The sequence below is a fragment of the Drosophila simulans genome, chromosome 3R (genome assembly GCF_016746395.2).
Source record: "Drosophila simulans strain w501 chromosome 3R, Prin_Dsim_3.1, whole genome shotgun sequence".
NCBI classification, from domain to species: Eukaryota; Metazoa; Arthropoda; class Insecta; order Diptera; family Drosophilidae; genus Drosophila; species Drosophila simulans.
The window spans coordinates 17,968,601-18,098,132 of NC_052523.2; the positions used below are offsets into that span (position 1 = coordinate 17,968,601).

General features: G+C 43.6%; 24 protein-coding genes across 44 annotated transcripts; 10 read left to right on the forward strand and 14 right to left on the reverse strand.

The window, feature by feature from the left end:
- Window positions 1–781: 781 nt before the first annotated feature.
- LOC27208897 lies at window positions 782–1,249 on the reverse strand. Its single transcript, XM_016184443.3, has 2 exons — window positions 1,099–1,249; window positions 782–1,039 (listed from the first exon to the last, which is right to left on the reverse strand). Exons 1-2 carry the CDS (start codon window positions 1,174–1,176, stop codon window positions 956–958), a joined length of 162 nt encoding a protein of 53 aa, XP_016035655.1. The 5' UTR covers window positions 1,177–1,249; the 3' UTR covers window positions 782–955.
- Window positions 1,250–1,433: 184 nt separating this feature from the next.
- LOC27208637 lies at window positions 1,434–1,731 on the reverse strand. The gene is made up of 2 exons (XM_016184193.3): window positions 1,594–1,731; window positions 1,434–1,539 (listed from the first exon to the last, which is right to left on the reverse strand). Exons 1-2 carry the CDS (start codon window positions 1,729–1,731, stop codon window positions 1,477–1,479), a joined length of 201 nt encoding a protein of 66 aa, XP_016035656.1. The 3' UTR covers window positions 1,434–1,476.
- A 160-nt stretch (window positions 1,732–1,891) lies between these two features.
- On the reverse strand, window positions 1,892–3,137 carry LOC27207842. 2 transcript variants are annotated; one of them, XM_039295014.2, is made up of 3 exons: window positions 2,714–2,817; window positions 2,095–2,660; window positions 1,892–2,030 (listed from the first exon to the last, which is right to left on the reverse strand). In XM_039295014.2, the coding sequence occupies exons 2-3, from the start codon at window positions 2,263–2,265 to the stop codon at window positions 1,917–1,919; spliced, it is 285 nt and encodes a 94-aa protein (XP_039150948.1). In that variant the 5' UTR covers window positions 2,266–2,660; window positions 2,714–2,817; the 3' UTR covers window positions 1,892–1,916. The 2 variants fall into 2 exon arrangements, with proteins under 2 accessions (XP_039150948.1, XP_016035658.1); XM_016184410.3 differs by lacking the exon at window positions 1,892–2,030 and having other exon boundaries at window positions 2,341–2,660; window positions 2,714–3,137.
- Window positions 3,138–3,552: 415 nt separating this feature from the next.
- LOC6728994 lies at window positions 3,553–4,297 on the reverse strand. The gene is made up of 3 exons (XM_016174958.2): window positions 4,140–4,297; window positions 3,835–4,077; window positions 3,553–3,763 (listed from the first exon to the last, which is right to left on the reverse strand). The coding sequence occupies exons 1-3, from the start codon at window positions 4,293–4,295 to the stop codon at window positions 3,698–3,700; spliced, it is 465 nt and encodes a 154-aa protein (XP_016035659.2). The 5' UTR covers window positions 4,296–4,297; the 3' UTR covers window positions 3,553–3,697.
- A 905-nt stretch (window positions 4,298–5,202) lies between these two features.
- Window positions 5,203–9,588, forward strand: LOC6728995 (endoplasmic reticulum aminopeptidase 1). Its single transcript, XM_002104280.4, has 6 exons — window positions 5,203–5,803; window positions 6,824–6,982; window positions 7,042–7,516; window positions 7,585–7,823; window positions 7,899–9,144; window positions 9,203–9,588. The coding sequence occupies exons 1-6, from the start codon at window positions 5,325–5,327 to the stop codon at window positions 9,512–9,514; spliced, it is 2,910 nt and encodes a 969-aa protein (XP_002104316.1). The 5' UTR covers window positions 5,203–5,324; the 3' UTR covers window positions 9,515–9,588.
- An 819-nt stretch (window positions 9,589–10,407) lies between these two features.
- On the forward strand, window positions 10,408–14,086 carry LOC6728996 (aminopeptidase N). The gene is made up of 5 exons (XM_002104281.3): window positions 10,408–11,011; window positions 11,312–11,467; window positions 11,607–12,320; window positions 12,496–13,723; window positions 13,790–14,086. The coding sequence occupies exons 1-5, from the start codon at window positions 10,461–10,463 to the stop codon at window positions 14,024–14,026; spliced, it is 2,886 nt and encodes a 961-aa protein (XP_002104317.1). The 5' UTR covers window positions 10,408–10,460; the 3' UTR covers window positions 14,027–14,086.
- An 850-nt stretch (window positions 14,087–14,936) lies between these two features.
- Window positions 14,937–18,361, forward strand: LOC6728997 (aminopeptidase N). Its single transcript, XM_016177220.1, has 4 exons — window positions 14,937–15,790; window positions 16,015–16,492; window positions 16,551–16,789; window positions 16,850–18,361. Exons 1-4 carry the CDS (start codon window positions 15,096–15,098, stop codon window positions 18,294–18,296), a joined length of 2,859 nt encoding a protein of 952 aa, XP_016035660.1. The 5' UTR covers window positions 14,937–15,095; the 3' UTR covers window positions 18,297–18,361.
- A 1,061-nt stretch (window positions 18,362–19,422) lies between these two features.
- LOC6728998 (membrane alanyl aminopeptidase) lies at window positions 19,423–22,937 on the forward strand. Its single transcript, XM_016177221.3, has 5 exons — window positions 19,423–19,581; window positions 19,722–20,418; window positions 20,575–21,291; window positions 21,351–22,466; window positions 22,525–22,937. Exons 2-5 carry the CDS (start codon window positions 19,730–19,732, stop codon window positions 22,823–22,825), a joined length of 2,823 nt encoding a protein of 940 aa, XP_016035661.1. The 5' UTR covers window positions 19,423–19,581; window positions 19,722–19,729; the 3' UTR covers window positions 22,826–22,937.
- Window positions 22,938–23,824: 887 nt separating this feature from the next.
- Window positions 23,825–27,109, forward strand: LOC6728999 (aminopeptidase Ey). The gene is made up of 6 exons (XM_002104284.4): window positions 23,825–24,553; window positions 24,621–24,917; window positions 25,011–25,197; window positions 25,254–25,501; window positions 25,625–26,743; window positions 26,802–27,109. Exons 1-6 carry the CDS (start codon window positions 23,931–23,933, stop codon window positions 27,100–27,102), a joined length of 2,775 nt encoding a protein of 924 aa, XP_002104320.2. The 5' UTR covers window positions 23,825–23,930; the 3' UTR covers window positions 27,103–27,109.
- Window positions 27,110–27,351: 242 nt separating this feature from the next.
- On the forward strand, window positions 27,352–28,072 carry LOC6729000 (bursicon). The gene is made up of 3 exons (XM_002104285.4): window positions 27,352–27,481; window positions 27,540–27,664; window positions 27,725–28,072. Exons 1-3 carry the CDS (start codon window positions 27,352–27,354, stop codon window positions 27,989–27,991), a joined length of 522 nt encoding a protein of 173 aa, XP_002104321.1. The 3' UTR covers window positions 27,992–28,072.
- Window positions 28,073–28,128: 56 nt separating this feature from the next.
- LOC6729001 (gamma-aminobutyric acid type B receptor subunit 2) lies at window positions 28,129–33,689 on the reverse strand. 4 transcript variants are annotated; one of them, XM_016174954.3, is made up of 13 exons: window positions 33,536–33,689; window positions 32,881–33,143; window positions 32,229–32,710; window positions 31,987–32,167; window positions 31,713–31,931; window positions 31,361–31,656; window positions 30,938–31,301; window positions 30,766–30,876; window positions 30,478–30,702; window positions 29,711–30,056; window positions 29,543–29,648; window positions 29,018–29,481; window positions 28,129–28,945 (listed from the first exon to the last, which is right to left on the reverse strand). In XM_016174954.3, exons 2-13 carry the CDS (start codon window positions 33,127–33,129, stop codon window positions 28,326–28,328), a joined length of 3,663 nt encoding a protein of 1,220 aa, XP_016035662.1. In that variant the 5' UTR covers window positions 33,130–33,143; window positions 33,536–33,689; the 3' UTR covers window positions 28,129–28,325. The 4 variants fall into 4 exon arrangements, with proteins under 4 accessions (XP_016035662.1, XP_016035664.1, XP_016035665.1 ...); XM_016174956.3 differs by having other exon boundaries at window positions 29,543–29,645; window positions 30,466–30,702; XM_016174957.3 differs by having other exon boundaries at window positions 30,466–30,702.
- Window positions 33,690–33,787: 98 nt separating this feature from the next.
- On the forward strand, window positions 33,788–35,580 carry LOC6729002 (cyclin-dependent kinase 20). 2 transcript variants are annotated; one of them, XM_039295424.2, is made up of 5 exons: window positions 33,788–34,133; window positions 34,187–34,571; window positions 34,634–34,784; window positions 34,837–34,960; window positions 35,025–35,580. In XM_039295424.2, the coding sequence occupies exons 1-5, from the start codon at window positions 33,933–33,935 to the stop codon at window positions 35,049–35,051; spliced, it is 888 nt and encodes a 295-aa protein (XP_039151358.1). In that variant the 5' UTR covers window positions 33,788–33,932; the 3' UTR covers window positions 35,052–35,580. The 2 variants fall into 2 exon arrangements, with proteins under 2 accessions (XP_039151358.1, XP_002104323.2); XM_002104287.4 differs by having other exon boundaries at window positions 34,837–35,580.
- LOC6729003 (DNA-directed RNA polymerase I subunit RPA12) lies at window positions 34,996–35,668 on the reverse strand. Its single transcript, XM_002104288.4, has 3 exons — window positions 35,445–35,668; window positions 35,174–35,393; window positions 34,996–35,109 (listed from the first exon to the last, which is right to left on the reverse strand). Exons 1-3 carry the CDS (start codon window positions 35,560–35,562, stop codon window positions 35,085–35,087), a joined length of 363 nt encoding a protein of 120 aa, XP_002104324.1. The 5' UTR covers window positions 35,563–35,668; the 3' UTR covers window positions 34,996–35,084.
- A 202-nt stretch (window positions 35,669–35,870) lies between these two features.
- On the reverse strand, window positions 35,871–40,354 carry LOC6729004 (torso-like protein). The gene is made up of 3 exons (XM_016174953.3): window positions 40,258–40,354; window positions 37,327–37,558; window positions 35,871–36,985 (listed from the first exon to the last, which is right to left on the reverse strand). The coding sequence occupies exons 2-3, from the start codon at window positions 37,534–37,536 to the stop codon at window positions 36,134–36,136; spliced, it is 1,062 nt and encodes a 353-aa protein (XP_016035667.1). The 5' UTR covers window positions 37,537–37,558; window positions 40,258–40,354; the 3' UTR covers window positions 35,871–36,133.
- Window positions 40,355–41,203: 849 nt separating this feature from the next.
- On the reverse strand, window positions 41,204–80,541 carry LOC6729005 (peripheral plasma membrane protein CASK). 10 transcript variants are annotated; one of them, XM_039295415.2, is made up of 20 exons: window positions 80,326–80,540; window positions 78,470–78,844; window positions 77,347–77,459; window positions 76,710–76,815; window positions 76,564–76,641; window positions 75,845–76,202; window positions 75,501–75,768; window positions 74,780–75,129; window positions 49,756–49,941; window positions 49,524–49,688; window positions 49,326–49,394; window positions 48,527–48,556; window positions 47,495–47,593; window positions 47,282–47,420; window positions 46,711–46,764; window positions 45,816–45,935; window positions 45,619–45,741; window positions 44,974–45,081; window positions 44,731–44,906; window positions 41,204–44,663 (listed from the first exon to the last, which is right to left on the reverse strand). In XM_039295415.2, the coding sequence occupies exons 2-20, from the start codon at window positions 78,526–78,528 to the stop codon at window positions 44,484–44,486; spliced, it is 2,781 nt and encodes a 926-aa protein (XP_039151349.1). In that variant the 5' UTR covers window positions 78,529–78,844; window positions 80,326–80,540; the 3' UTR covers window positions 41,204–44,483. The 10 variants fall into 10 exon arrangements, with proteins under 10 accessions (XP_039151349.1, XP_039151350.1, XP_039151351.1 ...); XM_039295416.2 differs by lacking the exon at window positions 48,527–48,556; XM_039295417.2 differs by lacking the exon at window positions 46,711–46,764.
- Window positions 80,542–90,435: 9,894 nt separating this feature from the next.
- Window positions 90,436–92,447, forward strand: LOC6729007 (gustatory receptor for bitter taste 93a). Its single transcript, XM_002104292.4, has 2 exons — window positions 90,436–91,801; window positions 91,863–92,447. The coding sequence occupies exons 1-2, from the start codon at window positions 90,752–90,754 to the stop codon at window positions 92,049–92,051; spliced, it is 1,239 nt and encodes a 412-aa protein (XP_002104328.1). The 5' UTR covers window positions 90,436–90,751; the 3' UTR covers window positions 92,052–92,447.
- Window positions 92,448–100,054: 7,607 nt separating this feature from the next.
- On the reverse strand, window positions 100,055–101,782 carry LOC27207691 (putative gustatory receptor 93b). Its single transcript, XM_039294836.2, has one exon. The coding sequence runs from the start codon at window positions 101,774–101,776 to the stop codon at window positions 100,526–100,528; it is 1,251 nt and encodes a 416-aa protein (XP_039150770.1). The 5' UTR covers window positions 101,777–101,782; the 3' UTR covers window positions 100,055–100,525.
- Window positions 101,783–101,985: 203 nt separating this feature from the next.
- LOC6729010 (putative gustatory receptor 93c) lies at window positions 101,986–103,357 on the reverse strand. Its single transcript, XM_002104295.4, has 2 exons — window positions 102,221–103,357; window positions 101,986–102,162 (listed from the first exon to the last, which is right to left on the reverse strand). Exons 1-2 carry the CDS (start codon window positions 103,253–103,255, stop codon window positions 102,004–102,006), a joined length of 1,194 nt encoding a protein of 397 aa, XP_002104331.1. The 5' UTR covers window positions 103,256–103,357; the 3' UTR covers window positions 101,986–102,003.
- A 24-nt stretch (window positions 103,358–103,381) lies between these two features.
- Window positions 103,382–104,655, reverse strand: LOC6729011 (putative gustatory receptor 92a). The gene is made up of 2 exons (XM_002104296.3): window positions 103,678–104,655; window positions 103,382–103,615 (listed from the first exon to the last, which is right to left on the reverse strand). The coding sequence occupies exons 1-2, from the start codon at window positions 104,653–104,655 to the stop codon at window positions 103,448–103,450; spliced, it is 1,146 nt and encodes a 381-aa protein (XP_002104332.1). The 3' UTR covers window positions 103,382–103,447.
- Window positions 104,656–108,913: 4,258 nt separating this feature from the next.
- Window positions 108,914–115,701, reverse strand: LOC6729012 (gliolectin). Its single transcript, XM_002104297.4, has 2 exons — window positions 114,800–115,701; window positions 108,914–110,942 (listed from the first exon to the last, which is right to left on the reverse strand). Exons 1-2 carry the CDS (start codon window positions 115,317–115,319, stop codon window positions 110,788–110,790), a joined length of 675 nt encoding a protein of 224 aa, XP_002104333.1. The 5' UTR covers window positions 115,320–115,701; the 3' UTR covers window positions 108,914–110,787.
- An 8,496-nt stretch (window positions 115,702–124,197) lies between these two features.
- LOC6729013 (vacuolar-sorting protein SNF8) lies at window positions 124,198–125,285 on the forward strand. Its single transcript, XM_002104298.3, has 3 exons — window positions 124,198–124,790; window positions 124,858–125,004; window positions 125,068–125,285. The coding sequence occupies exons 1-3, from the start codon at window positions 124,321–124,323 to the stop codon at window positions 125,213–125,215; spliced, it is 765 nt and encodes a 254-aa protein (XP_002104334.1). The 5' UTR covers window positions 124,198–124,320; the 3' UTR covers window positions 125,216–125,285.
- Window positions 125,213–126,971, reverse strand: LOC6729014 (unconventional myosin-XVIIIa). Of its 5 annotated transcripts, XM_002104299.4 has the most exons (5): window positions 126,839–126,971; window positions 126,435–126,774; window positions 125,807–126,304; window positions 125,550–125,749; window positions 125,213–125,493 (listed from the first exon to the last, which is right to left on the reverse strand). In XM_002104299.4, exons 1-5 carry the CDS (start codon window positions 126,871–126,873, stop codon window positions 125,286–125,288), a joined length of 1,281 nt encoding a protein of 426 aa, XP_002104335.2. In that variant the 5' UTR covers window positions 126,874–126,971; the 3' UTR covers window positions 125,213–125,285. The 5 variants fall into 5 exon arrangements, with proteins under 5 accessions (XP_002104335.2, XP_016035672.1, XP_016035674.1 ...); XM_016174947.3 differs by lacking the exon at window positions 126,839–126,971 and having other exon boundaries at window positions 126,386–126,519; XM_016174949.3 differs by lacking the exons at window positions 125,213–125,493; window positions 125,550–125,749 and having other exon boundaries at window positions 126,126–126,356.
- LOC6729015 (protein chibby homolog 1) lies at window positions 125,626–127,793 on the forward strand. 2 transcript variants are annotated; one of them, XM_039295885.1, is made up of 2 exons: window positions 125,626–125,758; window positions 127,341–127,793. In XM_039295885.1, exons 1-2 carry the CDS (start codon window positions 125,726–125,728, stop codon window positions 127,674–127,676), a joined length of 369 nt encoding a protein of 122 aa, XP_039151819.1. In that variant the 5' UTR covers window positions 125,626–125,725; the 3' UTR covers window positions 127,677–127,793. The 2 variants fall into 2 exon arrangements, with proteins under 2 accessions (XP_039151819.1, XP_002104336.1); XM_002104300.4 differs by lacking the exon at window positions 125,626–125,758 and adding an exon at window positions 127,053–127,188.
- A 165-nt stretch (window positions 127,794–127,958) lies between these two features.
- On the reverse strand, window positions 127,959–128,900 carry LOC6729016. 2 transcript variants are annotated; one of them, XM_016174944.3, is made up of 3 exons: window positions 128,498–128,900; window positions 128,319–128,441; window positions 127,959–128,259 (listed from the first exon to the last, which is right to left on the reverse strand). In XM_016174944.3, the coding sequence occupies exons 1-3, from the start codon at window positions 128,782–128,784 to the stop codon at window positions 128,070–128,072; spliced, it is 600 nt and encodes a 199-aa protein (XP_016035677.1). In that variant the 5' UTR covers window positions 128,785–128,900; the 3' UTR covers window positions 127,959–128,069. The 2 variants fall into 2 exon arrangements, with proteins under 2 accessions (XP_016035677.1, XP_002104337.1); XM_002104301.4 differs by having other exon boundaries at window positions 127,959–128,262; window positions 128,498–128,892.
- Between the last annotated feature and the right edge of the window lie 632 nt (window positions 128,901–129,532).

Sequence of the window (129,532 nt, forward strand, 5' to 3'; positions counted from 1 at the left end):
CAAATAATAACCTCATGTTGGGAAACAAGGAGTTTCAAATGCAAAAATCGAAAAACCCGAAGAAATTCCTTGTATAAATATTCGATGCAGCCAGAAACACTCAACTATGAATGCGATTTCCATGTAGATCCTGGCGGCTTTGGCACGTGCGCCAAACAAACTATACAATAAATTTGCGAAAAAATAATCAATTTTTGACGGGGACAAAACAACACATAAAATCGGCAGATTGCGGTTAATGGTCGTTTAAGATCGCGTGAAAAGGGTCACCTATACTGCAGTTTTATGTGGCATACTTTTGGGGGGACGGCCATAAAAAATATATGCCTGCTTAAGTTGGCCATATTTTAATGGGTCTTTTCGGCCATTGTTGATCCAACTGCAGCACTCGTACATATGCATATATATTTATGTGTATGGAAAGTCGGGGCGTGACAACAACAAAGGAAGCGGCTAACACGCGCCAAGAAAGCCAAACAATCGCTGTCTAAACTCATTGTGTGCGCTTTGTGTGCACTGAAAGGGGAAAAAGGATCACTCGGAGACACTCGCTTCCACCATTCACCATCAATCCCATACCATGCGAACACATACTATAACAACCCATCGCCATCGTGTGTCAATGCAAATGTCTATGAGCAGAAAAAATCGCATTGATGCCGCTTTGTCGCATTGTCTGCTCAATGCTCAATGCTCAATGCTCAGATGTCTCGCTGTGTTTGTGGGCGGAAATATTGTTTGGTGGCAAACGTAAACGCTGGCAAACACAAGCAGCCGTACATAAGTCGATTGTGAGCAGCCAAACACTTCACTTCACTCTGTCGGTTGATGCGGCACTGCTTTATTATTATTGCCAGTCGAATGAATGTGTAAACAGATGAAAGGGTATGAGCTGGCAATATGAGGTAATGCAACAAAAGTTTCTGATTAGTGGCCCAAGACAAACGGCAAGTAATTACCACTGATCTCCCCTTTTGGGTGAACACTGACCCAGTTGGGTCAGGCACATCGTCGAGCAGCAATCCGCATGCGACTTACACTGGTAGTTAAAACATCATTAAAGAAATGGCATAGGTATCTAGTATTTTGGGAGCTTACACTTTCCCAATTCGGCTGACATATGGCAGTTGCAAGGCCCAATGAGCACAACAAGACTCCAAGTGGGGCAATCAACATCTTTACGTTTCCGAAGTTAAAACTAAACTGATGCTTTTGCCTTTTGTATTTAGCATATGTATGAACGGTGTCAGCGAAGGGCAGGCAATAGAATTGGGTACTATTGCTAGGCGACGTTATGAATAAGCAGACGAAGTGCTCATTAAATCTTCGTAGAGCTCAAACACTTTTTATTTAGGAATACACACTTTAAAAAGCCACAAGCACAAACATTTTTATGAACACTCTAAAATTAATATTACCACTCTATTAAATCGTTTTCAATATATCAAACTCAAAGCTTAAGGTAGCCAATTTATTCTAACGACACTCTGCTGACACTTGAATGCACATTCGCGAGCAGCAATCCCCATGCATCCGACACTATGGATCAAATATACATAATTTAAGTAACTTATTAAATATTGGCGGACTTACATATCCTCCACTTCGCTGACAATAACGGCCAGCCCTCATAGTCCTGATAGTCGTGGAACTGGAAGTGGACTCCGGATTCTGGAGCCCAACCACAAAGCCCAGAATAGAGATTAAAAACGCCAGTCGGGCAATCAACATCCTCGTGCTGGCAAAGTTTAAAGTTAAGTGTCGTTTTTAACTGGCAGTTTAGCTATTAATATGGAACGTGCTACGGTTTAATTTTATTAGCCAAGTCAGCAGTGCTCATCAAGTAAAAGATTTTAAATGTAAATAACATATTTTTATTATAAAATACTTTTAGGGGACAATCATTGGTATACAACTTAGGTAATGCATCGATAAATACGTTTCAGGCATCTTAGGCTGCAACAATGCTCTGCTAACGTGCACTTATTTCTAAACTGCACACATTTATCGGCCCAGCCAAGTCGTTGAATCTAGTGGCATATATAAGTAATTATACAAGGAATATTTAAATTTAATTAAAGTTCTGTTTATTACTTGCGTTAGATTTGTAGACAACGGCAGCACATCGGTGGCATTTCTGGAGAGAAACGGGTAAAAGTCATCCATGCCATAGGGTATGTGTGGCACGATCTGATGAGTAGGAAAAGCGATGGCCATGCCCAAAAGCATCCGAATAACAATATTGAATGCAGCACTAAGCTTCATTTTCTATTTGAAATTCTCTTGGAATTGCAGAACTCTTTTATACCATTCCACCGCCAATAATTAAAAAACAGAACGTCGTTATCGGCAATGTAATTACAGTTTGTTTGGCCAAAACAGTTTCGGATTGAATAACAAAGTTTCTAGCTGGCAAAGAGTCGGTGGCTAAAGTCAACAACTGGCGGACTCTGCCACACACTCTGCACGGAATCGGCAGCCACCATGTTTCGATAGTCGGCTACTCCGCGGAACAGGCTGAGAAACATGTTGGTGAACATGGTAACCTCATCCTGATTGAGAGGATTCAGCTGCTGCTGCAGCGGTGGCTTAGATATCAGTGGCAGCTTAGCATCCTTTCCAGATGAGTCCTTGCCAGCGGGCAGAGCCTCTATTTGAGACTAAATAAGTAAAGGAATGGAAAAAGGTATTTCTTAACTTGAAATGCACTTACAGCAAACACTAAAAGGACCAACAATATGGCTAACATCATCACTTCAAATCGACTTCTAACTGAAAGTGAACTAAGTATCAAAGTTGGCAGGAGCATGGCTTTTAAACTCCACAATTATTGCCCCTCCGACCCAGACGCAATTATCAATTGGAATTGTTGGACATGCTCCTCTGTTTGCCCAAGTCAAGAAGTCGGGTTACATTTGGGTCAAGACGTCCGAGATAATTGGGAATTGCCGATGTCAATATTTAATGTCAACGCATCAGAAACGATACACATAGCAGATATAGAACGAGATATGGGTAGAATAACATGACCTATGTTGAACAATCAGCGTTTAAGTACCGTTGAGGTGTGCCCTCTGAATTATTTGTTCTGGACTTAAGTAGGTTAAGGTTATTTTAAGTGTTTGCCATATATGTTCTCCTTCTGTTCTTATTGTTAAAGAAATATTTATTCCTTTGAATAGATAAGCAGATAAAAAACTGAATAGTTTTCCAGCCTATAAAAATCATAAGAATAATTATTCTTCCTTAACTGTACATATATTCTATATATTTTTATTATAAAAACCCAGATTCCCCAAGATATGAACAGCCTTGACATCAAATTGATCCACAACTAACCTTTGGGATTATGGAAATAACCCCATTTATCAGTTCAGTACTGGGAATTTTTGCAATGTAGCTATCAATTGTAAGCTGCTTACTGACAGTTCAAGATTAAGCAAAACAATGAGTATTTATTTATTTATTTATTTATTTTGATATTGTGACCAAACTATATACAAGTTCTCAGCATGGTTAAATCCTTTTTCTATTAATTACTGAACGGAATGTACAGCTGTTGTGACCCATTTATTTGAGATTGAATAGCAAAAATAACATTATTTCCAATGAATATATAAAGGGCCGCGCCTCAAGTGAATCTAAATTAATTTGGTAATTAGCTGTCTGTCACGTTGCCTCGTTGCTATGAATTACTTCAGGTGACACATCTGTGCATATATGAGTGACATCGCAAATTGCAGCATTCTTCACCTCGGGAGCACTGAAAAACAAGTACATACGCATGAATATTGGCGGTGAAAGTTTCTCAAATTGATAAGAAGGTAAACTTACGGGTTCACCAACATTGCGGCATTTTGCGGGCGAATCAATCTTAAAAACAACATTCGATGGTTCTGACTCACTAGGTAGACCAATAACTTTCACCTCATCATTGAATGAACTAGCTGATTGTCTTTTGATACTTTGAAATTCATCGGCACTCAAATAAGTTTTTTTAAGACGGTGCGCCGGATAGCCACAACGTGAGCCGTAGGTTAAGCATTTTCCGCTGCAGCAATCTGAATGCATATTGCACTGGAATTTAGAAAATATCAGTAATTGGTATCTAGGATCTAGGATCCATACACAAAACTTACATTTCCAAAGACTGGGCTACATTTTTGGCCATTAACATCCACATTGCTCAGGATAAAGAACAAAAGACACAATCCAATGATCGTAGAAATCGACGACATCTTCTCGCTGGCAAAGTGAAGCCTCAACTGACTCAATCTGCTTTTAGACCGCCACATATAAGGGATCTCGATTTTGCGAGAACGAAACGAAGAGACAATGAAAACAGTGAGTAAATAGTACAGAGGTATTGTGACTACCAGATACCGTCTAATATGCATTCCAGTTTATTTTTTAAGAGTCCAGTACTAATGACAGTTTGAAATATGCGTAAGCACGGAGGTGAAAATATAAATCAATATTTACTATAAAAGGTGCTTAGTCTTCCGTTTATATTAGGGGTACTCTTGATAGTAGGTTAATCATTTCGGATATGATAAATAGGTTGGTCTAAATAAGTAACACTTAGAACCATTCTTAGGAGCAATTAAACTCTCCATGTCTACATATTACTAACAATTATTAATAATGGCTGCATTGAAAATGAAAGTAATATAATGAAATACTGTTGCACTGCAAGAAACTGGTGATCGTTATCTAAACACCCTAGGGGGTTGCAGTAATATGTCGGTTTTAATCATCAGTATACTTAAAACCATTCTCTAAAAATAAAAAACTAATAAAGATTTCTAAACCATTTTTATTTCCATATAATAATGGCTTTGTTGAAAACAAAAATAGTTTATTAAAATACTGCAGATCTGCCAAAAACTGGTGATCGTGCACTAAACACACTTAGGGGTTGATTTGGGGGTGTCCTCCCAGGATGGTACGAGTATACCCCTGGGGTATATATACCTCTACCACCTGCTGTACCGAAAGAGTGCGTTTTGGTGGAAAGCCCGCATTCGGGGTGTGTGCTGTTTGTGTGCCAAGGACCGCACCGTGACCTGCTCAATGCCGCTCCCTCGAGTGTTCGCAACTCACTCCAAGCGAATCGAGTTGTTTGCCCACTTACGAGTATGAGTATATGTGAGTATTCTCTTATACAAGGTTCCCATCGATCAGTCTTCCCGCTTATCTAATCGGGTATGGTGAGGCTTTAGCTATAACCGCCGGTATGCTCGTCGCCGTCGCTCAGTTGAGTTGCGGTTGCCAGGGCGCGAACAGATACAGTTTTCGATCCGATCCACGAATTTCGTATCACCATGATTACGCCGCCGTCGGGAGTGGCGGGAGTGTTGGTGACCCTGGCCCTGCTGGCCAGCGGATCTATGGGTGAAAGAGAGCGATCCTTGCGACTGCCCAACGCCACCTATCCGTTATTCTACCAACTGCACATATCCAGTGATATTCACAAGGGCCAACTGCTCTTCAGCGGAAATGCTACCATTGACGTAGCCATCCGGCAGTCGACGAACGAGATAGTGCTGCACGCCAAAAACCTAACCGATATTCAGATTACTGTTCACCGGTTGGCGGCCGAAGGATCCGTGATCGTGGACGATCTAACACATACACTGCATCCCACTGCTGCCTTGCTCATCATTCACCCGACTGTAAATTACCAGGCCTTCGTGGAGGGACAACAATATCGTCTGGAGATTCTCTACACGGCTATTATGACATCGCGTCCCGCCGGACTTTACTACATGGATTATCGGGATGAGGAGAACAATCACACCGTGTAAGCCTTTTATCTTTCGTAGCAACGTAGCAAAACAAAATCCTCAAGTTGACTTTGTTAAATTTAGAAAATATCTTTTCTTTTGTGTCGCTACCGCCTTTTTTTAGAACTACCAGCTACTGCTTATCATAAAGTGCGATAACCTTTAGGAAAGCTGGATATCTTATCCGCTTTTAAACTTTTTAAAAACTATATAAATTCTATTGAAAGAAAGACCCAGTAGTAAGCACGCGCTTATTTTGATTATAAGTGAGCCAATCTTACATAACCAGCAGATAGATCCGGCGTGCATTTTGTGCCGGGGACTTCGATTTGCTTACGCTCTCACTTTTATTTTGTTATTATTTTCATTTGTTTGGTATTGCCTTTTAATTACTTTGCTGGCGTAGACAACGCTCTGGGACTTTATCGCTATCAGACGTACATATATGTATTTATATGGTAGATGCTCATCGCACATATGGCAAAGTCGGTTGATCCGGACGCGTCACCTGGGTGACGATGTACGCAATGGCTTTTCTCAATGGGGGGATTCTTTATAAAGGGGAATGACTGTGCCAGCAATAAGGAGTCGCATCTTATCAGTGCGAGGTTGATAATGAAACGACAACATAAACGAACGGTATTTGATACGCCAGTATTTGTTTTAGAGCGCCTAAGTCCCCGATTTGTTTTGATTCAGATTGGGCAACATATTCGCATGACCCACGACTTTCGGTTGAAAATAACGAGACTCGATTGTTCCGTGGAAGTGAGAGCAGGTTCTCCATGTGATTGATCATTCCGGCAGCCGCAGGCTGTGACTGGTTTTTTATTAAGCGTTCAATGATCCGAAAATGGGATTGGGAATTTTGGACTGAAGCGATTTGGTTTTAATTATCATTTCTATGCAGACAGCAGACGTTAATTGCTCTTGGCAACAAGTACAATAGTACTTGGACGTATGCTATAATTTCTATTCATGTTTTGATTTCATTTTACTCGCAGACCTATTGACCCAATTCAATATTAATCTTACAGATACGTAGCCGCCACGCAATGCGAGCCAACATATGGTCGTCTAATCTTTCCCTGCTACGATGAGCCGGGCTTTAAGTCAAACTTTAGCATTAAGATAACCCACGGGAGCAGTCATTCCGCCATATCCAATATGCCAGTCAAGGAAGTACTAGCTCACGGGTATGTTCATATGTTATTATATTTTTCAATCACTATTAACCTCTTGTATTTATATGCAGTGACTTGAAAACTACCTCATTTCACACAACCCCACCGATTTCAACCTACCTTGTGGCTTTTGTCATCTCCGATTTCGGGAGCATATCTGAGACGTATCGTGGGATCACTCAAAGCATATATACCTCGCCAACTTCCAAGGAAAAAGGTCAAGTTGCACTGAAAAATGCTGTGCGAACAGTGGCTGCACTCGAGGATTATTTTGGGGTTTCCTATCCTTTGCCAAAATTGGATCACGTGGCGCTTAAGAAAAACTACGGAGCAGCCATGGAGAACTGGGGTCTAATTACCTATAAGGAAGTTAATTTGCTTAAAAACATTTCGTCGGATGGATACAAACGAAAGTTGGACATGATCACCCAGAACCACGAGATCGCACACCAGTGGTTCGGCAACTTGGTGTCCCCGGAATGGTGGACATACACTTGGATGAATGAGGGATTCGCCACTTATTTTAGCTATGTGATAACTGATTTGGTAAGTAGAGCATTATGATTATTATAGTTTACGTTCCCTTTTCATAAAACTATCCCGCTTCCTTTCAGATCTACCCCAATGAAAAAATGATGGACATGTTTATGACCCACGAGGCAGATAGTGCCTACAGCTACAACAGCTTCTTTGATGTCCATCCAATGTCCCATTACGTGGAGGGTGAAAAGGACATCATGGGTGTATTCGACATCATATCCTATAAGCGAGCTGCATGCGTGATCAAGATGTTTCATCACGCCTTTCGTCAGAAGCTCTTCGTGCGTGGTATCAGTCACTTTCTGGAGAAATAGTAAGTTTTTCAAAATGACCTCTCGAACTGGTCAATTGGAATTCATGGGTCAAGGTGCTCTGCTCTTTCGCCCAGTCGTTATAGCGTGGCCAATGAGCTGAACCTCTTCGATGCCCTGCAATCGGAGCTCCAGGATGATGAGTACTTTTCGCTGCAGCCGTGGGCGTCCCGAATAAGTGAGATTATGCTCTCGTGGACGCATAGCGAATGGTTGCCCATTTTGGTGGTCACTCGTAACTACGAGAACAACACCATCACGTTTAGCCAGCGATCAGTTCACATGAAGGATGAGCTATGGTGGATACCAATCAATTTTGCCACCACACAGTCGCCCAACTTCGAGGACACCCAAGTGGATATGTTTATGCCACCCGAACCACAGTACACAGTATCACTGGAGGATCTGAAGATCCAGGTCAGCGGCAGGGATTGGATAATGGTGAATAAGCAGCACACCGGTTTCTATCTCGTCCGCTACGATACAGATAATCTAATGGCCATTGCCAGACAGCTGCAGACGAATCACTCGGTCATCCATCCAATAAATCGACTTGGTCTCTTTCGAGATCTGGGTCCCCTGATCGAGCATAATGAAATCGAGCAGGTGGAAGTGGTGTTCGAGTTGCTAAAGTACCTTGAGTTTGAGGAGGATGTGCTGACTTGGAACCAGTTGCAAGATACGATAGATTGCCTAACACGAAACTTGCATGGCACCTCCTCCCAGAGCCTCTTCAATGAGTTTGTGCGCCGCCTGGTTGGCCCGACATTTCGGCGAGTTTACGTGGAACACGGTGTAAATTTAGCTGAAGATGGGATGTCCCATGGGATTCTGGAAATCGCCTGCTCTGCGGATCTCCCGGAGTGCCTGGAATACACACGTCGCCTGGCTAAGGAGCATATAATCGATAAAATTTATTTTAAAGATGGATCGGACTACCATGCCATAATCGATTCCGTGTTATGCATGGGAGTGCGGTATCTAAGCGATCAGGACTTCCAAAGGATAATTGATATGATGCAGGAAATAGATCGCGGTTCGGTGTACTATGATGACATTATATATGCCCTCCGGTGCACGCAGAGTCATCGGCATCTGTTATACTATCTGGAAGGTCTGATGGGTGAAAACTCCACCCATATGGTACTTTCCGAATTCGAAGATTTGATGTATCTCCTCTACATATACAAGTCGAATCTGGCCTCTCGTCCAGTAATCTGGCAGTATATCGAGCGCAACTACAAGGTGCTCTGTCGAGCACCAAACTTTATGGAGCACTTTAAACAGCTCGCTGGATTTGTGCCCAGACATCAGAGATCACATGTAAATAGGATGTCTATTTTATATCCTAATCGTTTTGTTCAAATATATTTATTTTCAGTTTGAGAGGCTACGCCAGACGATTGCGAGCCACATGATGCAGGAGGGTCTTAATTCGAACCAAACGCTGATCGAGGCCAATTCTCCGCTAGTGGGCAAAAAGATGAAGATCACCGAAAATTTCCAGGACAAGTTCGAGCAGCAGATCCACAAATGGCTGCTCAATGAGCTACCTCAGGCGTCCAGCAGGAGTGATGCCCTTTTGTCCGCCTCCCTCAGCGCGGCCAATGGGTCAAGTCGTCCTCAAGGAGTCCTAAAGGAGGCGACTAGGGTGTTGCGCAGTGCGTTACGAATAGTAGATATGTATAGGTGACCAGACTTTTGGTCTAACTAGGTACCACTTAAGTACAAGCTTAATTACGAATAAATTAATTCTTTCAAAACAAAGCAATCGAGTCAATTCATTCAACAGCCAAGAGCTTTTCAACATGAACTAAATGAACCTACAGTCGTAATCGATTTGTCTAAAACGCCTCCGTGGGGAATTGATAAGCATGTATAAAACACAAAAGTCATCGATAATAAAAAAACCGGTCAAATGACTATAACTTTTTTACGCAAAGACTAGTAATGGGTATTTCTGGCAATTTAAAAGCAATTTGAAAAATGATTAACAATTTTGGACTTTTAAGAATAGTCAATAAATCGTATAAAAATATAAAAAACTGAACAGAGCAATTACTTAAGTTTGCTACTTTATGTACAATAATTACTGAATATTTAAGCATACAAATTGAAATATTTAACATTTAGCACCTCGTAAAATTAATTGATACTTATTACCGTTTTTCACGAGTATTTATGACTGTTTTGATTATAGAGCTATAACAACTTGCACTTTTTCGTACTTTTAGATTCTTACTCGTCCCAGACGAAGCCATAATTCAAAAATTTACTGCTCCTAATGATGAAATTAAAAATACGAATTTGATTAACAAAAAGGTTTGTTATCCTGCTTAATTATGACGATCGTAACGCTACTGAATCACTTAAATGTTAGCGAGGGGACTTTTTGCACTATTGAGTACCATCTTCAAAACTCTCGCAGACTAATTGTTTTACAGCCCAATCATACTTCACATTTGACTTGTCCCAGTGCACTCTGGGCCAATAACCGTGGCTTTGCTGGTTTTATCGAGAATTGCGCAACAATCTTTATGGCGATCGATGTTGAGGATTAGATATGACCAAGTCCATAAAAAAGCCGTGGCCAAGCGGCGGCCGCTCAATATCAAAGTGTCTTTCACCGAGCAGCCAACATGGCACGGTGGCTGCTTAACTCGTTTTCGCTGATCCTGCTCCTGGCAGTGGGCAGCCTGCAGGCGCGCCTGATCCTTCCCTTATCCCCGGACGATGGACAGCTGGAGACCAAGGGAGCAGCCCTCTTTGCCGCTCCCCGCGTGGATGATAATAGTGCCGGCAATTACCGACTGCCGAATACAACGGAACCGGAGTCCTACAACGTGGAACTCTGGACCAATGTCCATAATGGCGATACCCAATTCACTGGCACCGTCAATATCGATATCCGGGTTTTGAGCGAGACATCGAATATTACGCTTCACTACCGCCAGACGTCGAATTTTGAAGCCACGATTATCAGCCGGGATGTGGCCACGCCCACGGCAATTCCACTCACTGTTACCCCCGAGTTGCAGCGCGAATTCCTCGTCCTTACGCGGACCACCGCTGGTGAGGCATTTGGAGCCAACACCAACTGGACCATCACCATCAACTACACTGGCATCCACCGATCTGATATGGGCGGTTTCTACATCTCCAGCTATACAGACGATGATGGCAAACAGCAGTAAGTGGATCTTTTAAGAAAATTATAATTATTTACAAGCAAAGCTATATCCGAAATAGAAAATTATACTTGGTTAGACTTTTAATAGATTAGGTAATAAATTTCAAAAGTACAAAAGCTTATCGTGCTATTAATGACAAATGTACCTGATTGAGTACTTGCGGCTAGTTTCATTTCTTATCAAGAGACACAATTTAGCTTATCTTTATAATCTGTTATTAGTACGATAAGACGCGCTTACCAAATAAAGATTAATTATCGGTTTAACTGAGACGGAATGCATATTACAACTTCTTTCAGCTTCCTGGCCACCACGCAATTCGAGAGCACAAATGCCCGTCACGCGTTTCCCTGTTACGACGAGCCTGCCCGTAGAGCCAACTTTACGATTACCATCCACCATGATCCTTCCTACACTGCCATCAGCAATATGCCAGTAAACACCGCTGCCAGCAGGTATGATATATGAAAATATCTACAAGCATAGAGGAAATATTACTTATTCGCAGTGTTGACAATGCTAGATACATTTGCAATCGAAACTTTTCATATAGGACGATACACATGTTAACTTACTGACGGTTTCGCCTTCCAGCTCGGGTGTCACTGCTTTCCAGACGACGCCTAAGATGTCCACCTACCTGGTGGCCTTTATCGTCTCCGATTTTGAGTCCACCACCGGAGAACTAAATGGCATCCGCCAGCGGGTTTTCTCGCGCAAGGGAAAGCAGGATCAGCAGGAATGGGCCCTTTGGTCCGGATTGGTTGTGGAGTCCAGTCTGGCTAGCTACTTTGGAGTTCCCTTCGCACTGCCCAAGCTGGATCAAGCTGGCATACCGGACTTCTCTGCCGGTGCCATGGAGAACTGGGGTCTGGCCACCTACCGTGAGCAGTACATGTGGTGGAACAAGCAGAACTCCACGATCAACCTGAAGACGAACATTGCCAATATCATTGGACACGAGTACGCGCACATGTGGTTCGGCGATCTGGTATCCGTCAAATGGTGGACCTATCTGTGGCTCAAGGAGGGCTTTGCTACCCTCTTCTCGTACGAATCGAACGATATCGCTTTCCCACTGTGGGACACCTATCAGATCTTCCACGTGAGCGACTACAACAGCGCTCTGATTAACGACGCCCTGGCCTCGGCCGTTCCCATGACGCACTACGTCCAGACCCCAACGGAGATCTCCAACCGATACAACACCTTCTCGTATGCCAAGCCCGCCAGTGTTCTGTACATGTTCAAGAACGCCTGGACGGACAAGGTATTCCGCACTGGATTGAACAAATACCTGACTAAGAAGTGAGTACCCCGCATTACTTAAATAACCTTTTGTATGAATGTATGAATATAGAATTTTGAGTAATCAAAAGTTCTGAAATATTTTAAGAACTATATACTCTTATATACTGGGCTTAGAAGCCCTCATTTTAATTTGAACAGCTATCTGACATTGTTATTATCTCCTTTCACTCAGCAAATATACTTCCTGCGACGAATGGGATCTATTTGCATCCTTCCAGGAGTCGGCCGACGAATTGGGCTTTAAGCTGCCCGCCAGTGTGGACGACATCTTCAGCAGCTGGTCCCACCAGGCTGGTTATCCCCTTCTCACAGTGACCCGTAATTACAATGCCGGCACTATAACGATCACCCAGAAGCGTTATGTGGCGAACAACACTGATACAAATACCGCAACCTGGTATGTGCCACTAAACTTTGCCACTGCCAACAAGTACGATTATCGTGACACGAGTGCCACACATTACTTGCTTAATGTGACGGAGACCGTGATCTCGGATGTCGAGGCTTCCAGCGATGACTGGATAGTTGTGAATATCCAGAACTCCGGCTACTATCGCACCCTGTACGACACGCAGAACTATGGTCTAATTACGGCAGCTCTGAAGTCCCAGCCCTGGAGGTTCCATCCTCGTAACAGGGCACAACTGCTGTACGATACGTACATCTTTGTCAGCACCGATCGCCTGAGCCACAGCATCCTGCTGGAGCTGCTGGGTTACCTGACGAATGAGCAGCAGTATGCTCCTTGGTCCACTGCCAACACTATTCTGACCGTCTACGATCGTTACCTGCGTGGCGATGATTTGTACTACCACTTCCAAAATTTCGTGAAGCTCCTGATCGATCCTATCTTCGATCAAATCGGTGTAAACGAGATTCCCGGAGAGCATTATCTGAACAACTATCTGCGCATCGTGCTGGTCAGCTTGGCCTGCCAGGTGGGATCCAACGATTGCTATAACCAGTCGGCCAAGAAATTATCCGAGTACCTATACAATGGCACTGCCATTGAGGCCACTCTAAAGACTCAAGCCTACTGTGCGGGTCTACGATCGACTACCAATGACATCTATAGCAGAGTGCAGTCAGATTTGCTCAGTTCCTCAGACTCCACAGATCGCAGCCTGTTCATCTCCTCGTTGGGCTGCTCTGGAAGTACGAGCCAGCTGCTAGATTTCTTGAGACTTTCCCTGGACGCCGCCAATAGCTTGAGCTACTCGGAGCGCACTTCCCTGCTGAACTCGGCCTATTCCCGCAGTGAAATCGGTCTTACCGCTAGCTTGGAGTTCCTGGAGACCAACTGGGAGGCGTATGCCAAGCTTTCGGACTCTGCAAAGCCCCTGGATGCTGCCCTGCGTGGCATTGCCACCTATGTGGTCAGTGAGAAGCAAAAGACGAGGGTATGTTTTTTTAAATTTATAATTCAAAGCAAACTTTTAATTTACAATTTATTAATTATTTGACAGCTTAACGCTTTGGTGGATGTTGTGAAGGCTGAAGGACCGAGTTATATCAATGATGATCTGAGCACCACCATTGACTCCAGAATCACATCCAACTTCGCTTGGTTGGAAGTTAATCGTGATCCAGTGCTCAACTGGATCGAGGATTCCTTTAGGGAGAACGGCAGTCCCTCTCTGACCTCATCCATCACTACAATCCTGGTCAGTGCGATGGCTCTGCTACTGTTCAGGCTATATTAAGATAACTCACGTGGTCAAGTATTAAACATAAATTCAGTAAAGTGACGTAAATCAAAATAAGAGATTGTGTGTTCATCATCGATCGAAAATAGAACTGATTATACTGGGAATTTTCGGGCTGAATGGAGTCCCCTGGTGAGAGAAGTTCAAAGTTCGGCGGTTGGGAAACTGAATTGATCGGTTTATGGCTTGGTTGACACACTTCGCATTGGTCAATCTAATCGCGATTCTGGGAATGACATTGGCATCGATAAAGCACTGATAGTTGAGCTTAGTACGAAATTCGATTATCAAGTGGATATTTACAATGGCCTGAATGGTTTATGGAGTTCACGTGCTCATATCAGATTGTGATTGGCAACTTTCAAGAACAATAAGCCATTTTGTAGTTTTCAGTTTCTTAATCAATTTCAATGGTTTTGCCATTTATTAGAAGATGTCTGCCTGTTGCATAGTATCGCACATATTGCTTAGTAATTCCCTTTGGATTAATGGGCCTTTCCTTATCTCAAGAGCGAACTTGAACAGTCTATTATACCATAATAGTTAACTAGGCGTGTATATTTCACTTTCATATCAGCACATATGACAAGTACACGAGAACTTCAGTTTCAATTATTATTGTTCAAGATCTTGTTTCGTATAGAAATGATTGCTGTTTTCATTATTAGATAATATGCTGACATTCCTCTCATTAATTATAGTAATAGTGTTAAATAATTTTTAGAAGTGAGAGAAAACATTCTTTTATAATCAGCTAACAATATCAGATCAAGGTCAGTGCACTTGAGACTTTTATCAGGGCGTCTATCTTGAAATGCCCACACTTATTCGACATTATCTTAGACGTGATTGCTACTAACCCTGCAGAAAATACAAATTCATCAAAGGGTAGTACCATACTTGATTTACTACCCAATGTAGTTTATACCACAGTTCTTGGCTGGTAACGGCCATTCCAGGTAACAAGATTGGGGTAATCTTTATGCCTGCTCCCAGATAAGATGCACTGCCTCGCTTAAAAGTGGCTCCCCGGACTTTGGCAGTTTAGTCTTACCGCGTTTTCGCCATGAGTCGCGTGCAGATCGGCGGCATGTCCGTATTCTTGGTCCTTTTGCTGGCCATTTCCGCCACCCAGGCGGCTGTGGTTCGCCAATATCCGATCCTTGATAGCCTGCAACATCTGGAGAACCCCATGCAGCGATCGGTGGTTCCCTTCGCCGACGAGGATAACTACCGCCTGCCCAACGATACAATCCCGAGTCATTATGCCGTGTCCTTGAGCACAAATGTGCACACGGGAGACACCGTGTTCAATGGTACCGTGGCCATCACCTTAAGCGTTTTGAGCACCACCACAAAAATTGTGGTCCACGCCCGCCAGCTGGAGAACTTTACAGCCTCCATTATTCAGCAGGGAGTCACTGAAGCCGTGGCCCAGGAATTGACACACGAATATGAAACAGAGCGCGAGTTTCTTACCTTCAGCAAGACGGGACTAACTTTCCCCGAAGACACCACATGGATTCTTACAATCAACTACCAGGGACATCTGCGCACAGACAACGGAGGATTCTACTTGTCCACATATACGGATGAGGAGGGCAACACCAAGTACCTGGCCACCACCCAGTTCGAGTCCACTGACGCACGGCACGCCTTCCCCTGCTACGATGAACCCTCGAAGAGGGCGGAGTTCACCATCACCATTAAGCACGATCCGAGCTACAATGCCATCAGCAACATGCCAGTCGATACGAGCAGGTTGGTGATTTCATTACCATTACTTCAGTTCAAGTGCATTATTTTTAATTCATTTTGGCTACTTAATTTGGTTAAATTTCATTGGGTTTTAAAATCTTTATAATTATAAAAGTATGCCACTGTGTCTTTGTCGTCATAATTTTATGACAAAGATACGGTGTTATCAGTGCTTTACAAGCACAAGGTCTTTAGTGGATGCATAAATGAATTGTTATTTTTCACAGCACCTCTGGAGTCACCGTCTTCCAAAAGACTGTGAATATGCCATCCTACCTGGTGGCCTTTATTGTGTCCGAGTTTGTCTTCTCGGAGGGTGAGCTAAATGGCCTGCCACAGCGCGTCTTTTCCCGCAAGGGAACCGAGCATGAGCAGGAATGGGCTCTGACCACCGGAATGCTGGTGGAGAAGCGTCTGTCCGGCTACTTTGATGTTCCCTTCGCCCTGCCCAAGCTAGATCAGGCTGGTATCCCGGACTTCGCCGCCGGTGCCATGGAGAACTGGGGTCTGGCCACGTACCGTGAGGAGTACTTGTTGTACAACACGGAAAACTCAACCACCAGCACGCAGACCAACATAGCTACCATTGAGGCGCACGAGGATGCCCACATGTGGTTTGGTGATCTGGTGGCCATCGAGTGGTGGAGCTTCCTTTGGCTAAAGGAAGGTTTCGCCACCCTTTTCGAGAACTTGGCTGTGGACTTGGTAGGTTTATTTTCAAAAAACTGTCGGTTATTTATCTAATTTGTATTTTCGATTACAGGCCTATCCCGAGTGGGACATTTTCCAGACCTTCCACGCTGGATCGTACCAGAGCGCTCTGGTAAATGATGCCAGCGCCAATGCCCGTCCCATGAGCCACTTCGTCCAGAAGCCCTCGGAGATTGCCCTGCTCTACGATTCCGTTTCGTATGCTAAGGCCGGATCCGTTCTGGACATGTGGCGCCATGCCCTGACTAACACCGTTTTCCAGCGCGGCCTACACAACTATCTGGTCGACAAGTAGGTTTCAAGTTTTGGAGCCTACAACAATATCTAATATCTAATTCTTATTCTACCCAGTCAATTCACTGCTGCCAATCCCAGCAAGCTTTTCGAGGGCATTGCCAAAGCTGCCGTGGAGGAGAACTATGAAGTGAAAGCAACCGTGGACGAAATGATGGGTAGCTGGACAAACCAGGGAGGAGTTCCCTTGCTGACCGTGACTCGTAACTACGAGAACGGAAGCTTCACAGTTAAGCAGTCGGTGTACACCAACGACAAGGATTATACGAATGACAAGTTGTGGTATGTGCCCATTAACTACGCCGAATCGAATAATCCCGACTTCCGCGACACCGAGGCTACTCACTATCTCCTGAACCAATCCGAGATTACCATCTATTCTGGTTTGGACCAGACCAGCTGGTTGATTCTGAACAAAAAATCCACTGGTTACTACCGCGTGCTCTATGATACCCAAAACTATCAACTGATCACCAGCGCATTGACCACTCGTCCCCACAAGATCGATCCCAGGAACCGAGCCCAGTTGATTAACGATTTGTACCGCTTTGCCACTAGTGGCCGTGTGCCCCATGCCACTTTGCTGGAGCTGTTGACCTACTTGCCCCAGGAGAATCAGTACTCTCCCTGGTCCGCTACCAACACAGTGATCACCCTGCTCAACCGCTACCTGAGCGGAGATGCGGATTATGACAACTTCCAGTTCTACGTCCGTGAACTGGTGAGCCTGCAGTTCGACAAGTTCGGAGTGAATGACAACAAAGGTGACCACCATTTGGTGCCATTTACCCGCAATGTGCTGATTAACCTCGCTTGTCTGGCGGGTCTGGAGAACTGTCTGACGGAGACTACGGCCAAGTTGACGGCTCTGGTGGAGAAGGGAACTAAGATCGAGCCGAATCTGCAGTCGCAGGTTTACTGCAACGGTCTGAAGCAGGCCGATGACAAAACCTTTGACTTTGTGTTCAACAAGCTGCTGAACTCCACCGATCAGGCCGAGCGTCGTCTTCTGATCTCCGCCCTGGGCTGCTCCCAGAACACTGCCCAGCTGGAGAAGTTCGTGTCCAGCAGCATTGAGCCAGAGGGTTTGAGGGATCAGGAAAGGATCACGGTCCTGAGTCCGGTCTACTCCCGCGGCGAGGTGGGTCTGCTGGTCGCCATTGAGTTCCTGCAGAAGAACTGGGAGAAGTATGGTCAGCTGAATTCCGGCTTTGGTGGCGTTAACCCCCTGTACAGCGACATTGTGGGTATTTCCGCCTATACGGTCAACGACAAGCAGAAGGAAGCCTTGCAAGAGTTGGTGGACACTGTCAAGAATTCTGAGTATGTGCCCAGCACTCTGCAGGCTAGCGTGGATAGCAACGTGAATGCCAACTACGCGTGGCTGGCTTCCAACAGGGATCCCCTGATGACCTGGGTCGCCGGATTCCGCAGCGGCAGCTCCGCCCTGAACGCCTCCATTTTGGCAATCCTTGCCTGCCTTCTGGCCGCCAAACTGTTCTAAAACGTAGATCCTAAGTTAGTTATAGATTTACATCGTGCGCCCAATAAATTCCATTAATTCCCTAATACCATTGTTTGCTTTTGCTGGGAATTTACAATTCCCTTCATAGGTTTATGGTCGTGAATTGCCAGATCGAAATGGTCAGATAAGCGTGAGGATCTCATAAATTTGCTCTTTTGAAACGTAAAAAAAACTCTGTTCTTACGATCACAATGGAGCCATAAATACATGCGTAATCAGCCTTGGCAACTAAATCTATAAGTGTGCACGAAATCTTAGACTTTAGTTTCACAAATGGTCGAATATAATTTATTATTTAGCTGAATGAAAAGTTTTTAACTGCAGTTGCAAAGGAATTAAACAAAGACTGAAATTCCTTGTAGGGGTTTTTATGACTTTAGTAACTCGATGGATACAGTTTTATAATCGGCGGTTTTTGCCAATTTAACAAGCCCCAAGTAGGCGGTGTGCAGATATATTTTGTTGTTTATCATTCTTATGGTTGACAAATGTGTTTTTTCAATAGCTTAATAGCCTTCGCTTTGATACTCTATTGTGCCGTAAATAGGCGTTTTTTTATTCAATTTTTGATTTCCTTTGGACACTCATCAATCAATAATACTCATTAAATGCTTAATAGCAGGAAGAGGTTGCTAAAAGAGTACAATATACTTAACATAATGTGGTTCATATGTTGATAAGCCATTTTGTGATAGCGTTAGTTAATCCAGACGAATACAAGGTAAAATGTACGGACCGACAGTTCCCGATGTGCTCATTAAAAAATTCAGACAAACCTATTCTTTTTTGCTTCATTATTTATGAAGTATCTTGTATTCAACCAACATTAGCAACAACTTGGCAGTTAAAAGCTTTCCCCTTGAAAGACTGCAAATCACGCTCGATAAGATTGGGTGCAATGCACCATAAAGTATCAAAGAAGCAGTGCAACGGACAGCAAATGTTATGCCAGCGCCTGGCAATCTTCAAAAAAATAATGTCAGCTTGGATTGGTAGCCAATGGCGGAGTGTGTAAATCACCGCTACGACTGCTTATCGCTATCGCAGCTTAATCTATAGACTAGGCGAACTTTATCTGGGCCGAAATAAAACGTTAAAGTTTGCAGATAAGCCGCTGATAATGGCAAAGTCGGCAAATGCTTTACATTCACCATATATACCGGGCCCAAAGCCAAAAGTCACTTAGTTTTCGAATCGAATCGCTGGCCGAGTGGCGTGCGAAATACTAATTCTAGTCCAAGGTTCGCGATCGAACCCTTGAAAAGTGAGTTTAATAAGTGCTTTTATAAGTGGATTGTTCTAGTAAAATAGGAACAATTCTTATAAATTACTGGACACGTACTAGGGATATATAAATTTTAAGAGATGCGATTTTAATCTGAATTCCTTTTGAAATTTCATTAGTAGGAAGAATGTTTGCCCCGCGAGTGGCTGTTCTCCTGGTGGCCTGTGTGTCCTTGGCCTCGGCAGGAACTCGGCAACTGTCTGTGGATGTCCAGCCGCCGGCGACGCTCGCCACCGAGCTACAGGAATACCGCCTGGCCGAGCACATCACACCGGTTAACTACAACATTACGCTGCGTCCCTATTTGCTGGAGACCGATGGCAACAAGAGGTTCACCTTCGATGGCGAGGTCTTTATCGAGGTGATTTCCAACCAGACCACCAACGACATCTCTCTGCACTCGAAAAACCTCACATATTCGGTCAGGGAGTACTGGCAAAAGCCAACCACCGGAGTGGCCAATCCTACGGCCATCCAATTTGGTGCCACCAATACAACGAACTATGATACGGATATTGTGAAGCTGACGGCGTCAACTGCTTTGACTGCTAATATCGCATATATTCTGCATTTCGTGTACACCGGTCTGATGGAGGACGATATGCACGGTTTCTATCGCAGTTCCTATGTGGACGATAACAATGTTACCAAGTGGCTGGGATCCACCCAGTTCCAGACCCATCACGCTCGTCGCGCCTTCCCCAGCTTCGATGAGCCCCAGTTCAAGGCCACCTTCGATGTCACGCTGAAGCGACACAGGACCTTCAACTCGGCCAGTAACACCCGTCTGATTTCATCGAATCCCAGCACTGAAGAGTAAGAACTTCCACCACATTACTGTTAATCTAAAAAGAAATCCGAAATTAATCTGGTTAAGAAATTCAACTATCTAGTGAGCAATTAATCGGTTAACGAGGAAGTAGTTAGTTATTCTTGATCTGAATACTACGTTTTATTTTAACCAATTTTTAGAGGAATTTTCACGGACGTGTACAAGACGACGCCCAAAATGTCCACCTATCTGCTGGCTTTCATCATTTCCGAGTTTGTGGCCCGTAAGGATGACGATTTCGGAGTTTACGCACGTCCCGAGTACTATACTCAGACCCAGTACCCCTACAATGTGGGTATCCAGATTTTGGAGGAGATGGGCAAGTACCTGGACAAGGACTACTACTCTATGGGCAACGACAAGATGGATATGGCCGCCATTCCGGATTTCTCGGCCGGAGCAATGGAGAACTGGGGTCTGTTGACCTACAGGGAGCGTTCCCTGCTGGTGGACGAGTCTGCGACTACCTTGGCCTCCCGCCAGGCCATTGCCGCCGTGGTGGCTCACGAACAGGCGCACATGTGGTTCGGCGATCTGGTCACCTGCAAGTGGTGGAGCTACACCTGGCTGAACGAGGGATTCGCTCGCTACTTCCAATACTTCGGCACCGCCATGGTCGAGGACAAATGGGAGCTGGAGAAGCAGTTTGTGGTTGACCAGGTGCAGTCGGTCATGGCCATGGACTCGACCAATGCCACCAATCCGCTGAGCGATGAGAACACCTACACGCCCGCCCATCTGAGCCGCATGTTTAACAGCATCTCCTACAACAAGGGAGCCACCTTCATCCGTATGATCAAGCACACCATGGGCGAGCAACAATTCCAGAAGGCCCTGCAGGAATACCTGAAGAAATAGTGAGTAGTGGGGAAACTTTATGTGTGACACGTATTCCAAGGGCTTCTAATGCTTACAGCGAGTATGAGTCGTCTTTGCCTGAATATCTTTTGGGAGCCTGGCAAGCAAATTGGCCCAACTCCAGCTACAATGCCAGCTCCGAGGACATATTCAAAAGCTTCACCGAGCAGGTGGGCTACCCACTAATCAATGTAACTGTTGGCAACGGTCAGGTCAGCTTCACGCAGAAGCGCTTCCTGCTGAAGGAGAACGATGGATCCGACTCATCTTTGAAATACTTTGTGCCCATTTCCTACACTACCAGTGAGGTAAATAACTTTTTGAACACCACGCCAAAGTTTATCCTGAAACCCGACGTAACCACGACGGTTCTATTCAACGAAACACCAAAATGGATTTTGGTCAATGTTCAAGAGACCGGATATTACCGTGCCACCTACTCCGACGACAATTGGCATGCCATCCACCAGGCTCTGATCACAGCCAACTGGGGAGGAATTCACGAGAACAATCGCGCCCAGATCGTGGATGATCTGTTCAATCTGGCCAGGGCTGGATATGTTACGTACAACCTTACCCTGGATGTGATCGAGTATTTGGAGACGGAGACCCACTACATACCCTGGACATCCGCCTTCAACGGCTTCAACTACTTGACCATCCGCCTCGGAAACGACACGTCCGATTTCAATTACTATATCCAGACCCTGACCAACAAGGCCTACAATCAGCTGGGCTTTGGTGAGGCATCGAATGATACAGCCTTGGACATTTACCTGCGCACCAAGATCCTCTCCTGGGCCTGTCGCTATGGCAGCACCGATTGCATCAGCCAGGCTAAGGGCTACTTCCAATCGCTGGCCACCGTGCCCAAGAACATCCGCTCCACTGTCTACTGCGTGGGTCTGCGTGAAGGTGGTGAGACCGAGTTCCAGGCTCTGTACAACAAGTTCAAGAACGAGACCGTGGCCACCGAGGAGACCCTGCTGCAGAACTCTTTCGGTTGCGTCAAGACCCAGTCTCTGATCGAGAAGGTGTTCGATTTGATCATCAGCGATGAGATTCGCCGACAGGACAAGTCCTCCGTGCTGTCCACTCTCTACACGGAGAACAACGAGAACGTCAGTCCGGTGTTTGCCCTGGTCACTCAGAAATACGAGGCATTGGCTGAGGCGTAAGTATATCCTATTATTTGGCTTGGCTTGCATTTTATAATTCACTTCTTTCTGCAGCATGGGCGGCTATTCCGCTGTGGCCACTGTGATTTCCAACATCGCCGCCCGTTTCACCACCAATCAGCAGTTGACCGATCTGGAGAACTTCAACAAGGCTAATGGCACCAAGTTCGGCAGCTCGCAGGCCACTTTGACCGCCGCCGAGGCAACCGTTAAGGAGAACTTGCAGTGGGCTACGGCCAAGCTGGGCGTTTTCCGCAGCTATCTGGCCAACTATCGCAGTGGAAGCGCCATGGTCAACGCTTTCAGTGCCCTCAGTCTTCTGATGGTGGCCCTGGTCACCATGCTGCGTAACTAAGCAGGGATTAGCTCCTACCGGAGGCAGGTGCGATCGGGTCACGAGTACTCCTTAGGCCATAAAGTATTTGTACGCAAGAGCACCCAATAAAGTAACACCATTTTGTAGATAAGCCGCTGTTTTATTTTATTATTACTCGTGCTAGCGAAATCGATCATGAAATAGGCTTAAATGACACCCATGGCGACAATTAATTTACAATCTGATTAGCGCCAATATTGCCGGGTGATTCAGTTCGGGATCTTGAGGGGATTTTATTAAACTAGTGTTCAATCGATCACTATTTGGCCATAAATTTATTGAAGGGCAATAAACTATTTTTCTTTTTTAAAGTTTTACCGAAATTTCCGGCGAAAATGTGTTTTATTTATTTTTTATTGCATTGTATTAGCCATCAGTTGAAGTCTGGCGCCTAATAAATCAAACCATGCTAAGCCATTAGGGGCTCTTTTTTTATTTTTGTGTGCTTTTATTTTGATGCAATTAAAAAAAAGACAGAAAATCGCTGAAATTTAAACTGACCGACCTAAGTAATAAATTACTATCTTGATTGCTAGCTCTTTTACAATGTTGTCTTGCAGATATCGATCTTAACACCTATTCTGGCTAACTAAGTTGATTCACTTTTCGTGGAACCCAATTGAACACATAATCCTTATCGCATCTTATCTATTGTAGTATTCAGTGCCACATTGGACTTTCCACCATAATGGTGAATGGATAGTAGAGGGACTTTTTTTAGCGTTTAATCTATACAAAGTACTAATAATGGTGTGATATTTTAAGGAGAATGTATATTTTAAAAACAATTTTCAAAACACCAATAGCTTTCCTGACTAAAACTCATTAAGCAGCTGTCGTTGGTAATTAAAATGATAATTGGCGTTCCATTTAGCATTTAATAAGTGCCCAATGGCACGCTGATAAGAATATTTCAGTGAGAGAAGTGTGACGACATCTCGAATTATTGTTGAATATTCCGCTATCTAATCATCTGCGAACAACACCTGTTTTGCGGGGGGGGAACTTTTATTTTATTTTCTGATTTCGGCGATCTACAAGAGTGTGTCCGAATCCAACGCCCAGTATTCGAGCTTCGGTCGCCATGAGCAGTTCGATATTTCGGGCCTTTTGGCTACTTTGTTTACTGCTGATCTGCGTCACGAATGCCGCTGATTATCGGCTGGAAGGTAGCGTCGTACCATCGCACTACAACCTGACCATCGGTGTTTTGCGGAACTCAGCCGAGCCCACTATTTTCGATGGCGAAGTGAGCATTACCTTGCGGGTGGTCGGAACTTTGGAGGTGCAACAAATCATTCTACATGCTGATACACTCGACATTACGGAATGTTGGCTTTTGGATGCGGCAGGTGCGCAGGTGGAGGCCATCGATATCAGCCGGTTGATTTATGAGGCCGCCACCCAACAGGTGAGAGTTCCGCTGACGCAGGCCGCGCAGCCAGGCAGAAATTATACGCTCGGGTTCAAGTACACCGGGCACATACGAACGGATATGGCCGGCTTCTTCTCCGCCAACTATGTGGAGAGGAATACCAATGTGACCAAATGGCTGGCCCTCACCCAGATGCAGCGCATCAACGCCCGTTTGGTCCTGCCCTGCTTCGACGAGCCCGCCATGAAGGCCCAGTTCCAGCTGCAGATTGTCCGGCCCAACGGGTATCAGTCGATTGCCAACACCAAGCTAAAAGAAACGACAGCTATAAGGTAGATTAGACTTTATATAATATAAAATAAATAAGTTGAACTAATCACCGTTTTTCCTGGATTTTAGCCAAGATCGTTTCGTCGATCACTTCGAGGAGACCCCTGTCATGTCCACATATCTGCTGGCCTTCATGGTGGCCAATTATTCGGCACGTGGAAATGTGAGTGAGTTCGTAGTACTCACTCGTCCTGAGTTTTATGACAACACAGAGTTCAGCTACCATGTGGGTCAGCAGGTGGTTTCAGCCTATGGGGAGTTGTTCCAGAGTCCATATGCTGAACTGGGCAACGATGTGCTGCAGTATGCCAGTTCGCCCAGGTTTCCGCACAACGGCATGGAAAACTGGGGCCTCATCATCTACAGGTGAGTACGATACAAAATGTATTGCCAAATATACATATAAACGAAAGTAAAATATAGAATATAATTTCGTTGCATTTTGTTGTTACTTTAAAGCGACGATGTCCTGATTCAGGAACCTGGATACTCGGATGATTGGTCGGATAAGGAGTTCGCCATACGCATCATCGCCCATGAGACCTCACACATGTGGTTCGGGGATAGCGTGACCTTCTCCTGGTGGAGCTACTTTTGGCTCAATGAGGCCTTTGCCCGCTACTACGAGTACTTCATGGCTCATCAGGTGGGATACGGATTCGAATATATATTTTTGCCAGCATTTTAACATAATCAATTCAGCTCTATCCAGAGTATCATTTGGACGAGCAGTTTGTGGTGCGCCAAATGCAGCTGATCTTTGGCACGGATGCCCGGAACGGCACTCAGCCCATGACAAGTCCGGAATCGGAGATCCAAACACCCTCCCAGATTTCCTACAAGTTCAGCGGGATCGCCTATGCCAAAGGAGCTTGCATTGTAAGGATGTGGCGAAATCTAATGGGAGCCCAAAACTTTGACACGGCCATCAGGAGTTACCTGCAGCAATAGTAAGTTAGGTCTATTTTCGATTAGAGGCGAAAACCTTTATCTTGAGGGTGTCATAACCAATATTTAATGAAGAAGTTCTTAATTTTGATAAGGGAATTATACAATTATCATTCTATTTCCAGTCACTTGTCCAATACAGTACCTTATAACTTATTTTACCATCTCTTCGAGCATTGGCCAAAGAATCAGGATGTGGATCTGGTTGACTTTCTTACCGATTACACAGAGCAGGTTGGCTATCCCATGCTAATTGTGAAGGCTTTACAGGGTAACAAGGTCGTCACTGTGGAGCAGTCGCGATTCCTGCTTAACAAAGACGACGGCAGTAATGCTACACTAAAATACACAGTGCCAATAACTTTCACCACTAATCTGGAACGCGATTTCTACAACCTTACGCCATATAAATACCTACACAAAACTGTTAACGTTCTGTGGCTGGATTTCACCAGTCCAATTGATTGGATTTTATTTAACCTGAGGCAGTCGAACTACCAACGAGTGTTCTATGACGACACTTTAAGGGAAGGTCTTCTGTTGGCCATCTCGGCAACGAATCACAGTGGAATACCGGTTGAGAATCGGGCTCAAATTATTGATGACCTCTTCAATTTCGCGCAAGTTCAATATGTGGATTATGCTGATGTATTCAGGTTCCTGGAGTACCTGGCCAAGGAGGTGGAGTATGTGCCCTGGTATGCCGTATATGAGAACTTGAACACGGTGGCAAGGCGATTGACACCTGAACAGCTGTCCGACTTCCGGATATATCTTTCCAGCATCACAGCAGCTGTTTTTGAAAAACTAGGAGTTGGCTGGAGCGCCCAGGATACTCCGCTGGATGTGGCCAATCGCAACAAACTGATCAAATGGCTGTGCAGATACCAGGCCAGCAATTGCAGGCCAAAGGTTAACGTACAGTTCGTAACAGGTCATGAAGTACCATCGCCGGATTACCGGGAAACCTTCTACTGTGCCGCCAGCGGTGCCGATTACAACTCATACACAATGGTGTGGGGTCAGTATTATTTGGAGAATCGCACTAGCGAAAAGAATATGCTCTGGGCTGCAATCAGCTGCACGAGAGACTACGAAACCCATTACCACAAGATGATCATCTCTGGTACGGAAAGTGTTGAACAAAAGAAAATTGGTATCGCCCGTATGTACGAGGAGAATCCTGACTTGGTTCAGGCAATTTTCGAAATGATTACCGAAAACATTATGGAATTAGCATATAAGTGAGTTCTTTTACATCATTTGATCATCAGAGAGTGTGGTAACCTTCTCGTTTTTCAGCTTCCAAAGTTGGTCAGATACGGCCGAGGTGATCAATGACATGGCGGAGTACTTCACCACCCGGGAGCAGCAGCAGTTGCTCAAGGAATTCTACGACAGCAATCACCAGTTCTTCGGTGAATCGGAAGCGCTGCTCTCCAAGTCCCTGGTCACTGTGGAAAATAACCTTAACTGGGCGCAAACCCATTTGGAAGGCTTGGTAAAATATCTGGCGGACAGAAACGGTAGCTCCTGCCTGGGAGCCACTTCCTTGGTGGTGGTTCTGCTGCTAGCAGTGGGCAGCATGTTGGCCTGGCCCTGATTAGCCAATAAGTTGTGAGGGAAATAAAGAGATTGCCGTGGTCATGCGCCGCGGGATAAATGCCCTTTTCGTGTACGCAATTACTAGGCAAAAAGGTCTGGACGGCCCTTGCTTTATTAGGCCATAATTTACGCTGTCGAGCGGCCATTAGAGCGGCATCCGCTGGCCAAGTTGGTCTATAAAAGCCCGCCGGCTGCAAGTGGCGCTTTCCATTCCACGCGAAAGGACACTCGCAGTCGGGCCGACGAGATGCTGCGCCACCTGCTCCGCCACGAGAACAACAAGGTCTTCGTCCTGATCCTGCTCTACTGCGTCCTGGTCAGCATCCTGAAACTCTGCACGGCACAGCCGGATAGCTCTGTGGCCGCCACCGATAATGGTACAGGCATTTGATAATAACATATTATTCGCTCTAAGGGATTCCATTTACTATCCAGATATTACGCATCTTGGCGACGATTGTCAGGTGACACCCGTCATCCATGTGCTCCAGTATCCTGGATGTGTGCCCAAGCCGATTCCCTCGTTCGCCTGTGTGGGTCGCTGTGCCAGTTATATCCAGGTGGGTTTTGATATACTCAAAATATAAATTAAATGTTGGGAATTAATTTGATAACTTTAGGTTTCGGGCAGTAAGATCTGGCAAATGGAGCGTTCCTGCATGTGCTGCCAGGAGTCTGGTGAGCGGGAGGCAGCCGTCTCGCTCTTCTGTCCCAAAGTGAAGCCCGGCGAGCGTAAGTTCAAGAAGGTCCTGACCAAGGCCCCATTGGAGTGTATGTGTCGGCCATGCACTTCCATCGAGGAGTCTGGCATCATACCACAGGAAATTGCCGGCTATTCGGACGAGGGTCCACTCAACAATCACTTCCGGCGCATCGCTCTGCAATAGATCCCCCCATCAGTTTAGCACTCATACCCATGCCCATTTGCTCATTCAAATAAATTAGAATTGCCGTTTCTGCTTGTACACAGTGAAAAATGTGCCTCTGAAAGCTCCTGCCAGTGAAAGGGAAACATTAGCAGATATATGATTATTTTAAATTGTAATTTATTTCCCAACTATCTCATGTCATTGCTACTAGTTCACTAAATGGTGTGTGTCCTGCCTCACAGGGTATGTATGTAGATGCGTAACTCCAAAGAAAACAAAGGTAATCTTTACACTGCAACTGGATCTAACAATAGGAGTTTAACTACGGCATAATGCATATGACTCGCGCCGCCTACAAGTACTCGACGATATCGCATTTGATGGATATATTCGGACAGCTCTGGCCCACAGCACTGCGGCCCCGATAGTTGGGACTCTTCTCGGTGAGGAGTTTCCGGAAGATGGGCAAAATGGCCGTCTCGCCCTCGAGCAGTTCCGTCTCGCTGCTGGCGCCGTAGATGCTGCTATCCTGCTTGCCGCGCTGTCTGCTCCGCTGCTTATCGGGCGCCACATTGGGCGAACTGTGGTGGTGGGCGGCGTGCTGGATGTTGGAGTTCCGGCTGACCTTGCGCGGCTGGACGCACGGCTGACTATTGGGCGGCGGATCCCGTTCCCGTTCGCTGTCCGTCTCGCTCTGGCAAACGGTTCCCTTCTGCGGTTTTGGCCGATGCTTATTGCGGTTCTTCTCGGAGACGGACCGCTGAATGGGCGAGGTGGTGTTCGGGTCATAGGACATCCCGTGGCCGCCATGATGCTCAGCACAGCGCTGCGGACTGGCGTAGTTCCGCGGCGACTGGCGCTGCTTGGCGTGCGACAGCGTGTGCGTGTCCCAGAGGTCACTCTGCGAAACCACGAAGTTGGACTTCAGGGCGGAGCCCATGCTGGTGCGGCGATGGTCGGAGGCAGTGGGAGCTATTTTCAATTAGAAAATCGATTTAATTTGTATAGTTTATATAGTTTTATAAGAGACGCGAAGATACTTACTCTTAATCACAGCCGGAGTACTGGGCTTCGAGTGTGGACACATGTTGCTCAACTCCGATTGCGATGTGGAGATGTTGGTGGAGGAGTTCCGGTGCGAGCTGCTGTACTTTGGCCGGGCGGTGGGCGTCTGGCTGCCACTGTCGTAGTGCCTGGAGGCGGTCGATTGACGCCTCTCCCGCATGCTGGAGCAGTCTCCTCCGCTCCGCTTGCCCGCCGTACTGGTGATGCTGCCTATATTGTCATCGGTCTGAGCGGACACCGAGTTTCTCTTCTCCAGATGGCGATGATGATGCTGCTGCTGCTGTTGCTGTTGCATCTGCTGGTGTTGCTGCTGCTGCAGGTGCTGCTGCTGCATCTGCTGATGTTGCTGCAAGTGCTGCTGCAGTTGCTGCTGGATTGGCTGCATCATAGTTGGAGCAGGGGCATGCGAGTGGTGCTCTACAATGGATTGCTTTTTCTTTTTGCTGTTGAATAAATTTCGAAGATTAGATTAGATTAGATTAAGAGCAAAATTGAAAAACTTACGGAGGAAGCGATGGCGCCATCACTGTGGACTGCACCGATACAAAGGAGTTATCCATCTCCACGTGAGTCGAGGTCACACTATCCACGGACGTCATCTCGGTAACTTCTATGACAAACGGGTTGCAATGCATGAACATATCTACGAAATCCCCCACCTCAACCACTCACCTGTGGTGCTGGGCATCTCTCGGCGCACCGGTGGAGCTGAGAGCCTAACAATGTCATCGCTCAGTATGGGCTCCAGTTCGCTACCGACGTTGGAGCCACCTGTGCAGGTCACCCCATCGATCCATTTGCGTGCCTCGGGTCCCAACTTGCGGATTAAGGCCTGCAGCTCGTTCTCCTTCTCCATCAGCGCCTTTCGGAACCGGCAGTTTGTGTTCTTCACATCCCGCAATCGTTGTTCCAGTTCGCACACCGAGGAATCCCGGCGTCCGTTCTTGGACATGGGTCTCAACGTGGCCCTAACGCGTTTGTCCACCACGCCCTGGGGATTCCGCTTCAGCTCCACCAACTGCAAAACGATTCGCATGAATATTAACCAAAGAATATACTACGTGGTCGACATCTAGGAAGGACCAACTCTACGGACAGCGAAATAGGATAGTTAAAGATATTCCAACAGCAAGGAAGTGGGATTTGCCTACAACCTTGCTGCTGCTCTTAGTGGGTTCTATATAGTTCAAGTTTATAGTTAGTCTGTAGTGTTATATAGCATTTTAGGATCTGTTTTCGAGTACATGTTGTTTCTGTATCAAAGTGTATCAACGCTAGACGAAAGATCAGCTCAGCTGGCGGTAACGTACGATCAGATGGAAAGCTCCACAACTGATCGGCCTATTACCGCCGACAAACAACATTCATATTACACGATTATTATTATGTAACATATAACAGCTACAAAAACTACAAAACTTCCTTACTACCAGTCTTACTTTCGGTACGAACACCAAACACAAAGTGGCTGTCGTACAAAAAATGATAAAAAACGAGAGTAAGACAAAAACTAAATCCTTTCGATCCGATAGCACCAGGGATATAGCCGCTCCGGCCAGACAAGTGATGAACACGTTATAAACGGAGAAACCAATATGCTTGGAATCGTTCAGAGCCGGTATGGAAACATGTCGAGTTTCCCAGGCCAAAAAGGCGCCAAAAACCTATTGAAAAAAATAATTACTTTATAATGATATCTACTAAGCTTAAGTTTATTGTATACTTACCAACAACAGTCCCTTGTAGGCATAAATAATGCTAACGAATATGGTCATGTGCTCAGACTGGCAGTACTCGTTTTCGGGGATTACCAAGACATCATCAATATTCTCGTGATGCTGTGATTAATTATAATCATTTTCGATTTTCACTTCTAATATGTTCTATAAATGCACTCACCAAGGGTTCCAACTGTTTAGTTTCGCGGTAAAAGGGATCAGCAATCTGCCAGGTGGTTATAATGGCTATATCAATGGCCAAAAGCACGCCCACAACCATAAACAACTGATAGTCCTTGATCACCTTCTTATTGAGCTTCAGATCGGTGAATATCGAATGCACTCGCCACGTCTTCGAGAACATGGCTCCGAAACTGAGACTGAATCCAGCCATCAAGATCCAGGCTCGAGCTGTGCAGATATAGGGAAAAGCTGCCACACTACTTAATGTGGTATCCAGACCCAGGAAAATGATGCTCAGATAGGTCATCATACAGCCCACAATGATCAGATTGTTCAAATGGGGACTGGACATCTTGATGTATCTATAAAAATATGACTATTTTATTTAACCAAATAGTTGAATATAGCATTGGAAATTTACCTTTGATTGCGATACTTAATGTTAAAGGCCAGAAAAACTGTGGCAATAATCACTCCAATTACCGAAGCACTAGCCGATACGATGTATATGGTTGGATTGACCTGACTGTGCTCGATGTAGATCAAGGTGCGATCCTTGGGAGGAGTTTTCCCCACCCATCTGACAGGTTTTCCCAAGCTTAAGTCCAAGTGTGACTTCTGTGAGTGGTATTCCCCGATCTTTTCCATTTGTCCCAGCTGAAACTGATTGATCAGGATGTTGGCCTTGCGTTCGTTGTTGTAGAAACGCACGGGTCCCTTGAGAATGTAAAATATGTTTAAATAATGCAAAACAGATTTGTTTATCTATCTACCGTCACACCCTCGAAGGATGTATTTCGTAGAGCCTCGAGGAAGACACTCTCCCAGTCCTTCACGCGATAATCAAAATGTGTTAGCAGATCCTCTCGCTTTTCGGCCACATACTGAATGGCCAAGGCAGCTGCCCAGATACCATCATAGGTATAGCCATGAAAGCGGGAATATTCAGTGCCTCGCAGTCGGTCGTACTCCACAAGATACTCATCAGCAGTCTAGTAAAATATAAAATTTATTACAAGAATTTTAATTGACTTCACTGGTACTTACAATGCCAGCTACTGTGATGTCGCCACTGGTGGACAAGGGCAGAAGATCCACTAGAATGGCACCTTCTAAGGCTGTGGCGATCTCCTCCACACTGCACTCGCTGTCCTGCGTGACATTCCACCAATCCGTGGAATAGGTGGCCATAATCAGCCATTGATAGGCTCTGCCATACATGTCCAATCTGGAAGGAAGTTTATTTCAATTATTTTAAATTGTGACTTAAGTTAGTACATCCAACTTACTTATAAGCCTCACAGAATGCCTTGCGTGCAAAGTGCTCGTTGAAGTTGCCCAGAATGATCCTCACGTCCTTCTCGCGCAATTTCTTCAAAGATTCAGCCACATCGTTGACAAAGCTCTGCGTCTCCACCACCTCGACCTCCATGGCATCCAGGTCAGCGACCATGTGATTGTGGGGCAGCGAATAGCGTGGCTCATTTTGGTAGACAGTGCCCACTCTGGTCCAATTGAACTCCTTCAGCAGGGCCAGTCGCGGCGCATTAAAGGCATTCTCCGAGGGTACCACCCGAAAGAAATTGGGAAACGCATCCTTGGTAAACATGGGATGCGTGTCCGCGTAGCTGAGCTGGGTGAGGTGCCAGTGCTTGCTGGCCTTGGCAATGGGATCGGTCACATGGGTGCACGCAGCGCCGAAGAGCATTACTTTATTGGGACCCGAGTGCATCATATCGAAGAAGGACTTTACGCCCACAGCAGCATTGCACTGGAAAGGAAATCAAAATTACATTCCAGAATATAAGGAAAAATTCATAAGTAAAGGATGTGATATTACAATATGATAGCCAATGAGCATTAAATAAAATACGTAATTAAACTTTAAAACCACTGGCTCATCAGAGATTCGATTTTTACTCAAGCTAAACCCCAACTCACCTGAGTGTCGTTCCACCACATGTGCAGCCTGTAATTGGCCAGTATCTTTCCATGCTCATTAACGTGGCCCAAGGCGAGCTTTACGCTGGGCATAACGCCCCGTCCGGTGTATGAGTTCTCCACGCCATCCCCGTACGGGAAGAATCCCGCTATGTAGACGTCCGATCTCTTGGCTGTCCTGCCCCAGGCGGTGCTCCAAAGGAGCAGGAACAGCAGGCTGGCGAATGGATACCAACTTGGCCGGAACATGTTGACCGCGTGGGCTGCAAAACGATTCTAAATGTGAATAGCGCATATCGAGGACGTGAACTTGGAGCCAAGTTAGTAGGTGGTGAATGGCAGTGGGTGGTTTCGGGTGAGCCAAGGCTGCCGAGGCAAGGCTGCGCCCAGTGGGGTGTGTATTTTCTACGTTCTACCTGTGTTTGTTGGCACTCGCATGCAATTTTGCAAGACAGGTGGGGCAAGGCTAAGGCCAGTCCAGGCCAGCAAAATTGCTTCAAATTGCTGCAGCAATGCTGGCACGTTTTGTAATTATAAAGCAATTTAATGATCTAAAGGAGTCGTGCATTATTTAGTATGCTCGTTAACTCGAAGGAGTATCTCCCAGGTGTTGCATCCTCTTAAATCTTAGTTGTACATGTTTTTAGGAACCTACCAGCTTGTTTAGTCCAAGAAATGGCTTTTATTTCACTACCGATGCCATTTGAAACACTTATTTTACATTAAATCTCAGCCAACGAAGAACTTTTGCAGTGCGAGGGTCCGAAAAATTATGTATCCCCCTGACTTGACACTTGGCTGACAGGAGGAATTCGAGGCAGGAAGTGCGCATGTCCTCAAACCGAAAGCTGTCACTGCTCCGCCTTGGCCTAGGCTTTCCAACCCCCGTAATTACCACAAACCCACTGCGTTTGTAAACATCCTGCAACAGGTGGTCCCGTCAGCTGGTCCTCCGGCAATTGTTGTGCCCGTTGCCATGGACTACTGGGGGCGAAAAACGAAGTAGATAACTGCTCGGAAAATTACCAAACTGAAAATTGTGAGTAACCATAATGGAGGACTATGCACCCAGCCGCTATAAAATGCTCGAGAAAATCGGCGAGGGCGTCCATGGCTGCGTGTTTAAGGCCATCGATCTGCAGCGCAACAAGGAGGTGGCCATCAAGAAGGTGGCCCTTAAGAACAAGTTCGGAAACATAGCCCTAAATACGTTGAGGGAAATCAAGACCCTGCAGCTCTGCAAGTCTGAATATGTGAGTATATCATACATATATTTGCCATTTGTTGATTATGTAACTAATTGCAGATTCTGGACATCATTGACATATATCCCGACCTAACTGGTCTCTCCTTGGTGCTGGAGTACCAGCCGGACACTCTGTACAACCGCCTTAAGAGCGAGGTGAATCCCCTGAGCCGCCAGCAGGTGCGCAAGTTTGCACACCAAATGTTCAAGGGGATTGCCTATCTGCATGACGCGGGTCTGATGCACCGGGATATCAAGCCCGCCAACCTGCTGATCAGCGATACAGATATGCTCAAGATTGCCGATTTCGGACTGGCACGTCTGTACTTCCCTGAAGAGGAGTCGCGCCTTTATTCGCCTCAGGTCTCAACCCGATGGTATCGGGCTCCAGAGATTCTCTTTGGCAGTCAGAAGTATGGAACCGGAGTGGATATGTGGGCGGCAGGTGAGCGCTGACACTTTGATGGACTTACATATATCCATATGGCTTATTTTATCGTTATCCAGGTTGTGTTGTAGCGGAGATGCTACGCGGAGTGCCTCTGTTTGCGGGAACCACCGACATCGAGCAATTGGCAATCATCATTCGCACTTTGGGCAGCCCACGTCTGAATCAGTGGCCGGAGCTGACGTCCCTGCCGGATTACAGCAAGATACGGTAGGTATTCTTCCCGTCTATGTTTACTTAATCCGTAATATTCTTGACGTAGATTTCCCAACTCCGTGGGCATTCACTGGGACAACTTGTTTCCCAGCTGCACACATGCGGTGGAAATCAATCTGGTCTCGAATTTGGTGGTCTACAATCCCAAAAACCGACTGAAGGCTAGCGAGGTGGGTTCTGCTTCAAGATTGAGACCGGTTAGGTATTATAATTGGTAAATTCTATATTTCTCAGGCCGTCGAGCATGACTATTTTCACTAATTATAAGACTATTTACACGGACATTGCTAGCAACTAAGAGTTTTCCGATTCTTTGAATCTGCAAGGGAGAATGAGTGTGATTAATTGAGGTAGTAAAGGATTATGATCATCAGGACACCTACTTGCACTTGAGGCATGTGAAGAACACCGTCTGGCCCTCGTCCGCCGATCGAAGCTGCAGGGTCGCATAGGACATCTTGTCGTGGTTGCACTTGGGACACTTCCTCTCCACGACGGGCCCATCCGCGTCCGATTCCGACTCCCTTTTCGTCCTGTTGAACACCTTACTGGGGTCGTAGGTGTTAAAGTGTATGGTAAACTCGGACTTCTCGCCGCTGTAAACTATTTTTAAGTGTTAAATAAAATAAACAAAGGTGTAATTTCTGGATTTACCATCTGGCTGAAACTCCTGCTTGCAGTTGCAGCAAAACACATTGCCCTTGACTTGCAGCTCGGGCAGAATGGAGCCGCAGGAGGGACAAAAGCCGGGACAGTTGGAAAAAATATCCATGCCAGTAAATATACAAGCCTAAATCAAAATCAAAATACAAAAAACCGCACGTGCTATTTCGGATTTCAGTATGAACGTAACTGAACCGTTTGAACTATACCACAGGGTAATAAAAATATACTAGATTCACATACTAAATTCATAAGGGTGGAAAACTAGGATAAGACTGGTTGGAAACATTGATGAAACGGGTGCAGCCGTTTACCCGTTTCGATCACCGGTTCTTATAAAAAATCATTTTCAAAATAGTATTTGATATTAATAGCCAATATTACGTAATGAAAACAGTTAGATTTTAATAGCCAATATTAATTTATGAAAACAGTAAGATTTTTACTTTTATCTTCATTTTGTATAAATGTTTAAAAAACTATTACATCAATAAGGCGATCTTACGGGCTAGTTAGCTGAAATGCAAGTCAGATGTGTACTGTGTTTCAATTAAACTACCTAAAACTATCACAGGCAGAACATTAACTACGCACTAGAGGTTCCTAACTACAACTAAGCATCTAGGAACTATTGATCCTTGGCTGCCACATATCGCACAGTATATATATTCAAAATGCAGCTATCGGGTGGGATGACTTTGCGGCATGTTGAGCTCCCAGAGCTTCACATTGTTGTCGAGAACCTCGTGGTACCAGCTCTCCTTGTCCGGCTCCTCCCGGAAGATGGGCTTCAGCGACTTGAGGTCCAACTGCAGTATGGCATCGTTGCCCAGTAGCGAGTCCAGGGATCGCAGTAGAGTACTATTACCGTGCAGCTTTAGCAGGGTCACGTACTTGACCACATAGTACTCGTACTGCAGCTTCCTTCTCGCCCATCTTTCCACTGTGGCATTGGCACTAGCCGATCGAATCTGGCCCAGATGTTCGGCAAACCAGGGCGCAAAGTAGTTGTAAAGATCCAACTTGGACAGTCCGTTCAGACCCTTACTCTTGATTCGCTCCTTGATCATGCTGTAGTTCTTCCTGCTGTACACAAACACCTGGTACAGCGAATTGCCGGTGGTGTATGAGTTTACGTAGTGGGTGCCCACATCCTCCATAAATCGTACTGCGGAAGTTATATTTCCGATTTGCAGTTTATCCATTCTCGATCGCACATCCGGCTCCAATGGTTGGTGCACCGGAATCTCAGCGTTAAGACGGCCCGTTTCCCTGAAGCGTACCACCCTCACCAAAACATACGAGTAATCGCCTTGTATGAAAGATGTATTGATGCCCAGCTTCTTGGCCGCATTATCCGGAAACCATCCGCCCGTGAACGCCTCCCACGGTTTGTCCATTCGCTCGATGGAAAAGTCACGGAAGTAGGCCTGGAACAGCTGCCTCCGGTTCTCGCAGAACTCCATGTGAAAGTCTCCATGAAATATCCCTGGTGTGGTGTCTTCATGACTCTCCGCCAGGCCACTTAGGTTCTGAAAGAAAAAATCATTTATTAATGGGTATTAAGCTCAATTATCAGGTAATAAATATCAAGTGACATACTTGAATAATCGTTTGTAATGATCGTTTTCCTAAATCTGATCAAATAAATATAATAAGCGTCCATTCTAATGACAAACGTGCGGAAGTGAATAATATAATTACAACTAAAAATAGTTTTGAGTGATAACAGCTTTGAACCTTACTTAAACATTTTGATTATACTCAAAATAATTATGGTGATTGTGGTTAAAGGTTATTACAAACAATTCAAAGTTCGTCAACCCCATTTAAACGATTAAATTTAAGCTTAACGCTGCCTTAAGTCCCTTACCCTATAGATGTTTTTGGTGGGCTCCTTAAACACCCAGCGATCCGGCTCTGAATTGTCATTGAGCGGAATCACTCGCATGGAGATGCCCAGGTAGCCGTAGCGCAGGAATATATTGATGGCCTTGCCGATCCGGAGCTGGGACTCGCGACGACCTCCATCCGCCAGGAGCGCCAGGGTCAGCAGCCAGAAAAGGCCAGGCCACGACCTCATCGCTCAGCATTCAAGGTTAGATCTATGGAGGATTATAATAGAAATATAATATATTTTGAAACTTTATATCGATTACATTTTTTGATTGAAACAAACACAACCTATTCCGAGCTCTTTTAAATTCGCAATTTTTCAATAAATGGTATCCAATATATACGTCTTGGTAATAAGGCAGATCTATTCCACAATAATTTATTCAAGTGACTAGATAACTCTTGATTGCAATGTGCATATTGATGACAAGCAAGTACAAACAATTCTGCCTATACTGCACTATACCATCCGATCTCATTAGTCACTTAGACTAAAACCGGAAAGTTTTCCAGCAAGTTACTTCAGTGGTTTGTTTATATTTTATAGCCAGTGCAGTAGTTGCGATACAGAGGGGTTAACTAAACAGCAATAATTGCAGGGCCGCCGTGTTTGTTTTCCACTCTATAAACTGGCGATAATATAAGCGCGCTCTAATTGGCCATGAACCTTCAGTGGCGCTGAACTTGAACCGACCAAGTTGAGTTGAGTCGAGTTCCGTAGAGGCCACCAGCTGGTAGTGATGATGAGCTGGAGCTGTGCGAAGCTCCACTACGATCACCTTAAGTGGATGCAATTAGCCGCAGGCTCTGTGGCCGTAAAAACAGCTACAAAGTATAGCCATCAAAATTGGTTCGGCTGTCGCTTTGACTTGCAAATTATTTCCTAAAAACATTTTGCATGCCTCGTAACCGTTTTCCTATAGTTGGCCCACTACACTTCAGACGACCGGTTATGCCGTTTTTGTTTTTTTTCTCTGTCCAAGCATTATGGCCGGCGAGGAAGCCAAACAAATTGGCCCAAGCCAGACATACACACACATTCTAACAGCTTGGCGAGGCAGCTTTTAATTCGAGCCGTTATCACAGAACGAGCGACGTGTTTGATGGGCCAAAAACACAGAGGTTAGCCGGGTGTTAGCCACGTTCGTGAGTCACACCTGTCGACCCGACGCACTGAAGCGCAGCACCAGACAAAAAAAAAACACAAACGCAGCCATGATGAGACTCAAATTGTTAACAATTTACGTGAACCATAAAATGTAGGCGACGCTAAGCTTGTCCAGCAGCAACCAAACAAAAAACAGCAGGAAGAGTGACTAAATGAAAATTGGCCGTAATGAAACTAGCCCTGAATGGAACAAAGAAAAAGATACATTTGTCTGACTACTGCATCTTGTTATGTGCCTATAGTACATATATTACTGCCCATGGGCGATTCCAGGAAATATTTGTTTGAACATTTCATAAGCACATGAATATTTGCTAAATGCTGCAATCAGCTGTCTTGACCTTACAGATGAACCTCACAGATTGCAATCGCTCTACGGAATCAAACATTCCGACTCGGCGTAGAATCCGATTTCGAAGGCTTTCAACTTCTGGCAAACATCTAATGCCCTAATGAGCTTAGTTCTCCATCGCGAGACCCAGAAAATCAAACTGTCGCACAATTGCCAAACTTGAGGTTCAAATTCCGCGTCCCGCTTGAAAGGCATGTGTTATGTGACTTAATGATAGTTAGTTTTGGCGGTGGGGGTATTGACAATAGCGGACGCATAACCTTGTGCAAAAGACCCAAAAAAAAAGAAGCCGCGAACCGGAGTTCGAGATGAAGAAGACGAATTAAATCAAAAATTCAATGCGCGCACTCGGACTCCAAAGCAAAGGCAACTAAAAATCAACTCGTTCAACTGTGACTCCCTGTGCACTGGGAGAAAAACTTGTGGCTTTCTAGTACTAGAACTGAATGAAGAAAAAGAATCAGTCAGCTCTAAACTCCTTTGTCGAGTTATCTAGAATCTAATTCTAATTGTTTATGCTTTTATCAGATTGAAATCGTTATTAGGCATTTACAAAATTTTATATTTATCTAAAAAGATTTTCTTATGTGTATTTTTCTGGAACATCCTTAAAAACCTCCACACATTTCTCCCAGTGCTCCCCACCGTGGTAGTCCGCGGCCCAGTCAATTGGAGATTCTTTATGCGCATTTCATGAGCTCTTTTGTGGTGGTGGTGGTCTGGAGTAAACGCCGGATGAAGGGCACAGACGTGGGGCATAAGGTCTGCAGTTTATATCGCGCTTAATTTTATGCTTGGTCCGTGTGCGTTGTTTCCTTGAGCGGTGTTAAACAAAAGTTGTCTTGACTGCTGGTGAGGTGCTGCTGCTTTTGCCACTTTTGTAGTAGTATTATTTACCAGCACAAGAACTCGAACGCGAATCGAAATTGACGTAACCATCGGCCAGAAGCGGCTTGTTTTATTTTCGGCAGAAGCTTGAAGCTCCGGCTAATTCTATATGCCAGTCGAGACTAATCCGCAGGTCTCGAGTTGTGGCTCGCCACTGGTTAGCCTTATCGCTCTGATACCGGGGGCCATTGCACAAGGCTGGCTGGCTGGCATTAGCATCGTTAAGACTCCGATTTTTTACGCTTTGTGGGTCAGAGGTCGGCGGCTTGGTTGGCGCCCTCAAGTGATAAGACGGATCTATGAATAGATCGCTGTGGTTCGAATTACATGCGTTTGCGCGGATTTCAACAACCAACAACATACACACACACACACAGGCAGTCACAGTGGCAGTCAAGTACCCTGAACGGCAAGCACTAAAACAGACTTAAAACACACTAAAACGAGCGACGACGTGCCTTCAATTGCAATTATAAGCCGGAATTTGCGGCTGCACTTACACTCAAAACGCGAGCAGCACACCTTCCAGCGCGAAGACTCAAAACCAAACTGAAACTGGCTACCAAAAACTCGATCGCCGGAGAGAACAAGCCGATCCGTTCAAGCAGCAACAGCAACAGCAGCAGCAATAGCAATATATGTTGCGCTACGACAGCAACATGTTGCTGCTGTGCGTCGTGTCGTCTGATCCAACCGAGCAACTGGCAGCAGTTGCAGTTCAATGACTGGCGGCCAGCAGAAGTTCTACTCCTCCAACGGTAGTGGCTATGGCTAATGCTAATGGCCTGGCACAAATATCTATTGTTGACATCTGCCGTTTGGGGGGACAGCTTTTCCGCTTATTAATATTTCCGAGCACGTCGTTCAACTTCCAGTTTTCTTCAATGGCGGGAGGAGTCGGAGGGCCGCCGAACCGAGGCAGATTGAAATGATTGCAGTTCACCCGGGCCAGACTTGCGAAAGATTCCCATAGAACTGGGCGGCCAGTAATCAAAAACTTTTGGTACTGCTTGTGCAAAAAAAAAAAGAAAAACACAAAAAACTAATAATGAGACCAAAAGTAAGCCGAAAAATAAAAACGAAAACGAAAGTATCAAATTCGCATTACCTTGAAAACATGCTAACAAATTTGGGTCAACTCAAAGTGTTGGGCGACAACGTTTGAAGTTCGAGTGTAATGTTTCAATTAGAAGCTCAAGATACAAATGTATCTGTATCTGTATCTGCTGCTCAAAGAGCCATGGCTGCAGGGCATCCGCTTTGTCGCATTTGCCTTGACTTCCACTGGCCATTGGGTAATTCTGCAAAATTCGCTGCTGGCTTCTAAGAAATGAAAAGGTTCTGATTTGGAGTCTTTTTTTTGCTGCGGATATGGGGGGTCTTTTTTTTTTGTTTTTTGGAAGAGGCGTTGGGGGAAGGGCTTCCGAAAAGTATTGCAAAAGCTGGTTGAAATTGTATCTCTCGTATATTTTTCTCTTTTCATATATAGAAGTTCATTTTATTACTTTTGTTTCGGTTTCTGTGTGGGTTTTGCTTTGTCTTTGCAGCATGCATGATTCAAAACTTATGTATTTAAAATTCGGTATTTCAGTGTTTACTCGTTTTTATTTAATTCTCATTCCAGTTTCGTCGGTTCTTTCTCATTTTAATTTATTATTATTAATCCCATGTTTAAACTATGTATATATAATGACATTTTTATCATTTATTTTAAATGATATTTACTAACACCGCGGCCTTCTGCGCCCCAAACGATCGATCGATCTGCCGATCCATTCATTTCACTTCATTTATTATTATAATAACAATTCACTCAATTAGCTCAAATCGCGTCAATCTACACATATTGACATTGGAGATCATAAGCATTTTCAACTCATCTTCACCATCGTTACCCTCGGTATCATATCATCATCATCATAATGATCATTGACTTATGAAATTAGAGAAAAATTCTAATTCATGTGGTTTACGCGACCGTGTTCATCTCACTTCTGCGTCTTCCTTTTCCTTTTTTTTTATGTAATATCAACAATAAATTTTTACTTAATCTTAGTGTGAAATTATTCTTAGAGTACAGCTACAATCTGCTCGCATCGGCTAAGAAAAAAGGATCAAGTAAAAGTACGAAACGAATCCTTCGAAATCCTAGCTCAATCTCGGGATACTCCTGTCGGTATCGTTTTGTTAACCCCCCATTTCCAATTCATTTCAATCGTTCCTAATCATTGTAATACCGTAAAATATAAGATTTTGATTTGAGCATTCTTTTCCTAATCATTTCATCGATTTTGGTGTTTTCTGGCACCCTTAGCCTGGTTGGGGGAGCTTCAAAATGTACATACATCATCTCAAGCCGTGTCTTCTATAAGGTTCCTCCTCCTATCTCATCTCATCTCACCTCGTCTCGTCCGTTCGTTCAATCTATCGTTCGCTTTAAGGTATAATACTTAGTTAATTTGGCCACTTGGCTGCATTTGTGGTTGTGGGTAGGTAGTTAGTTCTTCAGTTTTTCGGGTAGGTTCGGTTGTTCTTCTTTTTTTGGGATACTTCTATGATTTGCATTGCCTCTCCTTAACTTCATTGCTGCTATCTTCATCTCATCTTCATCCACGCTCAGAACCGAAAAGTTATAGCCCAGCGTCTAACGATAATACTCTATGCAAAATTGTTCAACCATTTTGAAACCATAGAATTGTTCTGGATATAAGTATGTTCTTCAACTTGTGTGGTGTGCGGTTGGGAAATTCAAGTGGGTCGTGTGGTTGGGCTCGAATATAAGCTCAGGCTTAAATTGTTTTGAGGGACAGCTAGATAATTGTGTGGCACGTGTATACAAATGTGTGTTGGTTAACTACTAAGTTCGATCTCCAGTGTGTGTGACATATCCTCGATTCGATCTTAACCCAAAGTAACTACGTGTTCTTGGGGCTCATCAACTACATGTAGTATGTGATTGCTAGTGCACTCCGCAGTCGTAGTCTAAATTCTGTTTCTGTTTCGTCCATCTCAGAAGCTCTATGTCATTAGGGAAGCTAATTTAAAATTACAAATATTCTTTCGGAACTGAATCTCTACCATGTGAGGACTACGGTGAGGGAAAAAGCGGAAATACTGAGCGCTGGTTGCTGATCATGAAGCTGCACTAAAAAAAATGCCAGGTTTCTTCATTGCTAAGACAGTTTGTCGGTGTCATTGTAAAGTATCTCGAAAATTTGAAGCTGCTGCTTGCTTGGGTGGTTACTGGGCCAGTGGGTTCACGATTAATTCAATTCAATTCAATTCAATGCAAAGCGACTTAGGATCTTATTCGATTCGATTCGGTTTTGGGTCTCCTTGTTGAGTTCTCGTTTTTGGCTGTGGGTTAAAAGGAAGCGCTCCGCTATATTATTCTTATTGAACTTGACTGATTTTCAATGTATCCAACCTGAGTTTGAGTTGTTCGAAAAATATATATATGTGTTGTGTATACATATTTTCTGAATTTCCTACTTTCATCTTGTTTTTGTCATATATATTTATACGTTTATCTGCCTGTTTTGCGTTGACCTGCAATCTCCTCATCCTTTCGCTAATTATTTTAATTCGTAATTGCAGTTAGTATGTGTGTTTTGTGCTCACTCTATGTTTTTTCCATTTGTTTACTTTGCTTTTGCTTGAATTAAACGCGGCTGCAATTATTATTATGTATTTTTTGTTTTATTATGTTTGATTGCATTTTTTTGTGGTTTACTCGTTTCTCATGGAATTCAATTAAACGTCAACAATTTGGTATTTTGGTTTTATATGTTTTTTTTTCCTTTTTCCTCCGTGTGTAAGTGTTGTGATCTGAATTAATTATATTTTTTGTTTTTCTGTTACCTTTCTTTTTATTGCATTTAAAACGTGCACTTTGCTTCACCACTGTCTTCAGTTGATCTTCCATATGTTATTAATTAGTTCTTACTTGGCTTGAAACACTTGAAATTGCTCACATCGTAATTTGTTTATTTTTCTCTGTTCTTCGTGTTCTTTTTGCTGTTGTGTCTCCTTGTGTCTATGTTTAATTATATTTAATTACGTAGTTTCTCTATAATTTACTAACTCGTTCGACGCCCTACCTGCACACAAGACTCTTACCGGAAATAATCATTAGGTAAAAACAATTTGGAGTGCTTCGGTTTCGATTTGTCTAACTCCAGTTAACTTAGACACTAACAAGTGCAAGATTTACATAAGCGTTTAATGCTCTTTTGACTAAATGCTGAATAAAACAAATACAACAAAACAATAATCGTAAAATATAACACATTGAGCATGGAATGGCAAATACAATCGATTAAAATTAATACAAAATAAACATACTGTTAAAACAGAAAACAAATAAGAGGCAAATACAAATGGTTGTTTGTCGTTTAACACACACTTTTGTCATTGCGTTGCGACCGCAGTTCCCATAATACCCATTTATTCTTAAATTATATAGCTCGGCGCCAGGCGCCTTCTATCCTCCAGTCCTGACTGTCATCTCTCGTAGTGGTTGCTGTGTTGCTTCTTCAGTTGCTGTTGCTTGTGCCTTGGTAATACTTTAATGGTGTGGTGGTGTGGTGATGTGGCGTGTATCTGCATCGTCGTGCGCATCTGCATCTGTGCCTCAGTATAGGGCTACGTTGGAGGCCTGTGTGTAGGCTTCCCACTCGCATTCACAGCCCTCGAGGCAGTCGGGGCATTCCAGTTCGCTGTCTTGTCAGTACAGCCAGGATACGGGCACCCACTGCGGGGTGGTGTGCACCCGGTCGATGGCCGTCTCCAGCGTGGCAATCGTCTCGCTAATGTCGTTGTTCACAATCGTCAGATCGAAGAAGTGACCGTATAGCTGGCGCAGCATCTCCGACTCCTTGGCCAGTCGCTCCAGGCTGCCGTCGTACTGCCGCGGGTCAAAGGAAAGCAATTAGATGGCTTCGACTTTGCTCTATCTATAAGGTTCTACTCACATCTGCTATGTTCTGCAGTGAGGGCGCCGCTATAAACACGACATAGGGCGTGAACTCGGCGGTGCGGAGTATCTTCAGTGCCTGCGGCTCCACATCCAATATGGCCATCTTGCCCTCGGTGTGAATCCGTCGGATGGTGTCCAACTTGGTACCATACATGGCATCCTCGTGGGTGCCTGCAAGGAGTTAAGCGGATGTTTATGTGAATTTCATGGGGATGTGGCATGTGACTGAGTTCGTTACCGTATTCCAAGTACTCATTCGCACCGATGTCCGCCATCATTTCATCGTGCGAGACAAAGTAATAGCTGCGTCCGTTCTCCTCCTCGGGTTTGGCAGGTCTCGTTGTATCTGAAAGAAATGGTAGAGTTATAGTTATAATACTTGGACTGAACGCATCTCCCACTTTGTGACTGCGAGAAACTATTAGCTTTTGCATTTGGCAAGCAACGTTTTTAATAATTTAAAAACTAATTCGCTATAAACTACAGATAACTAGTGAAGTGCAAATAAATTTGTATTATTATCAACCCATTAACTAAATAACAATTGCATAAACATCTTTATGTTTTAAAATCGGAGTGAGCAGGAAATAACAGCACCTATTCAAATTTAAATTTTTGTTGGAAAAACCAGTAAGGTTCTATCCAAAGCTAGAAATTTATGGTGATTCTATTTTATGGCATAGAATGAAGATGAATACATCGATTTCTGCTCCATTAAGTCGACCAATTGAGCCGTACCATTTTTGCGTGGAAAATGGCCTGATAAATCATAATAATATTAGTAAATGCGTAAACCAAATTTGTGTTTAAGAGAGCCTGTTGAATGTGAATTTATTTCCACCTAAAATAGAAACCTAGATACTAATATGATGTAGAAACTTACGTGGTATGGGATAGGCGTACTTGTCGGGGTACTTCGATATCAAGGTGTTCTTGATGTGTCGCCTGCCCACCCCATGTGCACCCAAGAGCACCAACGTTTTGCGCTGAAAGTTCGGGTCGCCAACTGAAAGCACAGGAAGGGCATTGATAAACAAAAGTTCACCTGTGGCCGGGAGCAGGAAGCTCAATCAAACCCACCTGGCACCTTGACAACCTCCTCGTACGTGACCACATCGAGCGTGTCGAAGATGGCATTGTGCTTGGCCAGATATTTGTCCCGGCATTGCTTCTTCTTGCGCCCGAAGATGGAGCAGTTAACTGTTGGTTATAATGGAGAATCAAATGTTATTGAATTGTATCATTAGATGGACGATAGAGCTGGGTAAGTTGAGAGCAGCATGCTTATAGAGCAGGCACAAAACATGCTGTACATCAGGCATTGGATAAGTTCGAGCATGAAGCAAGCACGATTTTGCTTAGTTATGATAGATGAGATCATGATATCCTTTTGGATGATATACTAAGTTTATATTAACTCCATCCCTTGGTACTTTTCACCCTTCCTGACCTAGAACTTCTTCAAATTAGATATGCGGTGTTCTTTCAGCCAGCCTAACGTGCAGTGTTGTGAACATGTGTTGATGTATTTTCGGATTATTAAAGTGGTTTTGGGGCATTACTTTTGGGGATTATAAGCGGGGAGTTCAATACTGTGGGGTTCAAAAACAACGATGACTGAGGTGCATCTACTGTTTCAGATGGCGGTCGTGAGCATGAGGGGCGCTTCTATGCGATTCCTTGGATCTGGAACTGGGTGGTTCGGTGGTGCCGTCTACATAAGCTACAACTTTCGGGCAGTCGGGTGGTTGGGTGGGTGACTGGTAACGGGCGTGGGTGTGGGTTAATTCTTTATACAAAATGGCTATCGATAGAAATTCTGTTGTTGTATAGAACGAGTAGTAGTTGGTTTGTGTTGTCTGGTTTTTGTGGCATAACAAAACGAGTCTTGGCAGCTCTCCATTCGGAGATTCGTTTGATTTTTGTGGTGTGGTGGTGTGTGGTGGTTGGTGGTTTTTGGTTATATGGTAACTACCTGCTGATCCATCACACCCATCTGCGTGAGCGGAACATCCAGCACCCGGTTCTCCTGCATTATATTATCATACATACATAGTTTATAGAAATTCTTTGGCTTGGTTCGAGATGCGAGATTCATGGTTAGCAAACTAGGTATTAGAGTTTTGTACAGGTGTGCATATGTCGGTGTCTTTGGGTCTTTGGATATTTGGTCTGAGTTTTCAGCTAGAAATTTGGCAGCGGGGGGCTTTCCCCATTTTGATTGGTTAATTTGAAAAGGTTTTCCTTCGACTACTTTTTGGGGCATGCAACTCTCTGTAGGTGTTAGTGTACAGATGTGGCTGTGTTCTGTGGGTGGCGCGTGTGTGTTTCTGGGTGGGTACATGTGTGTGATAGAGAGATACATAAAGAGAGAGCGCTTTCCCTTTCGGTTAACTACGAGTTCGTCATACACTTCCAATATAAGTACAATTATTCATATAGCATTCGATTGTTTGATTATATCGAGCATCCAATTACACATAGAGAACACGGATAGTTTGGTTTCGAGACGCCTGCCGCTAGCCAGGATCTTCGCGGTCACTCACCCTGCTCCTGCTTGGTCTTGTCGACCGTCTGGCAGGCGATCCGCCACTCCTGCAGCTCCGGCGACGGTATCAGTCCGGCCGATCCGCCCACCGTGTCCAGTCGCGCCTGCCACCAGTGATGATCGTCCTTGCTAATGATCTGCAACAAGATCGCAGTAATTAAGCGATTATTATCGGAAAGTACTTTACAGTAGTGAGTGCCAGCCTTCCTACCTGCAGTATGTCGCCCACTTGGAACGATATGCCCGCCTGGGCGCAGGGTATAAGCTCATCATCCAGCGGATTATAATCGAATTGGGCGCGCACGAATATCTGCGAGTGCAAAAGGAGATAGAAAATGTACCAGATGAGCACGAGGCGAGTTCAAATTTGCAAATAGTTGCTTGCAGGTCGATGATTCGGTTTTCCATTACCATTTCTGCTCACTGTTTTCTGCCATTTCAGCTACTTTTACTCAGCAAATGCAACTGAGTTGCGGCTGCCTCAGCGAAATGGCTTTGGCTTTCGGTTTGCGAATTACATGCAAAACTCATTTGCATGTCAAAAGCAGCAAAACAGCCACAGCAACAAAATCGGTAGCAACAAAGACACAAACAACAATCTGGCAAGCAGATGGCTCACAATGTTAGATGCCCTTACGGATTGAAAATTATAATGGGAAACTCTACACATACAAGAAGGCTCGGGCAGATTATGTTGATGGCATATAAACTGGCTAAGTTAAGTTCATTTAGAATGTTGCAATTTAAATGGTTACACACAAATTTCAAACTACTTGATTGTACGAAATAGTTTATGAAATAATGGTCTGCGAAAATATTTGAATTGAAATCAAGTGCCAACATGTAACTTTTTGCAAATTAAAATGCCGTCAAGTGGCAACTGTTTAGAACAAAACTTCGGTTCATCATAATCCCAGCACATACATATCCCCAAACAGGGCATCCAAAACCCGCTTGCCGTATCGTTGTTGTTGACTAAGTGATGAACATAAATTAGACAAATTTACGGCTCTTGTGTGAGTTGTGCCTTTTGACTTGTCTGTGGGTTAATGAATATGCACATCTACCGGGTTGCCTCGGTGAGGGGAAGGGGGGGATCAATGGGTGTTTTCGAGTAAAAGTAATCTCGAGTGGGTGGGTGGTGCCCTGTGCGTGGGCTGTGCTTTGTGTTTTGTGGGTGGTGAGCGGGGTGTGTGTGGTGTGTGCGTGATTTCGTGTCTATTGTAGGGAGCGTGATACTTACAAGCACCGGAGCGGGTCTGATCCTGAAAAGCTGCATGGTGGCATGAGTGGGAGCAGAGAATGGGGTGGGAGAAAGGTCGGTGGAAAGGAGCAGATTGAGAGATAGAGAAGTGTGGAGTTGTGTTAATGCACTGCGAAATAATTGCATAATGGATTATAGCTACAATTACAAACGCACCGCGAACGGTTCGTTTACTCAGGCTACCTCATACATAGTGTATTGTATATGGCTCACCCATACGATTTACATTACTACCTCTATACATTATAATGTGCATAATGCACTCGACTGACTTGGTTGTGTTTTCGGGGCCGCGTTGCTTTGTTTTTGGGAAGAGAAGCGGGGCGCCCATTGCAATTCTCTAATTAATCCCTTTTGATATTTTGATTTCTCCAAATTGACAAACAATATGTGCATTCCGCTTCATGGCATCTAAGAACTTAATGCCCAAGCCGAAGGAGCTTTTCATAAAGGATAATTATTTAATTATGCGAAGTTAATACGCAACCATATAGTCTTTCTTATTCGATGGGGAAATTCATACAATGCGAATCATTTTAAGCGGCTAAATCGCTACTTATCCCTATCTTTGCATAACATTTAAATAACTCGTTATTGTTCTTAGATATTTTCTGTCAAAGTACAAATGGCGAATGAAACACATAACTCAAACGCAATGAGAAGGTATTGCCATGACTTGTTTATAGTTTCTTGTATGATTAGTACAATGATTAGTCAGCCTTAAACTACACTAGATATATACACTAATAGTGGGCTGTATTCCAACTCGTTGACTTACCTCGCAGGGGGGCGGAGCGCTGCGGTACGAAGGAACTATCTTGAAGGTAACAGAACCGCGTGCCTCGCGCTGCAATAGACGGATTAAAATGAGACACATTCAATTAGCGCGTGGACAAAGTCAGGACAGGATTTGGGCGTAATGGGATGAGGGAGAGCTAGTGAAAGTGGAAAGTGGACGATTGATTGGCGGGCTCACCAGCATTCGTTGCAATTGGCCAACCGACTGGTGCTGCACCGGCTGGCCGTTGATCTCTCGTATCTCGTCGCCCACGTGCAGCGTGGCCTGGCGATGAATCATCCCGCCGTGCATAATCCTGGCCACAATGCACCGCCCGTCCTCGGTCATCTTCAGCGTGATGCCCTGCAAAGGGATTAGATTCGGTCAGTCCCATGGCCAGCGCAACTCCCCGTAGGCACATCCAGCTTACCATGGGCTCGTCCGTGTTCTTTTGGAACTGCACCAGTCGCACCCGGGTCACATGCTGCAGTTCGCCGCCCTCGACGTTGTCCAGCTCGTCGCCATTGAGGTAGGGCACCATCGGGGGCGGGGTGACGCGCAGCGCCTCCTCCCCGTAGACATCCCGGGCCACCACATCGTGGCTATGGAGCAGAGCCTGCAAAAAGCAAACACAGGTAACCAGGTTATATGGCACTTGATAGTTTGGGGTAGTGCAGTTGCACAACTAGACGGAAAATTATTCTCTTTGCTACTTAATAAAGCCGGGATTAAAATGCTTTTTAATCAGCTTTAAAGGCGACACGTTTTTCCATTTAAAGGAAAGGAATGTTTAGATAATGTGGTTTCTTATTGCCATTATTTATTGGATAATAAAACTATTAAGGATGAGAAAATTCAAACGTTTTTGCATGGATATTGCATTATGGCATGCTTTGTCCTTTTTGGACCCGGAAGTGAATGGGTTGAAAGGGAAATAATTTTGATTTAAACACATGCTAGGCATTTGAAACCCGCTCCTCGTGGAGCAAGCTTCGGTTTAGGGTTAGCCTAAATTATGGCCGGCAATTAAGCTGGCCGTTATGAGCTTCGTCCTGGCCATGTGGAAGGGCTCGTTTGGCTGGGAAATTAAATTTCCGATTTGCCACGCCTGCCTCACCATACATCATAACGCCCAAATGGGGGACTCCCGACCGCACGGCACAACTTGTTTACAACATTAACTGTGCGACATTTGTTGCTCAGCCGCACAGTTTGGGGGGAAAGAGCGTGGAGAACAACGCAAACGAGCTGGATAAAAAACACATGGCATCTAGAGGATGAAACGCCCATTTCCGAAAAGCCGTTAAAAGCGGCGACAGCCACAAACGAGGGCACGCACATGACCCCGTGACCCCATGGATAACCAGGGATAACCGGGCAACGACAAAAATCTCAACAATTTATGGCGAGCTCCTCCGCCGCAACCGTCGCACAACTCGACTCGGCCCGACTTGATACAATTTCGGTTTTAATAAATTATGTTTAATAACGCTTTGAATATGTTGCGAAATTAATTTTTCCTGCCCTTGCCCTCTGACCTGCCCCATAGCCTGGCGGAGGAATGTCAGAAAAAGGAGCAGACCAGGTCCTGAAGCTGAAGCTGGTGAAGCCGCTGGTGCTGAAGCTGAATCAGAATCTGAGGCATTGGGCTAGGCCATAAAAAAGGATTTTACTGCGATGCCATGCCGTGACACTTGTGCCACTCGCACGCACACTGACGCACAGCAGGGACGCACGCACAACGAAAAGGACGATGTGCTCGGTACTCAAATTTACACTGATCAAAACAGCATCCAGCAGCGAAGGGAATATTTGAATATTATGCGAGCAGTAAAAGTTTGTAACCAGATCTCAATTTCAGATTGGTTTATTGTTTTATGAGTCGATATCGCTTAAATTGGTTACACGATGTATTAATCAATATTACCATTTATGTATCTTAAGTGCTTCCATGTGAAAAGTTTAAGTAGCTAAAAAGGGATTATTTAATCAGGGTCTTACGACTTGTATTAGGTAAGATTAGCCTAATTTAAATCAAATCTTTAAAGGGATTAACTCTTGTTGTTTGAGGAATATTTATGTCTGAACGGTAAGCTTGAGAAAACCCTAAGTTAATGTTTGCCATCTTTATGCGAGTGTACATTTACATATATATGCTAAGTACATCTAACGCACCGCCAGCACTTTTTCCCGCTGCCCCGACACCTTCCCAACCCCCAACCACCTGCCCATCGTATCTTAGCCCCCCTTTAACTACCCCATCAGGTTCATCCCCTAGAACCATTCATCCCCAATCCACTGGAACTGGCACTGGCCCCATAAAAAACGCAATTTTCAACGCTGATGATTACTCAATGCCACAAACACGGGCACGTAGCAGACCCACGCACACAAACACACATACATACACACGCATTCGAATACACCTACAGCAGTTCACCCACACATCTAAGCCCCCAGACCCACACAAATACACATACTTAGACAGAAAGCACGTTTCATTTCCGCCACAGACATCGCTGCCGACATCGACCGCAAAACTTAACTGAGCAGCTCCTCTCTTGCGAAGGATATCGCGCTCTTGTTGCGAATGCTGCATGGAAAATATACACATATATCCCTCTCTCTCTATTTCGGTTGCTTTTCCGCTTTTCCAGCGTAGTGCACTATTGGAGGACTCTACACTGAGGACTTGGCACTCAGCACTTTTGAGTGAATATCCGCAATGGCGTGTGCATAAATATTTCATAATACTTGGGAACCCATCGCGCAGCAGGGGAATCCCCAAAAACTCAGTTAGCTGTGTAAACAAGGATACAAGGATGATTGGGGGGATTCATCGGGGTGGGCGGTTACTCTTTTTGGGTAAGTGTTGGGGCTGATGGTTCGGGGATTGACAGGTGGTAATCGAGTTTGGGCTTATCGGGAAACATCAATTCAATAATTTCGACGTGTTGGATTCGAACGAATCATTTTCCGGGGGGTAGGATATCAAATTTAGTGCGCCTTGATTTGCGATTGGGAAATGGAAATACCTCCATCGAGCATCCTTCAGATGGTCTTTTGATCCCGCCGTAAACATGCCAACCGATTTCATTCAATTTCGAACTGTTTCAAATGGGTATAAGTAACCCTATTCGATGGGGTTGGAATGAATGCTTTTGAGTTACAGGATTGTACAAATCTTTGAATGGGAAAATTAAAAGATGTTTACCGAATGCCAAAACAAATTACGAGAATAAGAGTTGAATTCCCATTTTTAGAATCCTTTAAATAAAATTCTAGAGCACTTTATTTATACCCACAATCAGATAAAATCTTTGAAAATGTAAATAGAATCGTTGCTTTCATAAAGTCTTCGAGCAGAATACCATAAAATTCCCCATGTTCAATGAAACGAGCCCTTTAAGATTCGCTCAGATGTTATTTTCCAAGCAGAATCAAATCTCATTCCGTACTTGTCTGTCTGCAATTTATTGTATTTGCTCGTTTTGGCAGAAGTTTGCAATCCAATTACGCCAAAACTTCCAACTACCCATTAATGGGAGTTAGAAACACCCTGGAAGACAGCCACGCCTACCAAACCATCAGCAGCCGCAACGGAATTTGACTAAATGAATGGGTAATACAATTTCCTTTTGCCGAGCAGCAAAATTAACTACATCGAATAAAATTTGCTGAACTTGGCAACTATTTAAATGCGGCAGTTGGCAGCTGGCAGAAGGACGAGGCGTGTTTCCTTGGGAAATGGAGGAAATCCCGAGAAGGACACACGCCTGGTTAGCTAAAAACCAAGTCGGCGCTGAACGATAAACAACGTAATCTGATTTCACTTAAGGCCCAGCATAGCCTCCTTCCCCCCCTCTACATCGACCATGACCACGCCCACTGACCACTGAAAACGAGGGCGGGTGGGGGCTGGGTTGGTTGGTCCATATTTAACACCAAGTTGGTGGACCAATAAAACGGTAAATTTAATAAGCGCTTGACAGGCGCAAAGTTGAGCAGTTAAGTTTAATGCCTCATTAGGCGCTCCGTTTCTGTGACATTGATAGCCAACGTGGCAAACTTTTGGCCCACACACACTAACCACACCACCCACAAGGCACTGGGAGGTGGCATGGGGAGTGGCCCACAGCTGCCTCTGATTTCCATGATTAATACTTAAGTGCTTGTTAAAGTTTTGCCGAGGTCCCGAGTTTCCCCGTTTTCCCATTTCCCCACTTGCCCGCTTCTCCGATCATAAGTATGCAGATGCCTGTTGTTTGCCGAGGTCCTGCCCTAAACAATCAGTATAACCCCATCCCGTGCTGGGAAAAGCCCAGAGCTTTATTTGTTTGCTGCTGAGGCAGCAGCCACATCAGAGGTGAACTCCACCGGAAACTGGACGGCAGCCGGGATATAAAAAATCTCCAGCCATAGCCAAAAGCAACGACAACTTTTATTAGTCGCAAACAACTAGGTTTCACTCTCACTTTGCGCTATTTTCGACTAAGAACCTGAGTGCGGAGCACTGGCTTTTCAATAATTCAAACGGCAAAGTTGTCCATAAATTTTGCACAAGTCTTTGACATAAAACTAACTTTGGCAAACGAAATCTTGAGCTCTGAATAAGTAAACTCAAAGGTTCGAGTTGTAAATACAGAAGCTATTTTAAGCGAAGTAGTGTAATTGACTCGCAACTTCAGCGTACTAATTGTAGTTCATGACACTTAGGATTTATAATGAAGCAAACACTAATTCTGGCATATCCTTTTCTATTTAATATTTTAAAGGAAAATTAACCAGACATTCAAGTGACTGTTCAAAACAAACTTTGCAATAGACAACCAAAGGTAACGAGTGAAAAGATATGATATAAAAAAATACTTAAAGCTTTGAGTAATCATATTTCTCAGTTTTGTTTTACACTTTTAGCTATTTTTCCGCCAATTATCCATCAGCTGCAGCTGAGTCAGGTCCATTGTTGGGGGGCCAGTCCATCCAGGGAGCTGGTCATTTTTCCAGCTTTATGCTAAGCCACTAACCAACGGACCAGCAACCACCGACCGAAAACCACCCATCCACCAACTGTGGGTGAGCCAAGGACCAACCACACGAACGTTATTTGTTGGTTTTAATAATTACACAGCATGGGCAGAGGAAGGATGGTTTGGGGAATGCGAGAAAGCCGGGTATATATAACATTTTTTTTCCATCCGAACGAGGGGAGGCGGTACTCTAGGATTCTTCTCTCTTTAATATTCCAGGCCACACGTCAATTACACACGTACGCGCGACTGCGAATGGCTTCCGCATCCATTTCGGGATTTTGGAGGTGGGCAGAAAAAACAGACAGCACGGAGCACGCGGTGCAGCCAGAGGTGGGCAGCAGCCGTTGACAGCTGAATCATCTGGATTAATGCCGAATTTTAATTAGTACCATGGGCACTCGCCAGTGGCAGATACCCAACCTACCGAGCATCGAAGCCCCAGCTCCTAGCCCCCAGCTACCAGGTTTCCGTACAAGCTTCAGTTGTTAATCCCATTTTGTGGCGAGGCCCGCTAGGATAGTTCCCCACATTTGGCACCTTATCGGGTTTGGAGCAGCGACAACAACGCCCGAGGTCGTGGCAAAGATTAAGTGCACCCCATATGTGAGCCGACCGCCAAATGAATCTTCTCCGGCTTAATTAATCCCAGCTCATTGCCACCTCTCCATTTTAAAGCAGGTGGGCGTTCACTTCTCGAATTAACGATACCTTTTAAAAAACACTTTGGAAATGCATTTTTGAGTGCCCAACAAATAAAGACGAAAAACAAATATATACTCAACAAAAATAAATTAAATTTTGTATCAAGCTAATTGCCCAGAAATAATATAAAACGCAACACCCGAAAATTGCTTTTTGGTACTAAAATAAAATACTGCAATAAAAAGTGAATATCTAAAAAAATTGCTATGTGACCTAACAAATATGTGAATACCCAAAAAAAAAGGCGACATTGTGTGTTCGTGTTTGTTTTTTAAAAATTAAAACGACCTGCTGTCACAGTGAATTTGGACAATAAAGCTATCCAATCAGCAAGATAATTGCTGTTTGCTAATAAATAAAGGAAAATAAAACAACTATTTGCAAATGATGCAACTATTTGATCAATGATTTTAGACGAAATTCCGTGAAGTGGGCCTATTATGTTCTCCACTCAAAAACCTATACACCCTTGAACTTGAAGAGTACTCGGTATGTGTGAGAGCTCGGAATAAAAGCTGTTTAAAGTTGGAGCTGATGGCTGTGTGCGTGCACCAGTCGGCTGTCAAGCTGTCAGGTCTGGCTCACATCTCACATCCCGGGGCTCAAGTGAGCTCCCAGAGCTCCCAGGATTCCCCGAGCTACCGAACTTCCATCTCAAAGGACCCAGCACATTTGCGGGCTGGCCTGTCTGTTGCGTGTCGCGCATCCAACGATAAGCAGCAGCTTCCCAGCTTTCCGTGGAGTTAGTCCATGAAACTTGCCAGCCGAGTGGTGCTATCGGTAACTTATCACCTGGCCGAACTTATTGTTGCGGTCCGGCCGTCTTCACTTCCACATACCATATACATCCGGTTTTTGGCTGCGATGCGATAGGATTCAAAGCGATGCGATGCGATGCGAAGGGAAGCGATCCGTATAGTTGATACTGGGCTGTGTGGCTGGGCTGGCAACCACCGAGACACAGTCTTACAGTTAACATTGGTCTCCAATACACAACATTCACCGTACGACTATGTCGGGGTAATTGAGCGGCATCCTTTCTTCTCCGTTCATCGGCTACAGTGGCGGCGGCGGCGGCTAACACTTCCTGCCTATTAGCTGGCATTATTATTGACAGACAATGTCCTTTACCCGAGCAGCCGGTGATGTTTGACGATGACTATGACGATAATAATGAGGATGATGGCTTCGATGACGATGGCGCAGGCGATGATTATTATGATGATGTCGCTTCGGCGGGGTGGTATTGATTTACAGGTGGGCTCTCGTTTCAGAGAGCCAGGTAATAGTGCGCCAGGCTCCCTTATCAACCAAACAATGGCTGCGACATCCTCCCACTCATCATTCAATTTACCGCCACGCCGAAAAATCCATACAAAAACATATATATACATATATATATATATATTTATTGATATTTTCGCAACAAAAGGTTTTTCGTTGTCGGTTTTTGGTGTCGTGTTTTGGTTTTTGCCAACTGCCAACTGGCAGCAACTGAGGCAGCGGCAAACAACCACAAATTTCCGGTGTGTGTGCGTGCATATTATGCATTTATCGTCGACATCTATCAGCGGTGCGAAAGGAAAACGGGGGCTTCTTCCCGTGGGCGAAACATATTGTCATCGCTTTCACCTTGCCACCTCCCAATTTTCCCTCCCATCTGTCTTTCTCCATCATTTCTGCCGCACACTCCAAAAAAAAATATGGCTTCTGCATATTAAATATGGGCTTTTTCCTGTCTGAGTGCCGTATGTTTTCAGCGGGTCAGCTTTCGATTTTTCCCCCAATCTGTTTTAATTTTGCAGAAAGGTTTTTCCACCTTAATAAATCTGTATGTAATGGTATTGAATTGAAAAATTGGAATACCAAGCGAATTCAAACGCTTTTAATGACTTTTAAAAATATTGTACTGCGTACGCTACGCTTTGCATTCGATTTTCATTTGTTTCTGGTTTTTGTGAAAAGGAATTAAAGATACTCTTTGATTTGTACATTTTAAAAATGATAATGCCTTGCAATCAAAAGTAAGAAGCTTAACTACAGGCGATATGAACCAAATGGAAAATGTCCTTGGACTCAAAAACATTTTGTGCGTGCTTTTGCGAAATATATGTATATTCTATGTAAATTAGACAATGCATTTTGTTGCGAGCATGAAATTATGCCGATTTAAGACATCTCCATTTACCTATGCCATTGAGGAAATACGTTTCTGTAAGTGTGCCATTTCTCACTCGCTTTCATTGTGTTCGTGTGACTAATGACGCCGTTAGGTAGGCAACACTTTCTTCTTAGCACGCACACACACACACACAGGCACACAGGCACACCCACGCAACAGGACACTCACATGCAGATCTGCATATGTAAATGTAATTTTATAGCCGCCTTGTCTCCTCTTTCTTTGCTGAGCTGTTCTAAGGGCGTAAGTGTGAGTGTGTGCGAACACACATTATTATTTTTGCACACTCGACAGATTGTCTATGTGTGCGTGTTTGTACATCATGCGCTTATGCGTGCGCGTGTGTGTGTGCGGCATGTAAAATTTGTTTATTCAATTTCAACTAGGCAAACAACGCCGCAACGGCTGCAGCGGCACAAAGGGCGATAACTCACTTTCGTAACAAGTAAACTAATTATTTCTTCACTTTTTTTCATACTTTCTTTATCCCCTCTCCCTTTTTTCCCTTTCTCCCCCCTCCCCATCCACCTTTCCCTATAACTTTTTCTTTGTTTTCTTTTTCTCAAGTTGTTGTTTTATGCTTGCCTTGAAAACAGGGGGAGGGTAGTCCTGCGCGGGGGGTGGGGATTGTTAAATTGCAAAATAATGTACACACTTGCTGCTTGTAATCGCCGTTGTTGTTGTTCTTACAGGCTCTAACTGCTTGTTTCAGGCCATTGTGCTTGTTCATCATCATCATCATCACCATCAGCAGTATGCTCATCATGGGCAAACAACACACACGTCCTTTGTAGGGTGGACCAACATATGGCAGAGTTTGACAATTTAACTCGCATTACCTACAAGGACTTGCGCTTTCCACTGGCAATTAACATTTTCTAACCAAATTTAATTTCAAATTTCGGGACTTTGAAAAACGAATTTTCAAAAAATTACTCATACGACACGTAATACATTTAACAACTTGGATCGTCTTTTAATGAGGCTTTTGGAATTAAATAACATTTTAAAATTTATGTACATATATTATGGTTTTAGCGTGCAAGAAATTTAAACTTCTCGTCTGCCTGTTCGGTTCAAAACTTTTTTACCCAACTTATAGAAGGCCGAAAAGTGTGCCGAAAATTGGACACGCACTTAAGATCCACTCTAATGCTCGCATACGAACATCCTCGGGCGCAATTAACGCATTCACAAATGAAGAGTGTCAAGGCTTCAGTCAGTCAGTGGGTTGGCTGGTCCTTCGGTCCACCAGTCCACCAGTCACTTTGTCAGTTAGGCAGTTTTCGTCCTTCCATTTTCCTTTCCATTTCCTTGCCCTGTCTTCGCATTCTATTCTTCTTTGGCAGCTTTTTTGGGGCCGGTAGCCCGAAAAAAGCGTTGCTCAAGTCCTTCTATCAAGATAAAAGTTTTTGTATGCTTGCCAGAGGGAATGCTAAATGTACGACAACACTTTCGTGAATGTGTGCGTGTTGTGGGTGGGTGGTATGTGCGGCATGTGGCATGTGCCACACGCTGTGACGGCCACCATCAGGCAGGTGTAAGTTAGTTAGTCTCGAATCTCCACAATCAGCCCCCTCTTCCTCTCTCTCTCTCGCTTGCCATGAAAATTACAAATTCTCTCATGCATTGTGGCATCAAATTTGAGGTACTTAGGCGGCTAATGTTCGCGATGAGAGAAATTTTTGGAATCATTTGTCGGATACTTTAGATAAAACAGCAACAATATGTTTACGGGCACACCTCAAGGGAGTTAATCAAATGAAATGGCTCTGACTTAAGGGCTTTCTGGCGGCTAATGAGAAAGATATATTTCCATAGATATAGGTCGTGAAATTTTAGTTATGTTGTAAAGGTTTTGAAAAGTGGAAAAAGAGAATATAACATTTTTAAAGACCTCAAACTTAAGTTCGTAATCAACTTGATTAATCACAACTTTTGCCGAAATCTTTTAAAAAGTTTGAAACTTTGAGTATTTTTGAGCGCCATTTACCTTTGATAGGTTGTCAGGACAATGTCAAGTGAACTACCCATATTAAATGACCAAAATTATCAAAGATTCTTGTTCGGTTCACCCACGCAGGAAAACTTTTTGAAGGTCTTAAGGCTTTGCCTTTTTCAGAGTGCCCAACTTTTGGCCAACTCCATTGCCAGAGTTTAAGACTCAGCCTAAGCTTTATGCAGTGCCGAGTTCGTTCCTTTTATAGTTAGTGCGCTGTAAAATTCCTTTTTTAAAAAAAAAAGTTTAAACTCAATTTGAGGCGTTGGTGACCACACCTTTTGCTGGTCGCCCTTGGCGGGATGATCTTTCAGAACCGTCAGCCTGTCGGCAGCGTAACGAGCCTATTTGCTATGCCTCATGCCCTTTTGGAAACCGCCCTTCTCCGGCAGCCAACCAGCCAGCCAACCCACATTCAGTGGCCTGTTCTTGTGTAATATTTATGTAAATTTCGCCCTAGCGCAAAAATTGAAAGGCGTAATGGTCCTGTGTCGCAGCGACCTTCGGAACCTGCGGAGCCAGGAGCCAGTGGAACCTTTGGAAAAGCCCGCCCCTCGACATTCATTCAGGCAACCAACCCACTTTGCATATGATTCGCTCCGTAACTTTGCTCCTTGTGCGTGTTTCGCTTGGCTTCTCATAATAAATGACAACGAGCATATTATGCTTTATAATCGAGTGGAAGAGAATTATTTTGTGTGAACTAATTGCATTAGTGACATTCAATTTGATACCGGGGGGCGGGAAAAGGAAAGCGTAGAGGAAAAGCGGGCAGCGAAAGGGCCAAAAAGAAAAGCGAGCCAAAGGAAAACAACGTTAAATGGCAATTGTCACAAAAGGCCGGGATTTGTGATAGTCGATCCCCTGTCGCTGTTCTAGTTCCTGTTGCCACATCATAGTTTATTCCTGGCCCTGTTTTATGCCCGGCGCAGTCAAGCAAAAACCTGCGCCTGTCGCTGATTTAGGAAAAGCGACCCAAAGCCAAAGCCAAAACCAAGGCCCAAAAACCCCAAGCCCAGCGCAAAAGGACCTGGCAGGACCCTAACCCAGGCGCAGAAAAAAAAGGTAACCGGGTCACCGCTTGGGCAATCATGTGAATCGAGCTCTTTATAATTTGCGAAACTATGTGAGCCGAGGGCCCAGCGAGAGTTGCTATGGATGTTCCTTTTGTGTTCGGATTATCTCTTACCAGGAATTGTAACATAAAGCGAGGTGCCCATTTTATGATACTGTACGAAGCTTTTAAGTGGCCAGTTTCTATGGGCTTACTGCGCCATTCAACTTAAAGCTCCTTGTATAAAATACATACTATATTGCTTACCAAACAACTTGTTTTTCTCCCAAGAATATCTTGGGCATGCATGCTTACTGATAACTTATCTAATAGCTTTGACATCACTTTGACTTAAATTTCAATTTATTTAAATATGTGTCAGTCGTCTAGGATTCAAGGAAATCCATTTATTACTTGTATTTACTTCAGCAAAGCGAACTATTAATGCACTTAATAGGATTTGTGCAAAGTATCCTTGCAGTGTACAGGATATATAATTTTAAGAGGATTCAGGGCACTAATTTATGAAGCATTAAGTTGGTTTAGTGAAAAATAAGCCTAAATTAATTCACAAAAATAAGAGACATCATCTCAATGATAGCTCTCAATGACCATAATGTGTTTTCCATTTAAACAAACAGTTAACAACCCATGAAACCCCCCTCGTTGTCCCGTGCGGTCTGTTTCGTGTAAGTGTGCATATGCGGTATGCGTATTTTCCTGATCTTTGTGTGCGTTTTTTTTTTTTTTTTTGTTTTTTGGTCTTTTTGGGCCGGCCAAATGAAAATAATCTTACATGTCGTTGACACATTTCGCAGTACTGCCAAAATGCTGGGTTTCCGCTTAGAGTTGCTTACCTGACGGGCCGAGAAAAGTGAGTGAGCAAGCCATTTTGGGAAGAGAAAAGAGAAAAAACAAAGAGACATAAGTCAAGATGCGATTAGTTGGGCAACTAAAGCTACTTATCACATACAATTAATATGTACAATTTCTAGATGGCAAACTGAAAAGCGCAATAAACATATTGTGGCAAGCTGAATTAGTCAACGGATTTTAGCGACTGATTGGGGGTTTAATATGGCCGGCATATGACCAGCCCTCGCATAAAATACATGTACATTTACATCACGATCAGAGACGCCTCATCTCACCTGGTGTCCGGAGCAGATGGAGCCGTTCGGCACGCGCACACGAAACGGACTGTGGACCGGGCAGGAGGTGCGCGGTCCCCATCTGGTTACCGCCGCCTGCTGCAGCGACAGCGCCGAGCTGCACGGATTGAAGAGCGCCGGCGGCGGCGGCGGTATGCTGATCGAGCTCAGGCCGCTCAGGCTGCGGCAATGGCCGCCGGCATTGGAGCCAAGCATGGCGGCATCCGCGGCTGCCACAGCGGCGGGACATTGGGGCACACTCTGACCGCTGCTGCCGACGCCGCTGCCGCTCATACCGCTGCTGCCGCTGCTGCCCAGCAGGGACATGTGCGAGCCACCGGACATCAACGACTGTGATGTCAGCCCATGATGCTGGCACATGCCAATGGGATGGTGGGGTTGGGTCACTATTCCGCCCCCGACGCCGCCGCCGCAAGAGGTCACGCCGCCGCCGATCGCCGCATTGGACCATTGACCCGCCTGCTGCGATGGCCCGCCGCCCGCTCCAGATCCAGCCGCTCCAGGTCCAGATGCCGCCGCTGCTTGTGGGTCGCCGCCGGCGCAGTAGTGATCCACCGTAAAACTGTCTTGGCTACCAGAGCATTGCAGGCGATGCGGGGGCGGTGACGACGAGTGGCGCGGGTAAATGTTGTGTCCTTTCGGGGATTTCTTGGATTGCTCCCCCCTGCGCTACGCAGCACCTTCTAGCCTCTTGATATGTGGTTTAGGCCAGGAGCTGCCAGTGCCAGTGCCAGTGTGCTGATGTGGCTAATGCTGTTTTCACTGTGTGCAGCGTTTGGGCCAACAAGCATTGCTTACAGGTTTATGGTTTTAACTCTCTCTATTGTTTCAGTTTTGTTAACAATGGTTTTTGCTTTGTCATGTGTGGCATCCGCGTGGACTCCCTTCTGCGATCACAGCTTTTCCAACAACAACTTCTATTTAATTATGATTAATCAACAACAAGAAACTGGGCGATGCTTTAAAGTCTACAACAATTTGGTTTGTCGGGATTTTGTTGGGGTTTGCTTATTACTGTCGTCTATTATTCATTAATGGTTATGTAAATTCTGTTGCTATCACTGGTAATATAATGTGTCCGATTCGTCCAATATCCAATCTGCATCTGCATCTGCATCCGCATCCCACGACGCTGAGTTGATGTGGCAATAAATTATTGTATCCTTTTTAATTGAGCCTGCCTGGGCAGCAAATATATACTTTTGTTCGGTTTAAGCTATTTTAAATGCTTGAGTTTTTATGTGCTGCAATTGATGCAATTAACTTGTTCATCACAATTGTAATTAATTTGTTGTATTTGGGGTTTAACTTGTTTTTAATCTTGCTTTATTATTGAGTTCTCTATATAGATGTGTGTGTTTTAATTTGATGCAACTTTTTGAATTTAATTTTGAATTGATTTTGTTTTGGTTTTTTGGTTTAGCTTTTATATTTTCAAATTTTCTAGCATGCGATTTCTGCAAAGGAAAATCGTTGAAAAGCTCAAAATTTAACGAAATTTATTCGACTTGCGAAGTGTGGGCGTGTGTGCGTGGGTGGGAAAGTGGGTGTGTGGGTGGTTGTGTGTGGGATTCAAGGGGTGTCGACTATATACAAGCTCAGCACAGCGGGAAAAGGAATTTCGGGTTTAAGGAATTTTAATTTAATGTTGCACGCCGCTGAGAGCCTTTCCAGAAACGCTTGTTTTCGCATTTAATACAAATAAATTAAATATTTAATCCCTTAGACACACACCTGTACAATTGAAATTAGTGAAACGATAGGCAACCTCGCATCCAACTTCCCTCGAAATCTCTCCAACCCCGAAAGCAATCAACGAAACAGATGGGAGCCAAATGGAGCGTAATATGCACTGGGGGAAAATCGATTTGGAAATGAAAAGGCCTGGAAAATCGTTTCGCAATAGCCAAGGTAGATACTTCTGGAAAGTCTAAAACTCCTACCATTTACATTTTACATTTTCACTTGCTAAAACTGTTACTAACTTTAGATAAAACTGATTATATCGAAGGTATGGCCTATTTTCAAGATTTAATCAATTGTACCCTTTGTTTTTTTAGGCCCTATAACTATGCATTGTTTCTGTGTAGACAGTTTCCTATTCCGCGCCTCGTTTTAATTAAACTCACTGTCTAGGCAACTGAAAATGTGTATTTTATATGCCTCAGAGATAAAAATAAAAATTTACAATATAAAAACCTGTGTTGTCCCAGGGGAAGAGCGAAACAGAACTTGGTGGGCTGGCAGGCGAAGGCGGAGTAGGGCTTTTTATCTAAACGGTTCCAAAAGGCAATCGTTTGGGGAAAAAGCCTTAAAAATAAAAATAAAAACGGCGGCAGGGGAGGAAAACAAGACTGTGAAACAAAAAAGCTAAAATACAAAAAAAAAAATCGAGAGGAGTGGAGAAAACGTGGAACTCGGGAAATTATATGCGCTAATAAAGACGGGAGAGGAGGGCTGAGGAGATAAAGAGGACTCCCAAGGACTCCATTGCCAGGCAATTCCCAGGCGACTATCGGGACCGCAGGCGGAGACTATTTATGCTAAATAGTTTTCAACAAATTCCAAACACACTGACTGCCGAAAGTCTGCCATCGCTGGCATCGAATTAAATTAAAACGGAATTGTGAATGCTTAAATAATATTCGCATAATAAAAGAGGGACCCCACGAAACCGGGAGGCGTTGAAATGTTTGCTTTTGGCGCAGCTTCCGCTGAATGCTAATGTGCCACATGCCGCCCATAATTGAATGGGAACGTGCCAGTCTCGTCCTGGCTTCTGGTCCTGCTTTTCTTCTGGCTTTTGGCTTTGGCTTTGGCTTTCTCTTTATCCTGCGGGGCAGGAAGTCAGCCAAGGACGTGGAAGCCGCGTTGCCGTGGAAGCTGGAACTTTGCAGCGGAACATACGCGTTCAAAACAACCAAATTCAATTCATAAAAGATTCAAAAACCAACAAAGAAAGTATGGCAGAAACACTGACAGAGAAAGCAGCAAAGTATGAAAGAAAGCAAAACGAGGAACCGCAGCCAGCCCAGAAAAACACAAAAAAACAAGACAAAATAAAAACTAAGTTGAGGTAAAGTGAGTTTTGCCAGTCTATCTGGATCCTGAGGACCAAGGACCTGTGGGTAAATGGAGGACTTCGTCTAAACCACTGAGCTGCACTTGCTACACGCTGGCAAGGAGATGCGGCGCTGATGAATTTCCAAGTGGAAACAGGGAAAAATGAATAGGAAAAACAGGGCAAATAAAAACCCACGAATTTTCAAGCACAGTGGTCGCTTCATCAGTTTAGCTTTAATTAGCAGTGATTGCGAGTGCTCCTTGAATATTTTGATTTACCAATCAATTCAATTAAGACCGCAAATCAAGTATTTCTTGGCTTATTTATGGCTAAAATCAGTCTTTAACCGGATGAAGTCATTTCAGTATTCAAGAGCAAACAATATGCGATTTCGCTTCATCCTCTCAACAGCATTAAGCTCATAGCATATGTTTTGTATGATAATATTGGCCCATCTTAAACTCTGTTTTCAATCAAAATAAACCAACCTGCCTTCGCAGGTAAATATTCAAATCTAGGATCTTCGACTGAACTGGAGTAAATGAAAATTCTAATTTCCACGCGACCACTGTAGTTTGAATTCTCTTGCAGCTTCTCTTCGGCTTCTCCCCTTTTTCCCCGCTTTTCCCAGTCTTTGTGTATATATACACATTTTTGATAAGGCAAACGGAAATGGCATAGGATGGCGAGGGGATGATGAAACGGGGGCGGGGCTGTGCTGAGTGGCAAAGTGAAGTGAAGCGAACTTCAGTTTGTTGAGGAATTCCAAGTTTGCAGGTGGGTGGGTGGCGGGTGGATTTCGTTCAGGTGTTCTACGCTCTTTTTTATGTTAGTACTTACTGCAACGAAATATTGTTGTTGTGCGTATCTAACTCGTTGTGTAGTCTGTGTTTTCAGGGGTTTTTCTGCTTTAATGAATTGAGGAGTACATCTTTTTTGTTCTTTATTGTTTTAATTTATTTAGCTTTTTGCTTGCACTGGCTGTAGTTTTTTTTCGGGATAAATTGATATAAATTAGTTTTTGTTCTGCACCGATTTGATTTGATTTACACCGCATACATCAGCACACACACACACACAGACAGGCGAAATCACGCACACAGATAAACGTAGGCGAAATGCGATTCATTTAATTCAATTGAGGAGTGAATTTTGGTGGCGCGTTCGTGAAATCATTGATAATCGTTTCTAGCAAATCGATTTGGCAATGCGGTCGAAATGGTTTCTCTGCTGGCGTCGCTGCCTTATCCTTGTTGCGGTTGTTGCTTCTCCAAGAGAGCGTCAGCGGGACCAGCCTCTCTCGAAAGAGAGAAATCAGAAACTCCCACACATACACACCAAGAGCGGAGAGAGGGAGCGGGGGGCCAAAGAAGGCCAGAAGCTGACCGGATCGGACAGTATGAAAAAAATTCGCAGGAAACCAGAGAGGCTGCGAAAAAAAAGTCGCCAAAACGACCACGCACACTTATTTTTTTTTCCACTCTGGTGAAAATCTGTGTGAGAATTTTCCTTGTGAAAATCAATGCTTTTGCCTTTACACTTTTTATGTTGCCTACATTTTTTGCGCGCAACTTTGTTGGGTAACGACAGTGTGCACTGCTTGCAATTAAAAAGTTTCTATCGCTTTTTTTCGGCTATCCAAAACTTTAGTTTGCTCGCTGTCTTCCGTTTTTCTCGACTTTTTCTTTTGCGATTTTCCTAGTTTTTGCATTTCGCTGCGCCGTATGGCAACTCACTGGAGTGTGTGCGTGTGTGCGTTTTTTTCGTGTGCAGCCGTTGTGCGTGTGTGTGCTGCTGCGGGCGCTGCTTGCTGATGCTGCTGCTGCGGCTACTGCTGCTGCGGATGCTGCTGCTACTGTATACCCGTGCTGTCCAGGCAAGGGCTCGCGTTAAACTGGCACAGAACCAGTCAGCAAGGTGCACAATTATAGACTGAATCCTCGAGTCCTGTCAGCATCCAGTTGAAGCTCTCTGTCCTGTCCTTGCTCTCGCTCTCTTTTGCTCCGCACTGCTTGTCATTGCTCTCCTGGCCTGGCCTTGCTCTCGCTCTCTCTTTTTGGCTTTCAGCTGAATGCAGCCCGCTGCCCCCAATCAATTTCCTGTGTGCGAGCGCGACAACTAGTGTTCGCTGACTTGGTGGCCTGACTTCTGTGCTTCTTGCTGAATCTGTTGTGGGATGCAGGATGCTGGCAGCGAAGCCGACCGCGACGCCAACTGCAGCTGCGGACATGCGCAGTAGTCGTCTCTGTCTGGCAGCCACATTCCTCACTCATTGGCAATCGCAGACGAATTTGCTGCTGCACAGTGGTCTAAAGCCATTTAAGTATCGTTTTTATTTAAATTTAAATTGGAAACTACTTCAGAGGTACTTTCTCTAAGTATAAATATTTTAGTTATAGTTTATTGTTCACTTCTACATTTTTAAAACCATTTCCGATGCATTTAAAATATTATTGATACGCAACGTGGTTCCTCGAATAATCATAACAGGCTTCAAATCTTAATTAAAAGCCTATCTAAATTGGTATCCATCGTTTTAGAGCACACTAATTGGCCAGCTAGGCCAGTGTGCTCTGCCACCGCCTTTTCGGCTAACGCACAACGTGGCGAGCGTGCAAATATTCGTAATTTATGGCACAATGTCTGCGCCACGTAGTCGTTAACCCAATCATTGCCAACGTCAACGCTGGCGTCATCATCAGCATCAACATCATCCGTTTCTGCATCATGATGATGATCATCATCATCAGCAGCAGCAGCAACATCAGCGTTTCATCAGGACGCTGCAGCTGCAGATTGGTGAGCGGTGGCCAAAAAACTTGGCCAAAATAGGTGTATTGTGAACAGCAGGGTGGACCCGGGCTTTCGAGTGTAATTTAAGGTTATAAAAACAGCACTTTTGGTGTAAGTAAGTCATAAAAAACTCATAACAGCACTTGCTTTCAAAGTTTATCACTCATACGCAGTGTTGTCCTTTTTCGTATGTAAAAACCTGACTTACGTGTCGTATGCGTAATATTTTTTCAGGTTCAAATTGATTTTAATGAATATAAGAATGCCGAAATTGTTTTTTTTTTTGCGGTTTTGTGACGGAAATAAAAATGGCGGAAATTCTTCTGAAAGTCTCTAGTAATTTTAAAATATAAAGTTTTAATTAAATTTTGTTGGTTTGAAAACTTGGCAAGCTTTCTTTAATTAAAGTTTTTAGACATGACATGGTGAATTCTGATTTTACCGTGTATTAAAACGTGATGCGTACGAAAATGGTGGGTAATATTCGACTATATTTCGGTGGCGCATAGGAAGAGCAATGTGTACAGTGTTCCTAATTACCTCCGATAGCGGCTCACCCTAGAATCCTGGCACACAATCACCAAGACACTCAGACACTTGCCAAAGAGGATGCGGGCGTGTGGCAAAAGGATTCATTGCCAAAAGAGGAAGACGCAGCAGTGGCAGAAGCGGCAGAAGGTGGAAAACCGCAACCTAATTACATGTGGTAAGGCCCCAGCTATCCATTGGGGCCAGGCAAACACAGAGAAAGGACGCAGAATGGCAGGACGAGTGGGGCAGCAGCGGGGGACAAATGGACAGACAGTCGGAGAGACAGCCCCTTTATGAGTTATGAATCTGTGCTGAGGCACAGCAAATATTTATGGAGCGCTTGTTGTGAATAGCAGGCCAACCGACTGTGCGGGGTCGAAGAAGGGGGGGCAGAATGTGGGGAAAAGGACAAGAACGGAGACGGAGACCTGTGCTTGCAGATTGAAAATGGGAATACCCTGCCAGGACAATTGTTTCCATGGCAGCTAAATACATTGACTGTACTGCCAGCTCCTACCTTAAGTTTTCCGAAAGTCATTTCAGTTTTAATAAGACATTTGATAGCCTTGAAATATTTGTCCACTTAACTAAACGCCGCTGGGATCATTGAAAGCAAACTTGCTTAAAAGGGCAACACGATGTACTTAAAAATTAATTATGTCAGCTTTTGTCTGCACTGCAAACTAGCGATGAAAATCAGAATACGTTTCTTTTTGCAGGGCATTCGAGCGCTGCAGCGGCATCTTTTCAGCCTCGCAGTGCAAAGAATGCAATTCAGACAATCGATTGATTCGCAAGGACAAGAACGCACAGCAGTCATCATGCGAGCTTAACGCGCTGCATAACGGGCTTTTAATTAATGCAAAATAAAGCACCAACCCACTATCTCTGACTATCCGACAGATTGCACCTCGGAAAAGCCACCACCCACCCATCGCACGGCGTTATGTTATGTCGAGTGATTTTCGGTCCGAATTCATTTGGGCCCAAGGTTCCAGCACAGGCAGTGTAGGTCAAGGCCCATTCGAAAAATGGAGCCCGTGTAATCGCATCCTGGCCATAAACTATTAACTTGCTGCTGTCGCCAACGTTTTGTGTTGCGCTGCCAGCAACACGCCAATGGAAAATGGAAATGCCGGGGGCTGAAAGCGTCCAAAAGGGTACCAGGTGCACTGGACACTCCTACTAGCAGCATTTATCACACACAAAACACATTTGTGATTCAGCATTTGAAATACAGTTTAAGAATCTAATGCACTTTGAATGAAAGTTGAAAAATAATAAGTATTAAGTATATATTTTTAAAAAATCGATCCAACATTCGCTGACTTTTTGTTTCAGTGCATGAAAAGAGTGAAAGCAATTTGGCACGAATTTGTCATCTCATCGAAGTGGCAACAAATTTGGCTGCAACACAGCAGCAACAATGGCAATAACAATAACAAGGATGATGGCAGTTACAGAGCTGCAATTTTGGGGGCTACCATCGGGGGGCTTGGGGGCGTGGCTGGCGACATTTATGTGTGTTGTGCAGCCAAAAGAGTAACCCTAATGTGTCAGTGGGGCAGGTAAAGTGGAGGGCAGGACATCCTCCCTGCATCTGGTCCTGTAACTACTGCTCCTGACAGTTTGCTTGCTTAGCCTCGTTGACACGTTTAGTTGTCAACTAACCCACACACACACACACGCACCATCGCACACGTACTAGGACACTAACACACTGGGGGAAAGATGAACACGTGCACAAACACCGCACACATACAGACAGACCTCCGTAGTAGTGCCTTCTGTGTATATCCGTATCCGTATTCCGTGCAAATCAGAATCAAGTCAAAGGTAAAACGACCGTTGTAATAATGCTGATGGTATCCCAGAAATCGAGCCAAAATGGGATAGGATGTGTGTGTGGCACACAAAAATGCAAATTCGTTGGCCATTTGGCAAATTGATTTTGCCACTGCAATTGGCCAATATTCAATGAGTGTCCACTGGGGAAAGGACAATAAACAAAGGCTGGCGAAACGAAGCGTTTTATGTTCCATGAAGTCTTACTTAAGGATGAGAGTTGCTAGATCTCAATGTGGCAAGTTTAATGCTGTTGCTAGAGTAGAAACTTTGCACCCAATGGGATTAGCACTCACATTGTTGCTTTCATCGCTTAAGTGAAGCGCATAAGTTTATTGAAACGTACGAGAAAAAAGTGAAAACAACATTTTCGATTTGAATTCATAATAAGCTCTAATCAATTTTTTATTGAAACCGGTTTTTTTATTCGGAAATAACGTTTTGCTGGAATTAGTCATTGTCGTTATTAAATTTATTTGCTTACACGTACACACGCCAAAGGTAATTTGAAATATGTAATTATAACATCCGGCATAAATCATTGACGTTAATTAATGCACTTGGATTTAATTAGTTTGGTATTTAGTTATGCAAGCATTGTCAATAAATTTAAATCGAAATATTCAAGGGTGCCGCGATAATTTATAGTTCAATAAACATCTTTCCATCGGCTTCTATTGTGATTTATCCTAGCCAGCTTTCTTTTAATTTCAAATTAACTAGCAGACTTTTCTAGTTAATTGTTGATGATTGGTCAAACGATGGCGTAATAGTTACCAAACATATCCACACTCTAACTACACATATGCGCCCAAATTGCCACATTACATTAATTTGATTTAAATTGAAAAGTAATTAAGTGGTCTAGCAGCCCATCTCCCACATAATCGTCAGTTTTCCAACGCATCATGCGGGTGGAGCTCTCCTAGTTTTTCCCCCACCCACTTCAGCGGGCATTTTCACTTGCAGACCGCACAAAAACAGTAAACAAAATTTAATCAAACTTTGGCCGCAACTCAAATGAAAGGCCAACTCCACTGTGCATTGCCCACCACCCACTCCTGCCACATGCATAACCATAACCATTACTCTACATACATATATGTATATATATATATATTCATAATCCCCTGCGATGATATCGCTTAACAAGCCGATTTACCTGATGGTGCAGATTGTTGTAGTAGCGCGTTATATATGCGGGCAGCAATTCGGCGGTCTCCAGTCCGATCCACTGGAAAATCTCGAGGTGCTCCTGGTTGGGCTGCAGCGGATACTGGTGCTCCGGGCAGGTGGTGTCCGTTGCCGCGGACAGATTTTCGCAGCAGCGGCAACAGCAGCACACATCCTCGCCCGGCTCCATTCGGATGATGAAGGCACCGACCGCCACCGAAAACTTGGTGGCTTTTATCAATTTATAATTTGATTATTTGTGTGCCTTGACAAGACATTGAAGTTTCTTCTTCTCTACTTTTTTTTTTTTTTTTGTTGCTGCTGGCTGGCACAACACATTTGAATTTAAATTGAGTTATGGGCGGCTGACAGGCGGGGCTGCAGTATTTTCTTGTGCTGCCAATTTATGAGCAGGGCAACGGCGCGTCCCCAGCGCCAGGGAGCAGCCCAGTCCCTGGGATCCCGGATCCGTATCCCTATCCGTATCCGCATCCGCATCCGCATCCGGCTGGCGGTTGCCATTTTGTCAATTGCTCCCATGTGGATTTTGCCGCCAAACACGTGGGCTGTCGCCTGCTGCTCCTGCCTGCTTTCCTTCTATTATTTTCTTCGTTTTTTTTTTTTTTTGTTTATTTGGCTTTTTTTCGTGACGGAGGTTACGGCGGAAACTCGCGCGCGTAATTGGCACACTCACGAACGCTCACACACACACACACAGACGAACACACACTCCGGGGCTTTCAGCCGGGTCCGGGTAAGCGTCCTGTTAATTGGGTCAAGCGGGATGACGGGGGGTGCATCCTCTTGAGAAATAGACTCACGGCTCGAACTAGAACTCAAACTCAATCGCCGCGAAACGCCACAACTCCAACTCTCAACTGAGCGGCACAACTTGACGAAGGTTTTCGGCCACAATTCTCCGGAGAGGGGGTGTGGGGTGTGGCGCCTCGTTAGGCGCCATTTTCACACATCAGCGGGCAAGTGGCAAATAAATCCGAGTCGAATAAATCCGCCGACGTTCCCCAGCGGCGACTGCGCCGCAAACTAAACTAAAATCTCGGGTGCGCGCTTTTTGTTTAAGTCAATCACGAGTGCTCCGTTGTTGCAACTTGGCCAACAGTGTTGGCATATGGCCGTGGAATTTTTCAACTGCCACTGCGGTTAGGTACTGGGCCTGCAAGTTCCAGTACCGCGGTATAGAACCTAACACCTACCATATAGGTACCATATATTCTAATCATAAAGCATCTATGAGCCTCATATCTCATATGATTGGTTCTATTTTCAGCTAGAAAGCAATTTAGTTTATATTAAATAAATTTTTGTTTTGATTGCATATACTTCTTCATTTAAAATATTGTATATATTACAAATATGCAACTTTAAAAGGTCAAAGTGAAGCCTTTCGAAGCACTTTGATCCCGACGATATATGGTTACAAATGTCAAAGTAACGAATGTACCTTTGCCATTACTGCCACCACCCACTGGGTCAAGACGAAAGAGATGGCGAGATTCGAAGAAAGAGAGAGGCCAAAACTGCAGTTTGCTGCAATTTGCAGATGGTGAGAGAGACGGAGAGATGAAAGAGAGAGCCGCAGCTTTTGCAGCTTTCACTTGGACATTGGCATTGTTGGTGGCACTGCAGCCCTGGACAGCATCCCAGCAACCCCATCCCCTTGGGGCATCACCCCTCCCCCTCCCCCCTACAACTAACCACCCCCTTTGACGCCGCCCGCTGAGCTGTGTATATAGCATTAACACATTCGTTCATTGCTTTCATCGTTGGCCTGCGTTTTCCTGCAGTTGTTCATATTTTTTTTTTATGCCCACTATTCTTTCATTCTTTGGGCTCGTTTTTTCCTTTTTTTTTTTTTGCAGATTGCTCGGATTTATGAAAATGAGACTGGGCTTGCGTCACACACAAAAAAGACAGACAAACAGGCGGAAGGACAGACAGACGGACGGACGGATATAGCCGAGTCCGAGGCACGAGAGGCGCAAAAATAAATAAAAGGAGGAAAATCAGTAGGAGCAGCGCACAGCAGTCGGCGCAAAAAGTGTAGTCTGCTTCAAGGAGCAATTAACGACAGTGTATGGCACAGAGTTATGTTATAGCATTGCGTCCGTATCACACACAAGCAGTGCCGCTCGCCCACAGAAACCCAGACGCCCAGCGAACCAGACCAGCTAACCATCCAACCCGTCCAACGATTTCTGGATGGGAGGTAGTCCTTATGCCCTGGAACAGGAAGACACGGCTAACATGACGGGGGTAAACCAATGAGGAGCTTAGGCCGAGTCTGGCAAATAATTGGATACTCGGCAGGATGAATCCTTGCGCACATAAACACTCCTCAGAGTTGTCCTTTTCAAGTTCTTTGACTGGGCCACATTAAAGCTCACTTTGATGGGTGCAGTTCATCTGCGGACTAAGTTGGTACAGAGGGTTTCATCCAGGAAATACCTGCATTTGAATGGGAAATACATAGTTATGTTTGTCTGACTAATCATTGTTATTTCACTGCTTTCAGAGATTGTAGCTGCTTGTTTGTACTGGAACTGAACTAAAATGGGCATGCTTAAATGGTTAAAAGCAGCTTATTTCCATGCAGGACTTTCTCAATGATCGAAAATTCTATTGAAACCCTTCGGGTTACCCAGTCAATTCAGGAATCTCGTGTTCCATATTGTTTTGTTTCGTTTAAACACATCTTTAGTTGCAAAGTATTCCCCAAGCTCTGCTTATGCAACCAGTTTTTCAGGCATTTTAGCATCCATTAGCAATATTACTAGTATCCAATAACGCAGCAATTGAATTCCAGCCAAGGTCCCCACAGAAATTGTAATAATCTTTTATGGTCCTATATCGGGCCGTAAGGATATTTAAGGTTTCGTCGAAACAAAAAGTAAGCCCCTGTCCGTTTTTTGCTTATTTATTTTTTGTTTCGCTATCGTTAAATGTTTTTGTGCCCCTTTCGCAGCTGCCGAGTGAAGTGGGAGAGTGGAGCAGTGAGGGATTGAAGGAGTGAAGGCGGATGGCCATATGCCGACGTAGTCGGAACAACGATGGCACTTGAGCCGTGTACTCGTAGCATACTTTTCAGCGCAGAAAGCCCTCGGGCGGGAAAATGGGAACTGAGCCCGGGAGCCAGCAGGGTGCGGATGTTGTTGCCCCAGCTCCTGTTTCCCTTGCTCCTTTTGATGCTGCTGGCGTTTCTGATGCTGATTCTGCTTCTGCTGCTGATGTTGCTTTAGCTGTTGTTGTGGCCTGACTACGTCCGAAATTCATTTCGGTTTATTCTGATTAAACTGTTTGTATTTGGTTGCATTAGCTGCTATATGTGCTTACACTTAAAAAAATATATATCAAATTAACAATCACAAACCTTGTGCAGACACAAGTTCATAATAAAACATTCTCTACAGCAGCTTGGAATTGAAGGCTTTTAACTCGTAGTTTTTACCACCCTTGCTGTGCCTGATATATGATCTGTTTGATACATTCATTATTTCCTCTTACTTATATACAATTATTTGCCGAAGTGTATTTATGTGCATGTACAGCACTGAACGCCGTTGGCATGAGTCTCTGTTTAAGCAAAGGATTAGTGACTCTGTCTGCGAGCGAGTCCTGCGAGTGATGGCTGAGATCCAGGCTCTTACTTCATCGCCGCCGTGTTTGCCCGCACTAAATACATTTCAAATTTGTTTAAGCTTAAGCCAAAGCGAATTGGGCGGCTCGAGTGGACCACAGATTGATATGACCACAGAGGCGAACAAAGAGAACCAGAAAGCCCGGTGATTGCCAGATTATTGCAAAATACAGCTTGCCACAAAATGCCCAACAGAGTAAGAGTAAACAAGAAAGGCAGGGCGCTCCTTGTCATCCCAGCTTGCCACTCACCTGCATGTGGGGGGCGGCCAGTAGCTGCAACAGCTCGTCCTTGGCATACTTGCCGCCCAGTGAGTTGCCGCCGGACGTCGATGAGAGCAGCTCCAGGACATCGCGACATCGGCCTACGGCCTCGGCAGCCGGTGCTCTGCCATTGCTGGTCACCACTGTCGCCGCGATCCTGTCGAATAGCTGCAGGAACTGGTGCAGCCTGTTGTCGCGCAGCATGTCCCGCAGCACATCGGCGTCAACGTGTGCGTCCTGCAGCGAGTATATGTCGTCCAGACAGTCCAAGATGCGCTGCACTGCCTCGATGCCCGCTTCCTCGTCGGCCCACTCGTCCGTGGCGCCGGTTATGGGCACTGCAATAAAAGGAATAACATATGAACAGATTCCGACATAATTGAATGTGTATAATCTATAGGCTTATTGCATGATGACGTCTGCAGTGTTATAACCAAATTGAATTTTCAGCTTCAGACATTAAATAAATTGATGTGATTATGTTGTTCAGTTAAACTTCGAATATATAAGGCAGAATTGAAATCAAATTGCAACATAGCTTAACGAATTTCTAGAATTTCACAAGAGCAAAAGAGAAACCAATGCGTTAAGAAATTTAATAGAGTATAGAATTTCTATATGTACTACTTTATGATTCAGTAACCGAAGTAAAATGAGTACTTTCCGATTGGTTTGCAAGAAATATGGGACTTTACGAATAAATACTAACTGTCCGCATCGGTGGCGTATAGCGGATCCATGTTGGTGCCTCCTGCGATGGCCTGAACAGCACCCTTTAGCTTGCGCCGGGCATTGTAGCGCTTCAATTCCTCCACCGTGTCCGCCAGGTGAGTGCGCTGTAGTTTGTCCCGGTCCCGTATCCATGGATGATCCAGCACCTCGGTGATGGAGAGTCTGTGATGTGGATTGGCGGCCAGCATTTTCATGACCAAGTCCTTGGCGTTCGCCGAGATTGATTTCCACTCCGGTGCTTCAAACTAAAAAGAAATTGTTTATCAATTAAATGTTATCTTTAAAAGCTGAGAATAGTCTAGCATTCGAGACTCCACCTACCGATAACCGACCGCGAGCTATTGACTGCTGCAACCTCACTCCGGATCCCAGGAAGGGCAATCTGCCCGAAAGCAGGACGTGCAGCATCACTCCGGCACCCCAAACATCGCAGCCTTTGCCGTAAAGCCGCCTGGTCACCACCTCTGGCGCCATATAATGCGGACATCCTACCCGTCCGTGTGTTTCTATGGTTTCCCGGGTGCCGGGCAACTGAATGGCCGATCCGAAGCCGCCAAGTTTCACCGGCGCCGAGTTGTCGACGGTGGCGAGGAGAGCGCAGGCGGGACGCACATCCCTGTGCAGGATGTCGTTCTCGTGACAATAGCGCAGTGCCTCCAGGATTTGCCGCATATAGTGACTAGAAGAGAGGATGGGTTAATATTTAGTGTTCCTCATTTGATTTCATTTGCGCTTGTTTTGGGCATCTACTTAATTGGGAATACTTATATACAGAAGCCATATATAAGTATAAAATAGAAGTAGCCTCGTTTAATTTGATTTATTCCATTACTTGTTACTTGTGTTTAAATAGCACACGTTTAATTACTCTTATAAATTATCTTGGATGTTAATCTCTCGAATAGACAACTAAATTGGGTTTGCTCAAATCAAATTACTGCCGGGCACGTCCTTTAATTAATTATAATTAATAATTTACTCCCTTTTGGGCCAAAACAAACGCAGATTGTGGCATTGTGGCAATGCCGCTCGATTCTCACCAAGCAACCGCCTCGCTGTAGACAAAACCGGCAACAGCACGCCGCACAACCTCGAAGCACAAGTCGGAGCCCTCCATGCTGCAAGAGTGCAAAGCGAAAGGACATTAGCGATGGGCACAAGGACACCACCGAATCTGACAACTTACAACTCGAAGACCATGTAAAGCATTCCCTCGGAACTGTACGTCTCCAGCAGCTCCACAATGTGCGGATGCTTTAACATGTGACATATTGTGGCCTCGCGCTTCAGATCTGCAAGAAAAAAATATGCAGAGAATGGGGGCGTGAGTTCAGATTGAGCGAGGTTGGGGCAAACAGCGGCAATTAGTTGACATTGGAATGGGGCACGTGGGGAGCACCACCCTCTACACCAGCTGGCAGTGGCACTAATGGACTTAGCGCTGACTTATGTGCCTGCCATGTATCATTTAGTCAATGGCCGGATGGCTGCTCCTCGTCCACATCCACATTCACATCCACGTCCGGGTTCGTGTCCATGTCCTGATTCAGGCTCAGGTCCTGGCGCCCTTGCACTTGAGCAATTTCTTTTTAATTGGCGTCTTGGGCTGGCTAACGGGCAGCCCTGGGGGCGTGCTACACGTGTGGCAGCGGCATAATTTTGAATAATTGAGCAGCTTAATTATAATTTATTCACACAGCGCTCTGGAGGAGTCAGGAATCGGTAACCCGGGGCCAAATCGAACAAGGTCGTCTCATTGTGCCGTCAAAAATAAAAGTGGAGTGTATACATCTATATAGGTGTATTGTGTATATAATCCTCACCCGCTGTGCTCAGTCCAGGACTCGCTGTGAACTTGGCCACATCAACGATTTTGACGGCAAACTGCTGATTGGACTCCCTGTGTATGCATCGCCTTACGATGGAGAAAGGTCCTCTGTAAGAAGGGGGGAAAATAAATTCGGATTAAACTTCAATTGAAAGTTGATTGTGTCTAAATGGGAGCGAATAAAATTTTATCTTGCTTCGACAAAAGCAAAATATTTATATTTTCCGAGCGTCTAAAAGCAAACAAGATTCTTAAGAAAGAGAAAATTTAATCAACTATGTATTCTCTTTGTAGTTGCAAACGTGGGGTTTAATAAAAAAGCTTGCCATAATATTACTGATGATTACTTTACAAATAAATTTTAATTTTCTTACAAATTCCTAGTCAATAACTCATTTAAAGCTACTTTCATATTATCTTGTTTTATGAGCGTGATTAATTTTTATTGTACTATGTCACCAACCTTATTTTGGAAAACTATGGCGATTCAAGGTCGTAATTTTGCTTATAGTTTATAGATTATAAATTGCAAAAATTAAAAAACGTCATCTTTAGTGACTCACACTTCATTGAATAAACTTTAGAACTATTTTAGAACCAGTACTACTATTTCTAAGCTATATTCAAATAATAATGTCGTTAAAGAACATACGGGCTTTAGACCCCATCCGTCCCTGAAGAAGTACCATGATAACCATACCCAGCTTAGCAATAGTAAATCAATTTTGATCTCCTCTGAACTATGTTAATGGGACATTTTCAACATCAGTGAAAAATATTTTTCCAACGAAACTAAATTAAACAAAGTTCAACTTAATAACATTGACAGCTTTGTGAATGAACTTCTGGCTAAACTATGATGATCACAGCAAAAGTAACTAGCACAGAAAATGTTTGGTCATACATTTTTGAATAATGCAAAAGTTGGGCGTTTGGGAAAGTTTTTTATGGAGGGGAGCTGGCTTCGTCCCAGGCCAATAGTTGCATGATTTACGGCTTGTGGGTGGCTGGGATGGGCATACGGGGCGGATACATAATACATAATGAGATAATGGCCATGGATGCCAGCTGTCAGCAGCAGAATCGGCTAAAGATATAGCCGGTGGGGCGAAACTTACTTGCCAATGACCTCGCACAGCTCGTAGACGTCGTCAAAGAGAATTTCGTCTTCGGTCATTTTGAATAATTGATGAATTGATGCCTCGACTCAATTGCTTTTTCGAATATTGATGAGTTGTGTCCTGTTTTTCGTGTCCGGCGCTTTTCCTTCTCCCGCTTCCTTTTGCCCGTCGCCTACTGCCCACCAAAAACGAACATAAAAAATAAACAAAAAACTAAGCGGCCAGTGAGCAACTCCAAGACTTTGAGCGTTTTCCTTCGGTTTCTTCTGATGATTTGTTGTTAATGGTATTGTTGCTGTAATCGTTGATTCGTTGTTGCCGCTAATGCTGTTGCTGTTTTCGTAGCTGCTGATGTTAAAAATGCATTTTGCGCTGGAAAAATATAACAAGTGGAAATGGTGGAGGTGAGTTTCTCCATTAGTTGAAGGCCGCTAATCAGATTTATTTGGCGTCTAATTAAGAAACTGTCAAGAAGCTTTCAGAGAATTCTGTCAAGCAGATGACGCACCTGTTCTATAGATATATACAAACTTGTTCGATTTGTATAGAACTATAATAAAATAAGCAACAATTAACTAATAATTTCCTAAATATTTTGTAACTGATCCATTTGAATCTTACTCACAAACTAAAAGCATAATTAAGTTTATAATGCTATCTGAATCAATCAAAATGAAAATGTGAAGTTGGGCGTGTGTGTTGACACTTGTGTGATGGGAACACTTTTCGAGGGTCCACTGTTCGTGGTGTCGCAACGGAAATGAGACTGGCCTGGCCGAAACTTGTTTGATATGTCAATCACACTCGTATCAGGTGTAAACCCCAATCAATTACAAGCAGCACACACCACAAATGCACCAAATGCTGTCGAAAGTGCCAATGGTAGGAAGGAAGTATCCCCGCACAGTGGGCGTTGTGAATTTTGCAACGGAAATGATGGCCAGCTGAAAAGGTAAACAAGCCAGCAGGACCTGCAGAATGTGTCCTTTTCGAGGGTCTCATTTCAAGGATGTTCGCGGGGAAAGTGCGAAGGTGAGGGTAGGGGAGAGGGGGGAGAGGCACTACCTTTGTCTTGGCCATACTATTATTATGCCTTTTGGTCCAGCACTTGAACACACTTTTCAAAACTTTGATGGCACTCCAAAAATCCGAAAGGAGAAAGCCAGAGAGCGAGAGAGTGCGAAGGAGTGCGAGAGAGATGGCGAGCATGGATGTAAAGTGCGCCGGCGCCGTGCGAAATTCGTGTAAAGCACCAAAATTGTAATCGTAAAAAATATAAGCTATGCTTTCTGCCCGGGCTGCATGAATATTTAAATGTGCAACAATTTACGATGCACACACGAAAAGTGGAGACCTGAGTTGCGGCTGCGAGAGCGGGACGGAGCATTTGCGGGGAATCCCCGCGAAGGACTTTCTGGGAGTCATGTTTAATGCAGAGCTGCGCATGGGGCGCGGTGTTTTTGGCTCGGTTTTAGTATTCGGGCTCGAGGGTTTTACCTTGCTCGTGTGCCGCTGTTGTAAAATGCCTTGACACTTTCCACACGACCTTACCGCCCACCAACACCGCCCCCCGCACCAACACACCCACCCACACCCACATACACTCACTCACTGACTATGTGTGTGCATTTGGCCCTGCTTTTAGGACTTTTGAGACTCTCGAGTGTCGCACAATTGGCAAATTGATTCTTTGTCTAAAGGATTTGCATTGCTCATGTTCCACGCCCCCTTATCAACGACACCGCCCCCTTCATCAGCCACACATAGAGGGCGCCACACTCACACCACACACACACACACGCACACACACTGGCACGAACAATTCGCATATAGTTTTATGTACGAAAACCCACCGATTTGGCAGCGATTTTTCAACGGCCGCTGGTTTTTGGCATTTTAACGAATAGCATTAGCACTCGATTGTCTAGGTGCGCACCACGGAATCGCCTGGCAAGCTGATTGCATTGGGTAATTTACTAATTTTAACTTAAAACAAACACGGCCCGTGAGGAATTGATTGGCGAAGAACTGGTTGCAACTGAACCGGTTCGCCGGGAACTAGAACTCCAGGGCTGCAGGTGCACTGCTCGATTGGTTCGGAACTTGGAGTCGGTTCGCGGGGCTCGAATTAAAAATTGATAATTCAACCTGTGTTCATTAAAGAGATCGTTTGAAATTTTAATCTAAGCGTGGTAATGCAGCAACTTACTGTTTTATTGCCAATTTTTATTCAAGAAAGTTCGTTTGAATCAAGCAACTGGTTATACTGGAAAAATACCAGAATCCCATTGGTATCTAAGCTTCGCTGTCATTTTCGGATTAACTTTATTTGGTCCGCTTTAACTTGCGCGGGAGTTTTTGAAAAAAGTTTTGAGAAGGAGAAAGTTTCATGTTGGCATATTGTTAATAATATAGTCTGAGTAAAAGTATAGTATGATCTCTTATCGAGATTGAAAATAAATAATATTAACATTTTAGGCTAATGTTTCGAAAGAAAAGAAAAAGAAAGAAAGAAAAATCACTTATATTTAACTGCACCTTTCTCTTTGGTAGCATTTTGCATATGCTTTTATTTGCTTGACTTATCTGCAATGAGCAGTTTGTTTTCCTTTGATAAATACCCACTGCATGCTTAATAAATTTACTCGAAAGTAAGATAATTCATTGCACACTGAATTGTTTCCGCTTGAGTGAAGTCAAATGAAGGTAAATATTTACGCGGTACGCAAGCAATTGCATAAAGCTATTGTATGATATTGCACATACGAATTTCGAACACTTTACAGTTTTATCGGCAATACGATGCCAATTACCATTCTTCAACTTGAAAGTAAACATTATCCCTTCGAAAATGATTCACGATTTACTTATCTGGACTAAGCCACCAGTCTGTGAATACAGGGATTTCCAGTACAGAACCTTTATCAACTTGCTTTATCGCCAGGCTCGTTCACAGCCCATTGAACATTACCATATTATTTACATTACTTCTCTTTGCGCGCCATTCAACTTTATCTATTATTATTATTATTACCCCGCAGCATTTGATAAGCCCATTAGAATAAATTAAGATCTTCGCATTAATATGCCAGGCACACACAGGAGTCCCTTAAGCGAAGACGAGGAAAACCCACACGCACTCCTCGAAAATAAAGAAACCCGTAGGTGCGTAATCTTTAAATCAGTTGGAAGGGGTTGGTGTCGGGGGCCAATACTCAAACATAAACATCATCAATTACAAAACCTCGAACAGCAACAACAGCAACAATCACCGCCAAACGCCCAACGACAACAACACACAGATAAGGTGCAACAGAAACAACAAGCCAATAAGGGAGCAACAAACACAAAACCATCAGCCAGATGAAGAAAGAGCTGATGAAAATGAACTCAATATGGCCATATTACAACAGCCAACGCGAAAAGGATAAGCACCAACAACCATTTCGAGATGAGCAGCAAAAACAACAAGTGTTAATGATCAGCAATAACAACAGTGGTCACCCGAAAATGTCCACCTCTCAAATGTGGATTTGAAATAACATGAACATGAAATAATTACAAATATCAAAATTTATAGATTGTAATCAATTTTTTTTTTAATTTATACAACTTTTTTCATAATTTCTGAGACTAGTAATGAACTACAGTATGAACTACAAAGTACATACCTTTCTCAAACTTAAGTGGTTTTACCTACTAGTACATATCAGCCAACTAAAATATATAGAAAAGAAAAATATATATTTGGTTTGCCATTTAAAACACGAATCTTTAAGCATGCATTGAAAATATTATCCAATTACCACTGTACCCTAATAAAAAAAAGGACAAAGCGCAGGAACAATACACAACTCACGGTGAGAAGTCGTAGGTCGTTGCTTTGCATTTGTTTGCTGCGTTGGTTGACAATCAAAAACAAAAACACTAAAAGGAACACGGTAAGCAGAGCAGAAGGAGAAAATCAGAAAACAAAAATACTTGACTCGATAAAAGGAGAACAACAAAAGGGCAGGGAAAAAGGCTCAGCCACTCAGGTGAAATCAAAATCAAATTCAACGCCAACGAGCGACTCATCCCCATCCCCATTCCCTGGTACCTTTCCCAGTTGCCAGTTCCTTGTTCCTTGCCCCGCTCCATTCGCCGTCTCTTTCGGTAGCGATAGCCCCGTCTCTTTCCCGTCGCCGATTCTCGTTCTCTCTCGTTCTCTGTCGCCGGTGATCGTCATCATTTGGACTTGCGACTGTCGCGCTTAATGCGTGTGGATGGACATGAACGTGTAGGATTCGAATATTGACATTATAAAAACGGGTTTGCTGCCAATATATATATTGCCGGTTACGCTGCCTCCTACGTTCCACGTCCTACGCCTACGTCCCTCGCCCAGGACTTCCCCCCACTCCCCAAGCCAGCTCGGCTAAGGCTTGTTGTACCTGCCTACTTGGATCTGATTCCTGTTCGCTGTTGTCTCTCTAGGATATTACATACCTGCTGGTCGACGGGGAAAGGTGCGCGCCAAAAAGATAAGAAAGGCGGGGGAAGGGGATCCTCAACAATGGTAGCCTGACATCCAAATGATCCGATAATGACAGTTGATATGTGGGCGAACCCATCGAAAATGTCAGATTTGAGCATGTTAAATTCCCAACGATTATATTGCATTCAATTGTGACTAATTTCATCAACGTCGATTGAAATATAAAATAAGAAATGTGCGCAATTAAATGCATATCTTTTATTTGACTTGTAAATAAGTAAATATGGAATTGTGATTAAATATTGACAGTGTGTATATATTGTGGGACAATCAAAAAGATAGCCACACTTTATGGAGAAGCTATGGTATATTTACTTCTTAGAAGGAATTTATTGCTAAGCCCTTTAATAAATGTACACATTATTGTAAATGATAAATAAATAACCGATAACAAGCACGTATTTGCATTATTCTCTTCTATAAGATTTGCTTGTAATAATGATTGAAAATAGGTTGAAGCATAAACTATATTCTAAACAATTTTTAAGACATTTGTATCTAAACTATCATTTATCATAAATTTGCTATCATTGCGTTTGCCCGACTGAAACTGTACTTGGCACTGGGTCTGATGGATGGATTGGGCACTGACACAGCATCATTAGAGGTCGAGACCCTCCCTCACTCCCTGCGCGTGAGTTGTCCGCAGCCCCTTTGGGCCTTTCTCTTTTCGCCTGATCATGTTATGGCATATTCAGTTAATGTAGTCAAATTACATTGCCTGGAAATGCATCGCACAGACGCATATTCGTTTACCAGACCTAAACGCCGGGCTCCCGATCTCTTGGATTCGATCCCGAGCAGGGCCCAAACCATGACCATGGCCCATATGGCAGCAAAAGCAGCAAAAGCAGCAACAGCGGCAGCAATTAACTGCAAAATGTCATTAACCAGCGTCGTAGGTGAGAGGACAAAAAGAAGAGGAAGAAGAGGAGACGAACTGACATATGACAGGCACATCAAGCACTCAGAAAACCCGAACCCGAACCGAACCCAAACCCAACCCAACCCAACCCAACCCAGTAGAACCCTGTTCAGCATCACTAAAAACGCCCTCGCTCGGGCCAAGCCCCTCATCCACCCTAAATGCACTGCAAAAAAATAGTGCAATTACTATTTACTGCTATCTTAATGGATATATTATGATCCGTTAGTAAATGCAGATGGTTATTTAAAATACAATGACAAGATCATCACTCTTCAATTCCGATATGTTGTACCAAGTTGTTAACACTTTATTAGCAAACAAATATTAGTCACGTCAGCTCCGTAATTGGCTGGCTAAATATTTACAATCATAGTTAATAGATGGTATCAAACGACAAAAATTCAATATTAAAATAAACTAGTTATGAAATGTTACAACCATAACAATAGAGTGCACATATTAATTGAGACACTTTGATGGGCTCACAAGCATAAAATTCAAATCCCCATTATCGAAAAGGAACCTTTCTCTGAGTGTATCCACCCCTCCCCTACGATCACTGCTCATGGCCTGTGTATTATGTTCCCTGGACGTTCCACCTCGGCATTAAACGCTTGATTAAATTTCCTTACAAATGGGTTGGGCGGGGGGAAGTGCACACACCAGCAGACGCTATAGGGATATATATATGCATATCCATTTATTATTGGAAAAAAGGTCATCTCAGTTTCTGCGTCCATATGTTGCGACCTGGACAGCTATCCATCCATCCGTCTATGCATTTTGTATCTGGTATCGTCGCGTATCTTGTATCTCACAGCTGCTGCTGCTGCTCGTTCTGACTGTCATCGCAATTAGAAAGCTCTGCTGATCTCTCTCACGTGATTTGTGATTTTTGCTGTTCTGCCCGCCTAGCACTTGCATTTCATTTCCCATGGAACAAGTTCCCTTCCGGCGGAAAACGAGGGGTTTGTCAAGTTATAAAAATCGAATGAAAAAAGATATAGGGAATTGTGGGGAAGCCTGAAAAGTGCGGCGCAGCGAAACGCGGTGAGAAAATGTTTTGCATTATTTACATTTTTACTGCAGTTAGTTATGTGCTGCGCTCCGTTTTGTTCTGACTCGTTTTGGCCATTACTCCGCTGCAGGACATCCGTCATCCGTTGCGCTTGCTTTGCTTTCCTGCTTGTTTTTGGGATCGTTCTCGCTTCTTTTTTGACTTGGTTTGGTTTGGTTTGGTTTTATCGCTTGGCTTCCTGCCGCCTTTGAGCCCTGTTGATGTTGCTCTCATTAACAAATTGTCAGGTGTGCTGGCCGCGTCAGTTATCCGTCATGGTTTGGTTGATCAGCACAGAACCCAAACGATCTGAATCCAGCTGGAGCGGAGAAGTAGACGATTCCGAAGTCGTCAAGTAACATACAGAACATTTCACAAAACAATCCGAAAGATCCAATCTGTACCATTATAAGACTATAAGATACTCATTCCAGATAGTGGATAGTTTCTATCTGAAAAGTTGGTAACAGCTCATACTTTATATATGTTATATACTATCCAACCTTTAGGATACTTAATCAAGGTAGAACGCACCTACATATACAAGTACATTACATATAGAAAAAAGCAAACCAGATGACAGTCTGCTGAAATACAATATACCCCTTGCAAGTACCAGGTACGAAAACTGCCGTTCAGAACATGCTTGCAATTCAACTGTAAAAGCTATTAAACGGAAAGTTTGTCGACTTCCCTCCCCTGTCTGGTCAACTCCGAAACCCCTTCTTGTCCCCTTCCCCTTCCTTAGCCGATTCTCTCTTTGTCTTCCCCATTTCTCTCACTGTTTACCTGTTGCTCGTAAACAAATGCCGCCTTAATCAATTCCTAAAAACTGCTCAAACTTCAAGTGATAACAAACAAAGGCGAGACAAACGCATGGATGGTTGGAAAGAAAGAAAGTCCCAGGGATCAGGTTCCCCACTTCGAACCCTTTGCCCACCCCCTTATCACCACTATTTTTCCGGAGTTTATGGCCAAGACTCGTCTGATACCGGGGATGCTTCATGTTTATTTTCTCACACAGGCGACAAAACAAATAAATTCCGTTGCCGTTGGAGAATCGAATTTTGAAAACCTAATCAAATCGAACATCCTCTCTGTCCCCCGTTGGGTTCTCTAACCCCTTTCTCGTTTCGATTGAGAGGGTATCTTGGTTATGGGCAAGAGGTATGCTATAGTTGGTCGGATTTGTGCTAGTAGTAATATGCTTGTAAGGTAATAAAATATGTTAACACAGTCCTACTGCTTGGTCAATTGGGTTTTAAAGATATGCAAATAGGTATTAGAATTAACTAGTTCCATCAATGCTCGCTTTATATAAGGTATGCATTAGTCGGTTCTACGAGTGTGCCCCATCTGACTTCCAACATTTTTTATTGACGACCACCAGGCGGGTGATGGGCCCCAAAGATTCCCCATCCGCACTCGTAATTAAATATCCAAATTGAGTGTAAGCAAATGCCGCCGACTTCTAGCCCTTCCTTCTGTCAACTATGCAGGGGTTGCATCTGGATCGGGATCGAGACCGAGATCGGGATCTTTATGTGGAGCTGTATCTGTTTGTGGCTTGAAATAGCAACGCATCCAAGTGAGGCATTTTGTGCAACACACGCCAAAATGTTTGGTTGTTAAAGGGGGTAGCGTTCTGTGATGGTGGGGGGAAGGGGTACAGGAACTGCATTTGCATGGGCCTTTATGCACCCCTTCCGACTCCCCCAACCCCTTCACTACAACCACTCCCCCACTCACAGCGCTTTCCTATTTCTGTCTTTGTTGCTTCTGCTTATGCAAACGCATGGGGCATGTCTCCCGCAACTGCAGTGACTCCAACTCCTGCACTGCAACTCATCAGGTTTTTTATTTCCAATTAACACAGTTCAACGATCTTCATATAAATAAAATAATTTTCAAGACATTTTAAGGCGCCTTACATCATTCCAATTGAATAAATATTTGAAAGCGCTAAGAAATGTAATTAAAAAAAAAGAAAGCAAATAAATCAATAAATTTATTAAGCTATAATTAAATTGAATTATGCATGCTAAATGTATTTACATATTTAAGCTTTCTTTACGGAAAGTTATTGCCCTACCGCTTGTTTAACTTTAACTTTAAAAATAATAGCCTTTTCTACTTTCAAATTGGTTTTAAGCATTTAAATATCTAGATGATCGCACAGTTTTTTTCCAGTGCACTGCACGATCCAACTTTGGCTCCATCTGGCTGCATTTAGTTTTTCTCCAACGGGCATAGACAATGGAAAACATTTTCCTGTCGCTGTCTCTGTTTTGGAGTCCCTTGTTGTTGTTGATGTTCCTGTCGCTGACTCGCCCCGTCCCTTTCTGCCCGCCCACCCCCTGTCCTTGCTCCCCCGCCGCACCCCTTGCCCAAGCTTAAGCCGCCGGCCGCCGCCCATCGAACATCAACATAAAAATCCATGTGATGCTCTTTTTTTTGTTTTTGTTGTTTTCGTGCTCTATGCGTTGTCGTTGTTTCGTTATTTATTCGTTCTTCTCTCTTCTGCTCTCTCCGTCACTTAAATATTTAAATGTGCATATGGTATCCACTCTCTCCGCCATGTGGTTGTTGTTGTCGCTGGAGTTGTTGCTGCTGTTGCGTAGTCGCATGTGAATGCTCTCTAATCTCGCAATGTCGTTGAACCTTTCCCCTGTACTTTTTTATTTTGCCGTACTCGACTTTATTGTTATTATTATTTTTCGCGACTCTCCTCTCCGCTTTATTTTCTACACATCGCTTACTGTGTTTGCTTTTGCAGACTCGCTCGCTTGCCTTCCTTTTTTTTTGCGCTCTTTTCGATTACTTTATGTCATAGCATACGAAAACAACAACAGCAACAACTACCGATGACAATGATAACAGCACCGAATGCAATAACAACTGACAAGGACGGCAGTGGTTAAAAGGGGACAGACAATGTGTTGGGGGGTAAGGACTCTCCTCAAATCTTCAAGCCTACTTATTATTGCCAAAGATAAAGTTGATAGCAAACATTGCAATTTCTTTATATATAATAAATGGATTGTTTAAAACGAAATCCCTTAAAACTATGATCTGCCATCGCCCCTGGAAAGTGCACACGTGCAATTCTGCCGCTGCCTGCCTCGAGGCAATTATTTCCAATTTAGCAAAACAACACAAGAGGAGCAGCATGGAGCTGAAGCTGCAGCTGAAGCTGGAGCTGGAGCATAGGCATCCAAAGCTATAGATTGGCCTCTGTCCGAGATCTGGGCTTGGCTCTGGACCTGCTCCTATTGTCTTTCCATCGGTTCATTGCCCGATGCACAGATGCAGCAGCTCTAGCATCATGATCATCATCATAAAACCACACTGAGAAAAAAAACCTAATTAAATTGAACATAAATATAAGAAAAGCAAAGCAATCTAGCATTGACTTAACTGTGCTCCAGCTTAATTTCTACCCTATGTATCCTCGTAAGGTGCAGGTACTTTGATGTATATCGAATATTATATAAGAATATTTTAATAATATATTCCTCAACTATATATATCCAATCTTTTCTCTCTATATACAATAAATTACAACTTCAATTTCCTGTAATACACCTCGAATGCATTATTTTCGAAAATTCGGGATCCTAAATACCTAACAAGATCTTTTATTACGTGCTGTGGCTAATTCATTTAGCTTTTAGTTTTACAGTTTTACAGCCAGTAAATCAATTTGGATTTGTTCCGGTGCAGCCCCATCCCAAAAGCGATCCCCATCACCAGCTCGGTCATCACGGGAACTGGGTACTGTCGACCGAAGACTGAAGACTGACTAGGCTGGAGACTTAAGCTGGCGTCAGGCCTGCTCCATGGTCCATGCAATTACTCCATGTACTTGGGGACTGTAATAACACGGACGCGAACTGTACGTAAACTGGTTGCAGGATGCTGCTCCCGCTGATGTTGCTGCCGCAGCTTGGCGACCTGGGGACTTGGAGCCGCGGCTTGTGCAGCGACTTTCTAGCCGGTGTTATCTGTCTATATCTATCTAGGAAAACCAGTTATTGGGGGCCCAGGCTTGTTGCACGCCCATTTCGAGCCGAGAGTTGCTGCGGCAGCTCCTCGCCGGTTGTTAAAGTTAATGTGCCTGCCTGCTATGGTGGCTGTCGATCCGACCAGGACTAGACCTGTTGCCCGTCGCCAGTTGCCAGTTGCTGGTTGCTGATCGCCGATGTTGCCGGTGCTTTGCTGTATGCAACATCTAGCCCCACTCGCAACTTGCAACTGGATTTGCCGAAGGCTGTTGACTCCGTTGTTTTTCTATTGCCAGTTGCCAGCACAGAGGCTCCCGAGGCTCACGACTTCCTTCTTGGGTTCTTCTGGCTAGCTAGCTAGCTGGCTGACTGGCTGGCTGACTGGCTGGGATATTGGAAAACAACTCGTACAGCTGCGAGTTCGTTGACTTCGAGTGGAGCTATTCTAATGCCCGGCAAACGTGTTTGGCAACTTGCAATACAATTGGGTGTGTGGAGGGGCGTGAAAATGGAAAATGGCAGTGGGAATGGGAATGGGAGTGGGAGCACTGCTCCATCCACTGCTACTCCCACTCATCCAATTTCCATTTAAGCAGCAAAATACATTAAATGAAAGGGACTTGCGCCGAGAAGTCATCGCCTTACTAATTGCCCACGAGTGAATTGAAATTGAAATGAAGTTTGCATTGAAGCGTTCCGGAAAAATCAAATGAACATTGAACACATTGATAAGCAGTAAACTGGATTCCAATGATAAGCAAATTTGACATATTCAATGGCGATACTTGTTTACATACACAAACTCATAAAAAGACTTTTAAATATTTACTCGGTAATATAATGCTGCTCTGTTTAGATTATTAAATATGTTTGCAAATTAATTGTAGAATAAATAGAACTTTGTTGGCTAATCAACATTTAGCTTGTGTACTCAGGTAACTAGGTGTTAAAACTCGCTATTAACTAATAGCTCCAAATAACAAATAACTTAAGATAAAGCCTAAAACTGGACGATTTTCCACTCGTTTTTTGGTTGATAAATACAAGCAATTAGTATAACAATGTTGAATAAATGTACAGAGTAAAATAAATTCGAGCAATTATTATAACAACATTCAATAAATCGAAAGAGTTTAATAAAATCCTCTTTTATTAAAGGAAATAGTTTTCATTGGAATTATTCAAACTATTTCGATGGAAGTTTCTTTCCAGAAACTGTGTGAGTAGTTTCCTAGGAATAGGTTTTCCCACTCATTCGACCATTCACCTCGTTACAAAAGTCCAATGAGAATGTCGGCCGATTTCAGATGTCCATCAACCCAAAACAACTTTATTGACACGGGCATAAATATCAATTTACGCCCATTTTTTGTTGTGCCGATGATGGTTTTATTTCTCGAGCACCATCTGCTGGGTGCCCGTGTGCCTGAAGGGCAAGCGAGAACAGGGCCCAAGTTCCAAGTGGATCTGGGCCTGGGCATGGACATGGGTATGAGTCCAGGGGCTGGCCTGTCCATCATCATCGATTGCCGAGTTCCGAGACCAGAGAGTCGAGTCGAGTCGAGTCGAGTTCTTGGGGCCAATCAGTCAGCGAGGCACTCAGCGGAGCGTGAATGGCAATTGCCGATATCCACACATTCAATTAATAAAATCAACAGCAGGGCCGATAGCTTCAGCTCCTTATCGCAATCCCCCGGACGCCAGGACATGGACATGTCATTAGCCAGGCTGCGTGTTCAGTTCCAGCTCGGCCATGACCGGGAAACGAGCGGAAAGCTGGTCGCGATTGCTGCTCTTGTGGCTATATCGTTGTGCCCGTGGTCTTCTGGTGCTCTCCTCCAGCTTGGACCGGGATAAGCTGCAGCTGAAGGCGCCCAAACAGGGCAGCAGAAACCGCTTCCTGCACATCCTGTGGCGCTGCATTGTGGTTATGATATACGCGGGAGTATGGCCAATGTTGACCTCAGCCGTAATAGGCAAACGATTGGAGAGCTATGCGGATGTCTTTGCTCTGGCCCAGTCCATGTCGGTGTCCATTTTGGCAGTCATATCCTTTGTGATCCAGGCAAGGGCCGAGAACCAATTCCGAGAGGTGTTAAATAGATATTTAGCGCTCTACCAAAGGATATGCTTGACTACGCGGCTGCGGCACCTGTTCCCAACGAAATTTGTGGTTTTCTTCTTGCTAAAGTTGTTCTTCACCTTGTGCGGTTGTTTCCACGAAGTAATACCTCTGTTTGAAACCCCACACTTCGGTGATATCAGTCAAAAGGTGGCCACTGGCTTTGGCATCTACATGTGGCTTGGAACGCTCTGTGTCCTCGATGCCTGCTTCCTGGGATTTTTGGTGTCCGGAATACTGTACGAGCATATGGCCACCAATATCATTGCCATGCTGAAGCGAATGGAACCCATAGAGTCGCAGGACGAAAGATATCGTATGACTAAGTATCGCCGGATGCGACTCCTGTGCGATTTTGCCGATGAGTTGGACGAGTGTGCCGCTATCTACAGTGAACTGTACCAAGTCACCAACTCCTTTCGTCGGAGTCTACAATGGCAGATCCTCTTCTATATCTACCTAAACTTCATAAATATCTGCCTAATGCTGTACCAATATATTCTGCATTTTCTGAACGACGACGAGGTGCTCTTGGTGTCCATTGCCATGGCTTTTGTTAAGTTTGCCAATCTAGTATTGCTCAATATGTGTGCGGATTATACGGTGAGGCAGTCAGAAGTGCCAAAGAAATTGCCTTTGGATATCGTTTGCAGCGATTTGGATGAGCGATGGGATAAGAGTGTGAGTTTGCTATTGATTGTTATTCACTAATTACATATTTTAATCATATTAACTTGGCCAGGTTGAAACCTTTCTCGGTCAGCTGCAAACACAACGACTGGAGATCAAAGTATTGGGATTTTTCCATCTCAATAATGAGTTCATCCTCCTCATTCTGTCTGCCATAATATCGTACCTCTTTATCCTTATTCAGTTCGGCATTACAGGTGGCTTTGAGGCGTCCGAGGACATTAAAAATCGTTTTGATTAAGCTACTTGCACTTCTGTTTAACTTTGAATGTGAATTATCAATAGATATGTTAAGTATTTTTCTAAGTTTTCGCGACACCCTCGCTGTATCTCTGTATCTGTATCTGTATCTCAACCTCAACCTCCAGCAGAGAAGTTCACCTGAACCGCCCTGAGTTCATTATCGTTCATTATGTCCCTTGCCACAAGACATTCTGATACAATTTTCGGAGTGCCTCCGAGATGAGCTCGTTAAACGGCCAACAAAAAATTAAAGAAATGGGAATGAGCAGCAAAAAATTGAAATTTCACGTCTGACACGGTGTAATTATCATAACTTCCCCAACTCCCATACTCCCGCTACTTAAGTCTTACTTCTATTACTCCCACTACACTGGAAAAAAACCGAAACCATAACCGAAAATCATATCAAAAATCTTTAATAAAGAAAATTTTAGTTTGGAATTAAATTTTCTTAGCAACTTTAATGGAATCGGTATATGGATTTATCATATATGAATATATAAAATATATATATATATTTTTATATGAATCACATTCCCATCAGTTTACGCCCCCTGCCACCCCCGATCATCAGTCCATCACTTGATCGTCATCGCAATCGTCTCGACTCAAGTCTTTGATTATTTTTGGCCTCAACGGAGCGTAACGCGCTTGTCACGCCTATTATATATGCTCCGGACATATATATGAATATATGTGTATATGTTTGTGTGCGCGGAGGGGTTATAGGATGAGGCATCTGAACCCGGGATTTCGATCCCAACTGACCCGTGAGTGCGACGGTGGCGAAATGGAAACAAAGCAAACACAACGGCAGAAGTACGCGCCTTCGCCTGCAACTGAATTAATTTCCGAGCTCTCCGCTCCGCTGCACACGCCCTGGGTTTTTGTTTTTTTGGGGTGGGGCGGGGGGAAGGGACCGAGCAGAGATACAATATGTATGTGCCGGCTTGGAGGAGGGGATCTTTCAATCCCTGACACTGACGAGAGCACATTCAAATTTTTCGCTTTTTTTCGCGCGCAACCGAACCTGGCCAAAAGCTCCGGCCAAGCCATGCATATTTCCGGCCAGCGGAGCGCTGATCTGATCACCGGATCCCACCACACACCCATTTATTCCAGAAAAGTGAGGAGCAGCGTTCCCGTTTCGCTGATTTCCTGCCGTTCGCAACATTTCAGGTATTTTGCAATGTAATTAGTTCGGAAGCTCCAGCACCGCCACAGCGATTCTGTCGAGAATGGCTATTGGAATGGTGCACCGACTGGCACCTTGGAGACCCAGCTGGGTGATGGGAGCTGGGAGCTGGGAGCCAGAGCTGCGGCATTGTCGGGATGCCGCCGACAGTTGAAAGATGCCGCCGCCAATGAGTCGCGGTTGCATGTACCACCCAATTTACCCCCATTTCTGCCACCCATTTTGTTGTCTTTGAGCATTTGTACACATGTAACTAGCAACGCAGTCAAAACAGAGAGCAAGTAAGAACTAACCGATACCCATCAAACTAAGATGATTATACTTTATGTTCATTGACTATGCTTTGTATACGCAAAATCTATAGCAATCAAGAACTAAGGTTACTATACTAATAATCTTAACTAATACATATTCGATTGTGTTACCTTCAGAAGATTGTATGATCGTTGATATCCTAGTAAATCAAGTAATGGGTATGCCATTAGGGTATAACTTCTAGCATTCTTCTCACTGACAGACGTTGGGCTGCCTGGGGGTCTTATCAAGTGGGCTGGTGAGCAAACACGGCGGCGGTAAACACTTTGACCTTTGTAGAATCCACAGAAGCCGAACGGCAGCTACGTCGTGTTCCACACACTTTCACTTACGAATCGACAGAAACAAAATAGAAACCACAATCGCAATCAACAAACGAAACGTGATCGCGTGGAGGGGGGGCAATAGAAAGAGATCGTGTGTCCATAAACGTGACATAAACACAAAATAACAACTTCATTTGTGAGGAGGAGGGGGGCCCCCAAAAAAAAAGCAGGGGGATAGTGTGTTAAATGGGGAGATCGGCAAACAAGCGTTCCCAAATGCGTTGTTTGAACTTCGTTTGTGGAGCAACCAATGGAGTCTACACATTGGCACTTTTCAAAAGGAACGATTGTCGGAATGTTTTCACTACGCTCAACTACGTACATGCGATCAGAATGCATAGTAAATTAAGTGGGCGACAGATACGCGAAGAAGAAAAAACATCTGTAGGTTGTGTTTGTATCTCGAAGATAGAGATATATCGGGGCAGAGTTGCGGGGGAGTGACCCCGACTGGCACTGTACTACACTCGTATCCACACACACCAAAAACAGCAAATTCCAAATACCCGTTTTTGGCCTAAAAACCTACAAAGCCAACAAACAACAAGTTGCTCAACCGCAGAGACTAAACTTCTCCGAATTCGTGAATGCCCTACGCAGATGGTTATATAAACTGTCACATAAACTAAAACTGGTCTTGTTTATTCTTGGCTCATTACAAGAAGTTTCATTGCTGACTTACAAGAATTAAAAAAAAAATGTTAAGAAATATTTGAACTTTACAATCCATATATTATTATCCATAATTACGGTGTCTGTTTGTTATTTACAAAAGTGCTTTAATGTTATCTGGTGACTTAAAGACCGATTGCACTATCGAGCCACACTCAAGTGTTTATCTTGGTTACTACATCATCATTAGTTCTGAAAACAATTTGAATATTTCAAAAGTGGGCACATTGAATGAGGTCAAGAACCCGCCAACGGAATCGATGTTTCGCTATCTTATCTATCGCCTGCATTAACCGCAGTTGCAAACGTTGCGACACACAGATCAAATAAATACCCCGCGACCCCGACCACAAGGAGTTCCCAAAATAATACCCTACACACGATCGGTGGCGTATTCGAATCGGTATACGCGGTACACTGCGTCATTTTTGATTTGTGATTCCAACACGCACACATTCTGACATCACGTTATTTGTGTGTTCGATGAACCGAAATTCGAAAATCGAAATTCGGTGTGTGTCTGACCCACTTTCCCACAATTTACGCACTTAATGGCAAATGGAATCCACACAATAGTGTTAGAAAGACCATAGGCAGCAGAAAGAGAGGGAGATGCCATTTAGAAAGAGACGGTTATATTTGAAATGGCTGAGCGATCTGTTGGCAAACTTGGCCATTTAATAATTGAGGTCGTCTACAGTCGATCGTAAAAGAATATTGATTTGTGGGCTTTGGAAGTTAATGTATTTTATTTTTATTTTTAGCAGCTGTATCTCTTTTTTTGCTCCTGCACAGAAGAAACGCCTTTAAATGCTCAAATTAAATAGATAAATTTAATGTTTAAGACAATAATTATTTTAATTTACTGTCTTTTTTTTATTTAAAAATTTTATGATATGTACTTAGAAGCGCATATTGCAAATTCACAAAAGAATTATAATTTATTTGGTGGACTAATTTTCTCAGTGTGCTTTCCCATTTGTTGTCGTTGTTTAGTGCTTTTTCAAGCTTCGTGTTTCTCTTATTCTTTCGTGTAATTTACGCAACATTCGCTCGTTTGTCGTGTCTCTCGGCTACTTGTCTTTGCATTGACTCGAGAGCAACAACACAGCAGCAGCAGCAACAACACAGCGGCAGCAGCAACAACACAGCAGCAGCAGCAACAACACAGCAGCAGCAGCACGAGATCAACAACATCTGCAGCAGCGCCGCTCGGCTCGCAGTTGTTGAACTTTTTGCTTTTTTCATTTTGCAGCTCCCAAATCTGAAATCACAAACCAGTTTTGAGCTTCAGCGCTGGGTTTGCCACACGTCTCGGCCAAATCAAAAAGCTGGCCAAAGCCAAACGAAACATCGCCCCCTCTCGCTCTGCCCCCATGACGCTGCTGCTGTGTTTGCTGTAGATGTTGCTGCTGCTGCTGCTGCTGCTGCTGCTGTTGTTGTTGATCTTTGTGGACTGTACTTTTTGTTGTTTGTGTTTGCAAGGCTTGAAAGTAAGTTGCTGATGCGCAGGGGGCAGTGTTGATTGAAATCGATCTGTGTTGCAGGGCAACATGTAACATGCCATGTGCAGCGTGCAACATGCAGCATTAGCCGCTTGGTCCAGCCAACTAGCTCCGATTTGACCTTGCTGCAGTGCAACGGCAGCAATCTGTTGCAGCTGCGGATATCCATAATTTGGCTGTGCTTTAAACTGATCTCCTGGCCGTGTAATTAATCGGCTAGCACCCCCCACCCCTCTTTGCCCGCGGCAAGCTGCCCCTCTTGCCACGCCCAGTGCTTGTCGTTTTGGAGAACGAGCGCATAAATGACGCTTTCCTGTGTACTTAAGGTGTCTAAACTTGACTACCGTGTGGAGTGGTCTGCTCCCTGTCCCCCGTGCCCCACACCTGCGTCTATACCTACATACATACCAACTTATATCCAGAACCATGCCCATTCCAAAACTCCAAATCATCCGCAACCTTGCCCAAGACAACAACTCCGCTGGCTCCTCTTGTCGCTGTGTGCTGCTGCTGTCGATGACCATTATTTTAGCTGACGGCGATATATTTGCTCAGCATATCAACTCGCACAGGCGCAGTGGCATCTGTGCGTCTGTCCAAGTCGCTACACTCGAAGAAATCTCGCACAAGTATGATATGTTACGATATAGCCAAATTTGTGGCATTGGAACCTTAAAAGTTGGCCATATTTAATCACAGATATCTGATGATGCTTTGAATACTACATTATAGAACCCCCAATTCATCGACCTCGAAATCCAATCTCAAATCCGCATCAAACGAAACATTTGCCTCGTGCACTAACTAAGTCTCAAAGACACATGTATTTGATGAGATTAAGAATCGAGAACAAGGCTAATTGTCACTTAAATGGAAATCATTTGTCAGTTAAGTCAACTGCGAAAGGGGGGAATGCAAATCAAGTAAATTAAGCTGGCATGGTTCCATTTTTGCAATCCAATTAGAAAGTAAATAAGTAGCAATAGTAGTTATATTTTTTGCAGTGCACCGCCACAGATTCTCTCTGTTTTCTTTGGGGTGTTGGCTACCGTCGGATCGGCTGGAGCTTTTTGTTTTTGCTGTACCGCCACGGCACTGATGACCAGCTGTACAGCCACCGAGCGGAGCATGACAAACAGTTGCAGGCAAAGCAAATAATTAGTATACATCGATTATCTTGCGCCCGGGCACCCAACCTGGTTGGAGCCCAGAGATCCAGCCTGGCCCGTGGCTACTGTGCAGTGCTTGAGCTATAGATTTTGCCCAGGTTCTTGATCTGCAAACTGGATCCGTCTCCGTCTCCAGATGGCACGTTGCACACGCGCTCTGCCTGCAGCATTCAACTTTCAACCTCCAACTGGGCGTGTGTCGAGCGCCTACGCGCCCCCAAAACGGGTTCCCCCTCACAATTCCCGACTTGCGATTCGGATTCGGATTCGTATTCGGATTCGCCATATGTGCGCTCGTAAAATGCTGAGCCAGAAACTGTACGCCAACTCAACCAGATCTCAGGCCATGCCCCCAACTCCGTCCCAAGATCCCATTCCCATCCCCATCCCAACTCCAGCTCCATTCCCAACTTCAACTCCAGCTCCAAAATCGGGACGTGTGCTCCGCTCGTGCCAATTTCTTTGCCTCCAACTTTTACAGTCGTTTTGTCTTTACTTGGTTTCTGCATATAAATACGAATATTCACATACAAATAAACAAGGTATATAGCTGCAGTAGGGTGGCTCAATGTGATTATATCCTATGCTAAATTTGTCTAGTAAATGGAAGCTTATTTTAAAGCTGTAATCTTAGTAAGCCATTTACTCAAAGCTCCATTTACTCAAAGTAAGTTTTCATAAAAGAACCTAACACATATTATATATCACAGCCAGTCAAATTCGATCTTTAATAATTAAAATTAAAATTAATTACTTAAAGAACTTAAAATTATACATTTTATTATATATTATACATTTACTCAAAACGAACCACCTTAATGCAAAAAACAAGAGTTGTACGTGTGTGTGTGTACTTAGATGGCAAGTAGTCTAAAATCGGCTGGGCTGCATTTGCCGTTATGTGCCATTTTTTTTTACCTAGCTCCATGAATAAAATCGACAATCGTGGAATCGGCAGCGATCTACGTGATTTTTCAGTTCGGAACGCAATCAAGTCCATTTAAGCAGTGCATTCCGAAGATAGAAAATTCCATTGCATTTCGTGACGGAACCTTTTTTGGAATACCTTGATTGAATATGACCTAAATTGATTGACTTGATTGGTTGCCCAGCGTCTAGTGAGGGTAATTTTGAAGAGCAACTACAAATTGGTGTGATAAATTTACCAAAGCGATACGTTGATAAGGTACGATAAACTTTTAGAACTCATTATTGTCTTTAAAGTTAGTTGTTCAATTGAGCTACAAAGACGGTAAGCCAGGGGATGGAACTAAGATTCTATAAAATTTACAAACTACTAATAATATACATATATATATTTATATATTTTCGCTTTCTTATAAATTCAATTGTATAACTGAACATCACACGGGCAATTCTTCAAATTGAGATACCCACAAATTGGAAAAAGCCTTTTTTCCGTTGAAACATTCATGACCAGATGTTGCCCCATGTAGATGAGATTAGATAACATGCCGGCGGCTACCTTAAGCTGTTATATCATCAAGCCGAAAAAGGCTTATATCATCATCGAGCTGCCAACTCGAAGCCCTTTTGCCTAATTGAGCCATAAATAAATTAGAACTTATTAACGCCCATTGTCGATTGGTGAAAAAGAAGGGTTTTTTGTTTAGCATTCGCGGGTGTTTTCTCATTTCGCCACTCAATTTGTGCGGAATTATAGCAATCAACTGACCACCAGTTACATTTTAGCAATTCCCGATGGGTTTCCGGGCTACCCGAAAGCTTTTAGGGCTAATGGGTCTTCGTTCCCTGCTGATTGGCAAGTTGCTACCGGTTGCCGCTCTGAATCTTGGACTCTTGATTGAAATCGAGGCTTTCATCGGCATAATCATCGTAATGATGATGAGATTTCCATCCGCTCTTGCTGTAGCTGTACTTTTTACCCACAATGGCTATGGACTGTATGGGCTGTATGGGTTGTTGGCCAAAAGTAAGCACCGCTACCTGCACTCAGGCACTCAAGCTGCCAAGTTTGAGCTCAGGCTGGTTCTTTTGTCTAGTGAAATGTTGAAAGCATCATTAATTTGGTTTTTTTCTTTTTTTCGTCTCCCTTGATTCCGGCTTTATGCCTTTAGCTTTGCCTGCCACATAGTTGCAGGTAAGTATGATAATTGCCGAATGAAAGGAGAGAGAAAGATCCAATGAAAAAAAGTGACCCATAATTACCCAGGCAGCAGAACAATCATGGGAAAACTGACTGAAAACTTGGCTCGGTCCCATACCACCGCCACCCGTTCTCCACCCCCGCCCCCTGCCCTTTCTCCGATTCTCGGTTATGTCTCTTATGAAGTACAATTATTTGAGCAATGCCATGTTTTATGATTATCTTGCCGTTTACACAACACGCACAAAAAAATTAAGTCACCCTTCTCTTCTACGACTGGGAGATACCCAAAAATTAACTTTGTTAAGGTCATGAGCACGACTTAAAAAAATTCTCTTCTAGCCAAGAACAAATAATTAAAATAACTTAATAGTTCGCTAAAATCCTTTAGATCTTGAAAGACTTACAAACCCATCAAGCCCTACGAATTACAGGGTACTTAGGGCACCCCAGCATTCCACTTTAAAGAGGCAAATCTCAGCAGGAGCAGGAGCAGAACCGATTGGGTCATTATTCTGAGCCCAGTTCCACTACCGAGATAATAGTGCTCATCTCATCTTGGGTCTCTGCAATTTGATTTTTTATTATCGCCGCCGTTGGCCGGCCCTTTGTCCCCAGTTTATTTTTTTTTCTGTTTTTTATTGTTGTTTTTTTTTTCTGAGCCTGAACCTGCCAGCCAAAGAACAAGTGCAGTGGCAAGTGCACCTTTATGGCTTTTGTGTCTTTCTGAGGACCGGCTTTGTACCCTAACCTATGCTAATTAGAGCGACGGCCTCGGCCTTGTTTTTATGCGCCTTTTAGCGTGAACTGTGCGCTGATAATGCGCCCCCCTCGCTCCCTCCGCCATCCGAGTGCCGCATAAATTTTCCGCTTGACGTTAGCATGAATGTTTAATTAATGCCGCGACCAAGTTTCATGGGAAAAATTGCAGCGGAACAAACGGTTAACCGGAAATTGGGAATTGGGTCCTGCAACTGCCGATTTGAGCTTGTTGTTTTTGGTTTTTTGTTTCTTTCTAGTTTTGTCTTGTGAAATTCCGTTCTTTATTCATTGTTTTATTTGCGTGCAACCGCAGGACAGGTGGGCAAGTGGGCCTGGCAGGTGTATCGTATCGCGAGGTTTTTGGGAGGGTGCAATGCCGCAAGCAATGCGTGACGTTGAATCAAATTTGCTGCGACTGCATACCGTACTGTACCAGAAAGACCAGATAGGTCAGCATTGCCGACAGGAAGAATAGGGTCAGTTCGTTGGAGACCTCATAGAGGCCCAAAGGAAACACGCGCAGCTCCTGGTGGTGAAGGCGGCCCAGGAAAAGCTCCAGCTGCAAGATTGGAAAAGTATCGAACTTAAACCTTAAGGTTATAGCACCTGGACTCACCTTTTGGTGGTAACTCTGGCTGTCAGTCACATAGAAATTCTCAAAGCTCAGCCGCCTTATCAATCGAGAACCATTAACAGCTGAGTGCACGGACATGGTCAGCAGCACCACATCGACGAGTAGTTTGATGACCAAGCCCCAGAGGTTGAAACTGTATTGTCTTCGCAGAAAGGCGTGGTAGGAAACCATGGTCATGGCCAACAGACTTTGTGCGAGGCTGAGAAAAAGTGGTAGATCGAAGAGTCGCTGGAAACTGCGTGACACCTGGTGTATCTCGTCATAGAGATACAAACACTTGTCCAAATTCGAGATGGCCTGACGTTTTGGTTGCGAATTCAACGAATCATTCTCCCCATTCAGTGATCTTAACTGGGCCCTCAGTTGGCAATCGACATAGTTGTTCAGGTCCCTGTAAAGGACACCAATGCTGAGATAGCCAACGAAACACAAATGTGTTATCATTCCCGTTCCGACAGACGTGTATAAATCGCACAGTAAAGTTAGCAGGAACCAGGGTGAGAGCATTAATCGAAAGGCCATGAATACGAAGAGTAAGGAGAATACTTTAGTGAACATCAAGAGAAATTCAGCCCTGTCACCAAATCTATTTTTCTGAGAATTTGTCAAACTTTGCATTCGCCGAAAGAGCTGAAGGAAACGGTTGACCAGGCTGAGGAGCTCCTCGCCGAACCAAAACTGCATCACCAGGATAATGACGCTGCAGATCAGACAGCCGATCAATCGGAAACCGAAGAAAGCCCGAAGGTACAAATCATCGTATTGGCCAGACCAGGCATAGTAACTGTAGCCATAGGAACAGCTTGCCAAAAGTCTAATAACCAGGCAGATCCACAGGTAACCCCTTCGGTTGATGGCCACCAACTGCGAGTTCTTTCTCTCAATTCGAAAGGTGATCACTCCAAAGACCGTTCCGTACAGGAAACAACTGCGAAGGAGCATCGCAGATATCCTGGAAACGTTCAAGCAGCGCAGTATTCGCGGCATGACTAACAAACCAGACCATCGTAAAGCCATCCATATACTTTATTTACCCATTAAGTAATTAGTTTGCCGATTGTTTGAGCAGCCAGTCAGTTAGTCTAGCACTTCTTCCCCTATCTGGATTTGGTTTTCAATTTGGCTAATGACATAGTATATTAATTGTCACGAAATGGTTACTGTATTTATTTCACTTTTAGATATATTAAAGTGCCGACCCAACACAGACATTAAGGGAATATTTCAATTACATCTGTCTAATCTTACAATCGATTGGTTTGAATGCCGTACTGAACCACATAGGTAAAGTAGGTGATCATACTGGACAGAAACAGCAAGATGACCTCGTTGGACACTTCGAATAATCCCAAGGGTCTAACGCGAAACTCGAAGAAGTTCAGGCGGCTCAAGAACATTTCCCACTGCAAACGAGAGAAGAATATACATTTTATTGGTTACGGATACCGCGAAGTCACGAACCTTCACATGCCACTCCTTGTGATCCGTGATCGGAAAGTTCTCCAGACTCAGGCGTCGCATCATTCGTGAACTACTGACCGCTTCGTGGACCGCCAAGGTGAGGAGTATCACATCTGCAAAGCTCTTCACCACCAGACCCCACATTCCAATTTTACTGGGGTACAACTCCGCCCGGATTATTACCTCGTACGATAGGATTGTGGTAGCAAATATCTTTCCGAGTAATATAACCAGAACGGGCAGTTCCAAGAGGCGATGAAATGTGCGGCCTACGCGTTCGATTTCGTCGTATACCGATATACATTCATCCACACGATATTCCACTATCCTCAGTTGCCGGCGACCCACAGGACATCCGGCAGGACGTTCCAAGGATCTCAATTGCCGACGTAGCTCGGTACGGGCGAATCTATTCACCTCGGAATAAAGAGCGGCTACACTGAGGTACCCAACGAATCCAATATGTATGATCATTAGAGAGCCAATTTCCAGGAATATGTCACATAGCGTACTAAACCAGGCTAGCAAATCGGGTAGATGCCATAGCTGGCATACTTCACAGTACAGTTCGTAGACCAGGCAGATGAATTTAAGAAGGAGCAAGAAAAACTCCCGTTTGCCTCCAAATCCAATCCGTTTCACGGACGACAATTGTCTGACTCGTCGAAAGAGCCGCAGGAAACTGTTGATCATGCGGAGCAGCTCCTTTTCATAGCAGATCTGGACCACTATGATGCAGGTGCCGCATATGAGACTGGCCGAAAGACGGAAACATTGGAGCAACCACTCGTAGGGATCCTCGATTTCCGCCACATAGGGGGCACAGAAACAGCAAACGGCTGTGACACTGACCAGCCGGCAGCTCAGACAGAACCACTTGAATTGATGCCTATTGTGGACCACCAGGCAATTGTCCGAGGTCCTTTGGCCTATGTCAAAGCAAATCACTCCCAGGATCCTGCCATAGTGGTAACTGCAAAAAAGGATAAATGCCGAGAGAGCTGGAAGGCTCACCTTCTTCAGACGTTCAATCATGACTAAAGTTGTCCCTTCGGACAAGTCAGTGATTTCCTAATATACTTTAATTTCCTTATAAGCTTGATTTGTTTATTTACTTGAGCAACTCTATAAATGTTATGATTTGCCTTATATCAATAAATATAATTGGATTAGGGCGCTTAGTAAGCTTGAAATTGGTTATTATACGTTAAAATAAATCCCAAATAATCAAATAAAATAGAGTCTGCGAGACAGGATTACACATTGTGTTACAAAAACCAGAAAGCAAAACATTTCAGATACAATTACTAGAAATAGTTCGTTGGAAACATTAAACAGGCCTAACAAGTTAACCCTGAACTCGTTTAAGTTCAGATGGGTGATAAACATTTCCACCTAAACCAAACATAAATATAAAATAAGAGCTGCAATTTACCTTGATTAATAAGCTTACTCACCGATTTGATCCAATGCTTTGACTTTCCAACAAAGAAAATATCCAGAGCACGTTCCCGAGTTTGTTCAAATTGATTGGCCGCTTCTTGAATGGCCAAAACAGGAAGGAGCGTTTGGATCAAATTTTTGAGCGACAGTGACCAAATCCAAAAGTCGGAAAACCCTAAATCGAGGATCATTTTAAACCAAACGACGAGAACTTGCAGAAGTGTCAAGAATGCGCTCAAAAATAGGTGAACATTGAAAATGTCCTGCAAGGAGGTAACCACAAAGGAAATCTCCTTGAAAAGTGTCATCGATTTTTGTACCCTAATTCTTTGTTGTTTCCTTAAAGGTGCCGCTTGGAACCCCGACTCAAAGCGGAGATTATCGTTCAGCTCAGCATACAGAACTCCCAGGCTTAGGTTCCAAATAAAACCGAAAAACATGATCGAATTACATATAATACACACATATGTATAGCTAACCCACCAAATAATATGTGGAAGACCACTAAGTCTGCTCGCTATGACCAATATAAAAACGTATTCATGTATCTGACAACAAAACGAAAGAATGAGCAGGAACAACTCTCTACCGCCTCCAAATTGACTTCTCCTACGGATGTCCAGGGTTCCCAGGCGAAAGATGTGCAGATATTGGCTAACCAACTTTGTCACTTCCGGGCCATGATAGATCTTCAAGTAAATCATCGATAGGTAGCAGGGAATCGACACCACAAGACTGCATGAGTGCAGAAATTTTTCGGTGATTAGCATTCTGTTGCAGATCCAGTCAGCATACGTGTACGCATAGATGCACAGGGGCACAATCCTCAAGGTAACCGATATCCACTTCCACCGCGACCGATTACTCCAAACTTCCTCCATCAAGACATCGTTGTCCTTCTGTTTTCTAAGCCGAAAGCAGACTAAGCTCAAAAATCTGGCGTATAAGGACATGAAGCGAAGGATTCCGACGGAATATTTTGTAGCCTTCATCTCTCGGAAACGAAGGAGTTCCTGTTTCCATAAATCGCCGAACGTAATTGACAATTTGTCGTTAAAATTAAAGTACTCTAGGAGAATTTCGTTAAAAGCATTTCGATAAGGTATCGATTTTTTGCTGACGGGCTTGGGTGTTTATGTCTGCGACAGGTGATGGATTGGAGTGGAAGGAAAACAATCCAATCTATTTGGCAAAAAGATAAAAAACAACCAAATGCTGGTAAATACTTTGGGCGAACTCATTCCGAAACCTAAAGTTTAGTTCTTAGCTCAAACTCTATCGAAATGTAGTTAGTTAATATGGTCTCATTTATTATAAAGTGGTTTTTCTTATAATGTTTAAATTTATGTCATATAATGTCTTAAAATTGTAAGTTAAGATATGCGCACATTTTAAGCGAAACAATTATATATAATGTCAATATTTTTAACCATTAATAAAAGTTTAATTTTACTTTACAAAATTATTTATCCGCCGAGCTTGCAAAACAAATTGTAGTACAAAAATTAAGTAATTCGCTATACCAGACACAATTAAAAGAAACAACTTGTTGGATACGTCAAAAAGATTGGAAAGGCGGACCCTGAACTTGTAAAGGTTCAGATGTGTCACAAATACTTCCACCTATGACAAGTTATTTGATTAGAGATTAAAATACAATACAATAATATATGTATTCTCCTACCGTTTTGTTCCAATCCGTCAGCTTGCTGGCGAAGAATAGGCCCAGAGTGAATTCTTGAATGCATCTGAACTTATTAAGAGCTGTTTGAATAGCCAAAATAAGAATCAGCAAACGAAACATGACGTTTATTACGGATGCCCATTGCCAAAACTTTAAGAATTGCAAGTTGAATAACATTTCGTGAGCGATAAAGACTATGGAAAAGCATTTTTGAAATTGGTTATAGAGCAAGTATCCATTAATAATGCGCTGCAGCGAAGTAACAATCTCACAAATCTCGCTGAATATAGCCATTGTTCGTTTCAATCTTTTTCGGGACCTATAACGCAGTTTTAGTATCTCCGATTCCAGCTGAAACTCCAAGCACAGGCATTTTTGCACCTCGTTAAAAAGAGCGCCCAAGCTGAGGTACCAAATAAAATTGACGTATATTATCATATTACTTGCAATAGCGATGTAGCAATGGCTTCCCCAAAATGCAATGTCTGAAGCACTAAGAGCATACGGATAAATTAGAGAAAAAATAATGATTTCATCACATTGGCAACTGAAAAAGATGACAATCATCAGTAGCTCCCGACCACTTCCAAATCCCAATGAGTCACTTCTAAAGCCTGTGGATCTCACTTGACGGTAGAGGTAAAGGTAACGGTTTACCAGCTTAATCAGTTCGTGGCCATGGTAAATATGTAGGTGACTCATGGATAAGCAGGTCGTTATCAAAACGAAAACTTGTAAGTAATGAACCACCTGCAGCAGCATCACTTCATTTCTAATACACTGGTTGAACCGATAGACGAAAAAACAAGGCGGCGCAAGTCGCAGGATCACTGCAAACCACTTCCAACACTGTCGATTCGAGCTGCTATTCTCGAAGGCTATAGTATTATCCTTCGACCTTTTGAATCGTACGAAAACCAAGCCCATATATCTGGCTAAGACAAACCAAATGCTCAGAATATTGGCGTTTATATGGCCAATATTCATTTTTCCTACACAGAACTTGACTGGTTGACTTAAAACCTCGATTCGAATGGACATGAAACGCGCACACTTGCTGGCAACTTAACTTTTGAAACAATCTTTGCTTTGACAATGACAAGTGAGAGTGAAATTTCTCACTACTGAGCTGTCAGAGGGATGAAGTTAGAGTTGTTCCCTTGGGGTCTTGCAATCCTGTTCAATTTACCTATGAACTCGCAATTTGATGCCTGGTGTTGAAAAGTTTCATTTGGTAATCCTTGAAAAGGAAGGGTCTCGACATCTCAATAACAAGGCAACACGTTTCCATTTTGAGATCACGTTTCAGAGATCTACGAGTACTTATGTATTAGGCTGCCCCATCCCACGACCAAGTTGGCCAGCTCATCTCACACTTTTGCTTTTGATTCACACGCTCACGATCCGTGGCGATGGGATGGGATCCTGGCTCTAAGCTCGCTCCTCCACAAGCCAATGTAAATGACGCCCCCATTTCATGCTGTACGTGATCTTCCCCTGCCGTATCTTCTGCGCAACATCTTCGCTGTCCTATCCGAAAACTGGGAACGATTACAGCGCGCATCTGAGAGATCTTTCGAGTCTGTCAAGCAGAGGGAATCCCCCTCGAGTGGCCCCCACCCACGCTTTCCCTCTGGGATTTCGCCTTTGTTTGGCATTTGAAAAGAATTTTCACGTTGTATGATTTATATTTTCCCCCATCTTCTTTAGTTTCTGTTCGCTTTGGTCTCTTTTTTCTTTTTTCTCTTCTTTTTTTTTTTTTGAGGGCAATTACAGTAACAACGCTTGGGCACGTACATTTTCCGGCATTGTACGAAAATTGTGGGAACAATCAACGAAATAAACAAAAGTGCTTTGCATGTCGTTGATTTGCCCAGCAAATTGCTCGAACTTGGCCATCTGAAATTGCTGTGGCAACAGCAGCATCAACAGCAGTCGCAAAACAGGGCTATCTTATCAGGTCGAAGACGGGAATACCTTAAATAACTGAGACCAATCTCCTAAACTCGAAATAAATGTTACGATTTTGAAATATATTTATATGTAAGCATTCAACGTTGTAACACTTTCAACTTATAACATAAATAGGATCATATGCTATATTGTAAAAAGACTTTTTTATTGAATTGTTAAATCGTTATGTAACTGAGATATCAAGATCTCCAGATAGTCTTTAGAAAGTTCTATTATTTTATATAGACGATCTACAAATCTACAGACATCAGATAACCGATAATCCATTTAAATGGAAGTGTATAGCCAATGATCCGAGTCGAGTGGGGCCAAGGAGAAGATGCGAAGCCACAAGTTGGTCAGGAGATTAGAGCATTGCCCGATGGAGTCAGCTCCACTGTGCTCCTCTTTTTTTTCGCCTTTGCTGACCTCACGTCATGCGGGATTGGCGAGGTGGGAGCGAGATGGCAATAGGGAGTAGGGGCACTCACTTCAGGGCTGATTGATTTCAATTTCATACACATGCGTACACATAGATACATACATATGTATGTGTACTTACAGGCTGTCAGATGGCCTTGGCTCGCTTTTCACGCTTTTCCAGACATTGCACCCCACTCGAATGCAGCCGCTGACATTAATGGTGATTAATGCGAAAACGGAATGCAATTAAATTCCGCCGTTTGGTCGTGCCATAAATTATTGTGATTTCGCAGTGTACAAAGCCAAATAAAATGTGAATTCAAAGAAAAAATAGAGATGCAATTCTTACGACAATATACGAAAACCCTGTATTCGGTTTTTTTTTTTTTAATGGCACTACTGGTTCAACTATGCCGTTATGACAGAAAGAGATGGCAAGCTCAAATCGACGTCATAATTTATTGCGAATGAACAAAAATACGGGAATTGCGGCCAAAGCGCGAGAGTACAAACACCTTTAGCTCTCTCTTTCCCGCACACATACTCGTAGTACACAATGGCGGGCAAATTAATAGGGCTTAAGGACTTAAGCAACCAATTTAAAAGCTAATGACCGAAAAAGTCCTGGTACTCTACAGAATCTTTTCACTTTTAAATACGAACGCTTAGGAGGACCTCCAATCATTATAATCGTGTGCTTTAATTGAGTGCATTCAATTTATGTTGATTGCGGAGATTTATAACTATAGATATACAAAAATAAACTTTAAAGCTACACTTCTCTTGCAAATTTCAAAAAAAGATTTTGTGTTGAGAAATTTAAAATTTATAAAATTTAACTTAATTGCGTGCTATTACTGTATCCGGGATTGTACGCCTGAGCTCTGTTGCGTTACGTGAATGCGAGTGCGTGTGTGTGTGTATGTGTGTGATTGCAATGCGAGTGCAGAGCCATTAAAATCTTGAAATTGCATGCTAATAACCGTACCAGACCGCTAGTTAAGTGGGCAAATATGTTGTACATGCTTGTTACTAAATGCAGGGCATGTAATTTTCCATTCTGCCAGCAGTGCCATTATTATAGAATATTGTATTCTTGATTCGCTCAAGAGAGCAGTGCCAAATGCTTGAAATGGCAATGATTGCAACAACTTGTTTTAGGCTCTAAGACAGCAACAAATTGTTTCTGTAAGTCCACATCCGTTGGATTAGGAGCATGAATGTGGGGTAAATGCGCACGGTGGCCAGCATCAATCATCATCAAACGATCGTTTCGCTCGCCGGAAGTCGCAGCCAATCTAATGTTAAGTGCCCACTCCACTCCAACAGCTACACACTGTAGATACAACAATCACTAGTACGACGAATGGCACACAAATTACGACTAGAAAGCATTTTCCGAAATGTCCGCCGCGGGCGATATGCACATGTGTGCCCATTGAGAGACCGACGAGTGCCCACAGTGAAGCCTCTCAAATTGCTGCGGATGATTAGCGATGAAAGCGAACATGGGAAAGCACACTAATTGGAAAGGGTCTTCCACTTCCTTTCCTAACCACTTCACTTTCTGAATGCATACCAAACCTCTGTATCGAATGTAATTAGAACAGTGCGGACTCGGCCAAAAAACGTTATCATAATAAATAGCCATCATATAGCTGCACTTCAAAATTATGACTTTATTTTTCAATTTTATAAATGCGGAGTCATCATGCCATCTTGGGCAACATTAGGCGCCACTTCTCCTACGAAAATTCCCCTATTATCGAGGGTTCACTGTGCGGGAAACAATAGAGCGGCCCTTGTCTAATGGAGAAACTGTTGCATCCGCAGCTCCAGGCTTTAGTGCTGACTCATTCCATCCATTTATGAATCTTTCCATCTTTCTCCGCTTTTCTTTACGCTTGAGAATTATCACGCCATCTCGGCCCAAAAGGCTCCCCTCCCCCCTCTCCACAACAAACGAAACCCAGCCAATGTAAGCAAATAAAAAGCTTTTAAATGTTTTTTTTTGTTTTACATTTGTATTTTTAAGAGTTTTTTTTGTTTTGGTTTTTTTTTCTGCTACTCTCCGCTTGAGAGTTACAGTAGAATAGTTTTTTTTTCATCTTGCTTTCGTACAAAGTTTTTAAGGAAATATGCACAGTATTTGTTGTTGTGGTTTTTCTCATTTAGCTGCTTGGAGTTTGTTAATACTCCTTACAATATACACAGTTTGGTTCAAAATAGAATTTCGAAAATGGGGGGTCTCTTAAGGGGGAAATAATTTTGCCATAGATACGAAGTTTTTATACATAGACAGTACATACAATTTAAAATGTCACATCGATAATGTACATACAATAAATATGAGTACAGTGTGTGTGGGTGTGTGTGTGTGTAAAAGTGTGTGTGGGTGGGGTGTGAATGAGAGGGGGGAAGGTGTGTGTGTGTGTGTTTGCTTGTGGGCTAAGAAGAATTTTTAAATAATTTCAATTATAATTACATTTAGATAAACAAAATAATAAAATTGTTTTTAATAATTGAGATCATGACACAAAGTAAATTGTAAATACTTTTGGCACACGCGTGCATCTGGACCCGAAAACACGCTGAGAACGCTTGAATTGGTTTGGGTTGGGGTTTAGTCTATATATAGTGGATGCATGGCACCGTCGATCGCTTGTCTAACATTAGCACGTAAACATAACTTAATAATTTCCATTATAAGACCGATATCGCCATGCATCCGGATATATTACTATTATTAATTATTAATCATATTTTTTTTGCCTGTTTTTGGCCGTGCACGCGCGCCGATCTTTTCTGGGGTTGCTTTTGTTGTTGTTTCTGGTTGGCTTTTTTTCCATTCGCTTAATCATTTGTTATGCAACAACATTTTGGGACCGTCAAGTCTTGGTTTAAAACAAACGTACAATCCATACACAATACTCTCTGTGTATGGCTGGGGTACAAAAAAATAAACAAATTATTTTAGAATTTAAAATTACATTTACAATTAATATCATATATTGCAATTATTGCTCCGCCAGGGGCTATTCGTCATCGTCATCGTGATCCAAAGTTACTGCTTCTGATCTGCCAATTCGCTAGTATTATTATTATTCACGCTGCTGTTGTTGTTGCTGCTGCTGTTGTTGTTGTTATTGGTGTTGTTGTAACCATTCTTGACGTTGGCTTTCGAAATACCATTCACGGCCTTGCGAACATTGTACATGCCTGAAGAGATAAGAAAAAAGGGGGAAAGCTGTTTAGTATTTGGCATTGTAAATTAGCTAAATAAAATACTGTGACTAATCAGGCAGCAAAAGGGAAATGGGAAAATAAAAATAAAAGTGCAAGCGTCATTATAACTGCATACGTGTCAGTGGGTGTTTCGCTTTTTCATGGACAGCTTTCTTATCGCCCTGGAATTATGCACACTTGTGCAAGCCCCATGGGAGTACAGTAAAGTAAACCTATACCTGATCATCGGCTGGCCGATATACTAAATGTCATGGCCACAGCGATAAGTGCTAACGGCCGAATGCAATTGTCTGGGGTGTACGTAATCTTTCATCACTCACACATGTATTTACACTCATCATCATAGTTGTTGGTGTTGCTGCAAGTACAGTCGATCGTCTTCGAATTGCATTTTAAAGTAGAGCCTTATGCTTGCTTCATTATGTCAAAGTAAAATGCGGATCTTTTAAGTTTCTTAAAATAAACAAATCCTCCAATGATCATATTAAGAATATCAAAATATACTCGAGTATGTAAAAACAAAATGTCACAAAGAATGTCATTTCAAATGTCAGAACTGCCTCGTTGAAAGCTAAATGTCAGTTTCAGTTAGAGAGCTGCGACTGTACTTCTATCAAAACTCTATCGCTGGCAGCTGCGGTTGCCTCATCACGTAAACCGCTAGAGCTTACACGATCGCACAAAGACGCTCACCAAACCGCAGACACTGCGCAGTGACCTAAAAGCTGGAAAGCTGAACAACAGCAAAAACATGAAGGCCCCAAGTCTAGCTTAGAAAACCGAATACTTAAGCACACTCGCCAGTTAATTCGTCTATTATAATTAAAAAATCATGTAGGTGCTTCTTTTAGAATAATAGAACTATGAATTCCAAAAAAAGTATCTTGCTATTACGATTATTTGAAGCAAACTTATCATTTCGAAGTCAAGATAAATAGATACATACATACAGTTAAGATTCTATGCCAAATGTATCCACTAAAGTGGAACGAAAAGCGCAACAAGTGAAATAAGCCTACTTTCTGGACGATACAAACGTGTTGCTAAAACTCGAAGCCCCCCGAGAAAGAGAATGGAAATCGCTGGCAGCCAAAGAGTCGCGCTGCTTTTGGCGATATAATCAAATGTACAGTTATAGAAAATTATAAGCCAGCGACAAAGAACGTCAAGCGAAACAGAGGCGAAGAAGCAGTAAGGAAGGAAAAACGGCGAAGCGATCAAGTCCATTGTAAAAAGCGGGTGGTGGGAAAGAGAAAGGGGAAGGGTGGGACGGTAGTGCGTTTACCGTTATCATTATGAGCACGCAGCTCCAACTAGCTCTGTCTCGCTCCATCTTGCACAACAAAAAACGCGTTTTGTTTACGAAATGTGTGTGAAGAGAGAGAGGCGGCGATGAAAACAAAGAATTCACATTATAAATATTTATGTGGGAGCCCACAAGAGAGTTTCTGAATGCATAATTAGAAAACATAAATTTAGGGGAATATCACACACATAATCATGCTTTTTGGGGCGTGGCAAAGAAGGCCAAGAAAAACATAATCACGAAAGCCTAATAGACCGCTTAGAAAACTTAAGTTACGTGTTAAAAAAATCTAAAAGATAATGAAGATGCTGTAAATTGTTAGTAAAATATGCAAAATACCCAAATATGAATCATCATATCATAGGAATATGTACATACATACGTACATATGTATTTCCTATAGCGCGCCAACTGGGTGGTAAAAGTACAGTGGTGATCAAAACATGCCAAACAAAAAAAAACAAGATAGGAAGAAAGGCCGAGATAACAGAACTTTTGTCTAATTGATTTGTTTTTGTTCGCTTCGCTTTTTCCGTTTTTCGGACCTGCCGCAAAAGTACACAGTACAACAAAACACAACATTTGGCGCTGCTGTACTTACGCGAATTGCGTTCGTTGGTGTGCGTGACCTTCACGACGAGTTTTTGAAAAACATCATCAACGTGCGTGCGTAGTACTACTACGCATAATAACGCACACACTCGCACACGCAGAAAGCTTATCAGCGAAGACGACTAAAAATAAACACGAAAATAATAAGTTCGCGCCAAAAATCACCAGACAAACAGAGAGAGGGAGAGGGAGAGAGAGAGAGAGAGAAAGAGCGACGACTCTGACTCTCTCGATTTCTTTGATAATGCATAAGTGTGCGTGCGTTTGTGTGGAAGTGGGCTGACGTCGTCGTATAAGAGCGAGCTGTGGTTTTCCTCTGGTTGAGATTGCGTTTGTCGTTGTGGGTGCGGCCTTTTCAACTAACTAACACAGCTACAGTGAACTCATGTACAGTCGCAGGTCTGTGTAGCTGATTTTTTGTTTTTTTTTCTTTGTCGAAACTGCAGCAGGAACAAAAACAACAATCGCGAAAACCAGAAGGCGTTGATTTAAATTTAATTGAGGCCTCTCAATTAATTGCCTTTGCATTTTACTCATCTCCTGTTCACTTTTCAGCTGCAATCTCTTTTCGCGAAAGATGGAAAGATTTTTGGCGCGCGATTGTTATTCAACAGTTTTTATTTTGATGTTTAGCTTTTTCGCTTTGACACACTGCCAAACCAAAGACAAACTGGAGACCAGCTCTCTCTTTCTCCCCTGCTCTCCCTCTCTCAGTGAATGCCACGCTATCGGCGAAATATCAGCGCAAAATAAAGCAATGATAATAAGCCAAAAATTAAAGGTACAGTCGAACGTCCATAAGTGATGCTTAAGTTTCTTTTAAAAGCGTTCATCTTATATGTATTATTAGATAGCAATAATATTCCCTTGTCTTGTTGCTAAAATTTCAGGCAATAATCGTAGAAACTTGTACTGAATCTTTTAAATTTCATAGTTCAAAGATTTCGAATGCATTTTTTACTTCAAATTATTTGAAATTAGAGACATTCATTCGAATTCGACTTGAACAAGTAGAACTGTAGCGATTGTATTAAACAATAATACTTTTCGTGTTTTTTTTAAGTCTATCCACAAATCGGGGCCTTGATATCGGAATTGATAAGACGACATAAGGCGCAATGAAAGCGAAGTGTGCAAATAAACTCCCCAGCGATTTTGTGTGTGTGTGTGGTGTGTTGGGGTAAATATTGTAAACAGCTTTTACTTTTCCAACTATTATTTATAGTTTGCAACTAAAAAAAAGAAAATCGAAGTCTATTTAATCATTCAATTTTACATAAATATGTAGTTTTCTGAGTTTTCTGTTATTCATCAGATAAATGTATACCGATTCACTTTCGAGTAACCAAGGAGATAAATCCCTACGCACGTGAATAAACGCACAAAGAACCGGGAAAACTAGCCAAAAGAAAGAGAGGAAAAACGGGTAGAAAAGAAGTGACAATAAGAATCAACGCAGAAGGGGAAAATCGAAATTAGGAAAATCAGAAAACAAGGGTGGTTTTTTTTCGACTAAGGGAGGGAATTTTATAAGGGTGACGACTGTGGCGAAGGACGAGCACAAAACAGGGACTGGAAGAGGAAGGAACAACGGAAAAGGCAACTAAAATCAGGTGTCTGCTTATTGGATCATCTATAAGAAGTACATGGAATTTTAGTACATAGAGCCTTTCGTCCACACACATATGGCATACATAAAAAAACCTAGATAATTCGAAGGTTTTTTTTTTAATTTTAGAGGTTTCATTATATTCTTGCTCTATGTGTGCATATTGCTGATTCTTTTACAATAACTTGAAAGTATATTAAACTAAATAACTTGGAACCAAAGAGTAATCATCATTCGTCTTTCAGCAAGCACCCGGCGTTTCAGGTGAAACTAAAACATGCAAATCATGGGAAAAAAACATACCTTTGAGGCCTTGTGGCTGCCTCGCATATGGCTTTTGGCCATGTCTCGTGTTGTTGGCCAAATCCGCACTGCCGTTGCTTTTGTTGCGATCGCTTTCCGGGCATTTCTGTAAGATCAGCTGTGCGCTGGCGGAGATCTGGGCGGGAGTCAGGGCCATGCCCCTCGGTACTTGGCTGACTGCCTTTGGATTGCACTCATCGGCATCGGTGCTGGGTATCGTCCTTGTGGTCCGATACCGCATTCCGCGCAGATCCTGATGATGGGCATCCGTATCAGCATCCTCGTCCGTATTCGCATCCGCATCCCGATTAGATTCCAGCTGGATGTCGAATCGGTAGCGTTCCTTAACGTATAATCTCTGCTTGTGCTGCTCCTGGGCCAACAGCTGATCGATATTCGAGTCCCCGGGAGCGTTATTGAATAGGTTGCGACAGATTCTCTTCTTCTCCGATGCGCTGGGCGGTGGGCGTGGCACGGGGGCAGCGAGTAAAGGGCCAAGGGCCATTGGCGGACACAACATGGCTATGGTTTTGTATAACTTGTTTGCTTTGTTTAAACTTTACGTATTTTTGCACTTTTTGGTTTATTGCTTTGCAAGTATTCTCGCTTTGTTTCTTCTTTCCGCTTTCACTTGAACTTTCACAGCAATCACTGCGCGAAACTCACGTACGCATTTTAGGCATTGCAATTGCAATTTGAATCGGTTTTCTATCGCTGGCGAATTTTTTGTATGCGTTTCTTTTTCTGTATCGTGGAGAGCAGCTAGCTGAACTTTACGACTTTCACGCGAGCCAAAGAGAGCGAAAAGAGCGCAGCTGAAGCAAACGCACGCGACCGAATTGGTGGAGAGTCAGAGACCGAATCGCGCGGTGACCAGTCTTCATCAGCTTATATACGCACGGTGCAGTGTGACCAGTTGCGCCCGCATCGATAATGCTTTACTTTCGCTTTTAGCCCGCCGAAACGGTCACTCTGCGCTCTTTCGTGACTCTCTTCAGCACTTTTGCGCTCTCTTACGTTTGGGTAACATTAACATTAGGGTGAGATGCAGAGATAACATACTATACTTAAAGTGAACTAGAAAATATTTCAAAAATTATACATCGAAGTTATATGCGTTCAATATGCTTATGATATATGTTTATTTCCTTAAAAATTGTTTCCTAGCACCGCTCTCTTGCACTGTTAACTGCAGCAGTTTTGAGAGGTGGCGCAAGTAGGGAACATCAGCTGACGTCATAAATTACATTTACTTCCGTGATGTTTAAATGAATTGATCATATGATTATTTTCTTAATTTAAAATTTTTAATTTCTAAAAATGTAGAAAAAAAACGGAGTTTCATAATCAGAAACTCATCAAACCGAATTGCATCGCAAGCAAACACATGATGAATTCAAAGTAGTTTATAAATTAAATCGATGACATCATAAAGCCCAATTTGAGATGCCAACAAGTAGTACCTTTACTACCAAATGTATCCCATACAAAGAGATTCCTAGCTCAGAATAATGTAGTTTTCCCATCTATACTTAATATATTTACATGTAACAATTACGGAAAGTGAATCTGTTTTTTGTGTGCCAATTATAGGCCGTGTAAATACAATTAGTTATGCTAGAGACTGCGGGCTCGTTGCTATTTACCTCGCACAAATACCGAGCTAAACGCTAACTAACTGATATGTTAGCGCGTTTTGGGCCCTAACTCAAGGTCGAGCCGGGCTTCATGCGGCATTAAACGGCCTAATTGGCGACCAGACGTGGCTAGAACAAATTGCCAGCGACAGGAATACGAAAAATTCTAGCTACAATCACAAAAAAACTAAACAACTTTCGCGCCTGCGGTGGCAATTCAAGCGTATCTCGAACAAACGAAAGTGAAAACCGCATAGAAATATAGGTAGTAGTAGTGGTAGTAGTCAATAATGTGGGCCACAAGTCATTTCAATTTCAATAATGCTGAGTCAGCCGAGCCGAGAAACTGGCCCCCACTCCACTGGTGGCTGGTTAGAAGGAGCAGCTGGTGTTACCACGAATCGGAGTCTTCAGGCCCATTTCGTCTGGCTCTTTGACCGATTAGTCATTTTAAAGAGTGCCCCGGACAAAGGCCGCGCCCAAAGGATTGCGATTTGTTATTGTTGTCAGGCGTACAGTGGGCCCTCGCAAAGGGATGCATTGGTTTTATAAGCTTTTATAAGAATTTTTGCCAGAGTGAATACATGTTTTTCTTTCTTATTATCTTCATATGTAGTTTCTGTTTAATTGAATGTTTTCAGTGAGATTTTTTGCGGCACTTGAATGAAACCTTTACTCTTATGTAACAAACCAAATAAATCTCAGCAACTCTAACTAAAAGTTTCGCTACTCCGGGGTTCACTGTATAGAAGATTCACTTCCTCATATTTTTTGGCGCGATGTCCAATTCGGATTGGCAACTACCTGCGTGCGAGGTGAACGAGGGGTTGAGGATCAGATGGGATGGGATGGGATCGGATCGGATCGGGTGTATCGGTGGCACAGGTCGTGTCAGAGTAGGTCTATGCAAAAACCAACCCTCGCGCCAAAAAATCCACATAATGACGTGGCACTCGAGAGGGGAACAATGCCGTTGGAAATGTGTGAAAGTTGCAAAAGAGATTTCCATTCCAACATTTCAACAACTGCGATTCAGTTTTGGGTTTTTTTTTAATATCTCGTAGCTGCGCTGATTTTCACTGCGCACTGTTTGAACGTTTGTCGCCAAGTATTTGTATCTTTCAGATGTTTTCTGGGTACGTGTCTGGGTCTACTGATGGGCTACTTTTCCGCCGTCACTTCCGCCGCACGCAGCTTGTCTGCGGAAAACTCAAGCTGTTTTTCCCCGACTGGCTGGCAGAAATTAGTTTATGGCCCACGTACCATGTAACCCCGGCTCAAAAGGTCAGAAGCCAGTGAATGATAATGAAATGAATGAACCCAAAGCCAACGCAACCGATCAATGGAACTGTCGCACGCGCTGCGCATGAGGTTAACTGCTGTTTTAGTGCCGAACGTAACGCAGGGAGTTTGAGATACACAGAGGTTTTCTTCGTTTTCCGTTCGCGCTGACGTCACGTTCGTCTAATTAATAAATGAACTCATTAAGAAGCCCGGACTGTGTTCCCTCATTTCTGCTTTCTCCTCCCCCCGCCAGCTGTTTTCTTTTCCATTTAATTTGTTCTTGCTGTGTGCAATATGCAATATGGGCGCACGTGGCAGCAACAATAAGTGCAGATCCGGTCGCTTGAAATGAATCTAGCAGATACTTTGCACTGCCACAAATTGCGCGCATATTATGGCGTTTAAAAACTACTATTAAATGGGATATTGGCAGAGATATAATTGTTTACATTATTTGAACTTCAGCATTAAAAGAATTCAATTTGCAAAACTTAGTTATTTCCAATTGAATATGACAAGACATTTACATATGTTGAAAGTGAGGATCATAATGAGTGATTAGAAATTTAATTGCAGTATTGATATATGTATGTATGGATGTATATGTTTGTGTTTCTTTCCGTTTATCCTCGAAGACAGCACGCTATTTATAGTGCGTGAAAGTGATTTAGGGGGGCTGAGATATATATATATAGATACATATATAAGATAGGGTTGCATGAAGGAAGTTTGGGGCATGCGATTTCCCTCGTCTTTGAAATGCCTCACAAACTCGGCGCCGCACTCATACAAATGGGGACCTGTGTCGCTGCAGTTGCTTTCCATTTTCCATTCTTTTTTTTGAGGCATCTGTAAATTTTGCGCCAATTTCTGCGGCTGCTGCTGTGGATGTGGCTATATGGATGTGGATATGTGGCTATGTGGATGCGGCTGCCCTCATCATCGGAGCCACACGGATGCGAATACCCATACGAGTGCGAATACCTGCTGCTGGTAATTTTGAGCACACATTTTTTGCGCCAAAACCAAAACCTGAATCTGACACACCCGGTGCAATCTACCTCTCTCCTTCCTCCGCATCGCCTGCTCCATATATCGTATTCTCTCTTCCCGTTTCCGCACTTGAAATACATCCCCATTTGCACTGAGAGAAACTGTGGATATATAAGGAACTAACTACAGAACAATGAATAATTAATCAATTCATAAGGCTGAATGTTGCAAAAACTTAAGTTCACGAAGCTATGTTGTAGTATGTATATATTTTTTAACATTTCAGCTGCCCTTTTCTCGCAGTGTACGAATATCTCGTTGAGCTGCTCAAGCTGGAACAAGTGCTTTGCTTTTTTCGATATATTTTCGTTTTTTTGGTTTGGTTTTTTGAGCAGCAGCCGGAGAATCGGAGAATTGGGGAATCGGTGAGTCGGAGAAGACGAGACGAGGTTGGCTCAAAGAATTCTCGTTTTGAGCCGCCAAAAGTAACATCTGCTCCCCAAAAAGCATAGACAGCTCAGGAATTGTCGTTGTCCGCTTAGGGTTTCATTCTTCTTTTTTTTTAAGTTTTATTTTACTTTTTTATTTTTGTTTCTTGGCTTTTATTATTGGGCCTTGCCCCAAACAAAACATTAAATGGAGCGGGGAAAAGGGTTGAGGCTTGCGGTTTTATGCAGGGGAATCGGGATCAAATCAGGAACTTCCACAGGGGCGATAAACGCGTATCAATTGGACACTCGAGAGATAGAATTACACGTTCCCATTTCGCCGAGGTTTGTAATTAAAGCCAGCTCCTGATTGCTCCCATTGTTCGCGATTGTAATTATCCGAATTCATTGCGGTTTCAGAAGAAATAAAAAAGAAAGTTTTCGGAAAGATGGCGTTTGTTTTTATTTTCCCTTTGTGAGGATCAACAGACGAGTTGCAAGCAAAGATAGATAGGGAGATATTTTGATATATTTGAGATATCAGATATATTTCCAATTCGATTTATATGTACAGTATATTTTAGAATTAAGATTTTATGAACTACTATATACTTACTAAGAATGCACACCAAATTAGTGCTCGATTATAATATATAGACAACTGCAACAGTGTGAAAGTAGCAAAAAAGAGATTTCGAACCCCTCTATTTGATTTTCCCCGAAGTCAACCACCCCATTTGCACACAATTGCTGCGCCATTTCCACGGAAAATGCGTTTCGGCTTTGCTTATATTTTGATATCTCGTAGCTGCGCTGATTTTTCACTGGGCATTATTTGAATGCACATCGGCGTGTATATTTTTATCTTTCAGATGTTTTCTGGGTACGTGTCTGGGTCTACTGATGGGCTACTTTTCCGCCGTCACTTCCGCCGCAAGCAGCTTGTCTGCGGAAAACTCAAGCTGTTTTTCCCCGACTGGCTGGCAGAAATTAGTTTATGGCCCACGTACCATGTAACCCCGGCTCAAAAGGTCAGAAGCCAGTGAATGATAATGAAATGAATGAATTCGATCAATGGAACTGTCGCATGCGCATGAGGTTAACTGCTGAGATACACAGAGGTGTGCTTCTTTTTGCTTTCTATATACATACGATTTTGGGCAATCTTTAGAATCACTTTCTATATATATTTTGATTAGCTTTGCATTGCATTTTTCAAATACATTGAGAAGTGATTCACACACTTCGCTCATGACATAAAAGCCAGTAGTCCATATGACCGTTTTCCCTTGTGAATAAATAGCTTGCCATTTGCCCTTACCCACAATCCGTTGTTCTTTTTTCCTGACCGGGTCGCCGAGTGCTAATTTGCCTCATTTATCTCTCCTGGTTGCGGACGGAGAACTTGCCCTTCCTCCACTGCAATTACTCTACGTGACTCTGGGGCGGCTAATTGCATCCAGCAGACGGCGATGGACGGGATGGTTCGAGTTCAAGTTTTGATTCTCATTCTGGTTCGCTGTCGCTAAGTTGTGTACTTATTTTGTTGCCCCATAAATCTCACGAGAGTCCGATTTCAGATTTCAGAGGAGTGTCCAGTTGTAAGCGCTGGACATAATAGATAATCCCGCAGGCGTTATAGAGGCTACACAGATCTCGGGTTCTGGGAGAGGTGGCTTGGGTTGTCCATCGCTTTCGCCCAGCTGTCGGCGATCGTGTGACTTGGGTAACGGGAAAGCTAATGTCTTGACCACCACACCCCACTGACCGAGATCATAATTCATGGGGAAAGGAAACCCAAGACAAATCGCATGTGTAAATGTCTTACGGAGAGTGGGTCGTGGGCATAAATCAAATCGGTGGGTCGGTCACTTGGCTATGCCTCGCTGCTTTATCGGCCATTTGTTGCATGCAACACGCCAGCCAGCCAGCCAGCCAGCCAGCGTCGTATGTTGTAAGTCGCGATTTGTAAGTTGCCAGCTGACCCACTTGAGTATTCTTATTTGCCTGGGTGTGTGTTTGCCACCTCGATCCGTTACTTTTCACACCCAAACTGGTTGGCGATGCGAAAACTAGCGACAATTGTCGCTGCCACCAATGCAACAGCGGGTGTTGCAATGAGGAAAATTAAGGAACCAGCACGAAAAGTTGCAGTACCATATAATTTGGCTGTTGTTACTATGATTGCTGAGCATCAAAGTTATCATCAAGAATATGAAATATAAAGTTACCCTGTTGTAAAATTATTATATTAAACTGAAAAAACTTTAGTTCCCAGTGCAGTCACTTGGAAAATGCTCAAACAATAGCGAGCATAATAATTGATCGCTGCGGCGAGCAACTTTCCAACTGGTTTTGATCCGAACGCAAAGCACCATCGGAGATTTTCCCTAATTTCCCAACATTTTTATCCAGTTTTTATTGCCCTCGTCGGGCGGGCATTGTCTAAGATTTCCTCTCATTTTGAATTTTTTTTTTATTATTACTTTCCACTCGCCGCGAACAAAAGAGTTTTCTGCTGCCAGACGAAAGTTTTCATTTTGGATGAATTATGAGCCCGTGGTGGAGTGGTGACCCCGACCGGCTTTTTCTTGTTCGGCTCTTCTTGGTGGTTGCTCGGTGGTGCCTCTGTGGCTTCATTTCATATGCATTTCGATGGGGCAGGCCACTGAAATGTGAATGGACTCTATTAATGTGTAATGCGATCTGCGGCGCATGGAAAATCAAATGAGTTGGTCAGTCCGAATGGCAGCCGTTTTGCTCCGCCTGTCGTAACGCCTGATGTTGATGTATCTCAGTATCTGTATCTGTATCTGCAACCGTATCTCTGGATCCCCTCATATGTATATGCATGCCAAGCTGACGGCATCTGGTCGAAACTATTTCTGGCATATTGCACTTCGCGTTTAATGCGGCTGATTACATGCGATGGTCCATCGCAGCGGACTGCGATGTGCTTGTCAGCTGCCCAAATATTTCGCCCTCGACTGTCAAACAACCCGCATTGCATCAGCAACTGCCCCGCGAGAATTGAGGTTTTTTACAATGAAACCGAATCATTGTAATGCATACCTTTCTCTTTTAGGCATAGATAGTATTATTCATTTGTGAAATTGAATATAATTCGACAATTTCGTGTGCCATAGTTGTTAGTAATTTCTTTGTGTGTCATCGCAGTTAGACTCCCTTGTTCGCTCGTGCCTTGTATCTTGTATCTTGGCCCTTTGTCTGTCGGCGGCATTTTGTTTATTTTTATCTGGTGCTATTTCAGTTCGCTTTTCCTCCTGCATTTCCATTAATTTTTGTGTTTTATTTGGCTTGGCTCGGCTTGCATTTGCAAGTCAGGGCGCAGCTACGGTGAAGAGCAGCACAAATAAATATTTACCACACCCGTATCCGTACCCGTGCTCGTATCTGTATCTGTATCCGTGCATTTTCATCTGTGCCAGCGATCACGGCTGGCTTCCTGTCCAAATAATTGCGCATCCAGCAAATGCCAGCCAAACAGATGGGAAAGGAAATGCACGTAGGGCGATGAAATCCAGAAATAAAGTAGTTTTTACTTGTAAAAATATTACATTTATAGCTGCTATTTGTTAAATTTGAAATAAATTCGACATATCACTCAAGCAAGTCATGGCTATATCCTCTAGATTTCAATCTGCAACTTGACAATTGTTTATGACTAGTTTGTTTAGTAACAATAGATTTGTTTATACCTCACATTAATTTATATTCCAAAATATTTTATATGGCCGTATTAATATAATGCAGGCCCCTTTGTAATATCGTGTTACATTCCCTTGCTTATAGATTGACCGCAATTTATTAATAGACATGCCAAGATTTTTCAATTAACAAAGCCATTATGCAATCCATTGAGTTGAATCTGTATCCGCGAGTTCGATGTTTGCCCTAGTTACTGGACATATGGCCACGCATATGAATATTTGTGAATATCAATTTGTGTGGCAATAAACGCCAAAGCACTGAGAATAAAAAATGGTGCAAAGGCTATATTTCATAAATATTATGAAGCTCATAACCAAATGATCCTATTCAGGTCATAGAAAACCATAAAAATTGCATATAAGTATATGTATCTATTTATCTGTATCTTACGATCGTAGAGGCTAAACTTTAATCTGCGGTGTAAAATCTCGCTGGATGGTCGCCGATGGAACGTGTGCTGCCGCGACTACTGGGCGTAATGGTGTCGAGTGCCTCTGGGGATCTGTTTTGTGGATCTGGGCTCCCATTCCGAGTGGGTTCCTCGCTAATCGGGCGATTCTCCTACCGTTAAGTGGTGCTAAGTGCCAACGAAAACGGAGTCCGAGGCAAATCGGTGGCTTATTAATGATCGGGGCTGGGATTCCATTTCGCTCCCTTTCGGATAATTAATCAGCACAGATATGTAGCTCTGACGAAATCGGCTGATTTTGCAAGTTGAATGATTCACGGATGGGATGTGTGTGGTGATCTGAAATTTAATCAGCGGGTTCGATATCCGCTGGCATTATAAACATTGAGTGACTTTCATGGGATATATATGAGCAGCCGATCCGATGACGTTTTCCAATCATAATTATGCGGGCTCATCGATGAAACCCTCGTGTCATGGTTTTTCGTCATATTGCGAAGCGGTTTCTTCTTTTTATTTACCCCCGAATTCGATGGGATTGTTCATTGAACTATGGGGGCGGTGGGTCCATTAAACATTAATTAAGGGGAACTTGTGACAAATGCACTTTATATGAGTGCTAATCGCATAGCAGATGTTTGTTGTTTGCTACGAATATAGAAATATTAACATTTAAACAATTTATATTCCATTATATTCCTTTTTCTTACAAAGTTATTAACTTAAAGAAGAGGTATGCATATTTAGCAGCAATTATAAGAATTTAATTATTAAATATTGGTGATAAGCTAAAGTAAATATTAAATTTGTATTTTATGCATATTTTTTACATAAATTTCATCCCTCCATGAAATTCAAATATTTAACATTGCGCATAACAGCACCCGACCAGCACAACAGCACAATTTCTATACGTCACGTAACTAATCGCAACGTTCCGCACTAACGTAAGGAAAACAGCTGTTCACATTTGTTGTGATTAATTTTTGTTGAGTAAATTTAGTTGTTTACTAACAAATATAAACTTAAGGAACAGATATGCGAAGACGTGTGGGCCTGGGAGCCATTCAGCAGCAAAAGCTGGCTGCGGAGAAGTACAAGGACAAGGGCACCGACCTGCAGGAAAACCAACTCGAACAAATGACCAAGCAAATGGAGGTTTTCCGGGTGAAACTGGAGGAATTTGCGATGAAACACAAGGAGGACATTCGCAAGAACTCGCAGTTCCGCAAACAATTTCAGGAAATGTGCGCCGCCATCGGCGTGGATCCGCTGGCCACCGGGAAAGGATTCTGGAGCGTGCTGGGAATGGGCGATTTCTACTACGAACTGGGTGTCCAGGTGGTGGAGGTTTGTCTGGCTGCCAATCACAAAACAGGTGGACTCATGGAGCTGGACGATCTGCGGCGTCGGCTTATCGCCGCCAGAGGTCAGAGTTCAGTGCACCAGGAGATCACCAAGGAGGACATCCTAATGGCCGCTAAAAAGCTGAGCATTTTTGGCAACGGGTAAGGGTCATTAACTCAGCTTGCATTCAATTTCACAAGTTTCTCGTTTTTCATAACGTACCATCAGCTTTGTGGTTCACAAGCTGGGCAAGGGCAAGTACATAGTTCAGTCCATTCCCGGAGAGCTGAGCATGGAGGAGACCAACATACTGAATGCCGCATCCAATACCGAACAAGGCTGTGTTACGCAGAGTCAGTTGATAAAGGATTTGGGGTAACAATTTCACTTTTACTTTCAACTGAATAGAACATTGATTTCTGTGTCATCCGTTCTCAGCTGGACCGACTACCGTGCTCAACAGTCACTGGACAAGGTGCTCGGCGAAGGTCTCTGTTGGATTGACAAGAAGGCGGGCGATGAGCCAGCCTATTGGTTTCCCAGTTTGTTTCCCGGTCGAAACGCTCAGACAACGGCCGCCACCTAGTGTGATCTCGTATAACTAATTTATTATGTACGAGAGTGATCATAAAATATAACTTTGTACAACCGTAAAATCAGTGACCAGTCTGCTTGGAGCTGTCGCCTGCGGCACCGCTTTTAAGGAGTTCGTTTTCCGCCAGCAGCACGGAGTTCTCCTCCCTTAACTTGTAAATTTCCGATTCGAAGCGCTGCGTGATGTCCTCCATGCCCTCGCGGTATTTCTCCTTCATCTTCTTATGATCCATTATGCAGCGATCCATTTGAGACTTATAGAACATTTGTCTAAGAGCGTTATGATTTATAATCATGTTGTCATTAGGTCTATATTGTATACTCACATCCTGGCATCTTCGGCATCTCCACCGTAAGCTTCAGTAACGGATCGCTCCAGCTCGCCAAGTCGCCGGCAAGTTGCCTCCAACTCGGCCTCCAGCTTATCGTTCTGCTTCAGCACCTCCTTGTACTTTTGCTCCAGGCGATTGCTCCGGGTCTCCAGCATGTGGACCACCGACTTATGATCGACAGCCAGTTTTTTCAGCTAAAATTTGTAAGTGTAACTATAAGTGATAATCATTATACGATTATAGACATTTACCTTTTCCTTAATTGTGGTAATAATAATGTCCTTTTGCTTGAGCATATTCTTCAGATGGCCCACTTCAACGTCCACGCGTGTGGAGGCCTCATCCATTATGGTACCGATATTGGAGGCTAGATGGGTCATCTCCTCCTTGTAGGTCTCGGCCAGCTTTGTGGCGTCTATTTTCTCCCTGTTTGCCTCTTCGCTGAGTATAATAGCCTCCTCGACTTTGCGCATGGCGGCGGTTTCCCGTCTTGTGCTCTCCATGAGCAAATTGTGGGTGTGGCTCAGCGACATTTCGTACTCCTTAAGCTGCTTCTGCAGGACGGACACCTTGGATTGACTCTGCTCGCTATCCTTCAGTTGAGCATGCAGCTGCTGCAGTTGCAACCCGCTGTGCTGCTTGTGATCGTGCAGGGCCTTTATGGTCTCCGCCTGCGTGCGAATCTCCTTCTGCTGGTCCTCCACTTTTGCCTCCAGCACTTTGACGATCTTCGAGTACCGCTGTATGACCTAAATGTGAATTCCGAAAACGTTGAAGTTTACTTTAGGATTTTTCTGGTCCCTAAAACATACGATTTTGTCAAAGCTTACTATAATATGACAATCAATACGTGATTGGATTGATGAAGGACAATAGTACCTGGTCATCTCCAGACATTTTCAATTGGACGCGATAATTCTTAAGATCCATCTCCATGGTTTCGATGGTCTGTTTGGAGAGATTATGCATGGTTTGCAGGCTGTTCCGTTCCTTGATAAGCTCATCCACCTGCTTCTTGGACGCGTCCAAAGCCTTGTTGCTCAGTTGAAGGCGGTGCTTGAGCTCCTGGTAATCGCCGCCAGCCAGGATGCTCCTGCATTTGGCCAACTCGCTGTCCAGCCGGCGGTTTTCATCTAGAACTTCGTTGAGATGGACCTTCAGTTCGGCCTGATCCCGTATCAGTCGATCCACTCCTTCAGACATTTCCCGCACAAAGTTGCTAAATGGTGAATAGGCTTGGCGTTGACTAACTTTAGTTGACAAATTTCCCTTTGCTCTCCTACCTGAGAATGGCTTGCTGATGTTCGTGTTGTGTCATATTTGTTGTGTGTTTGGAATCATATTATTTTTCACAGCAGAGTTGTGTATTGGTTTAATGTGTGTTTGTATACTTTTATCAATGAACTAAACAAAATGTTTATGTTTGACATGACGAGTTTCTGCAATGAAGCAAGCTTTGTCTTTGTACTTTTTCGAATCACAGGAATTTTAAATCCTGGTCATAGAAAAAATTAGAAATCCATTTGTATCCCTGCGTGCAGCAAGGAATTCTCTGTATTTCACCGATTTTATGCAACTGACACACTTTTGCTGCCCGTCGTCAATCTCTGACGGTCTGCCACCCTTCAAACAGGTACATATGGATACGGTCTTACTAGCCATTAAAAACCTGACACGAGTCCTGCAGCGAACGCTGACCCCTCGACAAGTGTCCGTTGTCCTGGGCAACGGGACAGTGAAAACAAATGTGGATGTAATCGAAATGTGGTCAACTTTCCGTTTCAGTTGTTTGCCATGCCGCTCTTCAACAAGAAGTTCGAGTCGAAGCCGATTCCAGTGCGTCAGGGACGTTGCAATATAGGACATCCGGTGGCCACCGAGGATTTGGATGACTTCCGCCAGATTTCCCTGACGCTGGGCAACAAGGAGCTGCGGTTTGCAGACGGCATCTGGATGCATTCGACCCGAAAGGGCGACGTGGATGACATGCTCCGGCTGAACAAGAAGTTTCGTGCCCTTGAGGAGGAGAACAATATGTGTAATCTCAAGATCGAGGTGATGCTGGATCTGCTGGCGGAGCATGCGACGGAACTAAGTGAGCTGAAGCCGAAGGAAAAGTGATAAAAAGCTGTTTAAAATAAAGGGAATACTTAAAACACGGAATATTTTTTATTTTCAAATGTTCAAAAACAACAAACTACATAAATACGTTTTGATTTCACTAATAAAATGCTAAAATCTTAAAAATTCCTAATCGATGAATAAGGCTTATGAGCGATACAGTTATCGGTGGAAGCATACTCAGAATTTAGCCACTTAGAGTGGACCTTACTAAGTCACGGGTTGCATTAGATCATCCATGATCATGCTTCTCTTGAAGCAAACCATAAATAAACGGAATACTTAAAACACTGAATATTTTTTATTTTCAAATGTTAAAACCCAACAAACTACATAAATACGTTTTAATTTCACTTATAAAATGCTAAAATCTTAAAAATTCCAAAGCGATGACTAAGGCTTATGAGCGTTACAGTTATTGGTGGGAACATTCTCAGAATTTAGCCACTTAGAGTGGACCTTACTAAGTCGCGAGTACTCAGCTTCATACTGTTGCATTAGATCATCCATGTCTCTCTTGAAGCTAACCATAATTTCTTCCTGCACACCTTTGTACATTTCCACTTGATCCTTGTGAAGTTTTCTTCTATAAATGCCAATAAAGTTAAATAAATGTTATCATAAATAAAGTTATGGTCTCACAGTTCAGCTTGTTGTTCCTCCATATCGGGATTGGATTCAAGGGCAGATTGTTTCACTCTAGCTTCAAGGTTTTCATCCAGCTTCAGAGCTTCCATGTATTTCCGCTTCAAGCGATCCTTTTTTCTGTGTAAGAAAAAATGTTCATGTAAATATTATACGTTAATGATTTATGATCATACAGCAAAACTTGAACTTCTTTATTGGGATCATCAACAGAGCATTCCACCTTGATTTCAGGTTCCTTATGCATACCAAAATCTTCATCGAATTTACCAATGTTTTCAATCCTGTGATCTGATTTAGAAATTTTTGGATAAATCTGGCAGGTATTCTGCATAAAGTAGGTACAGTTTTGATTTCGCTCAGGTTCACTTTTGAATCCCACCATTGTTGGGGTTAATGATTTAGCAGCCTCATCTATAAAGTTCTTGGATTTAATGCTCAAATTTGCGATAACATCGTCCATATCGCCCCGATTCTGAACCAAAACCTAGAACTTTATATCCTTGGCTTTAAAACCAATAACTCGATAAATTTATACTGACTTAAATGATGATAGTAAACTTAATGCAAAGGGTACTAGTTTCCATTTATTTCTCGTTTACAATGTGCATAAAGTTTATAGAGCTGTCATCATAAGACCACAAAGTAAATCAGTTCGAGAAATAAGCGCACTTGTTTATTTATCGTAAATATCATAAATATACTTTTACCCAAAGTTAGCTAATTTCGATTAAGATCCAACCACATACTTGAGTCCTATTTATAATGCCACATTAATCAGTTTCACATGCCCATCGGGGGAGTTATCAAGAGGTCTGGCTGGGGGGCTTTTGTTGACCGGCCCATTGGGAATTAATTTGGATTTGTTGCGCATTTCGAGCATGGCGAGCATTGGAGCTGCTGGTCAAATTGGTCGCATTGTTGTCGCCATTGGCAGCAATCTATAGACGCCATTTATTGGTATCGCGGAGTTCCGGCGTCGAGCAGCCGGTGGCTCCTGCTCCATTTATGGGCCGCTTGATAAGCCACAACCACCCGATAAGCCCCGGCTATCGATGGGTTCGCTTGAAGCCCATGGCTTATCACCAAAACCAGACCCACTGTGTGACTCGCACAAGAGCTGTATAAATAACACTTCGAATTTACATGATATCTGCCCATCTATGGTTTAGAAAAGCGTTCGGATTGCCCGATAAAGCTAAGCAGCCCCA

Excerpts from the sequence above, each read along its gene's own strand:
- LOC27208897 (XM_016184443.3), bottom strand. The coding sequence starts at position 1,176 with ATGTTGATTGCCCCACTTGGAGTCTTGTTGTGCTCATTGGGCCTTGCA. Across the intron at positions 1,040-1,098 it reads GTCAGCCGAATTGGGAAAGT|TGTAAGTCGCATGCGGATTG; the intron begins GTAAGCTCCCAA and ends TTTAACTACCAG.
- LOC27208637 (XM_016184193.3), bottom strand. The coding sequence starts at position 1,731 with ATGTTGATTGCCCGACTGGCGTTTTTAATCTCTATTCTGGGCTTTGTG. Across the intron at positions 1,540-1,593 it reads GTCAGCGAAGTGGAGGATAT|TGTCGGATGCATGGGGATTG; the intron begins GTAAGTCCGCCA and ends TTTGATCCATAG.
- LOC27207842 (XM_016184410.3), bottom strand. The coding sequence starts at position 2,809 with ATGCTCCTGCCAACTTTGATACTTAGTTCACTTTCAGTTAGAAGTCGA. Across the intron at positions 2,661-2,713 it reads TGGTCCTTTTAGTGTTTGCT|TCTCAAATAGAGGCTCTGCC; the intron begins GTAAGTGCATTT and ends TTACTTATTTAG.
- LOC6728994 (XM_016174958.2), bottom strand. The coding sequence starts at position 4,295 with ATGTGGCGGTCTAAAAGCAGATTGAGTCAGTTGAGGCTTCACTTTGCC. Across the intron at positions 4,078-4,139 it reads GTAGCCCAGTCTTTGGAAAT|TGCAATATGCATTCAGATTG; the intron begins GTAAGTTTTGTG and ends TCTAAATTCCAG. Across the intron at positions 3,764-3,834 it reads GCCGCAATGTTGGTGAACCC|TGCTCCCGAGGTGAAGAATG; the intron begins GTAAGTTTACCT and ends CTTGTTTTTCAG.
- LOC6728995 (XM_002104280.4), top strand. The coding sequence starts at position 5,325 with ATGATTACGCCGCCGTCGGGAGTGGCGGGAGTGTTGGTGACCCTGGCC. Across the intron at positions 7,517-7,584 it reads GCTATGTGATAACTGATTTG|ATCTACCCCAATGAAAAAAT; the intron begins GTAAGTAGAGCA and ends GCTTCCTTTCAG. Across the intron at positions 9,145-9,202 it reads CCAGACATCAGAGATCACAT|TTTGAGAGGCTACGCCAGAC; the intron begins GTAAATAGGATG and ends ATTTATTTTCAG.
- LOC6728996 (XM_002104281.3), top strand. The coding sequence starts at position 10,461 with ATGGCACGGTGGCTGCTTAACTCGTTTTCGCTGATCCTGCTCCTGGCA. Across the intron at positions 11,012-11,311 it reads GACGATGATGGCAAACAGCA|CTTCCTGGCCACCACGCAAT; the intron begins GTAAGTGGATCT and ends AACTTCTTTCAG. Across the intron at positions 12,321-12,495 it reads AACAAATACCTGACTAAGAA|CAAATATACTTCCTGCGACG; the intron begins GTGAGTACCCCG and ends CCTTTCACTCAG.
- LOC6728997 (XM_016177220.1), top strand. The coding sequence starts at position 15,096 with ATGAGTCGCGTGCAGATCGGCGGCATGTCCGTATTCTTGGTCCTTTTG. Across the intron at positions 16,493-16,550 it reads AGAACTTGGCTGTGGACTTG|GCCTATCCCGAGTGGGACAT; the intron begins GTAGGTTTATTT and ends TTTCGATTACAG. Across the intron at positions 16,790-16,849 it reads CACAACTATCTGGTCGACAA|TCAATTCACTGCTGCCAATC; the intron begins GTAGGTTTCAAG and ends TATTCTACCCAG.
- LOC6728998 (XM_016177221.3), top strand. The coding sequence starts at position 19,730 with ATGTTTGCCCCGCGAGTGGCTGTTCTCCTGGTGGCCTGTGTGTCCTTG. Across the intron at positions 21,292-21,350 it reads CAGGAATACCTGAAGAAATA|CGAGTATGAGTCGTCTTTGC; the intron begins GTGAGTAGTGGG and ends TAATGCTTACAG. Across the intron at positions 22,467-22,524 it reads TACGAGGCATTGGCTGAGGC|CATGGGCGGCTATTCCGCTG; the intron begins GTAAGTATATCC and ends TTCTTTCTGCAG.
- LOC6728999 (XM_002104284.4), top strand. The coding sequence starts at position 23,931 with ATGAGCAGTTCGATATTTCGGGCCTTTTGGCTACTTTGTTTACTGCTG. Across the intron at positions 24,554-24,620 it reads AAAGAAACGACAGCTATAAG|CCAAGATCGTTTCGTCGATC; the intron begins GTAGATTAGACT and ends CCTGGATTTTAG. Across the intron at positions 24,918-25,010 it reads TGGGGCCTCATCATCTACAG|CGACGATGTCCTGATTCAGG; the intron begins GTGAGTACGATA and ends GTTACTTTAAAG.
- LOC6729000 (XM_002104285.4), top strand. The coding sequence starts at position 27,352 with ATGCTGCGCCACCTGCTCCGCCACGAGAACAACAAGGTCTTCGTCCTG. Across the intron at positions 27,482-27,539 it reads TGTGGCCGCCACCGATAATG|ATATTACGCATCTTGGCGAC; the intron begins GTACAGGCATTT and ends TTTACTATCCAG. Across the intron at positions 27,665-27,724 it reads GCTGTGCCAGTTATATCCAG|GTTTCGGGCAGTAAGATCTG; the intron begins GTGGGTTTTGAT and ends TGATAACTTTAG.
- LOC6729001 (XM_016174957.3), bottom strand. The coding sequence starts at position 33,129 with ATGTTCCGGCCAAGTTGGTATCCATTCGCCAGCCTGCTGTTCCTGCTC. Across the intron at positions 32,168-32,228 it reads GCATTCTGTGAGGCTTATAA|ATTGGACATGTATGGCAGAG; the intron begins GTAAGTTGGATG and ends ACTTCCTTCCAG. Across the intron at positions 29,649-29,710 it reads AGAGATGCCCAGCACCACAG|AAGTTACCGAGATGACGTCC; the intron begins GTGAGTGGTTGA and ends CGTTTGTCATAG.
- LOC6729002 (XM_002104287.4), top strand. The coding sequence starts at position 33,933 with ATGGAGGACTATGCACCCAGCCGCTATAAAATGCTCGAGAAAATCGGC. Across the intron at positions 34,134-34,186 it reads AGCTCTGCAAGTCTGAATAT|ATTCTGGACATCATTGACAT; the intron begins GTGAGTATATCA and ends AACTAATTGCAG. Across the intron at positions 34,785-34,836 it reads CCGGATTACAGCAAGATACG|ATTTCCCAACTCCGTGGGCA; the intron begins GTAGGTATTCTT and ends TTCTTGACGTAG.
- LOC6729003 (XM_002104288.4), bottom strand. The coding sequence starts at position 35,562 with ATGGATATTTTTTCCAACTGTCCCGGCTTTTGTCCCTCCTGCGGCTCC. Across the intron at positions 35,394-35,444 it reads GCAGGAGTTTCAGCCAGATG|TTTACAGCGGCGAGAAGTCC; the intron begins GTAAATCCAGAA and ends ACTTAAAAATAG. Across the intron at positions 35,110-35,173 it reads TTCACATGCCTCAAGTGCAA|ATTCAAAGAATCGGAAAACT; the intron begins GTAGGTGTCCTG and ends TCTCCCTTGCAG.
- LOC6729004 (XM_016174953.3), bottom strand. The coding sequence starts at position 37,536 with ATGAGGTCGTGGCCTGGCCTTTTCTGGCTGCTGACCCTGGCGCTCCTG. Across the intron at positions 36,986-37,326 it reads CCACCAAAAACATCTATAGG|AACCTAAGTGGCCTGGCGGA; the intron begins GTAAGGGACTTA and ends TTTTTCTTTCAG.
- LOC6729005 (XM_039295415.2), bottom strand. The coding sequence starts at position 78,528 with ATGACCGAAGACGAAATTCTCTTTGACGACGTCTACGAGCTGTGCGAG. Across the intron at positions 47,594-48,526 it reads TCAGACCCGCTCCGGTGCTT|ATATTCGTGCGCGCCCAATT; the intron begins GTAAGTATCACG and ends TTGCACTCGCAG. Across the intron at positions 45,936-46,710 it reads TGGGTGTGATGGATCAGCAG|TTAACTGCTCCATCTTCGGG; the intron begins GTAGTTACCATA and ends TATAACCAACAG.
- LOC6729007 (XM_002104292.4), top strand. The coding sequence starts at position 90,752 with ATGACCGGGAAACGAGCGGAAAGCTGGTCGCGATTGCTGCTCTTGTGG. Across the intron at positions 91,802-91,862 it reads ATGAGCGATGGGATAAGAGT|GTTGAAACCTTTCTCGGTCA; the intron begins GTGAGTTTGCTA and ends TAACTTGGCCAG.
- LOC27207691 (XM_039294836.2), bottom strand. The coding sequence starts at position 101,776 with ATGGCTTTACGATGGTCTGGTTTGTTAGTCATGCCGCGAATACTGCGC.
- LOC6729010 (XM_002104295.4), bottom strand. The coding sequence starts at position 103,255 with ATGATTGAACGTCTGAAGAAGGTGAGCCTTCCAGCTCTCTCGGCATTT. Across the intron at positions 102,163-102,220 it reads ACAAGGAGTGGCATGTGAAG|TGGGAAATGTTCTTGAGCCG; the intron begins GTTCGTGACTTC and ends TCTCGTTTGCAG.
- LOC6729011 (XM_002104296.3), bottom strand. The coding sequence starts at position 104,655 with ATGAAGGCTACAAAATATTCCGTCGGAATCCTTCGCTTCATGTCCTTA. Across the intron at positions 103,616-103,677 it reads CAAAGCATTGGATCAAATCG|GTGGAAATGTTTATCACCCA; the intron begins GTGAGTAAGCTT and ends TGTTTGGTTTAG.
- LOC6729012 (XM_002104297.4), bottom strand. The coding sequence starts at position 115,319 with ATGTTGTGTCCGCCAATGGCCCTTGGCCCTTTACTCGCTGCCCCCGTG. Across the intron at positions 110,943-114,799 it reads GCAGCCACAAGGCCTCAAAG|GCATGTACAATGTTCGCAAG; the intron begins GTATGTTTTTTT and ends TTATCTCTTCAG.
- LOC6729013 (XM_002104298.3), top strand. The coding sequence starts at position 124,321 with ATGCGAAGACGTGTGGGCCTGGGAGCCATTCAGCAGCAAAAGCTGGCT. Across the intron at positions 124,791-124,857 it reads CTGAGCATTTTTGGCAACGG|CTTTGTGGTTCACAAGCTGG; the intron begins GTAAGGGTCATT and ends ACGTACCATCAG. Across the intron at positions 125,005-125,067 it reads CAGTTGATAAAGGATTTGGG|CTGGACCGACTACCGTGCTC; the intron begins GTAACAATTTCA and ends ATCCGTTCTCAG.
- LOC6729014 (XM_002104299.4), bottom strand. The coding sequence starts at position 126,873 with ATGACACAACACGAACATCAGCAAGCCATTCTCAG. Across the intron at positions 126,305-126,434 it reads AAATGTCTGGAGATGACCAG|GTCATACAGCGGTACTCGAA; the intron begins GTACTATTGTCC and ends ATTCACATTTAG. Across the intron at positions 125,750-125,806 it reads TTACCACAATTAAGGAAAAG|CTGAAAAAACTGGCTGTCGA; the intron begins GTAAATGTCTAT and ends TACAAATTTTAG.
- LOC6729015 (XM_002104300.4), top strand. The coding sequence starts at position 127,126 with ATGCAACTGACACACTTTTGCTGCCCGTCGTCAATCTCTGACGGTCTG. Across the intron at positions 127,189-127,340 it reads GTCTGCCACCCTTCAAACAG|TTGTTTGCCATGCCGCTCTT; the intron begins GTACATATGGAT and ends TTTCCGTTTCAG.
- LOC6729016 (XM_002104301.4), bottom strand. The coding sequence starts at position 128,784 with ATGGACGATGTTATCGCAAATTTGAGCATTAAATCCAAGAACTTTATA. Across the intron at positions 128,442-128,497 it reads AAAGAAGTTCAAGTTTTGCT|AAAAAAGGATCGCTTGAAGC; the intron begins GTATGATCATAA and ends TTTCTTACACAG. Across the intron at positions 128,263-128,318 it reads GAGGAACAACAAGCTGAACT|AAGAAAACTTCACAAGGATC; the intron begins GTGAGACCATAA and ends TGGCATTTATAG.